This window comes from Pteropus vampyrus, unplaced genomic scaffold (assembly GCF_000151845.1).
Source record: "Pteropus vampyrus isolate Shadow unplaced genomic scaffold, Pvam_2.0 Scaffold43, whole genome shotgun sequence".
Lineage (NCBI taxonomy): Eukaryota > Metazoa > Chordata > Mammalia > Chiroptera > Pteropodidae > Pteropus > Pteropus vampyrus.
Window position 1 is genome coordinate 632,848 of NW_011888824.1, and position 102,132 is coordinate 734,979.

At 34.8% G+C, this 102,132-nt stretch overlaps 1 protein-coding gene across 1 annotated transcript; it reads right to left on the reverse strand.

The window, feature by feature from the left end:
* Positions 1 to 29,550: 29,550 nt before the first annotated feature.
* ENPP3 (ectonucleotide pyrophosphatase/phosphodiesterase 3) lies at positions 29,551 to 92,296 on the reverse strand. Its single transcript, XM_023529799.1, has 25 exons — positions 92,173 to 92,296; positions 89,120 to 89,195; positions 84,616 to 84,738; positions 83,566 to 83,691; positions 80,369 to 80,429; positions 75,965 to 76,062; positions 72,482 to 72,561; positions 70,301 to 70,420; positions 69,634 to 69,743; positions 68,284 to 68,349; positions 67,513 to 67,585; positions 63,131 to 63,239; positions 61,596 to 61,724; positions 61,192 to 61,223; positions 58,038 to 58,165; positions 53,294 to 53,360; positions 51,107 to 51,194; positions 49,619 to 49,797; positions 47,729 to 47,780; positions 46,536 to 46,690; positions 39,685 to 39,820; positions 37,763 to 37,840; positions 37,034 to 37,166; positions 35,263 to 35,419; positions 29,551 to 29,759 (listed from the first exon to the last, which is right to left on the reverse strand). The coding sequence occupies exons 1-25, from the start codon at positions 92,248 to 92,250 to the stop codon at positions 29,589 to 29,591; spliced, it is 2,625 nt and encodes an 874-aa protein (XP_023385567.1). The 5' UTR covers positions 92,251 to 92,296; the 3' UTR covers positions 29,551 to 29,588.
* Positions 92,297 to 102,132: the final 9,836 nt, after the last annotated feature.

The following is a 102,132-nucleotide window of genomic DNA, read 5'->3' on the forward strand; positions in this document are numbered from 1 at the left end:
AAAAAAAAAAAACAACCCACGATAAGTGGCTAGGCACATCTGGAGAAGTTTATTACAGAAAACACATTTGGAAAAGCTTTGAGAATACACACAGCCTTTGTACAAGCTGATGTTCCATATTCCCAAAGTATTCAGATTGCCCTGGTTTACGTTGAAGGGTATAAATTTTCACTTATTCCACAGAAAGAAGCATGGAGAACTGGAGAAATATATTCAGATCTTAAGAAGCAATAAGCAGACTGATATCATTATATCTGTCTGTGATATTTAATCTAGTTTATTCTCTGATGGATAAGGAATATACTCCCCTCAGGAACAGGATGTAGGTCAGGAAAGCTGTGAGAAATCTTGGCTTATATAGATTTTACAGGCCTGGCAATTTGCCTAAAAACTTTGTAAAATAGTTACAGACACATTCTCACACTTTTTCATATCAGTCCAGTTTCAACCAAGGAGGTCAGAATTGTGCGCTTTGGGAAAAATCATTGAAATAAGCTAAATGAACTGAAATGCTCTCAGGTGAACTGTGGGTCCTGCTGGAGTTCATGAAGCACTGCTGCTCCGTGGTTTACTTTTCTCTTCCTTATCTGAAGATGAGAAATCCAGAAAGGTCTCCAAGAAATGAAGTAACTAGGATGAACACTAGAGGTCTTGGCCATTTCTTTCATCAACCACAGCAGAGGAAATGACTCTGAGATTCCAGAAAAGCTCCTCAGGGGGGACGCCAACGAATCCAAGGACACATTGTTTACTTTTCTTGTGGTCGAGTCACTCAGTAGAATACAGAATGCCAAATATCTCAGAATCCAAATCCTCATGGTTTTTGCATCAGGATCTTCCTCCACCCATATTCCCCCAACCATTTCCTTCCTCTCTTATTCCCTTGTCATCTACTTAAATTCACAGCATTTACATAAAGTAAATCCCTCTTTATAAGTTCTAGAAAAGCTTTGTTTTACCTATTTGCAGTTTTTGTAAATCTTATTAATGCTTTTCCTTAGGGTACGTTGTCATTTCCGACATGTCATCTCACCTGAAGAGGACAATTTATACATATACATATATACTTATAATTTATATATTTGTGTATACATATATTTGATATATATTACATTATTTTACAAGCTCTATTCATCATCACATGTCCTGATGCCTCGAACTTTTTGAATTCTTATATTTAAGAAGAATATAATTTCTGATAAAATCATTTTTTAATCCTGAATAAAATTTGGTGAATATTTTTGGTAAAACAGTATGCTAATGGGATTTGAAAAATTTGAAAGCAAATTTTTTTTTAACTCTATGTTTTCAGATGAAGATCCCTCTTCAAAAAAAATCCATTCTTTTAACATCATTTAACAAATATTTATTGCTGGTTGAACACCTACCACCTGCCAGGCACTATACCTAGGAATGGAAGTGCAACGACATATTGAACACAAAGATGATCCTGCCCTCATGGAGTTTAGAGTAGAGTGAAGATGCTAAGCAAATAATCACACCAATGAATATAATTACAAGCAAGCAAGACTATGAAGGAAAGATGCCCAGAGCTTACCAATAATTCAAACTATTTATATGGTGAATAATGTTTATCAATGAACTATATTAGTATCCAATTGGTTACTCAACAACTGCAATTTGAATGTCTATTCAATCTGTCCAAATTAAGCTCCTTCTCTTCTCCCTGGCCTTTTCTGTTTTAGTTGATGTTGCTTTATCCTTTCAGTTGTTTGAGACAAACATGTTGGTGTCATCTTGTCTTCTTCTCCTTCAATTCTTTTATCCAATCCTTCAGCAAATCTGGGCCTCTACCTTCAAAATACATGCAGAATCTGACCACTTCTCACTTCCTCTACAGATTTCACTGAGGTTTGGATTATCAGAATACAAATGACATTAAATATGGTCTGGATTTTGCAATATCTCTTACTGCCGCGGTCCAGCCACGACAGGATCCAGGGGGCCCCGAAGGTGGGCAAGGCGTCGGCGCGGGAGACAGTCGACTACACAGCTCAGAGGCGGTGTGACACTGTTCCGTTTTATTGTGATTTGAGTACAACTTTTATACTTTTTATTTGGCATTTGATTATACTTTGTTGTTAAGGTAGCAGGGAGTTAAATTTCTGTGGTTAGGCGGAGCAGAAAATCTTATAGAGTATATTATTATTAATGTTCATGATTAACTAGTACATTTTTCTCTCAATCATTAGAACAGAACTACCTGATGGAACAATCTAAACTTTTAATTATTATATCTATTACGTAAGATACAGTTTGATTTAAGTAAAGGTGATAGATAGATGTATTCATAACAGCAAGCATTGGCTTGTGGGCAGACATTGTTCTTCTTTCTGCCTGAAGAAATCTTTTAAATGCTATTTGATTTATGCTATATCTAAAGTTCAAGCTGAACCTTTCTCATAGCTGTTCAAAAGTTTCCTTGGTGCAGTAATGAGGAAAATATTTATAAAAATCAGTTTTACAAAGCTGCTTTCATAAGCTAAGTTTCTGTTCCTTTGTTTTTAAGCACCAAGGAGATCCTGACCTAGCCAGCCTTTCTATGAAACTTAAACTACTATAAGGCACATGAATTCTATCTTTATTCACTACATGTATACTATCTTTATTATAAGCTTCTGAATAAGGCAAAGGAAGATCAGGTAATCTTTTCATACTATTAGCCCCCCTAGGTGGATACCAGAGTTTTCTATTTATCCACTAGGCCACAAAAGGAGGCCCTTCTATAGTAGGCACAGGCTTATGAGTAAATTTCTTATCCTTACTAATTTTTCTACTAACTGCGTGGGAACAGGAGTATAAACTGGTTCTAGTATTCAGCTTGTTATAATTTATTCATAATATCTTTAAGAGGCGCGTCAAAAGGAATTTCCCTTAATAATTGTTCAAATAAAGGGTTTACGCATTCTGGACACGTCAGGGTGACTAGAGCTGATTCCATACGCGGGGAATTTACTATGTTTTCCTCAGAGCCAATTTTGAGGAAATCCATTTGTATAGCGTTTACACTTACTAGAATTTGTGCTACCCAAATTCCCCCTCTTAATAGGATCATTTCTAAGAAACCAATTATCCCTAAACACATGCCACGTCCTCGTTCTTGACGATGCATTCCTTGAAGCCTCTGTCCCCATCTCCGGACCTTATCACGCAGTAGGGTAGAAAGAGGACACGGCATCTTACATTTTCCCTGTTAGTCTGTTCTCAGTGTGGATGATGTAGTCTTCTACATTTTCCCTGTAAGTCTATTCTCAGTGTGGATGATGTAGTGACCTGGCTAAAAGCTAAGTCAGAGTGTTGCATCTTGGCTCAAAATGTTTCAGTCTTCCTTACCCACCCGTTAAGTTCACAGTCCTACCCGAAGCCCCATTTTCCCTTTGACCTCACTTCCTGCTCCTCTGCCCCTCACTCCCTGTACCCCACCATCCTGGCCTCCTTACGGATCCTTGGACTAGCCAGGTACATCCCCTCCTCAGAGTCTTTGCTCCTGCTGCTCTTCCTGCCTGAAATGCCTCTCTTTGAAATCGGCGTGGTTCATTTCACTCACCTCCTTCAAGTCTTTGTTCTAATGACACATTTCCAATGAGTCTCGCTCTCTATTTAATAAGGCCACCTGTCTTGGCCCCCACTGCCCAGCATTTCTGGTGCCTCTGATTCTGTTCTCTTTTATCTTTTTGCCCCAGCACTTAGCACTTGTCCACATGCAATATAATTTTACATAAAATTATATTGTTTCTTTTGTCTGTCTCTCCCACTGGAATCTAACACTCATAAGGACAGGCAGCTTTGTCTTTATTTACTGATGTATCCTAAGCACTAAGAACAGTGCCCGGCATGTAGTATGCACTCAATAAACGCTTTTCAAATAGATGAACAGAAGTTGGCAGGAAAACACAGTGGAAGCGTGCAGGCTCTCAGTAGGCAAACCTGAGTTCCAACATCGGCTCTGTACTTTCTAGTTGGATGAGCTTGTGTGAGTTACTACACACTGAAGCTTCAGTTACCCCGACTGTAAAAATGTACATGATAGTGTCCTTGCAAGGATTACACGTGAAGCACCCGGTGTGACATAGGTTTTATGGATGTAATTATTACTGGTATCATCACAACATTTTTATATGAAATAGTTAAAACATATAATGCTATTTTTTTCAAATAATGTTCCAAAAGTCATAAATATAGCTTGAATACTTAAGAATATATGCTCGCTTTGGCCCCTGAGGTACTACTCAAAACGATAAGCAACAGTATAAGTTTTTCCAAGTTTCTCTGTGAGAACTTTGGCAGTTCAGTTAGTTACTGGAAGGTATCAGCAGCTGAAAGACATAATTGACTAATATCAGGGTTTCTTAAGTCATAAACACCTAAGGACAACAAAATAGTCCCATTAATAGTATTATTAGGAGACTAGAGAAGACAAGCTTGTTTCCTGTGGCAAATTGTGTAATATTGACAAAAGACCAGGAGAAACAAGGAATAAAAATTTATTTAATTTTGCTTTTCAGTTTTTCCAAGAAGAAAGGACTTCAGACCAAGAATGGTAGAACAAATATTAATGAGAGGATATAGAATATAAGGTATGTGAGACTGTGAGAGAGAAAGGGATGCTACTCTGAACCAGTTCTTCCCTACAAATTAAAGTGATGGGCACCCAGGGAAACTGTTCTTAGGATTTTTGAGCCGTTTCCAATGACTTCTGAGAAGCAATTTTCCTAAAGTAAATTGCACAAACCATAACTTGGCTCTAAAAGACATATGTTAAAAGCAGGGAGTAACAAGAACCAATGTAATTCGTATAGTACAAATTTATTCATTCACTCAAAAGTCACTTGCTGAGTGCCTACCATATGCCAGGTATGGCATAGTCAAAGCGCAGCTGGGTCTCCAAAAAGCATATGACAAAGCCTTTCATGGGATAGTAATAAAGCAGGTATCTTCTCAACTGATCGAATGACAGGTCCCTGACCAATGAATGGTGAAACTTGTAAGAGACTCTGCAACTTGATATAGATCAATGGCAGATTGAGTGACCCAAGAAGGTGAGGCTGGTCTGATGTGAGAGAAATCATGTTGAGATAGGATATAAAGGCCACTCCCTTCTGCTGAGGTCACTTCACCTGGTGTATTGACTTCAGTTCCATACCACAACTGAAATGAAAAGGAATATTGTCACGCTAAGGACAATACAAAGATACTGAGAGACTACACAGACTCTGTCATCTGAGGAGCAACTGAAACAAATAAAACCAGGTGTTTGCCCTGAGAGAAAAGAAGATTCAAGAGACAAATAATAGCTGCTTCCATTATAGAGAGAGTGCTGCAGGGTGGGGTGGAATAGGAGGAAACATTTATGGCCCCATCTCTGAGTCGAGCATTCCCCTGGTGCATTATTTCATTTAATCCTCACATTTAGTTTTAAAATGGCTGATCCCTGATGCTCACAAACACATAAGATCGTTCCCAAAGTGCATCCGGAACACTAAAAGACATCACTCTGCATGGCCGGTGTCATCTTCCCAGGCTCTGAATTACTGCTCTTGTATTAACTAATTGCCATTGTAAAAGTTTTGAACAGTTAGGGTCAGTGAAGACTCAGAAGAGGAAAAAAAAAAAAATAGTTTGTCTTTAGGGGAAAATGTTTAACTAAGAGGCAGAGGTAGAGAAACCACTGCAGTGATCACAAGTAACTCTGTGATCTGAAAGGGTACAGACAGTGCAGCCTAATGTGTCATCGTCGCAGTCCAATCTCATAGAAAGTGCACTGACACGTAGCACGAGCCTGCGCAAACAGAGCTGTTCACTGATTTCCTAAATGGCCTGTAAAATGTGGGGTTCACTTTGAAAATGGGAAAAAGCGTGATTTCTTCAGTTCAGTAAACATTTCTGAACCAAGCTTCTGTCCCTTTAAGAACTGCGCTTACATTCACGTTCATGTTGGTTTGTAGAGGCCTTCCTTAACGGCATGTTCATGGAGAAAGGAATCCTTTCAGAAAGACCTCAGAAAATATATGAAAAGGTTCTTTGAAAGCTATCACATTTTGAAACTGACTTGCAATGAGCTGCTGCCAGCTGCAGTGATCAGTTTAAGTAGATTCAATGGCTTTTCTTTATTTTTAGTATTTAATAGTTCGCTTTTTCCTATTCTCAAATAACCTGAATATTCTGAGTTTTCTGGTGTTCCTTTTACAAGGAAACCGACAGCATAAGAAGAAGCATTCTTTCTCTCTGGTAATGATCTGAGGTTTTGTGGTCAAAGGGCATAAATTTATAGGCATAAATTTAAGAACGATTTAAGAAAACAGACATTCAAAACATCACCTTCACGAAACAGTAGTGCTGTTTTAAATACTATGGTTTGGGGTTTTGGAATAGAAAAAAGTGCTTTTACTAAAGAAGTAACTGCCTAGATGACTGTACTCCACGGGGAGGGAGGAGAGGTCACATTTCCCAATTCAGTGGATTCTAGCCATAAACTCAGTCCCAGCTGCCCGTCCACCCCCTCTGAAACTAGAATCAAGTCAACCCCTAAATCCCTCAAAGCTGTTCTTTGCTCACGTTGACTTTTATTAAATACTTATTATATGCCAAGTATTTAAGTACACATTTAAATTTAATTCTCACACTAACCTTTTGAAATGGGCATGGTTATTATTCTCATTTTACAAAGGCAGAGAGTTGTGGATCTTCACTATGACACTAAAATGCTTCTGTCGGCCAGGTTCCTTCCACCTAGGATGGGTCCATAGATGCCTAAATTTAATGTAATGGATGTATTCTGATGAAAAGGGAAATCCCAGGTAGGAAATGAGTTTCTGGCCACTAAAAACAAAGAACACCCTGGCAGGAGAAACAGTGAGATTTAGGTGTGAGATCAGTTATTCTGTCTGGCTGTAGCCTCATCCTGGAAGTAGAGCTCAGACTGGCCACATACTCACTGAGGAAAAAATCCAGTCTTTCCCTGTTCTTTTTTCATTTTAAATTTTTCAGATTTCTTGGCTTTGGAAATCTGCCAGAAAAGCCTAAGAACAACAGCCTTAGGAGACCTATTGGCAACACCCCTAGGAGTTGTTAGCCAAAAGCTTCAAATCCTTTCCTCATCATTGAGACTTGTCTGTTGGGAATAGCTCAAAGGTATTATTTCAACCAAGATAACTAGTTACGCAAAAGGGAGCCATTGTGGTTTAGAGAGCTCACCATCGATTACTAGGTCAAGATAAGGATTGTTCTCTCCTTTCTTTTTCCCTCTTGAGATCATAGATAGTGAGGTACTTTCCACCTTGTGCAATAGGGATCCTCTTTCCTACTGAGAATAAGGTGAGAAGGGAGGGAAGGGAGGCCAGGAGCCTTTAATGCCCATTGTATCACTTCTCCGCGTGCGTGTTTACATCATCAGCTTTCACTTAATCCACAGGCTCGTGGTTCCTGCCAGGAGAGTCAGGAGAAAAACATGACATTCTTAAGGCCAGCGATGGCCTGAAGGTGCTCAGAACATGCCACCCCAAAATATGCTGCTTGGCATTATTGATTAATTTGAGCTGAAGGCACTTGAGAAACAGGAGATGCAGGAAGGGCTCTCTGACATCCCCCTTTCTACCTAAAAATAGACCATAAAATTTTCCATGGGAAAGGTTTCCTCCCTGCACCAGGGAGAGAATATTCTTATCACCAAAGACTGGCACAAACAAACCTACTAAAAATAACCCTTATCTTTCATTAGTTTCCCCCATGTATTTTCTAGGCACTGTCGCATAGTTTACTGTCTCTGACCCAAATCCCTTTGTCTTATCACCGCCCCCAGTTTATCATACTTTGTTTAAAAAGATATACAAACTTCGGAGCCTAATGGCTTTTTCTGGCCATCATTTTCCTTCTAAAGACCCCCATGTACACATAAAAATATTAAATAAAATGTGTACCCTTTCCTCCTGTTTACCTGTCTTAGGCCCAGCCATAGAACCCAGGAGGCAAAAGGCAGTTTTTCCTTCCCTAGAGCCCTCTTAGAATGCCTAGAAACTTGGAAACTTTTTTCCAAGTAACTAGATGACAAAAACTAGCCAAACTGGTGAAATGCCTCTTTAAAATACTTTTCTCCTCTTTTGCCCTTATGCATTCTTATTCATGATCACTGAAGAAAATTTAGGAAATATACACACAAAGAAAATAGGTAAATTAAAACCACTCAAAATACTACTACCCAGAGATCATTACTATTAATAATTTTGTGCGGATTCTTCTGAGCTTTTTCTATTCATATATAACAGATAAGTTACCTCTTGTCAAAAATGGGATCAAATTCTACATAAGTTTTTGTAACTTGCTTTTTACCTAATAATATGTTATGAAAACTTTTTCATTTAAAAATAAAAATTGCTCATATTGCTCTGTAGATTGAAATATATAAACACACCATCATTTATTAATCAGTTCCATATTGTTGAACATTTGGGTAGTTCCTTATTTTTCACCATCAGTTTAAACAACAAATCAATTGCATCATTCATACATTTTTCAGCACTTGCCCATCAAAATAAATTGCCAAAGCTGAAATTAGCACATTTATTAAGTTTCCTGAGACAATGTCTTCCAGAAAAGTTATCCAGCAACAGTTTTGCTAGCGATATTTGAAAGTGCCATAAAGCCCTTAGCGTAACAAACCAAGGAGCCTCAAATAATCGTAGGAAAGAGGCTGATTCACTGCTTTGCCAGGAGCCCCCTGCCCCCTTCCACTTCACTAAGATAATGTAAAAGATTGTCACTCTGTTGTTCCCACCCCATACCTGTAAAATGAGACAGCAGCAGAGTTAGATTGTTATCCCTGAACAATGGAGAGTCCCAGGAACCTTCTGAGAAGGTAATTGGTGCAGTGTGCAGCGTTGTTGAGAAAACAGAGCCGAAGCAGCATTTGGTGTAAAGTTCGTCTGCAGTAAGTAAAAGCTGAGACTTCAGAAGTGAGGAGCTTATTTATTAAACTAATACTTACACCTCATCTATTATGTGCCAACTACTCTAAGTGTTTTATAAAACTCAAATTATTTAAGTCTCATAATAACCCTATAAGAAGGCAGATATCACTTTTATCCTCATCTTTACATGGAGTAAGTGACTTGTTGAGTTTCATTCTAGAGTCCATATATCTAACCTGGAAGCAATGTTGCCCGTCAGGGAATAGCCCTGATCCCACTGCAAGCACTGTCAACTGACCTAGGATAGTAAACACTCAATTCTCCAGCCAAGCAGGAAGAACCCTTTAACTGGTATTGGCACAGTAAAAACAATGAAAACCAAACTTTACACACAAAAAGCCACTTATACTTAAAATAACTAAAATAATTTTAGATAACAACATGTTCCTTGTATTTGATTTAATCCTGGTTTCATTTGCCATGTATTAATTTTAACTATTTCTTTTCCCGGGCAGATTCAATTTTTTTCTTGAATAAATCAAAATCGGATGATTTAAGGCCTTCTACTTTTCAAAGCCCTGTGACATGTCATTGAATTCTCCAAACAACAATTTTGGAAAGTAATGAGGCTTAGAAAGACTAAATGACCTGTTTGTGGTCACTCGGCTAGATAAATAACAGTGGTGAGACATGAACACATACATGTCTTCTAAATACTTCCCCACTTCTCCTGGCCTTCATGAACTTGCAATTGGCATTGAAACCAAGCAGAAATGTGAAGGAGTTATGTTATGTTAAAAGACATAGGTAGTTAGATAGATAGAGAAATATCTAGGCGCGCGCACGCGCGCACTCACACACACACACACACACACACACACACACACACACACACACTCATACTGTAATGTAATATTTTATGTAGTTTCAATTCAGCCATCTGGTGAACTTGTCTTCCAGAACTCAAGACCCTCTGATTGGCAGATTGAATAGCTCACCTCTAGTCAGCTTCCACTTTCATAAACCACAAAATTGATTCTTAAATTTCACTGTATCTCAAGCTCCCTGGCTTCTTTTCTTTCTACAGTTGACAGAGAAAGTTAAGATCATCTTGCATTCATTTATTCATATGTTTATTCATATGAGGGAAACTGTCCTGGTACCTTCTACACAACTTGCAAAAATACCCTCAGTCTCAACATAAACACACATATACACATACAGGCATGTACACACATGCGTACCCATGTGTACACGTATGCACACAGCTGCACTCTGCAATCTCACATTCCCTCTGCCTTCTATAGCTTACAGCTGATATCTCAATTTCTCCTCTTATTCATTAAAATATTATGTTAGATATTTCAAGCATACCTCAGGGCCCCATATACTAACCCCTCTGCTTTGACAAATCTTATCATTTTATCTCAATTTTTTTCCTTTTATTACAGAAGCTCTTGTATACCTCTCCCTGACCTTTTTTTCCTTCTCTCCCTCATTGAAAGTAATCATTAACATGGCTATATCATATATGGTTTACATCTTTTATTATCTATACATGTATTAATTAAGTACTTAATCTTTTGTACTTTAACAATTTCCTTTAAATGGAATACTGAAATATCATTCTAAGACTTTTGTTCTTTGAACATTGTTTTTCAGGTTTACTCATGATGATACATGTAGTCATAGTTGTTATTGCATTTAGTAGTAAGCCATCCTCTACACATGCTACAATTTGATTTTACAGTTACCTCTATGCAAATATGTAGGTTATTTCTATTTTTAATTGTACAATTTCATCTCCTGGTCCTTCACAGAAACTAAGCTCCTCACCCTAAGAATGATAAGCTCACCAGGGCAGCGACAGCATAGGCTCACACACTTACCACTCAGGTGTTGCGTTCTCTCTTTGTGTATAGACCATGGAAATATCTCTTACTTTTCGCAAATTTTAGCTACACATTTAAAGCATGTTTGTCAAATTTTATCCAACGTATCTAGGTGGTACTTAGCAAGGATGTTTTCAGGTTAGCTGTTTCTTCTAGTCGCCTAAAATGGAAAGTCACTACCTTCCTTTCTAATCTTTCCTTTTCTTTGGTGTCACCGCATTCTGTTGCTTCTCTTCTTTTTTGTTCCTCTTCCCATTTCTTGCTGTTTAAATATCAGAATTATCATAAAGCCTATCCTGACCCTTTTTTTCACCCTAATGCGCACTTTTCATGTGACTGTTTTCAGACAGCAATGTGCTGATGACTCATAAATCAGGAACCCAGAATTCTCTAACCAGAATTTTTTTAACTTCTAGATCTGTAAATCTAATTATATGTTATGTATTTTCACCTGAAAAGGCCACTGGCATTTTAAATTCAACATTTTCAAAACAATTCCTTCCTCCTCTCAAATTTGCTCTTTTTTCTGTGCCTTTAAGAGACAGGCAATGTCATCCTCTCAATTCAGAAACTTAAAGTCACTCTTGACTCCTCCTTTCCCCTCAATCTCCACATCCTATATCCCACCAGAGTAATCAACGACTATATATCTAATCAAGTCTATCTCCTTTTCTTCTACTCAATCCTCCACTCTCCTACCTTTTCAAGTCTTTGTCTCTCTCTCTAAGCAATTACAACAGCTGCCTCACCTCTGCTCTTGTGCTTTCCATCTAGGGTTGCCAAATTCAGCAAAGAAAAATAAAGAATACTCAGTTGAGTTTGAATTTCAGATAATCAATATATTTTAGTGCAACTATTTCTCAAATATTGATGAGCAACCTATAATTTATCTGGCAGCCCTACAAATAATGTCTTCAATATTGCCATCAAAGTGAGCAAAAAAAATTTACCATAGTCTTCCCAGCTTAATGTCCTCAAAGATTCCCATTGTCCACAAGATTGTCTTTTGCGTGGCACTCACAACCCTTCCTGACCTGGCCACTCTATAACTCTTGAATTTTTCTCACACATCGTTCCCCTTATTCCCTGTGTTCCAGCCCCACTGGCCTCCTTCTTGGGCCTGGAACACACAGAGCTCTTTTCTGTCTTGTCACTTGCTGGTCCACCTGCAAGACCACTCTCACCCAGATTTTTGTACAGCTGCCTGACTCACTTTTTAGAATTTATCTAAATGTCACTTCTTCAGAGAAGCCTTCTCTGGGCATTCTATCTGTACTAGCCACGGGTGACTCTTCATCTCATTCTTGTTTCTTTTTTTGATAGTACTTTCACAATCTGAAAGTATCTTGTTTATTTGCTTATTAGTTCATTGTCTATCTTTTTATTAAAATGTAAGTTTTATGAGAACAAAGACTTTGCTTGTTCACCACTGAACTACCATGGTTTAATACCATTTCTGTCACATAGTTGGCATTTGATAAATATTTGTAGAACAAATAAGTGAGTGAACCAATGAAATGATGAATTAATAGTTAAGCTCTCTAGCCACGAGTTTCTTTTCAGCCTTTGCTCATGCCCCTTGCTTCAAGCCTTTAGTCAGTTCAGGCTGCCATTACAAAATACCCTATACCGAATGGTTTAAACAATAGCAATTTGTTTTCTCACAGTTCTGAAAGTTAGAAGCGCAAGATTAAGGTGCCAGCATGATCAGTGTCTGGTGAGAACTCTTTTCCTGGCTTATAGTCAGTTGCTCTCTCACTGAATGAATCTTCATGTGCCAATGAAGGAGGTCACAGGGGTGGGGCGGGGAGAAGCTCTCTAGTGTCTCTTCTTATAAGGGTACTAATCCCATCATGAGAGTCTCAGTCTCATGACCTCATCTAGAGCTAATATCCCCTAAAGACCCCATCTCCAAATACCGTCACACTGGGGGAGGGCGGGGAGGTGGAGAAGTCTTTAACATATAAATTTGAGGGAGACACGATTCAGTCCATAGCATACCCCAAGTATAATGTCATCTTTTCTCTGCTATGTGCTCAAGAATCATCATCTCTATAAAGTGATTCCAGATAAGATGAACCACTTCTTCCTTTGGCCCTCACCAACATCCTATGTACCTGTAGCACTTTACTGTAACTAGTTTCTTACACAACTATCTTCCTCTCTGAGACTGTAAGTTACCTGAGAGCTGTACCAACACCTCATTATGCCATGTCTAGCACCATGTCCGGTACATAGACGAGCTCAATAAATATTCATTTATTTAAGAAATAATTGAATGAATACTCACATCTAAGAAGGCAGCATAAAATGACTAGAACTCGGGGTGGCCAATACTCATATCATAAAGCTCAGAAAAGCTACTCAAAGGAGATATATACTTGGACACTTTTAAAATCTATTTATAGTTAGTTTTCATGGTTTCATTAATTCAGTTACATGATTTTCAAGTCAAATGTATTAGTTTGCTAGGACTGTCATAACAAAATAGTGCAGATGGGGAGGCTTAAAAAACAAAAATTTATTTTCTCACACTCCTGGAGACTAGAAGTTCTAGATAAGGTGTTAGCAGAATTGGTTCCTTCTGAGGGCTGTGAGGGAAGGAGGACCTGTTCCAGGCCTCTCTTCTTAATATGTAGATGGTCATCTTCTCCCTGTCTCTTTACATCATCCTCCCTCTGTAAGTGTTTGTGTCCAAATTTTCTCTTCTTATAAGGACACAAGTCATATTGGATTAAGGCTCATGCTATTGACCTCATCTTAATTTGATTATACCTGCAAATACCCTATTTCAAAATAGAGTCACATTCTGAAGTAGTGGGGGTTAGGACCTTGACACAAATTTTGGGGAGAACACATTTCAGCCCATAACACAATCACTGTTATGCAAATGAGAAAAGTGGCAAGCAGGGCTGGTCTAAACAGTCTCACAACAGCAGAAAGAGAAGCGAAATTCAATCACATGGAAACAAAGGTGAGAGCATGGTGAGCATGGCAAGGGAAGGAAAGGGTGAGTGTGGGGGCTAAGAGGGAGTAGCAATGGAAGACACAATGAAGATCAAGCACAAAATATCAAAAAAAAGGAGACCTACCAAAGGTCAGAGTACACTGCTGTTTATGAAAATGAACAGGGTCTTGAGGAAGATATTTGGTTATGTTTAGAATAGCCTGTTTAAAGGGGAAGGAAAGGTTGTAATACATTTTATAAAGCAGTCATTCAAGTATAATTAGATGGTTTTAAATATTATTTCTTAAAGGTAAACCTCCAGACACATGAAAAATTTACTTAAAAAGACTCAACCCTTTAGTGGTTCCAGTGGTTTCTGATTAACTTCCATCTCAAAATGAATTACCACAGATCATAGAGTATACTTGAAGAAAACAAAAGATCAAGTATTTCCCCAAAATGGATAAAAATTCCAGGGATATGCATTCAGGTGAGAAACACTGATGCGTAAAATAAGACACATTATATTCTTTAATTTTTGCTCTTGCTCTGAATTTCCTTTCTTTGCCACCTACTTTTCAGGAAATCTGCTTAAACATCCTGGAACTGTGAATCACCATGCGTAAGGAAACCCAGGAGTATTTATTTCTTGGAAGTCTGGCAAGTGACTCATATGTCATAGATTTTGCCTTTAAAATTTCATTTGGAAAAACGTTTTCACTTTTCCCAAATATACAGTGTATCTGTTAAAAAATTTAAACATGATAAACTAGTACATAGCTTGTTAAAACTGAGTTATATTATATACCTTTTGTAGCATAAGATATTTTTGCTTCATCGTGTTGTGATCGATAGTTATTGTTTAAACATGATTATCATTAATAATTGTATTAATTAAAGTAATGCTAAGTGTTTTAACAAAGATACCAAAAATAATATATAATACTCAAGCACAACCACCTTGAGTATTTTATTTAAGATGGCTCAGCTCTTTCTTTGGCAATCCTAATACTTTCATATTTGAAAATGGGCCAAGTATGAAGATACATTCTACCCTATTCCAACTGATAAAGAGAGAATTCTTTGTATATTGGATATTCCTGAATTCTTTCCTCAGTAGATTAAGAGCTTTGGCTTTGGTCTGGATGTTTTTATATTCCTGAAATATCCTTGTGGAATTCTTTAACTTAGGCCACTGTCTGGACAGCTAGAGTTATGGTGAGTGCTGTAACATAAGTGACAATGGAGCTTACCTATTCATTGTTGGCCATGAATAATTAAGAAGGCTTCTCTTCGGAGAACTCCCAAAGGGAGTATAGCCAAGAGTTTCCACATGTGTGAAATAGCATTTTACATATTATAAAAAGAAGATTAATGAAATATTGTGCATAAAGCACTTAGCATAGTACTTGGATACAGGAGACAGATAATAATAAATACACAGAATATGACCTCATACAAGAAGTACTAGAAAGATATGTATTCAGATATTAGCAGTGATTTGCTCTTTTTTTTTTTTTTTTTGCCTATCGCTATTCTCTGTTTATAGTAAATATTTATAGCTTTATAACAGGAAAAATTAGTAGGTATTTTTTAGTTTTAAGGATAATATTTTAAATTCAGTGCAGATGTTTATTCATTCATCTCTCTTTAGAGCCAAAATTTCCCTGTTATCTGAATAGTCCAAAATACTCCTTTGCAAAAATGGGTTCTATTTCTCCATTAGTTTAACATATGTTTAAATTTTTGTTCACGACATATAGATAAAATTATAAAGCTATAAAAAGAAAATACTTTCTCACCTAAGAAAGTAGTCATCTTTTTGTTTCAACATTCTAAATTTGGAGAAAAAGTATTAACAACAGATAACCTAATAATTATAACGACATTTTCAATTAAGAAGAGATGGATCACTACCTAAAAATCTAAGTAACCCAGATGTGCCTGAAATTCTGAGGTGGCTTCCCTTCTTGGCCTGTGCCTACTCTGAAGCCAAACTCAGCTTTTGCCACAACCCCTGAACAAACTAAACACTACGAAGTGTTTTTAGTAATACCAATTTTACTGAAGATTTCTAGAGAAAAGATGAAAAAGAAATTACATCACATATCACCCAGAAAAACTTAGGAGTTAATCTTCACTGTTCACCCCCGTCCTTCTTTCTCTTGTCTGTCAATTGAATAATCCTCTTTCTAACATTCAAACCCAGCCTCTGGTTTGAAATCTTCAGTTACCAAAAAGATACCCAGGCAGGTTGCCAGTAATTCCCTTCATAAACAACAGCCATCACTGTTGCAATAAAAAAACAGATCAACAGCTAATGTTAGTTAAGTCTGGTCCGTGGATGTTTTACTCTTCATTTCAAAGCAGTTTACAAAATATTCATCTGACAAAATAAGTGTATGTGTGTTGGTGGTGAAATTCTACAGCTAAGAGAATATTATTTTTACCACATAGATAAATATATAACATAGTCATATATCCATAGACATATGTGGATAGATATACACTATTGTGACATGGACTCCTTTAATTCTGCTCTCAACCTGTTTTTGCTCTGAGTTTTGGCTTCTGATGAAAATGAGCTGGCCAGTTCTGGAGCCCCTGGTGACAGGACTGTGGCTCTTTGACTTATGTTCCCTCTACATGGGAGTCCTCTCCTGTCTACCTTCTCATGAAACACATTGCAGCGGTTTCTATAAACATATGGAGTCTCCCAGGACAAGTAATTTTTAAGAAAACTATTTTTAAACTCCCTCAAATTTCTTTATACTTTTATATAACACATTGACCGATCAAGATGAATTTTCAATTAAAATACATAGCAAACTTCTTCAACAGTCATGTATCTTATTAGTATATAAAACTGTCTATAACATGAGAGTAAGCAGACTTACCTTAATAGCTGTCACGAATCCAAATTCAAGTTTTTTTCCAACTATTTATGCCATCACTCAGCAACCATTTAGTAATTGCCCAGTTACTCTTTCCAAGTATGTGGGCTCTGGCTTGTAAAGTCAGAGTGGGAAAAGAGGAAAAGCCAGCTTACAAAGTTTCCATCAAATAAGTCCAAACTCCAAACATGTCTTGAGTCACTGTGACTCTACTTGGTTATTGAAATTATATGGAAACTTTTTCAACTCATTGGCACATCTAAAACCTCCAGACAACCTGGTTTCCAGGCTTATGGTGTGGTGTACTGTTTCTCCCTTACTGCCTTTTGGAACATCACAGAATTTAACTCTTCCACTTTTATCTTTGCTGTTTTGGGATTTCAAATTTTATGCTTGCATGTTATCTGGGTTATTCTTTTTAAAAAGTAAAGATAATTACAATTCTAGATTTTAATATTTGACTTCATCTGCCACTGCTTCTCCAAACCTAAGTCATCTACCTTGTCTAAGGTGGCCAGATTCCACGGTTGTCCTAGACATACCTAATAATACAGGTTTCCTGCAAATGACCTATGAAGGAAAAGAAAGCATTAGCCATGGATCACCCCAAGCTCTCCATTTGCTGATACTTCCTTTATTATCAGCATCTTGTCTTCAAAGTTTTACTCACAGCTCTTAGGCAACTATTATCTCTCAAGATCCCAGGAAAAAAAATAATAATAAATTAAGAATTAAATGATTTAGGAGAAGGATAAAAATTGAGCAGAATTTTTTCTTACTCAGATTTAAATACCTGGTGGGACAAATCATGTTATTGCATCCTTATAGACATCTAAAGTCTCTCTAAGCATCGTCCAGTATAGTAGAAACTCTTAGTGCTTTTCTAACACAAGCTGAAATGGGACCAGTTAAGTTCACTTAGCATTTACTCAGTACCTTCTCAGTCAGACACACTGATGGTTACTGGTACAGAGATAGATAAGACAAGGTTTCTACCCTCAAATTGCTCACAGGCATCTAAGTAAATAATTGTGATACTGTGTATATACTAAAATTACTTTTAAGAGTAATGGTGTCAACAGAAGTTCTGAAGTTAAGGTACAAAACAAAAATCCATCAGCCAGTTTTTCACTAGGTCTTTTGCCAACAATGTAACTGAATCTATAATATGTCTTATAATAGTACCACTGATAGTGGTTCAAAGAATTATATTTTTAAAATTGTGAATTGTTTTATATTTTTGGTTAAATGCATTTTTTTCCTGCAATCTAATTTTTAAGACTAGTCTAAGTTCTTTCACATTTGGGATATGTAAGTTCATGGTAATTTTCAGAGCAAGTAACATAATAGCAGCACTTTTCATTTCTCTAAGCAAGTTTTATGTGTTATGTTACTTAATCCTTACAACAAGCATTAAATTATTTCATTTTACACATGAAAATGAACCACACAAAGTTTATAAAATATAAGAACTCTGCCTTTAACCTTTGTGCTGCACTTTCTCTTCCCTGTATTTTCCCCAAAGCACTCAGCAGGTCCTTCCACGTAGTATTAGTTTATATAAATTGACTTCATTTTAACACATTTACAAAAGTATATTCTTTAGCACACTAGAACTATATGCACAGGTTGCTGGTAGCTTTGCTTTTTATTAAAGTCAAAGTGTTCTTTTTAACCAAAAAAAAAAAAAAAATTTCCTGGACCTTTGATATATTGATGTGCTCTCTCTCTCTCTTATATATATATGAGAAATTATATATATATACATTATATATAATATATATTATATATATAATTCCAAAGAACATAATAGCACTTAGTGCTTCTCAAACATATAGACCCTTTTATAATGGATTACTCTCATGTGAACTGGGAAAAATCATATATGTATCAAAATATTGTGGAGTTTAATGAGCAGATATGTGAAAGTTTGGCACATAATATAAACTGAAAAGTGTTTTATAAAGCAACTATAACTCCAGGACAAAAGACTATGTCAAAATATGACAACATCGAAGTAAAATAACTTCACGTTATTTTAATGTTACTAAATGGGATATAGGTTAAACCATATGAAATTGACCATATGTAACAGTTATTGAGTTATATCTAGAACTTGATATACTCCACTTATTATTTATCTCTGCCTACCAAGAGATTTTATTATGGGACAGGGTGACCCTCAGTATTTATTAAAACACAATAAAAAAAAAAAAAAGAGCACTTTTTTGAGTTGGTTGCCACTTTAAAAAATTTCCTTTATCTAGTTTTTTTATTCTTAAGGTGAATCTCAGGAAATGATTATGAGAGGTCTGAGAGAACAAGAAATTTTTCCTAATAGCCATGCCGGCTTTCTACTGCTCTTCGAACATGCCAGGCACTTGCCTTGATAGCATTCCCCATGTATCTGCCCCTTGTAATTTCCTCCAAGTCTTTGCTTAGTTCTCTTCTTCTCAAGAGGGCCTACCCTGACCACCTTGTTTCATATTTTTCACAATGTGCCCCCACATCCCCATGACCCATTGTCCTGAATCTTTTAACTCTGCATCACTTTTTTTTGCCCCATAGCACTTACCACTTTCTAACACATATAATTTAATTTTTTTGTTGTTGTATCTGATACTTATTGTGTCTTTCCCACTATAAAGGGCAGTGATCTTTGTCAAGTTTGTTTATGATTTTCCAAAACCCTTAGAACAGTGCCTGTAACATAGTAGGAGCTCAATGAACATATATTAAATAAACAGATTTAATGAGAAGATCTTGAATACGCAAGATACATTGTTGAATGAATAGGAAGAGGTACTTGATTCCAGATTCCAAGGCAGAGCAAAAAAGGAAGATATTTAGTATTCAAGTAATCAAGTAAGATTGGATTCTAAATTTCTGTTCTTAATTTGTGGAAATCTTATTAAATTCTATAAGACGCTGACGCTAGAATCTGAGGTGATAGTTGATGAAATCTCCACAGTATAAACTCATTTTATAAGATGAGATCCATACAAATATAGAAGATATGAATCTATTGCCAAGGTCAGGTGCTCTGAGCCACTGTGACCAATCTATTTCTGGTGTTTTCAATATCCCAGAATAACAGGATTACCCATGCCTTGGTTCCTTTTTATCCCCCCTTAAATTGCTAATGTGGGCATATGTATAAAAATATTCTTGGGCCTAACCAATGAAGAGGGATTGTAATAGAGGCAGGCCAAGTTTAAAGATCAGGGCAACCACAAACCATGATGGAGGATGCTATTAATGTGACTAACTCATCCTAGAAGGAAATAGAGGAGTCAAACCTCCAAATCATAGGGCAAAGATCAACCTGATACAATTCACAAATCTGAGTCACTACCCAAATGAAGCAGAAACAATTGCCTGATTCATTAAAAAAAAAAAAAAATACTTTTTTTTTTTAATGTTAGAGCCTCTGTTGTACATATTCTTTATCTGGTAACTTATTGAATTCCTGCAACAACTCTATGAGGTAGGTACTAAATGACCCCTTATACAGATAAGAAAACTAAGTTATAGAGTTTAAGAAACCTGCTCCAGGTCTCATATCTAGGAAATCAGGATTTGAATCCATGTGCTGTAACTTAGGAACTCATGCTCTTATCAATTCGCTACCACTTCATAACACTCAAATGAGAATAGGTTCCTTAGGAGACTATTTTAAACAAACTTTATTGATATTACATTAAATAGACAAGACATTGTGCTAATCACTAAGTAAATTTTCTTAATTTCAAGAAATGTGAAAAATCATTTAAGGTTTTTGTTTATCCCTTAGAAATAAAGAACATAATTCTTTAGTGGAGTGAACATTAAAAGTTGGACTAGCTGGCTTCTCCAGATTTCTTCTGATGTATAAATCTTTAATTTACACATTGAGGAATATAATGTCTTAGGATAACAGATATTATGTTCCTCAATGTGTAAATTGAAGATTTACAGCCTAGCTCACATCCAGCATCATACTTTACTAGTTGTTACCCAGCTACTTTTACACTGTGAATTAGAGACAAGTCAGAGCTGCATGAATTCTCTGTCATTTGAAGGCTGAGGTTTGTTCCTGTCTGGAAGTTTCTCCAAGCGTGAGTCTACTGATTGAGGGAGTTGATTGTGGTCTGCCGAGGGTGCTGTGTAAAAAGGAAGTTGTTTCTTCCAACAACCTTGTTTGTGTGTTTGAAAACTGTTTTAGTTTATGTCCTGTTTCCATTCCCATACCCAGCCCTCCCAAAGCAAACAGATGACAAGTAGTGGTGGTGGGATAGTGGTGATGCAGGGGTGGGGATGGAGGTGGAGGAAGGAAAGAGATTTCTCTAGGGCAAGAGGATTTTCAAAGAACCCAAATGTAATTTGGAAATAAACTCGAGCACCAAAACCAGATGGGATTTACAACACGATCAGCCCAATCTATAAACATAAATACAAACCCCTGGAAATTCTATTTTCTTACTCTGAAATGATCAAACATTGATGGATACTCTTATATTAAATTACTACAAAATTTGTAGCTAAAGAGGAATTGTTGGCACATCAATACATATACCTCTTTATGCGTTTATTCTCTACCATCTACTTTTACTTGCCCAGAAAACTCATTCATTTCTGATATTTTCTAGAACAGAGGCTGAGCTGCCTTAATTCCAACTATAGTATTAAAAACTCTGAAAGTTAAAAAAAAAAAGAAAGAAAAAGAAAAAAGAATGAAAACAAAAATGAAAGAAATCCATTGAGAAAGTAAATTTCCAGAATTTTAACTAAATCTGAAAAATAAGCCAAAGTTTTAAATTTTACTTGTTTCCAGCTCTGCTCCCAAGACCTTAGGTGACCTCATTTAGATTGGAAAGTTTTCTTTCTACAAACAGGAATTAGGTGACCTCACTTAGATTGGAAAGTTTTCTTTCTACAAACAGGAATTAATTGTAATCCTGGATTCAGCAACATTAGAACTCACAAAAATGTCCCTCTTATATGACTGTCTATGAAAATAAGTATAACTAAAATCAGTAATATGTGGTATATTTATTTAAAAGCAAGCAATGCTGTTGTATTAAATTATCATGTGTATGAAAAGCACTTGTCAAAATTTAATTGCAAATTTCAATGTCAGCAGAATAAAAAGAAAAGACAATTGCATCACCTAAGATAACATAGTTCTATTGTTCAAGTCAAAAAAAAAAAAATCAAAACTAGGGTGGTGACTGGTCATGAAGCAACATGGATTCCCACCACACTCACATAAGCCCCTATTAATTTCCAGCCACATGTGTCTTGGATACCTATTTGTAAAAAAAATCAAGACATTTATTGAAATGTCAAACAGTCATTTCCTTATTCACTCCACTAAGTTACATTTTCTTGTACAAAAGACCCAAGTTTTTCCTAAAAACAGTCAAGTTCCCCTAAAAAAAAAACATTTGAATCTGAACCAAAATAACACAGATTGACATTAATTCCCCCAAATCCCATGTTCAAATATTATATTCAAAGGAGAGCTATGCCCAGGGACCATGGGTTAATACAGTTTAGTAGTTATAATTATTAGTTGATAAAAGCATGTATAATTTTAATTTATATAATATACATTATATATGTACAGTATATTTTTATATATAAGTATAGTTTATATATAAAATATACGTATAGTTAAATATATATAGTTTGGTTAGTATTACAATAAGTGTTACTTTTATGATTCAGAAAAAAATAAATTATTTATATTTTTAGTGGGAGAGAACCGCATTTCAGTAAATTCAGATTTTGAATATACCACTTTAGAGATTAAAGTTGTGCCAATATGGTACTTTATTTTTAAAAAGTGAAACTATCATATATATGTTTATCCACTTCCAGTTTCCCAGAAGATAAAATTTCTACAAAACAGCATATGAATAAGGTTTTTCATTGCTGTATATTTGTAACTACAAAATTTTGGAAAGAATCTAAAAGCCTTACATATGGTAGCCTAGAAATTTGATAACCTGAATGAAATGGACCAATTTCTTGAAAGATACAATCTGCTAAAACTCACACAACAAGAAATAGACAATCTGAATAGAATTATATCTATTAAAGAAATGAAATCAGTAATTAATGACCTTTCAAAACCAAAAGCACCAGGCCTACATGGGTTCACTGGTGAATACTACTTAAGAAAGAAATTATATCAATTCTATAATTTTTCAGAAGACAAAAACAGAGGATATTCTTCTTAACTCACTTTATGAGGTCAATATAACTCTAACACCAAAACAAGAAGACATTATGAGAAAAGTAAACTAAAGACCAATATCTCAACAAAATATTAGCAAATCTAATTCAACAATGCATACAAAGAATTGTATACAACAGCCAAGTGGTATTTATCCTAGCTATGCAAGTCCAGTTAAATACTCAAAAAAATTAATGTAATCCATCACGCCAACAGGCTAAAATTAAAAAAATATATATTATGTAATCTTATAATAGATGCAGAAAAAGCACGTAGCAAAATTAAGCCTCCATTCATGATAAAAAATTCTTAATAAACTAGTAATAGAGGGGAACTTTAGCTTGATAAAGAATATCTACAAAAAGGTTACTGCTAACATCATACTTAATGGTGAGAAATTCGAAACTTTCCAACTAAAATCAAGTACAAAGCAAGGATGTTCCCTTGCTCCCCTCTTTTCATCACCATACTGGAAGTGTAGCTAATGTAATGAGACCCACACACACATGCACACACGTGCACACGCGCACACACACACATACACAAAGGAAATAAAAGGTATACAGATGGGGAAGAAACAGATGATATAACTGTCTATGTAGAAAATCTGAAAGAATTAACAACAAAAAAAATCCCAGAACTAATAAGTGATTATAGGAAGGTTGCAAAATACAAGATTTATAAAAGTCAATTATTTTCCTTTATACCTGTAATGAACAAGTGGATTCTTGAAATTAAAAACACAATACAATTTACATTAGCACCCTTAAAAATGAAATGCTTAGGTTTAAATTTAACAAAATATATACAAAATCTAAATGAAGAAAACGATAAAACTGATGAACAAAATGAAATAAGAACTAAATAAATGGAGAGATATTTCATGTCCATGGAAAGAAAGACTCAATATTGTCAGGGTGTTAGTTATTCCCAACCTTACCTATAGATTAAGTGCAATCTCAATCAAAATCCTAGCAAGTTATTTTGTGAATATCAACAAACCGATTCTAAGTTTATATAGAAAGGCAAAGGATCCAGAATAGCCAACACGATATTAAAGGGGAAGAATAAATTTGGAGGCCTAATGCTACCTGTCTTCAAGACTTATTTTAAAGCTATGGAAATCACAACAAAGCATTCTTATTTTGTTTTGTTTTGTTTTGTTTTGTTTATGATTCAAGGATTTATTAAGTCATACAGGCAAAACATACTGCTAATTTCATTAGCAAGACAGAGCAGTATTGATGAAAGAATAAACAGATCAATGGAACAGAATAGAGTTCAGAAATAGACCTACATACATATGCCAGCAACCTTGGACAAAGGAGCAAAGGCAATACAATGGTGCAAAGAAAGTCTTTTCAACAAAGAATGCTGGAATAACTGGACATCTATATACAAAAAAGTAAATCTAGATACAGGCTTTACACCCTTCACAAAAATGAACTCAAAATGTATTATAGAACTAAATGTGAAATTCAAAACTACAAAACTCCCAGCAGATAACCCAGGAGAAAATCTAGATGATTTTGAATTTGAAGATGAGTTTTTAGATATAACAACAAAAGCACAATCCATGAAAGAAATAATTGATAAGTTAGATTTTATTAAAATAAAAACTTCTATTCTGTAAAAGACATTATCAAGAGAATTGAAAGACAAGCCACAGACTGGCAGAAAATATTTGCAAAAACACATCTTACAAAAGACTGTTATCGAAAATATATAAAAAAACTCTTAAAATTCAATAAGAAAGTAATCTGATTTAAAAATAGGCTAAATATCTTAATAGGCACCTCACCAAAGACGGCAAATAAGCATATGAAAAGGTTCTCTACATCATATGTCATAAGAGAAATGTAAATTGAAACAACAATGAGATACCACTACACACCTATCGAGATAGCTGAAAACCAGAACACTGACAATACCACATGTTGACAATGACGTGGAACAACAAGAACTCTCATTCACTGCTGGTGGAAATAAAAAATGTTTCAGCCACTTTGTAAAATTGTTTGGCATTTTCTTATAAAACTAAACATATTCTTACCATACAATCCAGAAATCACACTCCTTGGTATTTACCCAAAAGAGCTGAAAAATGTATGCCCACACAAAAACCTGTACGCTGGTGTTTATTGCAACTTTATTCATTATTGACAAAACTTGGAAGCAACCAAGATGTCCTTCAGTAGATGATAGACAATGAACTATTATTTAGTGCTACAAAAAAAAAAAAGTATCAAACCATGAAAAGACATGGAGGGACTTCAAACGTATATTATTAAGTGAAAGAAGCCAATGTGAGAAGGCTACATACTCTATGATTCCAACTATGTGACATTTAAAAAAGACAAAACGATGGAGACGATAAAACAGTGATTGCCAGTGGTGGGCAGGAATGGGAAAGAAAGAGATAAATAGGCAAAGCACGAAGGACTTTTTTTAGGAAAGTGAAACGTTCTGTATAATCTTATAATGATGGATTGGATATATGTCATTAAAAGGAAAGAACTAGATGGAGAAAGCGAGGACACTTCTGAGTGCCTTTTTTCATCTAATTTTAATTTCTGGAACTGTATTAATATTTTACATACTCAAAAAAAGTAAAATTGACCCAACAAAGATTAGAAAACCTATAAATGGAATATAAACAAAAACAAATGAATACTACTATTATTTCAAAGAATAATATAACTATACTGAAGGAGAAGTAAAATTAATTTAAGTAATTTTGGAACACAGAATTCTGACTACAAATTCTTAGAGACACAAAGAACTGGATGCATTTCTTGAATTCCACATAGTAGGTATGTTTCTCTCAGTGGTATTAGTTGGCAATTCCAACACTGCTGTATTGTAGGATCAAGCGAATGAATAAGTATATTGATCATGCTGGGAACCAAGTCTCTCACCTTGGGAGAAGGGAGATAAAATTATGAAATAGGAAAAGGTTAGAAAGAATCATAGTATTAAATAGTAATTGAATTTATAAGTTATAAGTAAAAATAGAGCTAGAAATAAAGAGATATAAACAAAGAGATACAGAGATCAATATATTTTTATTGACTAAAGGGGCCTGGATACAATGATAACCCCAGAAGTGATTAGGGCACCAGTGCCTACTAACTGGAACCAGGGCTCCTTGGAGAAATGGCTGATCCAGAGTTAGCACAGGGAAAGCACAAAAGAAGCTCAAAACACTTTCACTGGTATCAAAAAGTAAAGAAGTACTCAAAAATAATGAGGATATATCAAAAGGACACAAGAGCTCTCTTTAAAAAGCTACTAGGCCAAATCTGGGGCAATTTAAGTACCAAAATTAAAAAAAAAATGATTATAGTGTATTTTAATCCATTAGAATAAGGAAGAATCCATGAGTCTATACAGATAATGAACAAATAATAAACAATCAAACAAACAAATAAAGAATGCTTTTCCTTATAGTCGAATGCTAACAAATATAGAAGAAATAATGGCTATTTTAAAAATCACTCTCTTGCAACTGTCACAGTAAAAATTGAATCAGAGAAGAATTATTAATGGATACTAAAGCCAGCGGGTAAAAATTTAGTGAGAAACAGAATATTTATAGGGTCTCAAGCGTCCCCCTACAAATAACTTTTAAATTACAAAGGGAAAAATACTATCTTTATGGAAGAATGCCTGATGAACACCACCTTAACCAAATGATGAAATTTGGCATCAATAAAATGGCACAATGAACATCTTATGCTTCCAGATATGAAGCACTGAGGACACTTTATCCTGGATGTAATATTCCTGCCAAAAATGCAAAACAGAGATCTAATTGTGAGGAAACATTAAACAAATCCCAAATTGAGGGACAGTCTTCAAAATAAATGACCTGGAATCTTCAAAAGTGTCAATACTATTTAGTAAAAGCTGAAGGACTGTTGTACATTATGAAAGATGAAAGAGAAAAGAAAACTTAATGCAATGAATGATTGTTTTGAACCCCAGAAAGAAAATATTATAAAACGTTATTGAAAATATGAGAAAATTTTGAATTAGGTCTATGAATTAAATAATAGTATTGTATCAACATTGAACTTCCTGACTGTGGTTGTGTAGTTAATGTCCTTGATCTTAAGAAATACACAGTGAAGAATTGGGGAGTAAAGAGGCATGTTGACTACGATGTACTCTCAGAAAGTTCAGGGGACAAAAATAAAGGTAGTGAGGAGCTTACCAATTGGTAAAGCCGGGTGAAGGCTATACAAGAGTTCTTTATACTATCCTTTCAATCTTCCTGTATCTTTGAACTTCTAAATAAATATTTTTGAATGAATGCAACTAACTTTGTACTTTCATATTTAAAAAATAAAATAAGCTCATTATAAAAAATAAGCTACATACTAAAAGTAGAAAAGTAGCAATTGCAAATCCCCTGTAATTCCATGACTTGTCATTGGCGTCCTTCCATCAGAATAATTTTACACACACGTATTTCTTTTTAATGTGATAATGAGTTTACAAAAGGAAAATAGAATGTCACACAGTCTCTATGTAAAAAAATGTAACTTTAATTTTTCTCTGACTGAAATTTTTATTTTGATGTTGAACACCCATTTGATCTGATATAAATAAAAATTTAGCCAGTTTGAGAGAAACTCAGAAGCAATGAGAGCATCCAGAGTTAAACTTAGTTTGGGTTGTAACCATCTTCCATAGCGAGGTCTAAATTCCAGGTGATCTTATCTAGTGTCCAGGCTTCAGTGGGGCAGGGGAACATTGAAGGGATTCTATCTATACATAGGATATTAACATTTTTACCATATAGCTAGGAATAGTTTCCAGTTTGTGTCTAGTCTCTCAGTTTCTCTATATTGTACATTTTTCACTGCATAAATTTTTAAACTAAATCCTACAAGTAGAGAAAATGTTTTTTAAAACTCCAATGGCATTAAGCTAATATTTCAATTAGTTGTAATTAATGACCATAATTCGATTTACATCCTAATAGAAAGTTTGTTTTTTTAAGCTCAGGTCACAAGATTTTCCATCACCAGAAAGCTAGTGTCTCCTGGAAGAACAGTCTTTATAGCAGAGAAGAATCTGAAAAATTGACAATCTAGTAATCCAAAAGGTCAACCAATGGTATTGCCCTTCAAATATGTACTGGAATCTCTTTGATTAATAATTACATCTTGAAAAAGTAAAGAGATTCATATATGGAGTTTTTTTTTTTTTAACTTTAAGCAGTACAAAAAAGGCACAAAATAAAAATTTTCTCTTTCTTTACTATTAATTGCTGCATCTCTCCACCTCAACTTTATTATATAAATCAGGAGTTGACAAACTACAGCCCATGGGCCAAATCTAGCCCTCCTTCTAAAAGTTTTTATAAAGTCTTATTGGAACATAACCACTCCAATTCCTTTTACGTATGATCTATGACTACTTTCTTGATTATTAAGCAGAGTTAAATAGTTGCAACAGAGAATATATGACCTAAAAATTTTATTATCTGGCCCTTTATAAAAAAGTTTGCTGACATCTGAAAAAGTATGACAGCATACTATACATGCTGTTTTACCACTTGCTTTTCATTTAATAATAGATCAATATATAGATCAGCTTTTTTCTTTATAGTAGTGAAATAGTATTCCACTGTTTAAATAAATTCCATAATTTGCTCAACCAGTGTTTGAGGTGGTTTTCTGGTCTTCACTACTGTAAAAGATGATATTTTCATGCATTTGTACAAAGTATATCTTGGCAGAGTTTTTACAAGTGAAATTACTAAATTAAAGTAATGTGCATTTTTATTTTAATGAATATTGCCTTATTGCCAAATGTGAGAATTTGTATGACAAAACTGATTGTAGAATCAATTTAATTCCAAAGCGAGACCTACTTCTATTGTTCTCTTTCTGTTTAGATAAGCCTGGGTAGAAAAATATGACCAAAGATAATAAATGAAATAATGAATATAATAAAGATTTGAACAGTTAACTAGGAAACATATGAGGAAGACAAGCACTCAAAAAAAAGTTTAACATCATTAGTCATTAAAAAATGCCAATGAAAACTACACAGAGATTCCACCACATTCTTATTAAAATGCCTAAATTTGAAAAGACTGCACATGCCAAGTGTTAGAAGGAGATGAAGGAATAAAACATTCATACTACTCACGGGAACATAATATAGTTAGTTTACAGCCACTTTGGCAAAAACTCCATTTTTGATGTTTGATCCCTGACAACTTTCAGGTACCTTTCCCTTCCCTCTTTTGCCCCACATCTGGGCAAGACCATAAGAAAACCTACCTGCTTCCTTCCATGGAACACCAAGTTTAAGCCACGCAGACACTGCCATTGGGAACCCTCACTTCAGCCCCACCTCTTAAGATGCTAAAAAAGCCAGTCTCCCACCTTGCATAACTATGAAATGAATCAGAGTCTTTCTTCTTGAGGAAATCTTTTGTTGTTTAATGTATGAGCATTAAATTGTTTTTCATATCGAAAGAAGGAAAGAAGGTATAATAGCACAATCTCTGTGAAAAAAAAATGTAACTTTCAAATAATACATTTTCATAGAATTAAAAAAAGAGAGATTGGAATAATGAATATAATACAACATGGTTTTCAGAGGAGGTAGGGAAAAATAGAAAATTTTTTTCGTGATTCTTCAACAGAAAAAAATCATTTACATTTTGCCAAAATTTTAAAATATATTTAGTTAAATAATGGTTTCAAATGTGGGTAAATATGTCTTAAGTTGCAAAATTTCAGAGACAGGCTGTACTTTTTCCTGAAAAAAGTCAAGCCCAGTAAGAAGTTCCACATCGCGGACTCGGGCAACATGTGCTTTCACCCTTTCTTCAATCCATACAGTTTCTGCCTTATGTTCCTAAAGAAAAGAAACAAAAGACGTTTCCATAAGGCATAATTTTTCATTAATAGAAAGATATTTTGTGACTTAAAAGTTGTCTTTTTTTCTGTGGTTTTTATTTTGCTTTTTTTTTTTTTTGGTATAATTGACATACAACATCCTATTAACTTCAGGTGTATACCATAATAATTCAATATTTGTTCCTACGGTTTTGACTGCCTTAAATCATAGATACAGCTAAATTTTGTTTATTAAAATAAAAAGTAAAACAATAGTACAGAGTATATTATAACAAATATAGACCACCACATAGCCATAAAGTTTAGCCATTTTTATATCTACTTCACTCAGATATAAATTTTTAAAGAAATGAAATATTACAGATGAAGTTAGGTCTATTCAGAGCTAATCATTTCATGAGTCAGTTTGAATCCAGTCTGTGTTTTTAAACTTTTACTGCACATCGATACACAATATATAGTATTGATTTATGAGTTTTCAAATTTATATAAATGATGTTATAAGTGGTATTTGATAATTGCTTTTTCATTCACTATTATGTTTTTAATCTATCTATATTAGAACCAGTTAAATCAGCTGTGGTTTGGGGCAGCACCATTTTTTGATTGTCATACTGATGATATTTTTGACATTATAAATAATACTGTAATGAATAACTTGGCACATGCCTCTTGTGTTCAAGAACGTGAATTTCCGGCACACACAAATGGAACTGCAGCATTAGAGAGTCCATGCAACTTTATCAGCTAGTAAACCTAGCACTCCTGTGTTTGTACCAATTTCCACTTCCACCGGCAACGGAAGATCATCCATATCTCCCTACGTCCTTGCCAAACCATGGTGTGAAACAGTGTTTTACCCCTGTTTAAATTTTATTACTCTGAGCATATTTTAAATGATCTTTTCAGATATTTCTGGTCATGTGACTTTTAATGAGTTTTTACAATATAAAATATGTTCAATAATTTGGAGCCAGGGATTTCTATGAAATTCCTATTCTTTATAAGTTTTCTTATATTCATATCATATCGCTAATTTTCAGTTAAATTTAAAAGCTTAAAAGTTTGTTTAATTAGATGAGTATGTTTTAATAACTCTCATTTGACTTCAGCATGGTGGTTTACTTGTTTTTTAAATATGCAGGCTTAAAATAGGCAGCTATTACTTGAGCCAGAGGAAGTATAAGAGGAAATTACTTTTAGTTCCTGACCACTAACGCATTTCTCTGTTGTGAGGTTTATGAGGTGAGTTCATTTTTTTTGAAATAAATATGTAGTGTAATTTGAGCTCATATTTCCAGTGGAATTCTAATTCATTCCTATGTTCCTGCCTTTACTATTTCACACGTCAGCACTACTTAATATTTTTGAGAACTTTTTTTCATAAAGTTTCCTTCTACGGGGCTTATACTACTCTATTCTCTTCTGGCTTATTTGGTATCTATCCAATTAAATGTTTACTGAATATCTGACAGTCTATCCTCTTTTAAGACTGCAATTAAATAACACAAAACTATATCTACGCAGGGGTGATACTCAAGCTTCCTAATACCAGGTAGTTCAACAGTACCCACCAATCTGAACACGAGGCAGATATAGACAACTACTCCACTTGTACCAGTGAATCCCAACAGAATAGCGGACTTACATATATACAGGTTTTATGAGCTATATTTAAAGATATGCTTTGGAATATATATAAAAAATATACACACATATATATATGGATATGTATTAGAACTGTTAGATAAATAGAAATATTTATACCTCTCAAATACAATTCACTTGTTAGTCTTTTGAGACAATTTCAATTTCAGTATTTTTCTCCCCTAACCACTTTCATACTCTCTCTCCTTAACTACTTGTTATTTTTGTGACTACAGTAATAAAACTGCTTTATCAAGGACAACCTGAGTGAATTTATTTATTTATTTATTTATTTGTTTGTTTGTTTGTTTGTTTTGGTTCTTTCACTTAGTTGATTACCCCAAGCTTCTGAAAGTTCCTCCTTTTATTTCCATGGCTCTAACTGCTTATTTGTTTGATGACATCTTCTATTTCCTCAACTGAATCTAGGTTTTTTTCCATCCTGAAAATATAGATATTTTCCTCAATTTGATCTTATTTTACTCCCATGATTTAATGCCAAATCTATCTCTACAGTTCTGATTTCTCTTCCAAATTCCATATCTGTATTTTCCAATATCTGCTGAGCAGCTTATAATAATTATGGGCACTTAGACTTGTAGCAATATTCTCATTTATATGACAGGAATTTAACAACACAAAATTGAGGGTTGGGGAAGGAAAAGGAGGACAGAAAAGATGAAAGGGACAAAGGACCAAAGAAAATAAATAAGGTAGAATAAATCTAGTTTCCTTGATCACATATGAGGTGAATTGTGAATCCATCATTTCTATAACTGGCGTCAGTTCTCTCAAAAGTCTTATGGCGGGAATTAACTTATTAACTTCTCCGGATTGAGTGATTAGATATTTAAAACTGCAGAGTTTTTATATAACAAACCTCTTAAAGCAAATCAACTATTTCGCTAGGTGCTTAAAGCACAATTACCTGTTCTAACGCTAGAGGAAATATTGGTTGATTTGGACTTATTAAGGTACAGTTTAGGTACTGTACTTCTTGGGTGATTTGATTAGAGGGGATTTTCCCTACACACAATTACACTTTATGTTGACTTTAGAATGTTAACGTCATCATAAGATGTGATTTCTTTATAATAGTCACTATTTGCTAACTATTTATTGATAATTCTTAGGATTTTATATGAAATATCTCCTTTAATCCTCACAGTAACTTCATAAGGGAGGTTAATTTTTTTATACAGTTGAGGAAAGTGACATTCAGTTATTTATCCAAAGAGGCCAAATCAATAACTGAAGCCAGGATGTCCAACACCAAAACCCATGCACTTAAGTTCTATTCTATACTACTTCTCATATATCCTCCTAGACATCCAACTAGTTTCTCAATATGAAAACCAACAAGAACAAATTCATCTTTCCCAAAAGAACTGATTGTCTTATATATTTCCTGGCCAGTCATGCCTAAATTTTTAGTCACCTTTGACTCTCTCTCGTCCTTTCCCTCTCCTCCGCCAGACCTAATCGACAGCCACATCTTATTAACTTCTCAATTTCTCTTATGATAGCTTGGTTTAAGTTTGCTTTATACTCTTCATATGTGTCTCATAAATATCTTTATATATGTCATATTATTATTATACTGAAAATTTCTTAAAATTTTGGATAATGTTTAGTTCATTAGTAATGATGTCCTACTCAATAAAGTTGACGTCTTATGAATTTTGAGGCTACCTCCACTTTGGATAATCAGGGACGGTTTTGTACTGTTTATACTTTATCTTGAGGTGCAGGTGAAATTTTTAGGAGATGGGAAAGAAGGATATTCTAGAGAAGAGAAGAGCATGAACAGTGATGTTGAGGTAGGAAAACTGAAGCTATGTTCAAACAATTTTGAGGACTTCGGTTGGCCTGGAACTTGGGTAAGCAAGGGTCAACTGAGGGTAAATTGTGAACTACAGTAAATTGTGTACAGACTGGGAGATGTTTGTTTGTTTGTTTCTTTGTTTGGTTTTTATTCAGGGTACATAATCAAGGTTTGGGGATGAGAAAGTATGTCATAATAAAAAACTGAAATTTAAGTAAGTTAGTAGTTGTAGATAAAGGTGAAGGGGATAAAGCCAGAAGACAGTAAAACTACTTAAGATTCACTTTCAAAAGTCCTGAAAGAAGGAAATAAGGACCTAGATCAAGGATAGTAAATAGTTTCTTCTTTGCACACCCATTCTAATCATCCCATAACGGCTACCTAGAAATACTGTGACAAGGAACTATTTAATCACAATTCAGTAGTGAGGAGTACCACACTGTATCAGTCACCAATGTCTGCCACTGGAAGAGGAGGTAAAGAGTAATGGCTTACCTTTGTCTAAACTAAATAAAATTCTGACCAAAAAAAGAAAAAGGTAGGAAGAGATTTAACTAGACAACATCTCCTGATAGCTTCTTTTTTAGAAACTCTTTCTCACTCTAAGACTACAAGTGACCTACCATGTAGCCTCTAGTCTTTGCCCTCCATCTTTAGTCATTAAAAGACCATTCACTCAAGTTCAAATCCTATTTTCAAAATCCAACTAGAATGTCACATACCAAGAAGTATTTCTCCTTTGAAATTCTACAGCAATTTTGTCTGTCCCTCTTTGCACCATTTATCTCTTCCTTCTATTTTATTAGGGTCCTAAGTGCTAGACTATGAGCTCCTTTTGATAGAACTCATGTCTGATGTATCTATGTATCTCCCATAGTACACAGTATAGTGAAGGCAATTATATGGTGAGCACCTGAGAAAATAGAGATGAATCCTAATCTAGCCTAGAATCTAAACTTTAATTTCCAGTCTCTCATAGCCTATGAAATTTTCCATATGAACACCCATTTCTACAAACTTGACATGCCTAAACTTAATTACCCTATGTACCTGCCAAAATAGTTCTCATTCCTAACTTCCCTTTCATTTTCCTAATTATCTACATTTAAAATCTCTGGTTCATCTTCAACTCCATTTCCTTTGGCTCTTACATCCAATAAATTACCAAATCCTCTCCAATCTTCACTCCCTCCTTGGAAGATTCTTCCTAATTATCTCAATCTGTTCAAATTCTGCCCATTCTTCAGGGCCCAGCCCTTCTCCCACCAAATACAAGAGTATTTGGTGATTAATTCCAACTTTGTGACATCTCTTACTTTTTAATTTGTAAAATAATTCTTATATTAGTGACTGACCCATTTACATGTCTATACTTCATTTAGCTTCATTCGTATTTCATTTATCTATCTCATTTATATATCAACATTATATATGAACTCCTTGAGGACAGAGAATGTATTCCTCCTTGGTGCATGCTAAAAAGCTTCTATTACAATACTGTGCACTTAATAAGTGCTTAATATATTTGTTGAATATATACTGGAATAATACACGATGTTAGAAAAGGAATGTTACTTGAACTAACATAGTGTGTGTGCGTGTGTGTGTGTGTGTGTGTGATTAACTTCAGACCTCATGTTTCAAGTTGATGAAATATTCATTCATGAAACATTTATCTAGTATCAACTTTGGGACAGAACCTTAGAATTTGTGTCCAGAATCAAAATATTAATAAGATACCACCACTTCCTTTATTATTGAGTGTGAATAAAATGTATAAATAAAATACACAACAAATGCATATATAAACACATGTTCATGTACGCACATAGATCTTTACATTGATATTAATTATGTAAAAATCAATAGTCTAAGGAAAAGTTTTAAATGTGGTTATTTTTAGTACAACTCTACCCATGAAACACCTAAAATATATATATAGTTGTAGTTAGAGCCACTTTTTGAGGCCCAGTCGAGCTCTGCCTAATCTTCTCCTCAGGTCCCAGGGGCTCTACTGGAGCATACTCACCGGGCAGCTCTCCATGTTGGTAGGGTGGTGAGGGATGATGAAGGATAGGACATCCAACCACTCGGGGCAGGTGTCAGGGGTGTAGTTCTTATTTTTACAACTAGTCAGCATCACAAAATAGTGCGTTGGGATGGGAACGCTGTTGTTGACTACATATCTGAAAAAAACATATTTGAAAGATTTGATGTTATTATACATTTACTTCTGAATATTATAAATGTATTTTATATATTTTTAAAGAAAGACCAAGGTAAATATAATACAAGAAAGCAGATGAATAGAAAGTACAAAAACTTATCATATATTTTTAGACTTCAATGAGCCAGAACAGAGATTTATAGAAGTTCAAGCTTGCTTATTTTAACATTATGGAGAAATATTAGAATACAAAGAAAAGCAGAGTGCAATATTATGCCTCCTCTGTTTCCTAATTTTGTTGACTTTATACTTCATAGTGACATTTCCTGACAGAGCAGGGGCTGAGAAAGAAGAGCCAGGATTCCAACTCTAGCCATGCACTTCCACTAGATATTGAGATGTGTTCCAACCCTCTAAAATTCTATGACTTACAATGTCTTCTCAACTTCTGCATGGAGGTGACCTGTGCTACCAACTTCACAGTGTATACATGGGAATAAATCCATACAACTGATATGACGGTCTTTTAGTTTCAGATAACAAACGTGAAAGTGCTTTTAAAAGTTTTAAGTACAAAATAAAGTTAAGCTATTAGCATGAGTCCACTAAAGGAAATATGAGCTTGTATAAATACTAACATATTATTGTAACTTAGAGTTTCTCCATGAACTCAGCACTAGACTGCTTGGCTTTTTATCCTGGCTTTACCACTTATCGGTTGTTGAACACAGACAAGTTACTTAACCTCTCTCTGCTTCATTTCCCTCATCTCTAAATGGGGCTAATAGAATCTAATATAGGGATGTTTTGTGGATTAAATGAAATACAATAAGTGCTGAGAAAAGTACCTAGCAGGTACTAAAGTGCTATCAAAATGTTTGCTAGGATTATATATATTTGGTGAAATATAGGATCAATAAATCCTGAAATAAAGACAAGACAAACAAAATAGAAAAAGACCACACAGTAGTCATATATGTTACTTTACCTGAAGATATAGGTAGAAATCATTGCTTTAAATAATCTATGCTCAGATTACACAATTGTGTAGTTTTGCCCTTTATACATTTTTATAACAAAGAGAAATAATGGATGAAACTTCTGAAGCTCTCTATTCCTGTGTACTGCCTTCAAAGGTAATTCTTAGCAACCAGTTATTATCAGATTTAGTACAGAAATGTACATTTAAGTAGGACTGCTTTTCTACATGAAGCCTACATCCTCTCTGGAAGATACTTTTATGAACCAGCCACTATTGGACAATTTTATAAATTGTCACTACTTGATCGTTTTCATTTATTGCCAGACTGATTCCATATTTACCGATAGTAGAGTGTCTTAACCTTAACCTTTACACATTTTCCTTTGCCCATTAGTTTAGAAATTTTCCAAATAAAAATTTTGCTAAACTTTTCCTGGACATTTATTCTTTGCCTATTAGTTAAAATATTTCCCATAAAAAATTTTTGCTAAATATTTGGATAGACTAGTTGAACATAGTCAATAACGACATCTTTGTATAAATATACTATGTAATATTTAGAATACTGAGCTTTTATTCAAAAGATTGAAGTTTCCCCTCATGATATCCTATTGCTAAACCAAAAGGTTCATTTAGTTTTAAATTCCTTACTCTGTAATTTCACTTGGAGCATCAAAACGACCGTCGTAATTATAATCAAATGCTGGTCCACTAACCACATTTACTCCATTTCTTTCCATGGCATATTTTACAAGAAGAACATTGTGGAAGTAATCCCATATTTCTAAAAATAAAATAATGAATTGTTAAAAAATCTACCTCTATTAAACATGGAAATATTTTCTATTATATAGACAGGTACGTGTAAATAGCATCAAATTCTGCTTCAATATAGCCAGTGAGGATTGGGTAATTCTGCAAAATAGAATGGACAAAATAGAATGGCCTCATTGATAACAGTTTTTGTTGTTAATATCATTGCAGTCTCAAAATTACAATGAAATATGTCTTCAAATTTCTTCCCAGGACTGAGTTGCTTCAGGGACAGTGAGTATTTAAATATGGTCAGAACACACATACTACCTTATTAATTATGACTCTAGGGATTTACTTAGGGTGAATGTCAGTAAGATTTTGTTTTGTAAATAGCCCTTTAGAGTTACATTAGGATAAAAAACAAATTATCAAAATTCTAGCAACAGGTCACCCGAGTTGAAGTAAGTTGAAAAAATTATGTCAGAGATCTTTCTTATTTCTATATTTAAAACATTAAAATGAGATGACAATATCAGGAACAAATTGCAATTAAAAATGTGTTTAGTTATAAGTTCATAGAGTCACTTAATCATTTTTAAATTAATAATCTAAATATATACTTACTTTTGAATGCTTCATACATAGGGACCAAATTACTTGTAATCAAAGCATCGTATTGACTATCAGAAGTTCTATTGTTTCCTGCAAAACAAGTGAATTCTATTAAATCTAGCCATAAGAGAAAATATGACACACTACATAATAAGCAAATACTGTTACATACTAATCTAAATTTATTAGCAGTCAAAACACGGAAATCCTAAGCACTCTCCAATAGGGGTAATCAGTAATGCAGACAGTTTTATACCTTTAAACATGTGGTAGGTAGAATGGTGACCCTCAAAAAGATGTGTTCAAGTCCTAACCTTCCTACACCATGACTGTGATAGGAAGGAAAAATAGGGTCTTTGTTGATGTAATTAAGAGTCTTGAGATGAGGTTATCCTGTATTTAGGGTGGTCTCTAAGTCCAATGACTGGCATCCTTATACAGAGAGGAAGGGTCGAAAAGAGAAGAGACCCAGGGGAGAAGGCCTTCTGAAGATGGAGTGGTGTGTGTGCTCTAGAGCCCCAGGTCCTGCCTGCCGGCTGAACCACTCGAGTAAAGTGCTATGTCCCTCTGTGCTTCATTTGTCTAATGGCATCTATCATGGAAATATTGTGAAGATTTAAAAAGTTGCAAGCCTACACATGAGTATTATAATACTGTTTATATTTAAACTACCCTTGGGAATCTTAACTAAAATTTAAATCCAAGGCCAGTGTGGGTGGACACCAAAAGGCAATGAATATGTTGTTGGTCTTTAACTTAAGATTTCACATACTGTTCAGTCCTCAGATATCCTAAAATTCTTTTCTCCTTTTAAAACTAAGCCCTACAAGTTGGGAGGTCAATATAATATTAACTCCTTTTTAGAGAAAAATAAGAATTAGCTCACAATGGAATTTTTAACAGACAGAATTTATAGTGGAGAGTTACAAGAAAGTTTTGTTTTATCCTTAATATTTTTTTAGATAAGCTATTTAGTTATGAATTTCATTCTTTTGTTGAGGCTTAACAGATAAAATTTTGTATGCTAACTTAAATTTTTTTATTAATAAATCATTGCAACTATTTAAGGTTTATCCTAGGGTTTGCTTAAGTTTGGTAGATCTAATTGTCTCTAAATATTTTAATAAGATATCAGTTTATTTATCCTAATTCTGTGTTAAAAGTTTGAATTGATATGCCACTTGTTTTCATTAAGCCTTTTCTTCCCCACTGTAAATAATCTTAGAATCTCTAAATTATAAATCTCTAAATTGACCTCTTTGGTCATGGCTTCCAGAGAAATGAAGCAAAATATCAGGAATGAACCCATTCCCAGAAGCTGAAATTGTTGAAAATCTCATGGGTGAGTTAATGAAAATGACATTTCCTGCTGAGTGGGGAAGAGATATGAGTTTTAGAAAAATTGAACTGGTTTTTGCATGTTCCCATGAGAGATGCTTTCTTAAAAAAAAAAAACAAAAAACAAACAAAAAAAAAACCGTAAAGTTCATTCAGCTGCTTAATCTAAAATTTAAAAATTTTGATTATATAGCATGAGTGAGAGGCTTGAGTTCCAGCCTGATTTCTTTCCACAGGCGCAGCTACATGCTTGATGCAGGCCTTAGCTTGGGCTGTAGCCAGAAAAAAAAGAATGTTTTTTAGACACTTGTATCCCTTTCCAAATAATCTGTTTTAAAATTAAACTTAAACTTGCCAAACTTTCTGAACATCTGGGCCAGATTAGAGCTGATGTGTGGTTCCCGCTGCAAAATTTATTAGTCTTTATTATAGCTGTTGCACTGCATCGGGCCAGCCCACAACCACTGGAAGCCTCCTGGGCAGCTAGTTTAGCCCAAGCAGATAGTTTCGCTGGGGAGTATATGTTTAAGGCACATGCCCACATCCAGCTGATGAGGGCTTTCTAAGCTGCTGCTCTAAAAAAGAGTTATACTAACCAGGAGGATAGAGGAAGCCGTGGGTGATATTCTTGTGTGCTAAATAGAAGGAACATTTTTGGCTCTCAGAAGGAGCAACCCTGACATCAGCCCGCAGACAGTCTGGGACAGTGGGAGGAAGAGGCGATGTGTCTCCCTGTTGAAAGAAAGAAAAGAAAAAAAAAAAAAAATTACGCCCACAGTTGTGGCTCACCCATCACCTTATATGGTTTGTAACTTCCCTAGAATGTTTTTCATTTAACCTTTTCCTATTTTCTTAGTGAATCAGTTCTACGCAAGCAACAAAAATGGATGTCTTCAGCAATGTTTTCTTCTGTGGTTCCCTTCTGGTTAGGGACACCAGGAGGGCAAATCAAATACACCTTGGAAAGAAAAACTTGCAGGATAAAACCTGAAATGAGAGCAGAGGACTAATGGGAGCTACTGCTAAAAACCAAAATCCTTTCAGGATTTAACTTTTACGCAGCGATAGATGTTGTATTAACAAATAAAAATAGAAAATAAAATATAAACTTTTTTTTTAAATACATTGTACACATGATAGTATTCTTCAGTTCAGCAAGAACGTCTAATGAACCTAAGATTAATTTTAAAAAGCCATAGTTGTCTAAACTTACTGATTTGGGGATTTTAATAAATCTGTAGCTATGTTTTATCATGAAATACAGGAATTCTTAAAATAATTTTCTTTGTAACTCTATTTAAAAATTAATAACATAATTTATTCACTAGTAGACATCCTATAAATATGCTGCCTAATCCCACTATTTAAGGTAATATAGTATTACATTATCTTCAAATTTTGATTAGCATATAATTATAAGTAAATATTTAGCTATTCATTTAATTTTTTCAGAGATTTTGATTTATATGCCCTCTACTGCCCGCAATGTATATATTTCTTAACAATTTTTTATAACATAAAATGAAAGATTAAATCAAGATGTCCTCTCTCTCTGTTCACTGCATTGTGCTAAAAGCAAAAATTAGTTATGGCATCTAAAATGTATATGGTAATCATTTTATCAAGTCATCACATTGTACACCATAAACTTACACAATGTTATATGTCAATTATATCTCAATAAAGCTGGGGAAAATAAATAAAACTTACAGGATCAATTTCCAAAGGAAAAGGCAACATACTGTGTGCTATAGTCGTAGACAAGAGGGTACAAAGATGAGGTATAGAATAAGTAGGAGATGAAGATGAGGGAAGCCTGGAGAGAGCCAAACAGAGAATAGACCCCTTAACATACTGTAACACTACAGTTGGAAAACTCCGTACAGAATTTGAATAGGCCTCTCAACTTGATTGAACACACTTATCTCTGCTCCTTTCTAAAATCCCATTAAAATGGCAGTTATGATAAAGATACATAAGGGAGGATAAGAAATTTTCAGAAGTTGAAATCAAATAAATATATTTGTTTACTATTTTAACCCAGCTTAGTAGACCAGTAAACACTGAAAACCAAAAGCCTATGGTTGGGGAAAGCACAAACAAGCTGATTCCTACTGCAGAACCACAAGGTAGAACCTGATGTTTCTTAAAGACAGGCAATGTGTGTAGGGACAGAAATAAGATAGATCGAAGGTTTGTAAAACAGGCTAAACAGAATCTTTACTCATTGGAGAGGTTGAACCAGAGGGATGATCAGAATAAAGGACACAAGACACCCCAGAAAGCAGGTGCCCATGTTGGAAGCAATGGAATTAAATAAAAATCTATATACTGAATGGTAAAATTCCCCCCAGTCTCGTCACCCCCATGTAGTCTGCCAATCTTATACACTGGATCAGATTAAAAGTGACCTTTTTTGGAAAACCAGCCTGAAAGGACAACTATAGGATACTTACAACTGAGAATCCCCAACACAACGGCTGATTCTCATTCTGATCAACCTAAGCAAAGCGTGTCAGCTGGCAAGCCCCAGCCATGTTGCTTAGTGCCTCACCATTAAAATATGAGATGACAGCGAAGGACTACCAGATATTTTGTGGGGATGAGATAAGAAACCAAAAAGAAAAAAAGACAATGCAGAGAACAGAAGAAAACTCTCAGAATGATCAGAGTTAATATAGCATCCACATAGAAAGAAAAGAAAGCAATAGGAAGGGAAAGAGATAACAGAAAGTGCTCTTAGAATTTTAAATTATGACAATAGAAATAAAATGTTCAATAAAATATATAAGGTGAAGTTGTAGCTATCTCTCAAAATGTTGAATTAAAGACAAGAAATGGAAGAAAGTATGGAACATATGAAAACATTAGAATATTCATCTAGGAAGCCTAACGTCCTATTAATTTTGAAAAAATATATATATTTCTAAAATTCTAAAGCTAAACCATCATTTCAGCATATAGACTAAATAAGAACCTTGTGAGACGCATTAAGTCTCAGAAATGTATCTTCCCTTCATCCTTTATCAGGCTTTCTCAAGCTCCTGAGGGATACAGTCCACCAAAATAAATAGTAAACCTAGAAATATGAAGGTATCTGTGTTAGAGGCAGGAGATTAGTTTTCACCATTTATTTCACTTTCTTGGTGTCAGACACTGGAAAGCTAAAAATATTTGTTTATATCTTTTCAAAAATCTGTCTTAGTAAATAGTTCTGAATGAGCAGATTTCTCCACTTGGCATAAGGGGGAACGTAAAGATGTTGTAAAATGAGAGAACAAAGAATATTGATCGCTGGTGGAGTCAGCCTCATAGACCTCCAGAACATTGTGAGTTGATGTTTCCTATCACACAACTTTGTCATTTTACTCTAAAATTCACATTTAGTTTCACTTGAAGAAATGTATAGTACATAAAGGTAGCCATGGATATATTTTTCATAATGTAAGAAAAATGAAATGGCTGTATTCAGCAGTTAAAATTATAAAAATGTTAGAGAGGGTAGTTTATTATGAATTTTAATGAGATTGCAGCTGTGGAAGTTGTGCTCAGGCAATTTAGTTGAGCAAAGGGGCAGAAGGCTTTAGACTAGGGAGAATGGACTAGGATGATTTTAGCAGAAAGTACTAAAAAAAGGTTGTGCATTTTCTGCTAACTGAAAATCTTGTTCCTTATATACCAAATTTGAACCCTCAAATGTAATAGGTGCATCAAGATTGAGAAGGCAGGATGTGGCCTCTTTTACAAAAGAGAGATTATGTAATAGGCAGCCCTCTAGAAGGTCGGAGGGGAGGTCTGGTCACATCATTTCTGGGTCTTGGGCTCCTGAGTGAAGGCAGAGTGAACCACTCCTTCCTGAACCTCCTACCCCGCCCCATGCACACATATAAACAGCTTCAATCCTGCCATCTTTTCAGAGTTCCTTAGAGTTTTTTAAGCCAGGGAATAGTCAGGAAAACAATAAATAGAACTTAAACAATCAAGTAAAATTTGAACTCTCTAGTTCTCAAAATTCTTCAAGAGAAGTAGCTGATGAGCATAGATAGGAAAGGGAGATGCTTTCATTTCCAGTCTGACAAGAAGATAAAATAAAACCTGAACAGGGGATGAAATTATTTCTATTGAAGTTATAACCTCTATTTACCTGTAGATGAAATATAAAAGCTAAAATTTGTTGATTTGTAGATTAGATAGTTATGATCTTGCCTGACGGTAAGGATAATAACTATATACATTTTAAGTTATTTTTCTGGTCATGTGACTTTTCTGCAGGGAAATATATTTCTTCTAGTTCAAAAAAAATGTTTGAAGTACACAGTAATGCTCCAGTTTTTAAAGACTCACAAAACATGATTGGGTCACACTTTATAATATCGGACCTAACGAGCTTTAGAAACTTTTTGTTGCTATTTAAAAATGCAATTATATGGGTGATATATACATAATGCACTAGATTTTCTTCTCTAAAAAAGTTCTTTGACTTCTTATTAAATTTATAAAGTATATATTCTAAATAATCATAATTCTTGCTCTTTGCAATTGTTCACCTAGCAACAGAAAAAAAATAGTTCACGTCTTCCAACAGAGTAGGCTTAGAAGCAAAACCCATATAGAGACTGATCAAACAACCGTTTTGAAGCAGTTGTTGTAGGACCATGATTTCAAATCACAACTACTTCCCCCAGGGCTCTTCTGAGATAACAATGGCAACAAAAATTAGAAAACCCACCAAAACCACAGGAAAAAATTGCCCCATAAAACTTAAAGATACAAGCCAATTGGGCCCATGTCCTAAAAAGTGCTTATTTAAAGTCTGATTTTTCAAACACAGAGCTGATTTACAACAGTTTTATGTGAATCTCAAAACATCCTTGTATGTAATTTTCTTGAACCACAACATACTAACAGAGTAATTTCTGAATTAGAAAGCAGAAAATTGCTAGAATTCCATCCTGTCACATGGAGGGAGAAGTACACAAGTAGTTCTGTGGGATCAGTGAAAGGACAGGAACTTTTGGTAACAAAGAAGCTAGTTTTAAAACAATAACAAAAAAGAATTGTACTAAACTCCTAGTCTGAACCCACTTAAAATCTTTCCGCCTTGAGTTTCCGCTAAAGCTCATAGAAATTCAGGAATGCAAGACTGCAGGGGAAAGCATTAAAAACATAAACATTCCACACAATCCCTGGTACCTGGACTTTTCAAAAATAGAGAATTGAATAATAAGACTGGCCTTGAATATACTGACACTCTCAAAACAAAAACAAATTTAAGTAATTTTAAGGAATAAATAACTTCATATTGTGGTTTCATAGTGTGTTTCACATACATTGAGGAAAATCACAAACAACTGAATATTTTGCACACTAAGAAGGCGATGTCGCTACTGTATAGGAGGAAGAAATTTTCCTCTAGTTTTCTTTTTGCTAGTCTAATAATTAAATCTACCTGAGACAGATTAACGAGAAAAAATTACCAAATTTAATTACATACGTTATGAGAACTTCACATACATGAGAAAGTCAGAGACCCCATATAGATGAGAGGTTCAAAGACAGACCGGGAGAGTGAGGTACTCATGGCACTCTGAAGCACCTTGGGGCTTCACAGGGGATGAAGGTCGTTTAAAGGACCATAAGAATAGCAGATGTTCAGTAATTAGAAGTTTGCCCTGCTCTATAAGTAGGTCACAAAAAGTTATTTCTGGTGATAACTCTTATTATGGGCAAGGCCCCTAATTTAAATTCTTTAAGGGAGAGGTTAGAGTTTCTCATAAGCCTGCAAGGTCTCTATTGCCTTAAGCTCAAAATAATTCACATGCCAAAGTGGCCTGTCTCAGGGAGGCCTGTTCTGAACCCTTTAACCATTAACCATACATGTGAACTCAGGTAACTGTAAAATATATACCCACATTGGGAATCAACATTGGTGCTCCCCTACCACTGACCACCATTTAACCATGGTCAGCAGCAGACTTGGCTTTCAGAACACACAAAGTTTAATTAGCAGTGAGACAATACACTTATATTTCTCCAAATATCTCAAATTGGAACAAGAAATTGAAATAAACCGGATACAAGCAATCACTTCCTTTCCCTAAAAATGGTGGAACATCTGCACTCAGCAAGAACAGTAATAAGTTGAGGTTTGTCATCAGAATCTTTGGATCTAAAATACTAAGATTTCTTCTATAAAAACAGCTTCCTGATTATTTCTTTACTCTTTTGGTTGAAAGTACTGCTTTGTCTTTAAGAATGGTTGTGATTAATTGATACAATGCTTTCATTCTGAAAGCATTTACTGGGCAGCTCTAATGTGCTAAGGATACATTAAATAAAACCATCCCTGCCCTGAAGGAATGTTGGAACAAACTTTTGGCAGACTTTGCTTTTGTTTTAATTTACATTTCTCTGATTGTTAATGAGGTTTAGTTGCTTGGCTCATATCTTTTGCTCATTTATTAACTAAGATGTTTGTCATTCTCTTGCTTATTGGTAGAAATTTATTAGCTATTCTAGATCCTAATTACTATTCTGGATCCTCATCAATTGTTTCCTATATGCAATGAAAATATATTATCCCATCCATAACTTTGTCTTGTCATCACGTGTTAACATTTATATAGTCAAATTAATCAATCTTCTCTTTATTTTTTGTTGTTGTTATTATTCTTGTGTCCTAAGAAATCTTTCTCTATCTCAAGGTTATAAAGATATGCACAAAGGAAAATATAGATTTTCTGTTTACACCGAGGGCTATAAATCTACTAGCAATTTAATTCTGGTGTGAGGTAGACATTCAACATTTTCTTTCTTAAGGTAGCGAAATGTCCCTTGTCATTTTTTGAAAAGGAGTTTGCCAGCTAGTGAAGAGGACAGAGGATTTAAGCAACTGGATTCTCAACCTCAGTCTGGAGAGACCTGTGACATAGCACACCTATACGGGTAAGTCTTCCATGACCTATTAGAGTGTTAGATCCTTCAGGGAAGAATTACATTTTATTCACATTGTGGTCCTTATGCCTGCTATAGCACACAGCACATAGTAAAGTATTTGTTAAATAATCAAATAAATACAAGAGTCTTTATAATCTAGTTACCATTACCTTCTAAGTACATCCCCCATATACTTAGAATATACCAAATGAATAATGTGCCTCTGTACTTCCTGTTCCTTCTCTTTGAAATCTTCTTTCCCACCTACCTTACCAATTGGCCAACTGGCCTGTAAACAATTTTTTGCAGGCAAAACACAATGTGTTCCTCTCTTCTACCCACATAACACCTATAAATATCTTTAAGCAATGCTCGGAACATTGTCTTATAAGACACAGGCCAGTGAGCTTCCTTTGGGATCTCTACTGAAAATCAAAACTCAACTCTTAGAATTAATAGAGAACTACAGTTGTTTTCCAGCCTGCATAGATCAATCGACATAGAAATTTACCGGTTTGGGGACTGTGTATGAGCTCCACATGGGCATCCTGATAGCTTTTCCAAATCCACTGACATATTCTCTGTGATAAAGGAGACAGTGTTCTTTGTTCTCCTGCATAACCCTGGGCCTTCCAAAAGGCAAATTTAGTTTCTCTGTTGCTGTGACTAAAATTTAAAACAAAACAAAACATAAAATAAAAACATTTGTGAAATTAAGTGCTTCTATGCATAATAACTACAATTCTCTGATGGCTTATTATGTGCCAATTAACACCAACCCTGTGAGGTAGGTATTATTCCATTCTACAGATTACGAAACAAAGACTTAGATAAGTAATTTAGCCAAGAGCTAACAGCTCACAGCACTTATTTGAAGAGATAAAACCTCAAAATCAAAAGTACATACTTTATAACAAAGAGGATCTACTTTAATAATTGTCATAGGAAAGATAGTGGAATTTTATAATAGGTATGTCCTAATGTACTATTGCAATCTAAAAATCCACCAATTACTGATTTAAAAAACCTGCAAGATATTTGTGCCATGGAATAACACTCAGCAGATTATAAGAATATCAAAAACTGCACACTTACTAAACTCTTACTGTGTGCCAGGCACTATTCTAAATGCACACATACATTAACTCATTAATTTTCATAACAACTCTATACAGTAGGCATCCCTATTTTACACATGAATACTTAATGTTTAATACAAGAATACTTAAAAAAATGATAGGTAATAATAATATTGCCAGGCACTATTCTAAATTCTTTCTATAGGTTAACTCTTTTAATCTTTACAACTATATGAGGTGGATACCATTATTATAGATGAGGAGACAGAGGCACAGAGAGGTGAAATGATTTGGTCCAGGTTCTGCAGCCAAGAAACAGTGGAGGTAATACTCAAACCCAAGCAGTTTGTTCTGTTCACATCTAAGAAAGGGAAGAGGAGACTATATGTAAAGCATAACCATTTCATGGAATCTGTTATGCTCTGTTCCTGGAACCATTGTAACAACCCCAATGCTTGCTATGGTTGTTATTAGTTCTGGGTTGTTGTTGTTGTTAGATCCTTACATTGGCAATAAAATTTTTATGTCCAAAAGCCCCTGTGAACCTCTTTCGAAGGATTCCAAAAAGGCAATATTGTGTTTCGTGTAGGTCTAAACATCAAAGACATGTTTTCTATTGACTTACTTTCATCTTGAGTAAGATTTAGCATTTGATTCACCTGTTCTTCAGAAGCATTCTGCAAGATAATGTGGAATGGGGAGAAAGTAAATCAAGGTAATTAATACATATTTTAAAAGGCGATCAAGATTATTTCTGAAGTAATCACATGAACGTTTTACCACTAAACAAAGGAGCCAGATTCATTTGAATTTAGATTCCAATTCTGCCATTTACTCCGAAATTTAGTATAGTATTCTTTGGAATACTTTTCTGTGAGAGTTTGCAACGATAATGGATAATGGAGTAAAGCATTCTGGCCACAGTTGGAATCATTGGGATAACAACATCCTAGGGCTTCTCAAACTTTAATCCGCATATAACTCACTTGAAGGTCTTGTTAAAATGAAGATTCTGATACATTAAGCCTGAGCTCAGTGGGGCCTGAGGTTCTGGATCTCTAATTGGCTTGCAAGTGATGCAGACGCTGATCCTGGGACCACACTTTGAGTAGCAAAGGGCATTCTTCACAGAGAAGAACTTGGCATTGCCAACAGGAAGACCAACCTCCTATAACCTGGGCAATTTACTTTGATTTCTGAGCCCCCTTTAACTCTAAACTGGGGACTAAAGCACCTGCTTTGTGATGTTTATTATTATTATTAATTATTATTATTATTATTTTAAGTGGCAGTTCCATTGAGATTATCTGTAGCAGTAGGTAGGAAACCCACATTCCCACTCTGATCTTTCGTGTGGATTTGATTTTTATTGGGAGGCTTGACTGAGTGGACTTTTGTTCCTTAAAGCCTCTTTTGTGTGCTTATTTATTTATGGATTTATTTATATGTGATATAATATTATTTTGAGGATTAGAGAATGTAAAGTCTTTGCTGGCTCCTGGCCCTAAGGAATAATTCTTAGCTGAGGCAGCAGGCAATTTATTTAGCTCTACAACCACATTTTGAACTTGCACCAAATGCCCCTTGATACTAGTTTTAGCTTGACAGACACCTGGCAGCTGGGCTCCAGTTCCATTCTGTGCTCTACTCATTGCTCTAATTCTCACAGGTGGGCTTGGTCTTTGCATTCTGAGCAACTGTTCTGACTCCTTGCCTTTGGAGGGCCTCTCCTCATACTGGAATCTCACCTTGTTTAAAGTCTCCAAGGATCTGAAGTCCTGCTCCTGAACTTGGCAGGTCACCTGACTCAGTAAAAAGACCTTCCCAAAGCCTCCAAGAGGTGCCCAAAGTGGATCCTTCACTGCTACCCAAAGGAACACTTTCTTTTTTGAATGCTAGCCTTCTTGTTGAGTAAACTACACAGCACCCTCCCTATGGGTGTGCCTAACAGTAGATCACAATCCCTGCACTGTCATAATTATTTCTGCTCTAAATAACCAAGCATGACCATCTGATTCTTAAAATGTAAGAGGGATGGTTTAGAAGGGAAATGGGGAAGGGGCAAATGTAGATAAAGGGGGTCAAATATATGGTGACAAAAGGAAACTTAACTTTGAGTGGTGAACACACAATGCAATATACATATGACATATTATTGAACTGTACACTTAAAATCTGCATAATTTTATTAACTAATGTGACCCCAATAAATTTAATTTAAAAAGAAGGCTGTCCTCAAAAAGAAAAAAAAAAAAGAGCTCTAAGATTCTATTGTTTTGAATGCCGACAGCTCAAAAGAGATTAACAATTTCCAAATAGTACTTTCCAGTTTACAAAGCACATTCACATAATTAATCTTACAATATATCTCTCATTTCCAGATAAGGTTCAGAGAAATCACATATATTTACATAGTAAATATTCAAGCTAGAATGCAAACCTAGTTGTCTGCTACCCTGATCATAGCTTAGCTTATCCCTTTACATTCTCATAGATATATGAAGTTATTACTTACATATTTTAGCGTAGGGCATGAACAATCTAGAGTATCTGTGGGCAATGGACTAATAAAGCCACAAACTGAAAACTTGGACACTTCCTCTGCATGAGACGGCTCATAAAAAGGCACCTTCAGAAGATGGTTTAAACTACCATGGGTACCATTGTTTGGTGCTGGTTGAATGTGTAGAAGATCTGTTTCAAAAAATAAGTTCAAAGGAGACTTAAATTGGAAGGCAACAACACCTATGTAAGAAATAGGAGAATGAACATCTACTGTTCACTTTAATAAATTCTGCTGTGATGCAGGCTCATACTGCATAAGCTATCTGGTTTACGGACTTTCTTCCCTTAGAGTTTCCATCACCTAGTCTTTCAAGAGAATAGAAACAGTGATTATAGATGAGTTGCAGGAAATTTCAGGAACTGTTTGTTTCTCCAAAGAAAAACATCATTGCTTAAATGTTCACTTTGTTCCTTAAGCATATCATGGTTTTCTAGCATAGAAAGCTATACTTCTGGTAAACATAAGTTTAAAGAAGTTAAATATTCTTACTTGTATTTACTTAATTATATGAAAATTCTCGGGAGATACTTTTAAAAATTAAAAGAGTAACTTTTGTTTAATATTTAGAAAACTTTTCCTAATTTTTTTTATAAAAACAAAACACAAATATTTTATAAACATAGGCTTTTAAGTGGCTCCTGCTGAGCACCACCAAATAGCTCTCTCCTAGAGCTGGAATCCTACCTGGTTCCTTCTAAGCCTCCCCGCAAAGAGAACCAAAAATTCAGCATGGAAACCAAAAACGTAAGTTGTTAAAGCAACTAGACACTATTTTTAAATGGATATTCTTTGCTCTCTAAGTCATATCCAAGTACCATAAGCCTTTGACAAGATTAAGAATCACAACTGTGAATATACTATGTCTGATTTTCTAAAACTAAAGGTGAAATTACAACTTACTCATTGCCTTGCCTAGATAAGTGACTTGTTAATACAAATATCTAAGGTAAGCATATAGGCAGAAAGATAGGTTAGATTCCTCAAAACTCTAACTCTTTTAGGTTTTTTTAACATTAAAGGTAATAAAAAATGTCTATCCAAATAGGACATTCTTACTATCCTTTTATTCCAGAAGCTTTCTCTCTGTAATTATTACAACAAAATACTTATGTTTTTAGGTGTATTTTTTTCTTTCAAAAGTTGGAAGTGTGACTTAATTTACCTAAGTTTTATTAAATTCAATTTTTGTATAGTAACTAACACAAAAGCTGGTCTCCTGAGAGCTAATGTTTAGCATTACTAGAAAAAAAAAAAAAAGAATTCATTCTTATAGCTGAATAACTCTCAATAACAAATAATTCTTTATCATATTTTCTACTTTCTGTCTTACTAGTAAAGAGTCTCCACCTCTGGTATTCAATGAATCACCAATTTTGAAATACATATTTTAAAAATTTTATCCATATTTTGCTGTTGAATTTATATAGATATACTTACCACATATTAGGTTATAGACTTCAATATTGTCAAATGGTTCAACTTCAGTCTTCTCTTTAAAACTGGGTCCATGTGCCAAAAAGAGAGCCTAGGTGACAATAATCTTATGATTACTAGATGCCATCTAAACTCAAAAACAGATATTGTAAGGGACACAATTTTCTTTCTGTAATAACTCTCCTATTTATATTTAGGCCTCTGAAAGGATTTCTTTTCAGATTTGAAGATGAGTTTTACATTATTTCCACCTGTGATGTTGTACCAGTCTCAATCAGATATAATCCATACTGTGTTTATTTTTTCTAAATCTACCTGCTTCTACAGCATCTTATATGTCAACGGACTAAGAGAATACAGGAAACACTGGACAACCAAAGTCAGCACAATTCTACAATATCTGGACAATATAAATTAGAAATTCACCATTATATATTCTTTTCACATTTCTTTCATATCATTGCTCAAATATGTTAATACATGACCAAAAATATCGAAGTTACTAAGCATTAAAGTTTTGCACAACTCATACGAACCCACCGATTTTTCAAATATATCTCCTCTTTACTTTTTTTAGGATGAAAAGGCCTAAATATTTGAATTTATATTTAATTATTTGATGTTAATTTAATTATACTATTTATAACATCTAATTGTTTTAGATTACAAATACCTAAAAGTATCAGGTATAAATAAATAATTCTTTTCTGGTCGCAGAGGGATATATATACATTTCTTTTCCCCAAAAAATAATCAGCAAAAAATTGGAGGCATAGGTTTTCCTTACAGTAATTACTTAATTATCAAATAGTACCCTAATTAACAGAGATTTTTAAAAAGTATTTACAAAGACATGTAACTAACTCATCATTACAATGTTAAGAGTCAGTATATTCATAGACTAACACATTTTTCTCTATTTGGAATGGAGTGTGTGTGTGCGTGTGTGCGTGTGTGTGTGTGTGTGTGTGTGTGTGTTTTAGAAATATCACCTTGAAGGCAGTACAGATGATGGGTCTGTGGGGGTGACAAGACAATGAGCAGGGCGAGTCACACTGAGCCTATTGTAGTTGTCCAGGAGTAGGAGGGTAGAAATATTTAAAAGGTTGAATCAAAAAGGCTTGTGATTGCTTAGATGTGGCCAGAAAAGAAAGGGAGGAAATGAAACAATACTTAGGTTTATTTGTTGGGCAACTGGGTACATAGTGGCACTGTTACAGAGAGAGAATGCAGACTTAGAAGTGTGTGTGTGTTATGTGCGGGTTTGTATTACAAATTAAACTAGATCAATCAGGTTGCAAACATCATTAAGCTGTATGTACGGGAGAATATTGGTTACACTTTAACCATGGACTCCTCCAAATAGTTTCTTTCCTGGGCTTCCAGAACACCCTCTCTCCCAATTTGTTTCCTTTCTCACTGGCTCTACTTTTAGGTCTCTTTGCTATTAACTCCTTTTCTCCCAACCTCTTCAAGTAGAAGTGCTTAGGGCTCAGTACTTGGTCCTCCTCTCTACCTATACTCAGTCCCTGAGGATTTTATCTAGTCATTTATCTTTTAAATAATTTATATACCTTAAACTCTATTGTTTCTCTCCCAGTACACTCTCTCTTTAATTGCTTATATAACATCTCTACTTACATGTCTAATAAATATTTTGAACTTAACTTGTCCAACTGAGCTCTCACTCCTTCCCCTCCATTAAGCTGCAGCCACAGTTGAACAGCCTTTCAACAGCCAACGAAGGCTCAAACCACCTCCTAACACATCATGCACACTCGCACCTCAGTGCCTTTGCATTGGCTGTTTCTTCTCCCTGGAACACTTGCCCCTCAATGAAAGTTATTTCTTTCACCTTTTAAGTCTTTGCTTAAATGTCAGCTCAATGAATCTTACCCTCTCCGCCTTATTTAAAGTTTCATACTGTTTGCATGGCACCACAAAACATCCCCAATTTTCATCTACTCTGCTTTACTTTTTCTTTATTTCCCATAGTATAGCACTTACCTGTAACATACTAAATAATATATTCCTTTATTATTCCAACTGTTCATAATCCCCTGTTAGAATGAAAGCTTCATGAGAGCAGGGATCTTTATCTGTTTTGTTTACAGATATATTCAAGAACATTACCTATCACAAAATAGGTGCTTTATAAATATTTGTTTAAAGAAAAAAGCAGTAAGTTACCTCCATGGCCTTAAACTTATTGTCAAAACCATGGGTGCCTCCTCCACAGGATGAACTTGATTTACTCCTATAAAGAAATAATATTATTATACTCTGATCAATCTATTGATATGAGATCTTATGGCAAACAGGGTTTTAGTAGATTTTTATGCAGCTTTTGCTTTAAGTAAGTAAGTTTTTCTGTCAACAACAGGATAAATGTAGTTATTGTCAAGCTCAAATTCACAACCGCAAAGGAACAAACAAAATGGTAGAAGAGAAGGAAGGAGAATTTCACAGTCTGCAAATAGAATTCCAAAGCCTTTGGCTCTTAGACATTGACGAAAGGATATTAACAAAGGCATAGATTTAAAAAAATCACTTTCATGTTTACCTGCACCCTTACACATTAATGTCTGTATGATTAAGAACAGTTTGATTAATATGTTACTTTGAGCATTTCAGTGCTTTAGAATTAAATTTTTGAATCTGGGAAAAAATATTGATTTTTTACAGCAGAGAAAATAATATAAAAGTGTGAATAAAGACTACTCAGGGTAAGTTGATTATGACACTTGGTAACAAGAAGCCAGTATATTCTGTAAACTCAGAGTTTATTTTTAATTTATGAAATTTTCTTCCATAGTCTGTTGTTCTATTAGTTGAATGACTTTTCAAATCTAATTAATTTGTCTTTTGACTACTTTTTCATATTTTAATCTATGAATTGAGCAGTATCAGTAATTTTATATGTAGTTGGGTTTTATAGTTGAAAATAAAATAGCAATAAATGAACCTTGATTTTTTTTAAGTGACAATGTTATACTGGTTTAAATTAGGTCTCTAAAGTGAAAAAATGACTCCTATTTCCAAAGGTTGGCCTTATAAGATGTCTCTTGCCTTCCACTCCCTGAGGGGCAAACACACACACACACACACACACACACACACACACACACACACACACACACACACTTTTCTTTGTCTTTAAATTTGATTACCCTAAGGTGCCAGTTCATGTCCTTTTCTTAGTTAATTCCAATGAAATTATAGGTAAAAGTTGTTTAAAAAATATTTTTATTCTTATTGCATAGATATTTGGTTCCCTAAATTTATTAGAACTATTTGATTATGTATAATTAAGTTTTAAATTCTGTATGAAAAGCTAGAGTATTCATTAATGAAAGAAATGTTGTTTTGAACAATATCATTGGTAAATTTTTCTAAAATTGATCCTTTATTTATCTTTCTAATTTCAGAAAAGTCTGGATTTTTTAAAGAAATATTTTCAACTCCTAACCCAACACTATTAGAAAACTTTAGTAAATATTGCAAAGCTTTATCTGAACCAAAAGATAAAAAATATTGTTTGAAAAAGCCCTATTTTCTACCTCATGTAAAAACTTTAGAAATTTGCTCTTCTAACTGTTCTGTTTATGTTTCCAACCATTAATTTGGCTCTGGAAATTACATATGAAAAAATGGAAGCTGGCATTTGGAAAAAATGAGTTGATTTTATCTGCCATAATTTAGATCAACTTCCAAGTACTACATAGAACCTTTTGGAACAAATTCTTTATCTTCTTCATGTCTAATTAATAAAGTTGAGATCGAGGTCAGGTTTCTCTGCTACAGTTGGGTAGTGACACAATGGGAGGTGAGCGAGACTTCTTTCCTGAAGCCCAACCAGTTGCCAAGGTCTATCTTCCTCTGCAGTACTGTTTGCCTTTTCCCTTGCTTTGCTCTCCTGCTGCCACCATTCTAAGTTAGATCCTCTTTACCTCTGAGCTGACAAATTTTCTGATTGGTTATCCTGACTTGGAACTTCAGAATCTTCCCATATAACAAACACACACCCCCTAACCCTAAATCATATTTAACACTATCACTGCTATAAATGAAATTCATGTTTTAATGAATATGTGTGGGACAAAATACGATGAACCAGTATTATCCTGGAAAATCTGAGACTTAAGTTCACTATAATTACTTTCCTGATATTGTGTTACCTAACTAGTCTTCGCATCATCCCCCATGGCTCCACAGCCTCCCTTGGAGCTGTTAAAACACTAAAGAATGAATCCCTTCGCATCTTCCTAACTGGCCTCCCTGCCACTCACTTGACCATCCTCTATTTGGCCACTGGACTGAGCTCTCTGAAATGCAAATCCCATTGTATTCACCTCCAGCCACCTTGTTTCTACCAATGGTCTACTTTCTTCATGGTCAAAGTCATATTCTTTAGTCATGACAGATCAGGTTCTTCATGCAGAGGCCAACTTTATTCACCCAGTGCTCCAGCAATATAGAACTACCCGCAATTGCTGGATTCTAGTACTTCTGCCTGGAAACCTGACTCTTTCTACCTTTCCTTGCCCCAGAGCTGCTGCTGGCTTTAAAGGTGCCCCACTGCTGTGGGAAGAGCATTTAGAGAAAGAAGCACCTCTGAGAAGACAGCCTGGCAGCACTCAAGGCTTGACAGCAGATGGTTAACTTCTAGCAGAGAAAAGTGGTCTCTTTCTTCCTGCAGACACAGCCCCTGTCAGGGCTCATGAGCTGAGCGAGGGTTACATTTCTGCTCCCACTTATTTTCCTGGCTGAGTGCCTCTTACAATGCACAGACTGCACAACTATACAGGGCCAATGTGCTACATGTGGCAGCATTTTGCCTAACCTGTCCTGAGTTTTCAAAAACCAAAGCAGGATTCATACCTACCAGGAAGCATTCTCTTTCACCTGTGCCTTGTACTTGATCCAAGTGCAGCTGTTAACCTTGATTATAATTGTCTTTCTCCCAGCCTGGGCAAAGATTCTTCGGGTTGGGACTGAGTCTATCTCTGTTTCTTAGAACAGTGGCTGGGATATGTTTGTCAGCCTCCAATAAATAAAAAGCTTATTTCCAATAAATATTTCCAATAAAATAAAATTTATTGTTCATATTCTCTAAAAGGGCACTTCGACTATAGTTTCAAATAATCGAGTTTCCCCAAATTAATAAAATCTAACACATTTTGGGCAAAATAAGGATGATGATGATGATGATGATGATGATGATGGAAACAGATTATACTAAATGATGAAATTTGCAATGCTTTTGAAAGGAGAATCTAATCTAGTTATCAAATATTGATCATCATAACTAAAGACAATGTCCTTTAACTTAGAAAACAGGTAGCCTGAGATTCAGGTGTTAAGAGTTGGAGTAATCACAGGGTTTCTTCATATGACACTCCCAGGTTGCTCTGTACTCAAGATTTATAATGACAGCTATAGTCAACATGCCCTTGAATGGATGTAAGTTAGTTCTTTATATGCTAATAGCAAGAGAATAATAAAATCAGGCTCATTTTGTGTTACAGATGAGAAAAATGAAGCCCTGAGATATTAATTTGTCCAAGTTCTCACAACAAGCTAGGTGCAGAGCCGAGTTTTGAACCCTCAGGCTGCTGCTAGCTATTAAAAATACAAAGCTCATAATTTGAGACTGTGTGAAACACAGAGGTATTCTGCTGGCTGGACTCTCTTTCTATGACCCATAGGTTACGTTGTGGGATGGATGGGCACTTTCTCATTTGTACCAGTGGTCTCCTAACCTCCTTTATTTCATACTCGTTGGAGGACTTGGCCACATTTGAATATATATTTATTTATATATTATATACATAAATTACTAACAATACCATATGTTTAATATTAGTGAAGCTTAATTTTGTTCGTGTATTTTAACCTTCTTTTATAGGATGCTGTTCTAAGCCACTGTACACACTGATCCACACAAAGGGCTAGGAAACTTCAACCTCAAGAAAAAGAGGCCAGTGCCATCTAGTGGCCTGGTTCGAAACTGCACACTCTGTCGCAGAGGTGTATGGCTTGGCTTTCCTGATATCTTATAGATCAGTTCCTTATCTTGCACACACTTAAAATCAGAGCCCAACTCGCTCATCTTCCTTTGTCTCCTATTTCTCTGTTAAACATATCTTTCAGCCACTGTATTCCCCTTGTCCTCTGTATTTCTGTGGCATTATGTAGCATACAAAAAAGAAAAGCCAGAAAACACATTATGATCCTGATTCCATCTATATTCGCTAAAGCACATGGAAAAAAAAATTAAAAATAAGATTTTTAAATTTTAAAATTTAAATTTAAAAATTTTAAATTTTAAATTAAAAAATTTAAATATGGCTTATGACCAGTCTTCTCCTTTTGACAAAAAGGACAAAAATCATTTCTGTATCTCAAATGCCTAGAACGGAGTCTGACACACATACAGCAAGTATCACACTTATATTTTGCAAATGCTCAAAGATCGATATGTAGAATAACTAGAAAAAAGAAATGTGACAACTAATTGATTGGCTTGGCCTTAAAAGAGGCATAAACGTGCTCTTTTATAAAAACTACAAAGATGACAAAGATATTAAAGAGCCATCTAATCATTTACTCACTACCAGCCTGGAAGACAATTGATATCTTTACATCCTGTCTGCCACCTAAAGGAGACCAGAGTAGGGGTTAAGAATGTGCTGGTACAGAAAGTCAGTGAACAGTCTCAGGCTTCTCCCTCATTCTCATCTATATCAGGAAGATTAGGATGCTAAGATTGGCTATCTAATAACGGTATCTTCAAATACAGAATATAAAAGGTCAAGAAAATGTCGTTCTCAGAATAATTTATGTGCTCTTAATAGCAGGATAAGGTCAAGTAAATTTATAATGCAACATGGTTGTTAAAAGTACAACAACAGAAGTAAATAGATACACAAACCTCATAGCCAGCCACTGTCGATCCATCAAAAGATGAGCTTTGTCAATTCTGACATTTTTGGCAAAGTGTAGTCGTTTTGGCAAATCAGGAGTCAAATAAGGTTTGAAATGCTGATCAGGTTTTTGGCACTGAAAAACAAGTGAATTATTTCTTCTCGACACATAAAATAGAAGAGCTAATTCAACAATTTTACTTCCTAAGACAATTTATTAAGCACTTTTTAAATTAAGAAGATTTAAGCTTGGCTAATAAAATAGGAATATTAAACCTATTATTAGTGTGGTCACATTCCCTAATTATATTGTTTTCCTTTAGGCTACAATTAAAAATATGATGTAAACTATATTGTTTGATGTTCTAAGTTTTTATTCCTGTGTACGTATCTAAAACCACCATAAATCTTCCTTCCTTTTTTTGAAATAGAATAGATATAAAGTCTAGATTTAAAATGGCAATTATAACTTTGGAGTCTAAATTATATATGAAAACTATATAATACATTAGTAGATATGAGTAAAAATTGTAAAAATCAGTTTAATTGCACCAAAATTCCCTTCACAATTGACTCAATTTACAATTTAAATAACCTACATTTGCTTTATTTTCAAATCAAGTCAATTGTTTTTAAAATCTAGTACAGTTTCCCTATTTATTAAAAAATTCATAGATTTCTCACGAAGTGGAGAGAAATGTTATTTCTTTAATCATTACTGCAGTAACTAGATGGTGTATTTTAAAACTATGTAAAAACAAAATCAAGTTGGTATCCATGTAATAAAGTGAGGAAATAAATAGAACTATAAAAGAAATTTTTTCCCACATGACCTTTTTAAGCAACAAGAGAAAACAAAAAACACGAATATGGATGAAAAGGTTATACGGAAAGTAACCTTGCAAGGTGATCTGATCATAAATTTCTAACTGGGCAGGTTCCTGTGGGAATATAGTCACGCTCCAGGCCTATAACATTTTTAGTGAAAGTTTTATAAGCAAGCCCTGTCCACTGTTTTTGTGCATCTAGGTTAATACGTCTTTGAAATAAAAACCATCCTTAAGAGAGCACATAATCTTGTCATCTTGTAATGTAATTCCTGTCTTGCTTTTCTCCCACCTTCATGCAATCTTCCTTAGTTCCCTCTTTAATCTCAAGTGCACAAAAGAAACTGCAAAACTGTTCTTTTCTGAAGCATCATCTGTTTTGGCTCAAATAAACTCTTATACAAATTTTTTACAGGTTTGAACGTTTCTTACATTGACATGGGGAAGTGATCTTTTTCTACTTCCTCATTTTCTTATTTATTTTAAGCCTCAATAATCTCATAAATGCTTCGGGTCTATGTCACTCTTATCTCATGCTCATTTTATATAAGAGAAATAAAAGACACTATGAAATTGAACAAAAAAACACTTTTGAAAGAAATTAGAGAATAGAATAAAGAACATTATAATACAAAAGTAGGAAGAAAAATTATTTATTGTACAGGTATTTCTGCTAGTTTTTTTCTTGCTACTTTGCTATTTTTTCCAGGCTTCTTATTTTTCTACTTTTCATCTATCATTACTTCCTTCTTAAGCTAATAGTTTTGAAACTTCCAGGCAAGTGCATAATGGCAGATGCTGAGTATGCAGCTTCCTGAAAGATACAAGCATCGAGAATGTGCCCTTCAGGACCACAGATCACTTGACAAGTCATACTTTCCTAGTGAGGTCGTTATGTAGCCAGAGTAAATCCAGAGAAAAGTGGGGGTACACTGCCAATCTCTGAAGAAGTATGAGAGCATTCTTTACACTTGAGAATTTAAGATGAAAACATTAGAGTTGAGATGAAATTTTATCTAAGAACAAAGTCGATGCTACTGTCTGTCGTGTAGCCAGAATGATGTGGAAATTACAGAATTGCCAGTTCATGTTTGGTTATGTTTGTCCAATACAAGCTCAATATAGGCCCACAGAACAGCATTACTGGGAATATTGTACTATCACAGGAAATATTTTCCTATGAGTAATGAACTACTTTGTGAAAAGGTAGTCCATTTCTTTAGGCTCTGCAGCACCAGGCCCAGTCCAAATCTGTGATGCCATGTAATGAATTTCCAAAGCCTGTGGCATCTAATCCCCTTGCACCAGGGGGCTCATTCGATCCCCTTCCTCACCTCAGCAATAGGACTTCAGCTCTATGGATCATGAGATAATGAACTAAAGGGAAAACAATGCGTGGATTTAGAGAGTCCACAAGCTCAAAATTCTCAACTACCCATCCAATGAGCATGAACACACTGCATGTATGTGCTTCACCAGTAGGGAGCGAGGTTGTCTAACATGCTTACTCAAGATCAGAATATTAGAAGATGTAAGAGAAAAAAAAGTGATGAACACGCTGAAGGTTTTCTGTGCCAGCAGCCATTCCTACTTAAAACTTGAACTGGATCCCAGGTTATAATAACCATTCTTCATCCAGTGTTTCCTTATCTTTAATCATTCACCTTTCATTCTAACAGTTTTGACTACAATTGGATAACACACAAGCCCCATCACAAGCAATGGTAAACTCATAAATTCCAGATAGTAGATATATATTTATGATTATACTCTATAGAATTATTAACACTACCACATGAGAATATTTCAGGTCTCTCCAGAAGCAGTGAAATCCTCCTTGAAAAATCCAGATCATGTTAAGCTCTCTGGAATTTGCCCTCCTTATTTTCTTACCACCCAGGATGTGGCAATCAATCAAAAGCAGTTGGAATTATACTTAGAGGGTAAGAAGAAGATTTTTCTGACCTGCACAAGAAGATATATGAGACTGTGATTCACTATTTTCTGATATTAAGTCACACACAAAAAATGTGAAAAGCGAGGCTACCTGAAGCTCACTAGCATGGCCCCTTTGAATGAAACATCAGCCCATTCAAAGAAAACTAGGAGTCAGTGTCACTATTACCCGAAGCTGATTTCCTATACTGGAGTAAACTCCAAAATGAAAACAACTAAGATAAAAGCAACTGACATGCATATAAGATAAGGATGACAGAAAATTTTAAAAATAGATTATAAGTGGCTCGGACTCAGAAATATAGACTATAAATTTCTTGGGACCTAGCGTAAGGAAATTACGTTACTTTAAATATATGTACCAGGAGACTGTACTTACACTGAGGTTCCTAACAATTTCTTCAGAATTAACTGTTTCAAAAGAAAAAATAGAAGTCATTACAATAGATACTTGACAACTGCAAAAAATGTGTACAACTCAAGTGAATTTGACAATACATTTATTAATGACTATGATCTGGTAAAATCAAAAAATTATTTTAAGCAAAGAATTATTTTAGCATTTAAGAATAGAGTAGCATATTTAACCTAATAACATTAGATATTACCATAGACTTTATAGACAACTTAAACATGGGAATTTCTCATTTGTTTCTGTGTGGTCTTCTCAAGGAAGTCAGAGGAGGTGGCCTGGTAATCCCTACATCCTTAGAATCAGGGAGTAGTCATTATTCACTTTCAGTTTTTACCTTTTTTTTCCTACATGGGCATCTTCATACTTACAGCTATAAAAGTCATGAGGTATATTGCGAGCCCTAATACGGGGGGCAGGCCCTTGATACATGTAGAAGTTTATTTTGGGAAAGTAATCAGTCATATATTCCACCTTGTCACAATAAGTCTGATCCATTCCTGAAATTTAAAAAAAAAAAAAAAAAGGTATACACAGAATGTATATAAATGGTAACTACTGGTTGTCTTTAATTCTGTCAAATAGGAGAGATTTTATGTTATAGATAAACCAAGTTTTACTGAGGATCTAAACAATTTACCCTATTTCTTTATTCTAAATGGCAGACCTTGAAAATCCTGGCAGTGGAAAAGAAAGTTTGTTTGTAAGAGTAGAATTCCAGAAACTGTAAACAGATCACTATTTGGATGTGGATCAATTAAAGTAATTTTGAAGAAGAAATCCTCTGTAGGAAGTGTATTTGATTTTATAATAATTGATTTGTACCTAAGGCGACATGACATATTTTTAAATAAAAACAGTAATATGCATTTTAATGAAACAATATATTAAGAGAATAAGGACTAGAGGATATTTAGTTTTCCTAAGTGTACTGTTTAATTTTATATAAGCAGAGTGTGCTCTAAAAAAGATTTGGTTGTTAAACCTTTTTTATTTAAAGATTCTTTAGACTCCATCTAAATTTTTGTTATTTTTAATTTTAATTTTTCATTTTATAACTTCTTTTAACAAAGCATGTATTAAAGTAGTTCCTTTAATTTTAAAAGCAATAGGCCAAAATATTAGGAAATCTTTTTAGAAAAATTTTAAATAAATGACTCTTTCACATTATCCTGATGTCCTAAAATATAAACAAAAGTTCTGCAGATATGCTGCTTTTCCTCTTCTCCTCCTAGGTGAGGTTCCTTCATAGCCATTGGAGGACATGGAATGTCCTCCTAGAAAAAACAATTCTGACCACTCCATCTAGAAAAGGTCCATTTCTACTTTATGTACTTCTGATTACACCATATTCAGTAAAGTACTCAGCATTGAGTAGTAGCCACTTACAAAATAGTTAAATGAACTAGTACTTTAAGACTGAGGTGGCAGAGGGTGGTGGCAGCTGTTCCACTTCCTTTAACACTCAAGTTAACCAAAATGAAGAGTTAACCTCAAGTAGAGTGACAGGGACTTTATAAAAGTCTATTTACATAACTAAAACAATCCACGGGACGTGATAAAACCAGCTAACATAGCAAAGTATTGCCAATCTATTATATGAATAAATGACCCGCTGAAATAAAGCCCCAAAAGCACTTTTTATGATTAACAATCCAACTACATTTGTTAACTAATGCAAACTCAATTTTTACAAAAAATTAAGCGTATGGATAGATTTTCAGAATAAATTTTAGAATAATTAAACTAGAAATTTTAATTTCAGTCCTCTATCACAGCCTCCCCCAAACTAATTCTTTGCTTATTCAACAGCTTGTAGGTCTGGCAGTACTGACTTAAAAATGTTACTATTCTTTATATAAGATATAATCAATGATAAAATATAATTTTTTTAAAGAAAGCATACCATGGTCAGCCAAAAGGATTATATTGACACAACTGTCTAAGTTCCGCTGTTTTAGACCTTCCATCAACATTCCAAAAGCGTTATCTACTAACTGTAACGCTTGAACTACCTAAGGGAAAAAAAAATTGAAGTTAAGATTGTCTTCATGATTTAAAGTTTAATTAATGAAATCATTATCTAATCAAGTAAAATTAAACACATTTCTTCCTCTAAAATTTCTGGGTTTTGAGATAGGATATTAGTGGCCAGCATCAATTTCCTAAATTCCTATAAATAAAAAAATTAAACCATGTTCCCTCCAAAGGATGATAAACCACTGTCCAATAAATATCTGAGAAAAATGTTTGACCTCAACAAACATTATTCAACTACAAAGGTTTTCATGATAATGCCTAATTTGGGGAAGGGAGTCCACAGACACTTCCATGGGAACCTAAACATGTACACACATTCTAGAGGACCATGTGACAATGAGTATCCAGCGAGATAAAATGGGCCACATCCTGTAACCTAATAATTTTATTTCTGAGCACCTGTCCTAAATAAACAGTACAGAGATTTGTGTACAAGGATATTCATCATTTTATTTATTTAGAATTTAAATATAGAATATAAATTACATCACATCTTTAAGGAGGCATACTCGATATCCATTAAAAAAATATTTCTTAAAGAACAATGACATAGGACAATGCTCACAATACAATGCTAAACATAAAAAGTAAAACCAAACTGTATACATACCCATACATATTGTTTTTGTTTTCAAGTATATTTAGCATTTCTTAGTAAGAAAACAAGCACAGACAATGAAAAGCAAATATATCAAGGTACCATTAACAGTGGTTGTCCCTGAATAGTGAATTGGGGTTGGTTTTTATTTTATTGTCTGTACTCTTGCGTTTTCAAATTTTTCTACACTTTATCAATATAGTACATTGAATTGGCTTAAGAGTTAAGTGAATAACTTTTAACTGATATCACTTTTCGTTACTTTTTTTTCAGTGAATAAAAATGTATAATAGCCATAGATTGGGGAAAAACTTTAATATCTCAGTACTATCATAATAATGATTGCCTTTTTTTTCTTTTTAGAGAAAGAATTCCACATTTACTGTTAAAAGGTTTAGCGCATTACCTTAAGAAATCCTCACAGCAAACATTCATGAATGGTAGTATTGAAACTTCTGGTTGTAGAGACCAGGAAACTTGAGGTTTAGAGAAGGTAAGTAACATATTCATGGCCCCACAGTTAATAAGGGACAGAGCAAGACTTGAACTCAAACCATCTCTATCATTGCTAAAACCATCAACTCCAAGATGTTTTCCTGACCCTCATTTTTACGGTGACCATGCACTCTGGTCTGCCAGTGAGAGCTATGGTTTCCACCTGTTGTCACGTCCCCTTTCACCCCTACTCAGGCCTTTCTCCTGCACAAAGAGCCCCTCTTTCTCTGTTGTTTCCTATCACCCGGGCATTCTGCTACCTCTGGACTCTCCGTAGTTTTGAAATCATCTATGCGTGTGTCTACCTCTCCCAGGACAATGTGTGCTCTTGCAGGGAAGAGACTGTGACACTTCACTCATCACACACTTCCTGAGCACAGTCTCACAAAGTACGCACTGAATGTGAAATGACTTGATGCTATAGCCTCAGTTCTAATCCAGACACAGGGAAGAAACAAGAATCCCTGTAACAGGCAATGAGTGAGCAATTTTTTGGATGGCAAGGTAATTAAAGGAGACAGAAATGTTTACAAGTGTGAGGCCAATCATGTTTGGGTAGAAAGAAACTCTGCTTCTTTCACATAGAATCATGATCATTCACTTTGACAGTGGATACTGTGGAAACAGCAAAATCAATGCTGGTATAAGGAATTAACTGGTAAGATCCTCAATGAATAACTGTGTTTGGGATCCAGAAGTCTCTTTTTATAAAACGGAATTTCAGGTTGCAGTGGATCCTACTATCAGAAAGCTCTACTCAGCATCGACATAATCTGTTTTTCAAAAAGTGCAACATCTTTCTCGTATTGTTTTAACTCTACATGTTTCCCTTGAAGTGCAATTATTCAGTACTCTGAAATTCTTTCACCGTATATGTGAGAAATACTAACATCAAAATCAATCTGTTGCCAATTTCAATTTTCATTTCTGAGTTGAATTTTTCTTCCCAACTTTTCATTTCATCTAAGATGTAATAATTTTTTTTCAATAATGAATAACAGCTAAATCTTACTGAAGTACTAGACCATTACTTAAAGTTACTCAGAACCAAACAGGCCATTCTGTGCCTAATTCAACTTCAATACTGGAGATTCATTGTATCAAATTTGTTATTAAGAAGTTCCTGGTTTCACTATACTTCAAACGCCTCTCTCCCTCCTTCTTGCCTGTCCAAATCCTACCACCCTCTACATCTCCATTTCATAAAGCCTTCTCCAGCTATAACAGGTCATAATTTCCCATTTAAAACACTGTTTATGTTATCAAAATTTTTAAGGCTTCAAAAAAAAGAAAAAGAAAGAACATCAGTGTCGTACATTAATTCACTATTTCCTTTATTTGCCTCTTCAACATGGTTTCTGACAGTAAGGACCTTTTCTTCTTCACCCCTAAGAAAGCTTAGCACAATATCAAGCCACCAGAAACTGTTAAAAATAGAATTTAAAGGTATAGCAGAACAAAAACAAGAAAGGTATTGATAACTGAAAAATCTGGAATAAGTTAATAATTTTTTTTTTTAATTTTTATGAGTTTATTTGAACCAACACTGATGACAATTGCTGGGAAGCAAGATCTCAAATGCTCCCAATAAACTTTCATCATAAGTAAATGAGTCAAAACAAACTAAAATTGCCTTTTTACTTTTCAATTATGTCATATTAATTCTGAATCAAAATTTGTAATTAAGAACAACAACAACGATGATAAAGCCATTAAGCTTTCCTATTTCTCCATCTTCTTAAGTTTTAATGAGACTTGGTCTAATCCCTCTTTTACTTTCCTTCTCTAGGCTTCCTCTTAGCCCTCTCCCCTGGCACAATGCTCCAGACATAGATGGGAGAGAATATTCATATAACAATTTGAACAGTACCTGGCACAGCGGAGAACACAAGGGTTAGCTGCTGTTATTATTTTTACCATTATCATGGTGTCTATTTGTCTAGCTACCTGTCCTTTTGTCTTTCTGTCCATTTGTTCATTCTACGTGATCCTCTAATGTGCTCAGCTCCTTCCTCAATCAGGCCATTTGTGAACTTTTCCCCTTTTGTTAATCAGAAAAATTTCTAACCAGCCCCAACCTCTTTCCCACCCAATCTAGATTGAGACCTCCTCGACTGAAAGAAAAAGATACGGTGCCTAATATTAAATCAAATAAGACAAACGCAGATTATAGCATATTATATAAATGCAGATTATAGTAAGTAATGAATCATATAAAATGTGGATAACAATTAAAATAGAAAAGAAGAAATGGTGAACATGCTTCGGAAAGTTACTGAGCCATTCGCCATTAGAATAACCTGATTAGTGTTCAAGTCAGTGATACAGTCAAGAGTGGCATTGGAATACAAACGACTAAAGGGTTAAAGTGGTAAGAATGAGCAGAGCCTCCTGTTAGAAATCATTTTGGTTTAATGGGAAGGAGGATAAAGGGCTTTTCTGATAAACAGCTAAGTCGTGCTGCCAGGATAAATATGCTCGCATTCCAGTTGAGGACAACTGTTCAATGAGTTTCTGTGGGGCAGGGAAATGCTATACTTACAGGGGCCTTTGCAGCTTTACAGCAATACAGCCTTCAGTGGATTTTAGAAGACAGATGACTTTTTTTTTTAAGTAACATTTAAGAACTATATTTCTGTAGTAAAAGCATAACAGAATAGTTTAGATAATGAAGAAACTAATGTTAAAAATTTTACTTCAATTATAATGGGGGTCCAGGAGGTGAATAACCCCGCCTGAGGCAATAACATATTAAGTGCAATTATTAGAAACTTATAAATGGAATTGGACATGAATAAATAGCTGAATGTTCCACAGTGGATTTACAGGTGATGTGGTTTAAAATGGGTTACATTAATATGTTGAATTAGTACATGCAGCATCTAGCCTTGAAATTTTCATTGTATGAAATAACAGTGCTACATTTAAATATTCAATGTGTTTATCAAATGGATCAAAATGTGGTTAATAAGACAGAGATCCTTTTTAGATTTTAACTACTTTGTGGTTAATAAGGCAGATAGTTTTTCAGACTTTTAACTATTTTATCTCCTCGTGTATACATCAAATACATTTGTATTCAGAGAATCAAAGAACACCATTTTATTTTGTGGGTTAGGGCTAGATGACTTTACATTTATTAAAAAAAAACTTACATTGGCACTGACTGGTCCACTCTCATGTCCTGCAGAATCAGGCTGTTCAACATACAGGGTATAAAAACTGGGTCTAGGAATACAATTGAAATGGAGAAAGCCATTATTAATTTGGAATAAACCTATAGGTTGGATTCAGAAATTTTGTAAATCTAGGACTTTGTGGCAGTTTCCTTCTCTTCATCCTGGTCCAGAGATTCCACCTGGCCTCAGCAAGGATAGCCTCCTAATGGGGATTAAGTAAGACCTTCCGGACGTAATGAAAACCTGTCTTGTTCCTGCTGTTGAGACCTTCCTTGGTGTGCTTTAGCCCTTTGGGTGTCCGGGTTTCTTAACATTTTGCTGGCTCTGTTCTGCCACTAGTTTTCCCTTTAAACGTCTGGTTTCTGAGGCACCACTGACCTGGAGCTCTCTTCCAGGACGCTGGCTCCAGCCTGTTGCCATGGCCTTGCTCTGGCCCCTAGGGCTCCTTGAGTCAGTCCTCATGGCCACATTTCAGATCCACTCTCAGCTCTGTTCCCAACCCGTCTGGTTCTGTGACATTTGCCCCTGCTCTCTGCTACTGACTCTATCTCTATTGTCCCATAGTGTCAATCACATTCTCAAGAGCAAAAAGTCAACTGCGCTCAGAATAATTCTTGAAAAATGCCCAGTTAAAGGAAATGCCAAGTTGGTTGTTTTTTCCCCCCAAAAAAAGTCATTTAAAGTAAAGACTTAATTTCATTTCAGACCCACAAATATCCTGCTGTGCCAGCACTTTTCTGACATTACCTTTCAGCTTGGGGCAGGTCCAGCCATTTTAACAGTGTAGAGATCCTCTGTTCATACGGGACACTACTGCAAAGTAGAGTAAATGATCTTTGAAAAATTAATCAAATCAAGAATAATTCCATTATATTCTTACTCAGAAAGGCAGGTTGATATTTTCAGATATCCATTTTGTGTTCATATATGATCCAAATACTAAAAGGGGTTCAGTATTACTTAGAGATTCCTGTTTTCAATATTCATATAGAGATACATTTGAGTCACTATAAATTAAATGTATATTGTTTTCTTTCTCTCCTTTAATTTTCTCCCAACTAAAATAAAAGACTCATAATTATAATCCATTCATTTGACCTTACTTTTATTTATTTCATTCATTTATGCATTTATATATAAGGAGCATCTATTGCCAGACATTATTTGTTCATTTTGAAAAGAATTTATCAGCAAAAAAAGCGAAGATGCTTTTCTTCCTAGAGGATACATTCTCTTGGAGGAAGCCAAACAATGCACAATAAACTAATGCATAAATTATACAGTGTACTAAAAGGTGACAGATGCTATGGAAAAAGAAAAGAGAGAAAAGCTGAGAAAGGAGCACTGAGGAAGTGGAGTGAATATGGTTTGGAATTTGAAATCTTAGTGCTATCAGTGCAAGACAAAATTGAGAAGATAAATTTTTGAGCAATGGCCTGAAGGAGGTGAGAGAGCCAGCTGTGCAGATACAAGGATGAGATTATCTCAGACAGAGAGAACAAGAGAGCCAGCTATGCAGATACAAGGATGAGATTATCTCAGACAGAGGCCAACTCGAAGTCCCGATAGCAGAAGCAAGCCAGTGAGGCCCACTAAGGACGTCAGAATGGCCCAAGCAGAGTGAGTGCCCAGGGAAGTAGTGAGAGAGGGCCTTGCAGGCTTTGACTCTGAATAAAACAGGGGGCTTTTGAAGTTTCTGGCGCAAAGGAGCGTCATGATCGGACTTGTCTTATTCTGTTTTGTTTTTAAGTAATCATTCTGATTGGTAGATTGAGAATAGATTATCGGGGACACGAATAGAAACAGGGAGATATATAAAGAGGCAACTATAGTAATACAGACAAAAGATGATGGCAGCTGAAACTAGAGTGTTAATGATAGAGTTAATCAAAAGTCCTCAGATGGCACATATTTTGTAATTAAAGCTATAAGCATTTACTAACTGGATGAGGTATATAAGAGAAGAATCAATGATGACTTCAAGATTTTTGGCCCTAAAACTGGAAGAATAGAGTTACCATCAAGATTAAGAACAACAACAGAAAAATCCTAATTATTCCTGCTGAGATAGGGTCATATCTGCAAGTGCTTGACTACCTTTCGTAAGGCACATATATGGTAGGAAAAGAACCATTTATAGCCACATCCGATCCTGGCCAAAAGTAGGTACCAGCTTTTAAGCCTTGATACATTGCCGTCAGCCAGATCTAAAAGAAGAGAAAAGTTAAGTGGAAGTCAAGAGAATAATCAGTTTGGGTAGAAATAGTGCCACTTACTAGAAACTGAACAATCTTAACAGTTGCAAAGTTTATTTCATTATTAAAATGTATTTAAATTATTAAAAATGTATCTTTGTAGCAGTTTAAAAATGTAATTATCCAGGGATCCACTTGAAAAATAAAAAATGTAGTAAAATAGTAAGGGCATTTTTTCAAATTGGTAAAATTGTACAGTTCTTCTTTCCCTTTTAAAGAATTATAAAACAGAATGAGGAAAAAAAATGAGCAAATAATCTTTCCAAGTAACTTCCAGATTGATATGTTTATAATACAACATCCAAGTTTCAACAGGTCATTTAGATTAACTATCACAAATGTTTAAAGGATTTAAATTATAATTATAAATAGTTGTGAAACACCTTCCCACCCCCAGTCCTTAGAAATTAGAAAGATAATGTAAAACTCAAAATGGAGTGAGAAGAGAGATCCACTGTCACAGTGGGAAATGGAGATTACTTAGCTGCCACACATATACCACGACATACTGGTTGCCCTTGCCACCATGCTGGATTATTTTTCTCCTTTGAAGAAAGCGAAAAATTCTTGTTGAGGTTTACATCGTACATATTATTGTCAATGATGCCATGTGATTCCGGATATAAGCCCTAAAATTATAATTGCAAAAAAAAAGATTTAAGATTAAACAATATATTAATAAAACATATATTTAAATTGAAATAGTATAAGATCTATAATGCATATGTTGGAAGGATGTCACATACTTTTCCATATAAAACCCCTGAATCTGAACCCAAATATCGATATATAAAAAGTATATTCCAGTATATTTGCCTATAACAGCAAATGAATGATATTAGGCAGATGTTTTGTGATGATGGTGTTAACATAACTCTTGTGTGATTAATAACTATTTGTTAATAACAGTTTCTCCTATTACAATAATGAGTAGCTACTGGTTAGGTTGGCAAGAATAGCAAGAAATTTATTGCATAGAAGCTTTTAAGCATTAATGGGCTAAATGGGTTAAAGTGCTACCAGCACTTTATAATGGAGCCTACCGAGTCTCCATCCACTTTCCCTTCCATCCATCCATCAATCCAATCATCCCTTCAATTCAATCACAAATATTCATTCAATCATTCCACGTGTGCATTGAATGCCTATGATGATATCCCATGCAACTGTAGTAACTTTTAGGCAAATTTTATGGTTAGTATTTCAGAACATTACTATATATATGAATATGAGTATATACACACATATTCAGTAAATCAATAGCACTTATATATAATCCCTTATTTATATTTATACACATATATCTATATTAAACCTTATATATGTATATTTTTGTTTGCATGTATAGATTCACATATATATATTATACATATAGTCAATTCTTGTTATTCATGGTAGTTATGTTCTATAAAGTTGTTGCCAACAATAAACACTGTACCATTGCTCTTAGGGAGTCTGTAGGGTTAGGTCCCCGTGAGCTTCACAACATTTTTTGTCTACTGATCAATACAAAATCTTTTTAATGTATATTTCTGTTTAAAGATACATTATTTAATATATATTTTTGGTTTACAATAACTCATGCCTGAACAGTTTATCTAACACACATATTTTCTCTGTAAGACACATCACAGCCTTCTTGCGCTTGGGAACCCTAGACAACATTTCGGCACTACACTCGAAGGCCATTTTAAACAGAAAAATCACTAATAAAAGGCATAAACATGCAAAAAACGTGGCACTAAAGAGACAATAGACTATGAAAACAACATTTAGAGTTTGAGAGCTGAAACAAGAAAGCAGAGTATTGCCTTGTTAGACTTCTGTGGGGAATGTGTGAGCAGGGCAACTCGAATTTTTTGCTGCTCTAAGAATGTTCTCAGATAACTAGAAATACATCACAAGTATTGATTTTGGGGTTACAAATAAATTTTAGCAAGTAGGTGAATTTGCAATATAGAATTTGCAAATACATGCATGCATATGTGTGTGTGTGTGTGTATATATATATATACACACACACATATACATATATAATTACTAAAGGGTTAAAATTTAAATGTTATAGTTATTGTTCCACAGTAATAAAAGACTAAACGCAAAGTAGTAAAGGTACAATAATGGCTTTGGCAATAAAGACCGAGACAGAGGCCTCCTTAAGAAGTGTTCTAAATTATTATGAGTTAAATAATTTTTTTTTAATTCATTTTGATCATTTCACTTATGTCTTTTTATACATTGAGGAGAATTTACTTGCTTTACTTGCTTTTTCTAAAGAGATATAGCCAGTGTCGATTCCTTTATAAAACTAAGATTTTATCAAGTTAAATATCCCCACATCAAAGTGGCCATCCTCATTCATAGCCTACCATTCCCAGCGAACTTTGGATAAGTAGTGACTAGTCAAAATATCAGAGGAGAATTGTATTTCTCACACCCAAGAGGCTACCTGGCCTATCACAAAGGTGAATTAACCTAATGCCTGCACACTCATTTATGGTTAATATCTCATAGTACTGGACTGGCCTCAGATTGAGACTTCCTAGCCTGAATTGAGCTATGAACTATCACCACATGTGCTTGTGAAATGTATAACATAGGGCTTGGCCAGTTCCTGCCTAAGCATATCTGGTGGTATAATCAGTTGCCTTTCTGTGGCCTATCAGTCTTTCACTGGGCCAAGCACTTACCGTGACAATGGTATAATGATTTGGAAAGGTCTTGGTTGGATAGACAGATCGCAGATATTTTGAATGAATTCCACATGTTTCTACAACAAAGTATAGTGAGAAATTAAGAAGTTATTACTTCCTCAGAAGTTTTTTGGATAACTAAAAATCTGAACATAAAATTTCCTCAGAGAAATAGAAAGCTAAAGCATATCTGGTGGTATAGTCAGTTGCTAAAGAGTTGATTGAAGATGGAAAGACAATAAATATGTCAGGCTTTGCAAGTCCCTGTGATCTCTGTTGCAACAGCTCAAACTCTGCAATCAAGGCCCAAAAGCATCCCTAGACATTACATAAACAAATAAGCATGGCTGCATTCCAATAAAACTTTCTCTATAGATATTGAAATTTGAATTTCATGTAATTTGTATGTGTCATAAATTATTTCCTTTTTTTCCCCCCTAATCACTTAAGAATGTAAAACAACTCTTAGTATTTAGCAGGCCATACAAAAAACAGGTGGGGTAGGCTGGATTTGGCCCATGGGCCACAGTTTGCTAACCCCTGAGCTAAACATACCCTAAATTATACACTACCAGCTTTATTTGCTTTTGTTGCTCCCCTCTTTCTGACTCATTTCATTACATTAAAATTTTTATATAACATTTGCATCTTAGCATATAGTTCTTACATGTAAAGTATCTGACATAACAGAAGTCAACACAACTACTAGGTAACTAAAAAGGAATTTGACTTGTATAATTGCATAAGCCCATGCCATTTAATAATGCTTACAAATGAGCTAAGTTTGCTGCTTATTATTTTCAGCAAAGTTTCCATTTGATCAGTGAAGTTTCTTGTAATCTGTTTTCCACAAAGCATGTTATTAATTTTGCTCCCAATTGTTCTGCTGCATGGTCTGTGCAATAACCCTCCTTGAGGGGATCGGAACCATCAAAGTATTGCTGCTTCCTCTGCAGCAGTGAAGCACAAGAAATTTTTCGTGTTGAAATCTTGTAGACTCTAATTCTAAAAGAAAGCTTCACCATTACAGGTTATAGTTAGGTTAAAACAAAAAGTGAAAATGATTGTCGTCCAGAAAATAACAAACTTTACAGCTTGAAATAATAAATGTTTTCTAAATAGGCTTGAAATTAGACTCCTTCCCAGCCTCTAGTTCAGTGTTTGCAATATGATCCAGGAATTTCCTCCTTCAGAATCTGTTGAGCCCCATATCAAGCCTGTTAAATAGGACTCTGGTAGGGATGACGGGTTGGGTGGAAGGTGAAGAAAAGGGAACTCAAAAAAAATCTACATTTTTAATAAGCACCCCAAATGGTTCTGATGTGCTTAAGTTTGAGGCCTGCTCTAGGACCTGACTAATAGGGTATAACTAAAGATTTAAATATCTTTTCCCTCTTTTTTTAGTCAAAACTGCTAATAAATAATCTTGTCTTCAATCAGGGAAAGGCAAATCTAATATTGTTAATAAATCATATGATACAGAAATAAAATGAAATCTACTCCAGTTATATAATTAAAAGAATTTAAGCAGGAAAAAAATATCATACGATAAATAGAGACATAAAGTCAGTTTCTGCTTTTATTTCCTTGAAACATGGGTGACCCAAATTCTGAAACGCCTGAAGGCACAGAGTATAAAATACTAACTAAGCTACCAACAACATGAAAACATAGCACCTCTCTAGTTAAAATGTCTTAAACAGGACACACCTGCTGACTATCTGCAGACTGGGATGACCATTTTAGATCAGAGCTATTGCAAAACAACTCACAGAAAACAAGACCTTTTATCATTGTTTCTTCCAGATCTTAGACATCTAAATTATGACTGAATAGAATAATTCTGGAAGGATACACAATAAATCCAAGAGAGTAGTTGCTTCTGCAGAGAAAAACTAGGAAGATCAGAAAAAAAGAGGGTTTTTTTGTTGTTGTTGTTCTTGGTTGGTTGGTTGGTTGATTGGTTTTTACTATACACCCTTTAATGCATTTTTAAAAGTTTATTATTTGTATATTTTACTCTCTAAGAAAACATTTTTTAAGTACCAACCAAAAAAATCTGAAAATGTAAATAACAGATATCCATAGTAACTATAAACAAAAAAGAACAGAAGACTAAATAGATGAGTAGATGAAAGAAATGAAAACTCCACAGATGCAGCAAAAAAAGTAGGAAGGAAGTTTATTGTGATAAACACCTACATTAAAACAGAAGAAATTTCAAATAACTTTGCACCTTAAAAAACTAGAAAAAGGACAAACAACACCAAAAGTTAGCAGGAAAAAACAATAAAGACCATGGCAAAAATAAATAAAATAGAGACTAGAAAACAATTTTGTTTCAAAAAAGCCAATAAAATTAGAATCAACCAAAAAATTAACAACAAATTAAATACATTTATTAAAACAATTATAAAATAAAATATAAAATTTTATAAAATAAACTTTATTTTCGCGATAAAATCAGAAATGAAAGAGGAGACATTACAACCAATATCGCAGAAATAAAAAAGGATTATAAGAGACTATTATAAACGCTTATACTTCACGAACCGGAAAACCCGGAAGAAAAAGGATAAATTTTTAGAAACAACTTACCAAAATTGCATCATAAAGAAAAATAAAATATGAAGAGACCTATACCTAGTAAGAAAATTGAAGGTCAGAAAAGATGATTGACTTATTCAGGATCAAACAGCTATTTTTAAAAATAATTTAGAGTAAAATAAAAACAGGAAACCAGTAAAATTGTCATAAACCTTGAGGACCTTGGAGGTAAAAGAGGATCTGCTAGAAGGGGGAAGAAAGACGGGAATTGGAGGGCAGTGAAGGGTGTAGACCCTGAACTGACCCTCTGATACTTTTTAGCTGTGTCCTTGGTACTCAATTTCTCTTTATTATTAACTTTATAAAATTGTATGGAGGCCAGAAGTACAACATGATAAAGGTGATAATAATAATAACTATAGTAATAACTTAAAATCATTCAATGCATACTACATATATATTCTCACAATATTCCTATCACATAGGAAGTAAGCATTTTACAAATGAAGAGACGAGGGCACGAACAGGTAAAACAAACTTGCCCATGGTCTCACGGCTTGTAAATGGTAGAGCCAGGTTCCAGGCAATGATGTTTGCTGCCTCTACTCAGTTTCCTTCAGGATCTTCCTGCCCTTGATGGTCATATCCACCTTGATAAGACTCAGGTCTGACAAACACCACTTTTGAGCCAATATATGTGAACAGATTTCCATAGAGCAGAAGGTATATTCAAACACAAGACAAATCAAAATAGGCTAAAAGAAAAAAAATAACGAACATTCAAAAAAGGAAAGAGGAACCAACAAGAATGAAAATAGATATCCCATAACAACATCATCAGGATATTAAAGGTCAGAAAGAGAGATGTGCCATCTAGAGACTGACTAACCAGGTGTTTTATCATTTGCATGCCTTCAGTTGTCGAAGACTTACTCATTTTATCAATATTGGGCATTAGAGTACTCCATGTCTGTAAATATTCAGCTCTAAATCCATCCATGGAAAACAAAATAACTGGTGGCAGGTCAAATCTAAAAACAGAAAGTAAAATATTTGTTCATTATTTTGATTGTAAAAAAACAAAAGATACTTTTCTGTACTATTTACAATTCTCTAAATTAGAAAATGCTTAGAAAGTACAGTAAGAAAGTAGTTTTAGGTCAAGTTTTCCTTTCTATTTTTTAAAATCGTTATCTTTCTTAACAATCAGTACTTCTAATATTTTAGTAAGTTAATAAAAATGAACATATTCCTTTTTAAAAGTATTACATAAATTATCTGGGTCTTTTAACTTTGAGATCTACTACCCTTTGAGTTCTAGAGTTTAAAAAGGTTTGGCTAACCTACTTTATTTTCATTTACTCCTTGGCATTAGCTATCTATGACACCCAGTTATAGTGTGTATGAAATTTCTCTAGCCCTGAGAGTTTATGACAAAGCAGTGTACTGTGGAGAAAAGGAAAGGTTTTTGACCTCAAAAAGGCTTAAGTCCAATTCTCAGCTTCGTTCTTTACCATTTATTTAACCCTAAGCAGTCACTCAACCTCTCAAAACTTGATCCTGACCCACTCACCCAATACTTTAGAATCATTACAAATAGCACATTAATATCATTGTGTCATCTCAATTAAATTTAGCATTTAACAGTGGTAGGTACACATGGAGCTAATTAAATGTAGTCTTACAAGAGAGATTAGCAGCATGCAAGCAAAGCACTAACAAAACACCACCAGAAATAGGGTTCTATATTGCAGATCTTTCATGATCCTGAAGAAAGCAATGATTACTGAAATAAATGCACGAACTCAAAAATTAGAAAAGTTGCAATTATTCTACAAATCTTTTGGATATAATTATGATATGGAATTTAGGATCTCTGTAATTTATGAGGTGTTTTATTATTCTAAAGTTCTACATTTTTTACTTTATTCTAATATCTCAGAATATTAATATTAACCTCAAAAGCATTATAATCTCTTCGTAGACAAGTATTTAAGTTAAAATGAGAAAAGATTAACTTTTGGGTTATAGCCAGAGACAGTCATTTTTTTATTTAATATTTTGTTCACTTGTAAAATTTTACTCGTATTTTACATACACACCCACACACACACACACACACACACACGTATAGTTTCATAAATTTTTCCTAAATGAACTCCACTGCGTAACCATCACCTACAAAAAGAAACAGAATATTGACATACACTAGAATCCTCCCTTTGTGCTCCCTTCTATAACAAACCACAGCCCAGTGAAGGGCGATCAGTATTCCAACAACATAGATTAGTTCTGCCTATTTTTATACTTAGATGCCAAAAAAATATATATATATATAGTATGTATTTTGTTGTGTCTGTCTTCTTTTACGTAACATTATATTTGACGTTTATCCATACTGTTGCATGCAGTTGTTGATTATTCATTCTCATAGCTGTCTAGTATTTCAGCAAATGAATAAAAGGCTTATTCATTCTACTATTGACAGGCATTTAAGTACTTTCCAGTTTAAGTACTTTCCAGTTATTATAAATAGCAATTATAGACAAAGTAAACTTGTTTAAAGTTCCAAATATAGTGCATGCAAGTGAGTATGTAAAAGAAATTATTTTCAACTCTGTGCTCAGAATTTGAAATTTTTGAACAAAACATACTTTTCCAAGAAATTTGGTTAGAATAAGTCTTTAAATATTCTGACAAATACCCAACATTATGATAAAGAAAATTCTAAATGCTGATACCAGCTAAAGAAAGAAAAATAATTTTAGATTTTTTTTAATGTGCTTGAGCAAAGCTAGAAAAAAATATCAGTGTAGCCATCTAATTATACATCATGAAAGAAATGGTGAGGAGAATCTGGAGAACAAGTCTATTTGCCTTTTTAGAATATGAATTTATTGTAAAATAATTCATTTACACTAAGAATAAAGGCACAAAGAAATTACACTTCACATCTAGGGTTTGAACTTGCTAAGTAAATAAACAGGAGAGGTTAAGGGCTGGATTTGAGTACAGGGTACTATTCCAGTACATAGGAAGATGTCAGATTCAATCTTTGTAAGGTGAGAGTAGGCTCTCCCTGGGGGGATGATATGTGAACTGAGCCCTAAAGAACAAAAAGAAATAATATGAAAGAGCAGGGAAATAATGTTTTAATCAGGGAAAGAAAATACATTGTACAAAAGCTCATGCGAGAGGTATGATACAACAGAAAATATTGGGTTAAAAAAAAAATAAAATAGAAAAACCCCACAAAACAACACAACAAAACAAACAAACAAAATAACAACAGCAAAAAAAAAAAAAAAAAAAACCCATAAGAGAACATGTAGTATGATTCCATTTCTATGAAATTTAAAAATAGGAATGTATGGTGATAGAAATCAGAACATGAAGCATCTGGTGTGATGAAAATATTCTATATCTTTGAAATATTCTGTATCTGTAGGTTACACAAATTTCTAAATTTCTAAATTTCATTATATTGTTCACATAAGTGTGAGCATTTCAATGTCTACGAATTATACCTCAAAAATAAAAAATCAAAAATTGGGAGTGTTTTAATTGTGATTTGTAAAAAAATCCATCAAGAAATTAAAGAAGTATATTTTAATTTGTGAAGAAAACACTTATTTTTTCAGAAAGTCATATTTCTAAATATATCATCAAAATAAATTTGCAGCTTAAAAACGGGGTCAATCATCTATAGGATCGAAATGTTAACAAAAAAGGGACTATGTAATAAACCTGACAACCTGTGACAGAGGGGCGAGGGGGCAGACGTGAGAAGGGCATATGGAAGACCTGACAAGTTCAGTGACCAAAAGTAACCACACAGGATGGTCTGATCACTAATTCCTAACTGGATAGGTCAGAGAGCAGTAGTCACATTCCAGGCCCATAGCTTCCTTAGCAAAGGTCAATCTTCACCTTAAGGGAACCCAGCCCATTGTTCTTATGCATACAAGATAACATACCCTTGAAAAGTCAGAGTAATTTTCTTTTCTAAATCTCTTCAAGGCACAACACCACCAGAGCATGAGACCATAGAACCCCTCATTATTACCGTGTTCCCTGTATACCATCACTGTGTACTGTACATGTTAATTAACTATCCTATACTCACCAATGTAAGGAAGTATGTGTTTCTCCAGTTTGCTTTCTCTCTAAACCTAGTGCCTCCTTAATCTACCACCAACAGATTTCATGTAACCCTCCTCACATCTTCTCCTTTGATTCCAATGTATAAAATGAGCTGCAAAAAATGCCATTCTTCAGAGCATTTTCTCAATCCATTAAGATTTCACTTCTGAGCATGTCCTCAAACTTTTGGCTCAAATAAACTTATAAAACTTGTCTATAGGCTGGACATTATTTCATCAACAATTCTCACATGAAATCTCCTGAACTTATTATTATTATTATTATTATTATTATTATTATTACTCCAATTTTATAGATGAAGCTCAGAGAAGTGACTAGTGCAAAACCAAGACTCAAACTTGAGTCTCTTTTTCATTCTAAATTTGTTATTCTTCCACTCAGAAGAGGGCAACCGGATCTGAGGATTGAGTTAGACCAAAGTAGCATAGTACTAAAACAGACACATTATCCACACACAATTTTTTTAATGAAATAATGCTATCTAAAATGCCTCCACCAATTCTATAGCCACATACTCCTTTCTTCTTCTGCTTCATTAACATTTCCCACTGCTTGGGCCAGAGTGAAGTAGGTGAAGGGCAGAAGGGGCAGTTGGAGGAAAGTGGAAATCCCCTCTTTACTAGAAGGTGATTTGGAGCGCATTTCCAGAGCTGGGCAGTTGGGGGAGCAGCCATCACAACCATGTGAAGGAGATGCATGAGAGGGGTGTTACCTCACATGTTCATCACCCATGCCCACCCGCAAAAGTCCTCCTCATCCATTCTTCAAGGTCAGCTTTTCATTGTGAGGCCTTCAGTGAACAAATCTCTTCCCCTTTCCTCAGTAAGAATAAATCTGAGGTATCAAGATGTTAACAGAAAAGAGTTCTGGCTGGAGTAATTTAGATGTAATTGTAGTCCTGATCATAGGACTTTGAGAATATTAGTATAAATACTTACCAATTTTTTAGTCATTCTTGTAAGACATGAATATAATAAATTAGTATAAAAATGCTTTGTAAACAATACAGCAAACAAAAGTCACTTATGAGTTTGAGCCACAAGGAATCTTATCTTCTGTTAACTCTTTCATTCTAAAATGTAAACAGAGTGAGGGAAATTCCATACTGCCTCTCAATTACATTTCTATGTGCCATCTGTTGAAGAAAGATAAAATTCACCACATCATTCTCACCCTTCGGGACACTGAGACTTCCAGGCTGTGCTACAGTTGGCTTTCACCCATGAGGTTTCTCCTGAAAAGCATAAGATCAAAATTTTTAGACTGCTGCATCACAGACAATAAAAGAGAAACAAATGTTCAATGGGCATGATCTTTCCAAACTACAATTTGTGTTACTACAGTAACTAAATTTTTCCAGAACACGTTAAGTGCTATTTCACGTGTTAGCAGTCATTGCTTCTAGTGATTGGTACAGATCAGTAATTTACACTAACCGAATACCAGGAAGCCCATCTTTACCAAGAAAAACAAAGGGAATTCCTTTAGCTTTAGGAAAAAGACAATGTCTTTTCTTTTCTTTTTTTTAAAATAATGTTTTTACCTCAGGGACAATATTTTCCTACTGTTAGAAAAAATGAGTTTAATAAACATAGATATATGATCTTAAAAAAGAGAAAAGAATGCAGGAAAAAATAAATAACCAATGATAATAATTGATATTAATTGGGTAAGATTGAACAAATGTTTAAGATCTTAACTAAAAAATTCTTATTCCATACATGTTTCTGTTTACAGAACATTGAGCTAATTAATGAAGTATAAATGATAGAATATGAATGCCATCATTTGCAACTCCTAAAGGATCTAGACAATGATTATCAATGGCTAAAACATCCCCCTCAAAAGAGACAAGCCACAAGATGTGCCTCTTGACGAAAGTAACATCACTATCTATGAAGGATACTTGCAAAATAAATAAATTGTACTTGAATCACAACAGTCATCAGGTTCTAACTACCAATTTGTAGGGGATGTAAGGGATGACAAACTGTCTATAACAGAGGATGCAACTAACTGGAAAATTCTGCCAGACAAATGACCCCGTTTCTCCAACATGTAAATTGTAAAGGGTAAAAAGAGGAAGAGAGAATCTACTTTTAAAGGACTTGGAATATATCAGCCAGTTGCTATGTATGGAATCTATTTAGATCTTACTTCAAATAATCTTTTAAATATTATGAAACGCACAGAAAAAATTGAACACAATGGATAGTTTATGACAAATGATTATCAACTATATGACATAAATATATCAACTAGATATATTAATGGTATTATAATTTTGTTGAATCCTCATCTTTTTTAGATATATACTAAACATATTTACAGATAAATGATATTAACTCTAGGATTTGCTTTGAAATAATCTAAAATTTTGGGAGGGAGGTTAGGGGGAATATAAAGAGTATATTTTATTAAGAAAAACATCCAAAACTTGAAAATAAGCAAAAGGAAGACTGATCACTAAATTTCGTTTCAATGTCACACTGCGAATTATCTAAAAAGCCCACATATAGATTATCTAATTACTTAGTAGTATATACCTTTATCTAGCTTATTCTTTACCATTCATTTTATGACTCAGTCAGGGTAGCAATTAATTAGAAGAAAACTAATAGCAATATAACTGATTATTGTTCGATAGCAAATAAATTGTCTTGTACAAATGCAAATCATTTCTGTCCCACCAAAAGTTACATTTTCAGTCATTTTATTCCAACATTCATTCAGTCTTGTGTATACTTAGTCTCTTCAAATCTTTTTGAGACAATTTAACATCTCAGTTGGTTACCTCATTAATGAGTTAAGAAATTTTTGATGTGTTCACTTTATATTTACATGAGGTTAGTGTTTTTATCTTTTTGAAAATTATAGTGTGTCAGAATGAGACAAGATGGGCCATGAGTTGATCATTGCTAAAGCTGGGTGATGGACATGTGGGGAAAACATCATACTATTCTCTCCTTAATACATCTTAGAAATTTATCATAAAGTTTTTTAAAATTCTAAACTTAAAATAAAAGGTGACCAGCTGGTTTCTTACGCAAAATTTATTTAAATCCCCTCAAACAGCTGTCTTAAGATATAATTTGGCAAGAATCACTTAACTTATTTAAATATAATGTTAATCCTTAGAGTAAAAAAACATTTACCTTTGTTTAAAAAATAAATAGAAATAATTAAATTAACTCTATCAAAGTAACCAATTAGTGGTAATGGTAAATTTCAACACTGCTTATAATAATTACTTTTGTTTCTGTTAAATTGCGCAATATTGTGCACTGTATTCAATGGAAAATTGTACCACATGACCTGTTGATCAGTCTTGAGATAAAAAGTTAAGAGTAATAAAGTTGGAGTAAAAGTCAGGAGAATATAGAAATCAGAGACAATAAGGTCAGTGAACTTATAGAGAAATAAGCAAACTAGAAACCACACTTCCCTTTGTGAACTTAGAGAAAATTTTAATAATATAATATTCACTATATCAAACACTGTATCAAAATATCAAATGATTATTATTTAAAAAGAGTTACCATTCTAGGCTTTTATTTTCCTATCCAATTGCCTTTTTTAGCTGATCTTCAATTATATTTTGTATAAAACCTTATCAACTATTAGTATAAAACCTATTTTTATTAAGAGATTATATAGTTAATGTTTCTACAATAGCATCTTCCCCTTATTTAAAAATATCAGAATTAAACCTAATATTTTTTGTCTAAAAATATTAAAAGCATTAGTTAGTTAGCTCAATTGCATGTGGTGTTATGAAAAGGGGGTTGATAGCTTGAAGCAATTTTGTTGCTATGAATATATGTGCTTTTTTTTTTTTTGTAAATCTCATCAGATGTTCAAAGGGATTGGTGATTTTTTTAAAAAACTTGACATCATTTATAAAGTGGCAAGTGGCTAGAATCAGGAGTTGAATGAACTGGAGTCTAATCTTGGCTTGGCACTAACTCCTTGAGGGTCCTAAATCAGTAATTTAACTACTCAGTACACAGTTGTTTCAACAATAACACTGGTTTAACAAACTGATTTTTGGGCCAAATAACCTCTTCCATGATATTTTAACCATAAGATCCGGTGTCTCAAACCACACATATGTCTAGCATAGTTACTGGACTGAAAAAGACCTTGCTTTACAGTCAAATATGGAATTTTAAGCCTTATCTTTTTTTCCTATAACATCCCTCTTCCTCTAGAGCACACAAACCACATTTCTTCCAACAGTAAATAGATTGTATCCTCTTTTCTATATGGAGTCGCTGAAGATTCTCCAACTTGTTTTAATTTTTGCGGCCTAGGCCAACTCTAGAGTCACTAAATTCACAGAGGCAAATGGGTCAACATCCTCTGCTTACCTTGGCAAACACTCTTGTAGTCAACACAGCAGTCCTTCCTCTGCAAACAGTCATCTGAACAAGAACAAAGGCTGGATTCTAGTCTGGTCTCTCCACAACGAAATTTATTGCATGTCCATATTTGAGCTGTAGAATTACATGAGCATTTAACTTATTTTAAGTATTCAATACCAAAAATATAAATTTCACGTATTTCTCTATGTATTGTTATACAGTCAAATTCTTGGTTTATCTGCATTAATAAATGAAAACACATAATACAAATGAGGGTCAATCCATCACTTTCCCTCATTTGGCATGGGTGACAGAAAGAACTGCAGCTTTCCAATACAGCTCTGGTCTACCTAGTAGATACGCCTCTGAGATTGGAGAAACTCTGAAAGCTGGTCATATTCCCACCCAGGAGCTTCTGATGATAAAAAAAACCACTAACGCTGAGTGATTGTTGTCACCCAAGAGTAGCTTTGCCCAGCCTTGTCTCAGGACAGGCAGCAAGGAAGAGCTAGTGACAACAGAAGTAACAGGAACAGTCAGGTCTGTAAGAATGTAGGCAGGTCAGGGTCCCATCGTAGTTGAGAGTGACAAAAATGGTAGATCAGCTCCCCACCATGCCACTGGTGTTCTCCCAGGCTAAGTACTTAAGTATGAAGTAGTTTACATTAATCTCAATGCTAAAAACAGCAAGAGGCTGGACTAAGGCTGTTTCTTAGTGACGCCGCCTAGAGAAGAGTAACCAAAATCGACATCAGCCCTGTGGTTAGACAGATATGTTGGATGAGTGACTTCTTTATTCCCTATTACTCAGAAAGAAAAGATTTTTTGAGACTAAGTGAAAGGAATACAAATCTTATCCATACCAGGTTATTACTCTCCCTCTTGCCCTTTTCACAGAGCATAATGTAAGGCAAACTGCTGTTTAAGCCTCCCAGTTTATGATACTTTTTATGGCAGCCCTAGTAAGTTAATACACAAAGTATGTGGTGAGCATCTGGACATGCATTAATTATATTACAACCAACATGGTAATAAATTTATTCTTGGATTTCATACTTGATTTCACACAGGTGTCTTCAAAATCCCAGCAGCAGTTGCCTCGGTCTTTACATTCCATATCACATCGGCAGCCATCCAGCGCTCTATATGAAGAATCAAAGCATCTTTTCCTGCAGCTTCCTATCGAGTGAAGAAAACCAAGAGTGAAGGAAACCAAGGCTTAGAAGTTATCCAACATCTCATAGCTAAATGGTGGGAACACAGAAGTACCTAGCACAAACTCGGACAGACAAATAAGTAATTTTCATTGTACTGTATAATCTGTCAGTGCAAAGTGATAAATGAGCGATAAATGATGAATGACTTTTCCCAGGACCCCAGAGAGGTTCCAGACTCAGAGATGCCAGATATCATCAGGTGAGGGTAAGAGGGACAGGCAGAGGTTAAATATAGTGGAATTGGTTTAAAGTCCGAAAGTGGAGCAGTGACTATATCCACCCCATCTCCCACTCTAGAATAGAAAGATCATAATCTGGAGGAATTTAGGAGGAATAGATTTCATCACAGAGACAGCAGACATAGAGGATGGCTATGATGAGAAAAGATGAACAAGCCTTACTCTTCAATGTGAATAGATTGTTACCAGACATTTGAAGATTGCAAAATAGCACCAACCATAAAAGACAAGGGAAAAAAAAGAAAGAAAAAACTTAATTGGAAAGAAAATAATACAGGGAGTGTAAGAGTTACACACATTCACATACACACACACACGCACAACTAATTTTGGGAGCCTTAGAAAAGAGAAGATATATCTAGGAAATAAGAAAGCAAACTACAATTTTAAAAAGAGCAATAACATTCAGTGTGCTCTTGGAAATAAAAACATGAAGGCAGTAATGAAAAATTCAATAGAAAAGTGTGGTAGGCAGAATGATGAAGGTGTCTTTACATAGGAAAGAACTCAAGTTATATGTTGTATGTGTCTTATTTTAGGAAGCTACTGAAGGATGTTCTTTAGGAAAATGAAGAAATAAAACAAACGAGCAAATAAGAGATCCCAAAAGTATAAGATCTAACACAAAAGAGAGAGGCTAGGGAAACACCAACAAACCAAGAGAGCAACCAACACAGATTAGAGCAGAAGGACAGAGAAACAAAAATTAAAATAAAAAAAAAAAAAATCACTCTACATTCAAGCTTACACTACTGAAAAGACAAGAGCCAGATAATGTCAAGGGTTGATAGGGGTGTATGGTAAAGGTAAGGTAGGCTGTGGCAGCCATCCTAGAAAGCAATCTAGAATTACTTATCCAAATTAAAATATAAACCCTAAGAACCAGGGCTTCCATTCCTGGGTATATAACAAAGCAAATCCCACACTGGTCTATAAGAGAATCTGCAGAATTTATGTGATATTAAAGAACTAAAGTCAACCTGGATATTCAATACCAGGAGAGAACATAGGTCAAGTGGCATGTTGGATACATGCCAAAGAGTACTACCTAGCAAGTAGATAGATGAATAAGAATATATGCATGCTTAGCAGTTTAGATGGATCTTTAAAAATATTCAGTGAAAAAGTAGAAGAATATGTTGATATACCATTTACATAAAAGGTTTTTACATTTTTACATTCACTCTCCTCCTTCGAAACATTTTCCACCCTTGGCTTCCATGATAAAATAATCATGTGCCTTTCCCTCCACATTCCTGAGCACTTCTTCCTAGTCTTCTGTGTTCTTTATCCCTCATCGCCTCAATTCTTCAAGGCTGGCATACCCCAGTCACATTGCTTTAAACCTCACATGTGATGCTGATAATCACATTGCAGGTCCCTGCAGGACTACCCTTCTAAAGCTAGCTTCATATATCTATCTTCTTGACTTTTCGGCCTGGACATTTCAAATTTAACATATCCAAAACTAAGCTCTTAATTATTGTCCCCAAACCGGCTTCCTCTACAGTCTCTCCCAGCTCAGTTATGGAAATGCCATATTTTCAGACGTTCATGCCAAAAGACATGCAGAGGTCATTCTTGACTCCTCTCTTTCTCACTTCATACTCAATCTAGCAATAAAATCTATCTACCATGTCAAAATATACTCAGAATCCAACTACATCTCACCAGGTGAAATGCTACCACCCTGGTCCGAGACATAAATCTTGTCTGTATTGTTGCAATTATTTCCTAATTCATCTCTCTACTTAGAGTTTCACTCCACCATTTATTCATAGTACAGCAGCTTGAGTGATCATGTTGAAAACTAAACCATAGCATCTCAAAACCACCTATCAGTTCCAGTTCACACTCAGGATGAAAGCTGAAGACGACACTTTAGCCTACCAACCCCTCTGATCTAGCTCCCCTTGGTTGATCTCATTTTATGACTTCCTTCCCTCTAGTCCTCTTAGTGCTACCTCAATGATCTCCTTGTTATTCTTGAAATGAAACTGGCTAGGCAAGCTTCTGCGCTAGACCTTTGCACTTGCTATTTCCTCTTGGATGGAATGTTCATTTCCAAAATATCCCTCTTCCTCCCTTACTTCCTTTAGTTCTTTACGCAAAAGTTATTTCACACATACACTCCACTCCATCCTGACTCAATAATTCATATTTCCTTTTTCAGTTTTACTTATTCCTTAGCACTTTTCCCTGTCGCTATATATCTATATTTACTTATTTATATTTTTATTGTCTGTCTTTCCTGCTAGAATGTAAATCCTGAAGGATTTTTTCTGTTTGTCTGTTTTCTTCACCACTGTATCCCAGTAATTGGAATAGTACTAGCACATGGTTGGTGCTCAATTGTTAAAGAATAAGTAAAAAAGTATCTGTACATAAAACAATATAATTGTAAGAACTCAGATAGAAAAACTGGTTTAAAAACTTACACTAGGAAAAATACATTGCCTATAAAAAATGAGTTAATTGATGCAGAGAATGGTAAAAATGGTCTAGGGTTGGGGATTAGATAAAAGTTGAGGGGATGAAAATGTTAAAGATACTGGCAAATAAGGGCTGGAGTTAAATACCAATGCCCTGGGTAGAAGGCAGAAGAAAGTGATGCCAGATAAGGGCTGATAGACCAAGATAAAAGGAAGAAAATGAGGACAATACCTCTGGGAAGCCAGCCAGTAGGTGTAGGACTCAAAGGAGAAAGGTGAAAGAGCTGGAGATTTTATTCAAATATTAGTATAAGCTTCTTGCTATTAAATTATGATTTGTGGGACAAAATACCCAAGAAATGATGCCCACCTGTGGGCACTAACATAGAATAATACCACAACAATGACCTGCCAGTATTTGTCAGATCTAGGACTGTTACTGTAGTTCAGAAACAAAACAACCAAGTGACCAAGACAGGACAGTAACTTTGCAGGTAATGTCCATCTTTTGGGTTCCACTGTGTTTCCATGTTACGCTAAGGGGTACTTAGTGTTTATTCATTCTTAAGTGAAAACATAATTGGAAAATTGTCAGTTAAGCTCACCAAGAGTCTCCTTAACGAAGAACTGATAAGACTTTTCCCCCTGGAGTCAAACTAGAAGTTAATCAGCCAAATTGAAAAAGGAGATAAATTATCTAACATTTGACTCATTCTTCTCCTTAATAAAAGTACCAAAATAATACATAACAAGATTATAAAAAGTGCTTTTTATATAATCTTCGCAAATGGTTTATTTACTGTTCAAACTAGTGAGATATGGCAAAAGAGATGTGAGGTGTTTTGATATTTGGGGGCATATATCTTCTATTTTTTCCTTTGCTTCTTATGAGAAAAAAAAAAGAATGTGAAGCTTTTATTTTGCACCTCATTTCAAGAATGTGGCACTGCCTAACCAAGAAATTATGAGGTTTCAGGGATGGAGCAATACTCACGTGATATCAAGATGCAGGAAAAATGGCAGGAGGTCCTGGGAAGGGAGCAATGAAGACTTTCAAGGCCAAATTTATTAGTGGACATTAAAGATTAGAGTGGAAACTGGGTCAGGAGTCTTTGGTTCTGTTATCAAAGTCCTTTATGAAATTAAGGAAAAGTAAGAGGAAAATATTGGAAATGTTAAGGGTGTGGTTCTGGGCAAAGATATGCTAAGGGCCAACTTCTGCTTCTGTAATCTGCTTACTTGTTTGATGTTAACTAGGGTTAATCTGTTTGCTTGTTTGATGTTAAACCAGGGTGTGGTTCTAGGTTTTATAAACTGCCTCTTTTGCGAGCTCGGGGCTGATCTCAAACTCTGCGTGGTAGAGTCTGTCCCGGCCAGCTAATAAAGCCTCATAATTCACCTCAGTCGGCTCCATGGGTCTTAGAATTGATCGTGCCACAATAGAAATGCCATGACTCTGAAAAGAGCAGGGGGATGAGGGCAAAAAGTAAAGTCCATAAATGACAGCAAATAATACTAATCACAGATGTGGGTTCCTGATAAGTGGAGTTGAGAGAAAGAGAAGCTAGTAGGAGAGTGCTACGTGTATAAGAGAGGAGACTCAGGGGAGAGAGAGTGAAGGGGAGGAGAAAGAAGAAATTGGCAAATGTCGAGAAAACACTGAGGGGTATACCTTGCTCATCTAGTTTTCTGAGTCCAAGCTGCAGGCCTAAGCCGAGAGTCACAATCACCAACAAAACAAGAAGAACCTATTACAGAAAAAAGAAAAGTAACCTTTACAATTAAATATATATATACACAAAAATCCAGATAACCACCCTCCCTCAGTGAATATGAAGGACACACAGTGTGTTGCTTATACATGATACCAGATCCAACGATGATAGAGGTATATAATTTTATTTAATGACAAAAATTAAGAAAGGTTTGGGAAGCATTTTAAAATACCATTTATTACAGATCTTCAAATTTAAATACATTAGTTCCAGCTAGCTTAACCTCAGATTGAATTAAACCCATGAAACTATGGGAATCATTTACCTTTGCCCTTTTTCCTTTCTTAACTAGACACCTGTTTGGAGATCATTTATCTAAAAGCCTATCAAAAACTGTGAAATTGTTAACTACCTCATTACAGCCTGCAGGGTATTTTTCTCCCATTCTGTCCATCAGAGGACAATGTTTAACATACACAAAACTATAGTGTTCAAATAATTAACTAGCAGATGTTCTGCTTTGCTCTACACTCAAACAAATGAATTAGGACAGCTTGGAAGCTGTGTGACCAAAGATCATGTATCATTTAGTATCATATCACTACTGTTGACAAAGCTCCTCAGTGTAATGGACTTTATGCTACAATTAGAATTAAACTGTGATATAATTAAAGAGAATTCTTCCCACTCACCTCTCTCCCCATCCATTAAGTCTATTGATAAGCATGCTGGATGAGAGAGCTTGAATAATATATGTTACCATAAAGAATATGAATGCAACAGACACATGAATTACTTAGAAAAGTATTTTATCGTACCAATAACTTTTGCTATAACTTTTTAAACCACTTTCATGAAGAAAAAAATACAGCATTAAATTTGCTCAGATAATAAAGACCCATATAAAATGCTGATTTTTTTTGTTTTCACTCTGAAAATCAACTGAAAAATTAACATATCTGACTTTTATAATAGAAGTGAATTCAACAATTAGGAAAATATGTTAAAATACTATGAAAACAATTCTCATATGAAGTCTCAAAGGTCACCCAAGGGTCAATGACCTTCCAGCAGGTATTGATTCAGTGCAGAGATGGAAAAGGAAAGGTGAACAGAAACCGTTATTAAATAACAGCATTCGCATTCCTTATGATTATTAAAAGTCACTGGTGACCAAGACTAGGAATTCTACAAAGAAACACAACACTGGGAAACTTTCCTACCATAAACCTCATGCATCATAAATTTACAAACTGACATATTTCTGTGTACATCTTATCTTCAGTCCTTGGCAATTCAAGCTTGCTGGAGAAATAAACATCTAGCTGACTTTGTACTTATTTATGGCTTGCTCTCTGCATTATTCTGTAAGCTCCTTCATAGTTAAGGTTTGTTTTTAATCTCATATAATTATTCATTCTAAATATGTAATTTTGAATAAGCTGCTTGATATTGAGGTGCATATATATCTTAAACTATCTAATCTACAAAATGAAGAGGGGAGAGTTCTGGACTTTGAAAATCACTGAGAATTCACCATTTGGCTTTAGCTTGACTGAATGTAAAGTGCTTTAAAATTTTTAAATGAAACATTAAAATTTGGAAACATAAGGGTACCTTTGAAATATTTTAAAATGTGATTTTGAAATATTGAACTTCTATTATATGTACTAGTAAACCACTAGAAGGATACAAAGAAGGGAAATAAATGATGCATGAGTTTTGCTCCCAAGGAGTTTATGATTTCCTGAGTTTATAAGAGGATAAATATAATAAATGGCATAAGAGCTAACAGAGTTGCTCCAAAGTTCTTAGAAGGATTATAAACAAATAGAATATCTTGAGCATTTACTTTGTGATAGTCACTGGGCTCAACCCTTACACATATTGTTTCATTTATTCCTTAAAACAATGCTTGAGTGAGAAAATGGTGGTGACATTAACTAAAGTAGGGGATTTAGGAGAAAACGGTGGCAGAATAGGTATGAAAAAATTATTCATTTGGTTTTGGCTTGAGGTACTGTATGAGGAGCCAGCAAGCAGGCACTTGAAATTGTGTGACAGAAACTCAAGGAGAGATCAGAGCTGGGGGCATATTTGGAGTTTTTGATATGACTCTTAAAACCATGAAAGAAGATGAGGAATCTTATCTAAAGGAAATATCTTTAGATAAGATTTGGTAGAAGATATTTATCTTTTGGAAAGAAAGATAAATCAGCCAAGAGAATGCAGATAACAAGAAAAGTCATAACAATGGGAATTTTAATGCAATTTTGGAAACAAAAGGAGAGAATAATTCAAAGTGAGAAAATACTCAGCATTATTCATGTATTGTTTGTTATGGAGACTCAAGAAAAGGACAGGTGGAAGACTGGCTTCCAAGAGGGTTACTTCAGTACAGTAAAAACAAAACTAGACAGGGAATGGTTGGGTGGCGAAAAAACCAATGCAATAAGGAGAGATGCCCTTTTCCTGAAAGTCTGATGGTAAAAATCAAGAAAACCTTTGTTTTTTTTTTAAACAGGGACGATCTTACCATATAAGAACAAGAAAGAGAAAATAGGCAAAAGAGACCATCTCTAGGAGTGAAGTAAAATAGGATAAAATCAATAGTCCAACAAAGAATGTAAAATACAGTCATTTGAATTTCTCACTCTCTGATCTTAAAATATTCACGCAATGAAAAGGTGACTTGGGAAGTAATTATAATCGTGCTAAAATAAATACTGCAAATTGTTCTCCCACAGTTCCCAACTTTTTAGATTGATCAAAGGTTCATTTGTAGTTACTCAAATTTTTTTATTTATAAAATATCGGTAAAATATTAACATTAAAGTTATCACAAGGGATAAAACTGAACACAATTACTTGAAACTTTACATTTAAATAGTAACACAAATATAAGTAGGGAGTCATATATTTAACATTTGTCACAAAACTAGAAAGACTAAAAGAACTGTACTTACAATAAAGTAAAATAAAAATAAAACTTAAATAAACTTGTACTTACAATACAAATTATTCTATATTTCTTAACAGTGCTCTCCTTAACAGTCTTTTCCATTGATAAAGTCAGCTGAGAATCCATTATTCTTTTAGCTGTATAAACCTGTTTTACCAGAGACAGATTACTCTTTCCTTTTTCTAGTCTGGCAAAGAGAAACTGTATGAGTTGCATATGACTGACTTTTATCCGGGAAGATCACTGCTCTTTAGTGATTGGGCAATCAAGAGAGAAGAAAAAAGTTGTAATAACAATAGTGTTGAGATATGAAAGTTTATTTCTAGTACACTGTAGATAACTGTGCTTTCCTTATAGTTTACACTAAAAATATCCAAAAGAAAAGGCCTTGCTATCTAAGTTCCAGAGAGTTTCTATATTTACATAAACTACATGTCATAGTTGAAAACTAACATTAAAAATGCACTTTAATCATAGTAGGAATTCCAATTCTGCTAAATATATATATATAAAGTAGTTAATTATGTGATAATTATATTTTGCATTTTACAATGTTCACAATCTGACATATTTTTATATACATTATCTCATGTCAAACTTAACAATGTGCCTTGTAAACATGTTATCTCTATTTTGTAGATGAGTTAAAGTAAAGCTCTAATTATTTAAATTATGTTACTTGTCCCAAATCACATATTTACTCTATTTACTCGATGGCAGAACTGGAATGCAAGTTTTCTATATCCCCAAAGCCAAGATTATTTTCACTAACCAGTTTAACGGGCTCTTTTCTTATTTATGTAGATAACCAGAGCATCCTGGTACATGTACTTATGATGAAAGAAGCTAAATTAATAGCAGTGTGACCAAAGAGAGTTATAGTAAATTGTGAATGTTAAGCCCTTCTTAGTTTAAATATCCGAAGGCAATAATTCTCAAAGTATGATTCCATGGAACATTACTCCATTGTAACTTCTTTGGTCAAACAGAGTTTGAGAACTCTTTTATAAAATGAAGATTATAAAAATCCTGTACGCTGCAGTACACGCATTGGAAAACACTATTCTAAACCAGTCCAACCCTAAAAGCAGTGCAAAAAAATAAATAAATAAGAAAGGAACCTACTCTACTAATACAATGATGCATAAATGTAAAGGATATTTTTGAAAATCATGACTAAATCCCTTTCTCTGTTATTGAAGTTTTTCCTGTTATTTCTCCCTTAAGGAAAAATCTGCAGGGTAAGAGTTGGGTTTCCTTCTGTGACCTTGAAGATTTGTGCTATCCTTCCCCGCTATCACTTCCTCAGTCCAGAATACCTCCACTTCACCAATTACACCTATGGGCCTAACCAGTGGAAGCAACTGCATTCGTTGCTGTAGCGGAAGAAATTAGTTTTAAAACTAAAAGATGCCAAAAAGACAATCAATCCAGAATCTCGCAGACTTCTTTCCACAGACCACAGTGGTCTTTAAAATCACAAATGAACAAAAACGTATTTGAATACCTTTGGCAAGTGGTTCTCTACACTGGATAAACTTAGAAATATCCAAAGTAGTTTTTTTTTTTAATTTTAATTTCTAAAATTTCAAATCCCAGGTTTCACGTAAATTGAATTAGAATCTTCTGGAGTTTTGGCTAAGGAAGCAGTATTTTTTTAAGTATCCCTCCAAGTGATTTCATATGCAGTCAAGTTCAGTCTAAACACTTTGCTTTTAGTGGTGCATGCACTTTTGAATTTCGTCTGCAAAAATTTAACTCGGGTTTATTATCAAACTTGCCAATTTTACAGGCAAGGTTCGAGGACCCCAGGGGCTTGATCACTTGCCCAAGATCACCTTGGCTAGTGACATCTCAAAAGTGAGATTTCATCAGATCTTCAGGCTCCCACTTGAGGGAGTTCTGTTATTGTCGTTGTGTCATACTGATTATATAAAGAAAGATCAGGATGACATCACAATTTGTCTCAAAATTAGGAGATTCCTAGGACTTATGGCTTTTATCTAGTCATCTGACAAATGCCTTCAATTTTTCCAGATTCTAATTGCCTATGTGCACATGTGGACTTGGCTAGGTTCTAGTAACCAGTTACTTAATCAAACACTAATCTAGTGTATTGCTGTCACAATATTTTGTAGATGTGGTAACATCTACAACACATTGATTGTGAGTAAGGGAGATTACCGTCAATAATGTGGGTAGGTTTCATCTAATCAGTTGATGGCCTTAAGAACAAAAACAGGTTTACCAGAGAAAAAGAAATTCTGCCTCAAAGTAAAGCATTAGCCTGAAAACCTGCCTGCCCTCTGGATTTTGGACTGGCCAGCACCACAAGCACGTGAGCCCATTCTTCTCCCTCTCCCTTCCTCGCTCTCATCTCCGTCTCCACCTCTGTCTCTCCTGGTTCTCTTTCTCAGAGAATCCTGACCGACATACTCTTTGGACACCTTCTCACATGTTTCCTTCTTTTTAAGACTTTGCCTCATTTCTGACCTCTCCACCTTACTTGGACCTTCAGGATCTGCTCTCTTGGTTTCTGTCTGCTTGATTTTAAACTTCTTCTCTTGATATTTCCTGAAATAACTTCTACAGCTTGACTTCAGAATGCTTATCTGATGCACCAGCAGCACTTCCAGATTCTACTTCCTCATATTATCCAAGATGTCACTTGATTCTATACTAGCTTTGTTTACCAAGGTACTGACTCTGCCTCTATATTTTTACTATGTAAATTGTTCCATCCCACACTGCAAGAACCCCCCTCTCTTCTTCTTCTACCCTCGTCCCTCACCCCCCTCAACTCTGAGGATACAAAAAGCACTAAATAAAGAAGTAAGGAGGCCTATGATAAAGTCTGTCACTTATAATTTAATTGACTCTTGACAACAAATTCTTCATTTTTAAGGTAATCTCAGATTTTCTCTAAATTACTAAATTTTGAATATTATAATGGAAAAATATCTTAGTCTCTCAAGTCCTGAGGTGAATAAACCTCAGGGAATCCACCTAGAGATGCTGGCATTGCCCAGTCTCTAGTCACATTTTATGCTACAGCAATTCCCCTAACTGAACCCCAAACCCCAATCTCTTTTGAGTCTCTCGAGTCTTAGAAACTTATTCCTAATAGTTCAGCTGAGCATTGGACACCAGCCAAATCCACACCCTCCATGCAACATAGACTTTGGAATAGTGTCACTTGAACCTGAACTCACACTTTCTAAGTTACTTGAACCTCGGAAGCCTCACTATTCCTTTCCCTTCAATTTTAGAACAATCTGCACCTTCTGGATTCTGAAAGCTTCACTCTGCATATTTTCATGCTTAATGGTCTAGAACTCCTGTGCTCTGAAAGGCAGCTACTGTTACATTAAATATCCTACTAATTATAAACATTTCTCATATTCTACAAAGTCCCTGTGTCCACAGAATTTAAGAAACTCTTTTAAAATCACAGAAAACTCACTCATTGCTGACCAAGGAAACTCCCAGGGGCCTGCCACAATCTACTTCCTTAAGTCTTATAAGCCTAGCCTTTCTGGTTCTAGCACTAGAGGCTGGGTGATAGTTGGACAAGCCAGACTGGAAAAGTTTAGAGAAAGCAGACACACTGAAGGAAGTGATTGAGGTTAGGCAAATGCTAGGCTCAGGTCTAGCAGCAGGAAGGAGTCCACCAAAGCAGGGAGATCTCAAACAACATAAAAGGGTTGGATGGGCAGGTGGCCAACTTCAAAAAAGGACCCATCTTAAGGAAGAGGCAGAAAAACCTACAGGAACATTGACAAGTATGCCTTGAAAGCAGAAAGCTAACCAGGTGGGCAGTTGGTGTAGAAAGGATAGATGCTAGTCTTTAGCAAGTGGAGATCCAGTATTGAAACTGAATCTAGAACTAGCTGTCTTGCTGGGAATGGTGTTAGCAATACCAAATCAAGGCCGAGAGACAATGGTATAGAGAAAGCGAGAAGGCAAAATCTCAGCATGGTCTACAGGAGCCAAGTTCTTGGAAATGAAATATAAGTAAAGTGGGTCCTAGACATCCAAACAATATAGTCAACGCTTTTATATTAGTATCAGTATTTTGTGGTACCCGCATATCTGGAAAACATTTTCCAAGGTGAAATACATAAAATCTCATTATGAATCAGCACAGATAAACATTTATAATCAACATGAAGATAGGAAACAGTAATTTTGATCCTCAATTCAACAAAATGTTAACCCCTAATCCAGAAAAAAAAAACTACTCTATTATTACATTTTGAATTTTGTTGATAAAAATTTGTGAAAATTTGTTTTCTCTCTGAGTATATAAGTACACACATCTTTGATTTGATACACATACCTACACAATATCTTTGGTTTTGCCTCTTGGCCCACAAAGTTTAAAATATCTACTAACTGGCCCTTTGCAGTGTTGCTGATTTACTCCTTAATTCTTCCATGTTTTGAAGGTTGGCACTAATGTACTTATGCAAAGAAACGAGCACCAGTTTGTCACCTGAACCATCAATTATGACCTCTAATGAGTCAGGAAGTTAGAAACCTTATCTAATGCCTCCTGTGGCATTACCATTGTATTCTACTGAACAATCAGCATTTCTAAGGTTGTCTCTGAGTCCTGGAGGACTGCTTCTCTTACCTGCCTTCAAGTGCAGCAATCTGCCTTATTAGTGTTAGAATACTAGCAGCCCTCCCTTGTTCATTTCAAAATTCAGAAAAAATTTCATTTCCAAAAATTTCCCAAGCTTTAGTAGACTCTTCTTGTTTTTAATGTTCTCAAGCCCACCTCATTCATGACTCAAATTCTAGAGATACCTCCAGAACAGATCGTAAACCCATAGTGCCACCATGCTACTTGAGTTCTCCAAGGCTTGGCCCCACAAGTGCCAATCCATGAAGTTATAGGCTGTGAGTTAATTCTGCTTTGAAGCCTGGCAGGAACTGGGTTATTTGCCAAAACATTGGAGCCACTCTGTCAGGTCAGCTCCATGGGAGCAGGAACTAGGTTAGTTTAGGCTAGCCGTTTTATTCCAGTATCTAGCATGATGGCCAGCACTCAGAAGACATTCAATGAACACTTGCTGAATAATTATTTAATGGTTTCAGAAATAACCTTGGAGGTCTAAGTCTATCTCATAAGTGACTAATAAAACAGATTGTTATAAATTATAATAACCTTATAGGTATAACTTTGTGATCCAAATCTATCTTTATATCCATCATTTCAGAAATAACTATTACCTCAAAGGAAGCCTTGCCCATGAAATAATGGGACTTTATATGCCTTAATTCAATCCAGAGTAATAAATAATAACTAAGTACCACCAAGCCCTAGATTTTATGCCAGATATTCAGAGATGCAAAAATGTTTGGTTTCTGTATCCACTCTAAACAGCTTTAGTCTGGTAGAAGAAAAGACATTTTAAACCATAATATCATGTGATATGTGCTATGTTAGTAATGTTAATGAAGTACCAGGGGAATACAAGAGGAAATAATAAACTTTTCTAGGGGGATTTGGAAAGGTACCTATATGCGTTTTCTAGGGTTGCCATAATAAGGTATTCAAGACTGGGTGGCTTAAACAACACAAATCTATTTTCTCACAGTTCTAGAGGCTAGAAGTACAGGATCAAAGGTTGGTTTCTTTTAAGGCCTCTATGCTTGACTTGCAGATAGCCATCTTCTCTTATGTCTTTACACAGTTATCTTTCTGTGCATGTACCTGTCTAGTGTCTCTGTCACAGTCTTTTCTTCTCATAAGGACACCAGCCATATTGTATTAGGGCCCATCCTAATGACCTCATGTTAACTTAATTACCTCCTTAAAGACTCTATTTCTAAATTTAGTCATATTCTGGAGTACTAGGGGGTTAAGAATTCAACATATGAATTTGGGGGGAACAAGTCAGACCATAAAAATATCTTAGAGGTATTCTTTCAAGTGAACATTAATGTGACTCAAAAAGTAACTCAAGCACTATTGCTGAGCAGTGGGAACTTGAGTTCCATCGCCCACATCAATTGTGTTTTCAACAGTCTTTGCCAAGGTTTCATGCAATTGCATGGATAGGCTTCAAGAGAATGTCTGCAGACCACTTGAAATGCACAAACTTTATTTGTATATATGTGTATGTATTTGTTTTCTGCATGGCCTACATCAAAGGGAATGAGCTAAATCTTCTAAGAAACAACACTCTTAAGGATACAACACGATGTATAAAGCATTACTACAGAAAATAAAATATTTAACCTGAATATAATAATAAAAAGCGAGACAAATCCAAACTGAAGGACATTCTACAAAAAAACTGCCTGGAATCTTCAAAAATGTCAATTTTATGAAAAGTGGGGGGAATAAAGTGTTAGCAAACTGTTTGGATTAAAGGAAAACAGAAACCTAACAACTAAACATGACACAAGACCCTTAATTGGATCCTAGATGGAATTAATAAATGATAAGGGAAGGACATTATTGGGACAATGAGGAAATGAGAGTATGGATGAACTTTAGATAATAGCATTACATTGATATTAATTTTCCTGAGTGTGATAAATGTACCATAGTTATGAAAGTCAGTTCTACACCTATGAATTTCAGAAGGCACACAATGAAGTATTTAGGGGTAAAGTTATAGTGTCTGTAAGTAATTCTCAAACAGTTCACATAGAGATATGGTTAGTAAAGAGGAAAAAGACACAGAGAAGAGAGAGAGAGGAAGAGACAGAGAGAAACAGCAAATGTGGTAAAATGTTTAAAATATGTGTGTTGATTGTAAAATTCTTGCAATTGTTCTAGGTTTAGATTTTTTCAAAATAAAAAGTTAGGGGGAAAAATAGTCTTTTTGAGGAAGTTAATGGAAGATGTGCATTCCTCCATCCCCAAACAAGGGAGTAAATTGAGGAAGAATAAGACATGAAACCGAGCAAACAAAAGATGTATATAGGAGAGAACAAAAAAGAACCTCTAGAAGCTACTGCTAGACAATAGCTGTGAGGTAGGTTTAGAGAGCAGCCAATCCAGACAGGCAGAGGAGGGCAGAAGTTACAGGAGGGATGTTCCCAAGAGGAAAATAAAATTCTTGCACATTTTATGTTAATCTTTCTAAGAAAAGATTAACATCTCAGGTAAAGGTTTCTGGATGAATTAGCAATAGGAACATTCAAACCTAAGCAAAGAAAATGCATTAGACAATTATTAACATCAAAAACAAAACAAAAAGTTGCACAAAAAAGGAAAATGGAATCACAATGCACTATGTTGCTACACTGTAAATAACAGCTATAGAATATAAACGATATAAACAGTCTGTAATTATCTAACCAACAAATTTGGATACATAACTAGGATGGAGAAAGAGGAAATATGAGGGATATCCAGAAACAGTAATTATTCCTTTTTCATCGTTAGAAGTATCAATATAAGAAATGTCGAAGCTTGTAGAAAATGTTTATGAGTTTATTTGAGCCCCAACTGACAATTGCTGGAAGCAAGATCTAAAATGCTCCAGAGAATAACAGTTTTGCAATTTCTTTTAAGCATTCAACATTAAGGGGGTCACTCCAAAGAGTCTAAAGATGTGATTTTGGGTGGGAAAGGTTGGGTCCAGTGTGATCAGCTCAATCTCTGGAATAGCTGGAGATTGAGATCAGCTACCCAGGCAGTTAACCAGGCCCACATGATGGAGCTCCATAAAATCTCTGGACACAATGGCTCATGTGAGCTTTCTTGGTTGGCAATATTTTATGTGTATTGTCACATATTAATGCCAGGAATGTAATGCTGTCCACAACTCCATGGGAGAGGACAACTGGAGGTTTTAGATTTCAAAATTCCCTGGCTCCCTTCTTCCATTTTTAAAGATCCTTTTGATTACATTGGATTTATTCAGGATAATCTCCCTATTTTAAGGTCAGTTTATTAATGATCTTAATAGTACCTACAAGTTTAATTCCCCTTTGCCATATAATATAACGTATATTCAAGTTCTTAGGATTAAAATATGGACATCCTTGTGGGGCTATTAACATACCTACCATAGGCAAAAATACTTTCAGTCTTTCTCCATGTGTGTGCAAACATGTACCTATACAGATAAACAGTGGTTGACATTTTCATTTCTCTCTTGCTTCCTTTCTTTCTTCTTCCCTCCTTCTCTTCCACCCTATTTCCCTTCTCCTTTCCCTTCCTTCCTAACAAAATTGAAATTTTGAGGTGCATAGTTAAAAGAGAGAGTCACCAAGGCCATCCTAATTTCTGACACCAATTCCAAGTTTGGGAGTCCTCAAGACAACCCTTAGGTTCGATAATTTTCTAGAAGGACTCATGTTATACTCATGGTTAATGTTTATTATAGCTAAAAGATACAGATTAAAACTAGCCAAGGGGAAAGGGTGCATAGGACAGAGTCCAGGAAAGCACCAAATGTAGAGTTTCCAGTTGTCCTCTCTCCATGGAGGTGTGGACAGCATTACTTTCCTGGCATCAAGATGTGACAATACACATAAAACATTGCCAACCAGGGACACTATCATGAGCCATTATGTCCAGAGGTTTTATGGGGCTTCATCGTGTGGGCCTGGTTAACTGCCCGGGTAGCTGATCTCAATCTCCAGCTACTCCAGAGACTGAGCTGATCACTCTGGACCCAATTTCCCCACCCGAAATCTTATCCCTCAAATAAGGATTTTCTCTCTCTTTTTAATTTATATCATAGTCCTCCTACACAATTGGAACTCTGCTGATAGGTCCAGCTATATTATAGAGTGAGAGAGTTTTAAAAATTGCATAAGTTAGCAAGAGCTACCAGTTATAGATTGCTTACTCTATACCTGCAAACTGTTATTCTCTGAGGCATGTATTTCAGTCTGTTGACTCAAATAAATTTTATAAAAATTCTTTACAGGTTTCTATGTTCTTGCATGGACTATGTATAAGTACTCCTACAAATAAGTAAGAATATAAGAAATTACCTGATTAATAATGAGCAAAAGACGCTTCACAAAACATATTTGAATAGCTTATAAGATATACTTTAAAAAAAATAGTAACTAGGGAAATGCATACCCATTAGAATGCCTAAAGTAAAAAGATTAACAACTGCTGACAAGTATGTAGAATAATTGGAACTCTCAAACATTAGTAGTATTAGAATGTAAAAATGGTAACACTATTTTGAAAAACTGTTTGGCAATTTCTTATAGAGTTAAACACATACTTACCATATAACTCAAAAATTCTGCTGCTAGATTGTTTGAGATTGTTCATAACAACTTTATTCAAAATAGTTAAAAACTGAATATAAATATCCACTATAAACAAAAGTCCACAGATATCTTTTTAAAAAAAAATTTAAAGAGAGTTTATTCAGGTAATGATTTTTCCCTCAGAGTGAACTAAGACTACATTTCAAAATGGAGGAGATATGGCAGGGTTTATAAAGGTAAAAGTTACAAGGCACAGTTGATCAAAGAGTTGCTAGAGAAAGAAAGATCATAAACTTACATCATTTGTGTTCGGCTTGGTGGGAGCAACTAGATTTTCAATGGTTGGCTGATTTAGTGAGGGAGCAAATGGAGTCGTGAGGTGAGAACGAAGGGTAATATATGATTAAATATTTATAAAGTCCTAGTTTAATCTCAGGCCTGTGGAATGAAAAGGCTGTCTTTGATCACACTAGTACAAGGAGTATCATTTAAGAACAATGCAAGGACTACAATTTATCAATAGGGCAAAGTTATGCTCTATGAGCAGCTTCAGAGCTCAAGAAACATCCAGATCTGTAGAGAGTTCTGGTAAATTTATTCGAGCCAAACCAGTGACATATGCCAGGGAGCAAGCTCTCAGATGCTCCCCAGAATATAAGTTTTGCAGCTTGTTTTATGCATTTGAAATTAAGGAGAGAGCATCGGAAAGATTACAAGGAGATGAGATAAAAGCAAGATGAGGACTGGATTACAGGATAGTTAATAAGATTATGTGCTCTCTTGAGGGTTAATACCCGCTTCTGG

Excerpts from the sequence above, each read along its gene's own strand:
- ENPP3 (XM_023529799.1), bottom strand. The coding sequence starts at position 92,250 with ATGGATTCTCAGCTGACTTTATCAATGGAAAAGACTGTTAAGGAGAGC. Across the intron at positions 68,350-69,633 it reads ATATATGTGCCTTACGAAAG|TAGTGTCCCGTATGAACAGA; the intron begins GTAGTCAAGCAC and ends TCTACTTTGCAG. Across the intron at positions 67,586-68,283 it reads GACCTGCCCCAAGCTGAAAG|ACCCAGTTTTTATACCCTGT; the intron begins GTAATGTCAGAA and ends TTGTATTCCTAG.